This window comes from Bombina bombina, chromosome 6, assembly GCF_027579735.1.
Source record: "Bombina bombina isolate aBomBom1 chromosome 6, aBomBom1.pri, whole genome shotgun sequence".
Classification (NCBI taxonomy): Eukaryota; Metazoa; Chordata; class Amphibia; order Anura; family Bombinatoridae; genus Bombina; species Bombina bombina.
Window position 1 is genome coordinate 799,767,213 of NC_069504.1, and position 144,179 is coordinate 799,911,391.

Below are 144,179 nucleotides of genomic sequence, written 5' to 3' on the forward strand. Positions count from 1 at the left end.
AAGAAAGTTTGCTGCGTATAGGGAAAAATGGCCGCTGCGGCACTACTGACCTCCGTTATGCAGGTCCGATCGCTGCTTTACAGCTGCTGACTGTTGTCCTGTTTTTATGCGGCTGCACTTGCCGCAGCAAAAGGGGTCGAGGAAAGCCCTGTGATAGTGTAGCCGTTCCGACTACCGTACCTCCGTTTGTCCACTTTTTTTTTGTTTGCGCTCCGGTGGGGGAGAAGTTGGAAATTCTCCTTGCCTGCTCGTGTCCGGACAGAGGTTAAGGTCCCTCTGCCAAGGATAGTGGCTTAATGGGCTACTTGTAGCGCTAAACGCTGCCTAATATAAGGATCAAACAACGGAGCTCTCTCAGATGCGTCCGTTGCCAGCGCCCGCCCAACCGGAAGTCCGGCTAAAATGCAAGTTTATAAAACACTGAGATAAGAGGGCAGTCTGCAGAGGCTTAGATACAAGGTAATCACAGAGGTGAAACATATATTATTATTACAGAGTTGGTTATGCAAAACTGGGGAATGGGTAATAAAGTGATTATTAATCTTTTTAAATAAAAATGTTTTTTTCAAGTAAAATCATTTGCCGTACAAAAGTCTGCTTTACAATCTAATACTTAAAGGGACACTAAACATTATGTTTTCTACAGCTTATTGAGTGATAAGGTTATTGCCAATCCATCCCAAATATTTGTTAACCACTTCATGCCGTATATTAAACATTTGCTCCAGGCACGAAGGGGTCGAGGACTGTTTAGAGAGTTGTTTATCCAGGTTGACTGTTGCCTTGGTCCCCAGTGCCTATCCGCTAAATCCCTTTTTCAAACTGGGTGTCACCATGTGGTACAGAAACTCAAAAGTACTTCTGCTTAAAGGACCAGTCAACACAGTAGATTTGCATAATTAATAAATGCAAGATAACAAGACAATGCAATAGCTCTTAGTCTGAACTTCAAATGAATAGTAGTTTTTTTTCTGACAATTTTACCATGTGACAGCCATCAGCCAATCACAAATGCATATACGCTTATTCTGTGAATTCTTACACATGCTCAGTAGGAGCTGGTGACTCAAAAAGTTTAAACATAAAAAGACTGTGCACTTTTTTTTAATGGAAGTAAATTGGAAAGTTGTTTAAAATTGCATGCTCTATCTGAATAATGGAAGTTTAATTTTGACTTGAGTGTCCCTTTAAGATGCTTTGTTCCTTTAGTATTCAAAGAATTTAACTCTTTTTGGTAATAATGAAGATGTTGCCAGTAAGAAACTGCCTTGTCCTACCAGAAATCAGAAAAGGTGGGACATAACCCAATGCATTTTCTACATCAACCTAGAGAAAACCAAGAATCATCAGAACAAGTAAAACATTCTTCAAACCAATTAACAAGGAAAGTCCAGATTACGGAGCAAATTTATAAAATTGTGAATGGCGCTATTGGTTTCAGGCTTGCTCAAGCTTTAATTTTAGAAGCAGCAGTCTAGGCAACTGCTTCTTAGTTTGCCTGCTGCCAATCAAAATCACCTTGAACTGATCCAACTAAGGTGATTGACTAGCCTTGCTCTCATGTTGCCTGCTTCTTGAAATCCAGGGTGGATAATGATAATTGTGCTCCAAAATAATAATATTATAACAAAAGGTACGGGAGTAGATTGTGGTGAGTACTCACAATTATCTTTGATTATTTAGATGATGAATCCAATTACAAAATGTGCATGTGATTTCAGCATTGTATAGCAGTAGGGTGTGCATTATCCACAGAAATGTTTGCCATGTAGGTACCATTATAAAAAGTTGCCATTGTGGGACAATATAATACTTTGCAATATTATAGTATTTTCTGTTAGCTATAAATGTTACTTAAAGGGACAGTCTAGTCCAAAATAACCTTTCATGATTCAGATAGGGCATGTCATTTTAAACAACTTTCCAATTTACTTTTATCACCAATTTTGCTTTGTTCTCTTGGTATTCTTAGTTGAAAGCTAAACTTAGGTAGGCTCATATACTAATTTCTTAGACCTTGAAGGAATGAATGCATTTTGACAGTTTTTCACCACTAGAGGGCATTAGTTCATGTGTGTCATATAGATAACATTGAGCTCACGCACGTCGAGTTACCTAGGAGCCAGCACTGATTGGCTAAAATGCAAATATGGCAAAAGAACTGAAATAAGGGGGCAGTTTGCAGAGGCTTAGATACAAGATAATCACAAAAGGTAAAAATGTGTATTAATATAACTGTTGGCTATGCAAACCTGGGGAATCTATACTATAATCGCGTTCGTAACGTGTCAGGCTCGCGCAGCCAAAAGAATCCACCTGGATGCAGAGAAGCTGCATCCTGGAGGATTCCGAAAATGGCAGGGTGGTGAAAGAGCTGCAAAATGGCAGTGTGGTAAAAGAATCCACCGAATGCAGCGTAGGCAACCCGAAGCCTTAAAAAAAAAAAAAAACGCAACCGCACGAAATATAAAAAAAAAACGTAACCGCCCGCAAGAAATAAATAGAAAACATGTAACTGCCTGCACAAAGTATAAAAAAAAAAAACTACCCGCACGCACAAAGTAAAAAAGAAAATAACCTAACCTCCCGCACAAAGTATTAACACCTAAACCGCAAACCCCCACATCGCAAAATAATAAAGTAATTAACCCCTAATCCGCAAACATAATTAAAATATTAACCCCTTAACCGCCAACCCCTCACATCGTAATAAACCTAATTAACCTATTAACCTCTAAACCACAAACCCCCACATCGCAATAAACCTAATTAACCTATTAACTCCTGAACCACCAACCCAAATAATTTAATTACTAAGCCCCCTAATATAACACCCCCTAAATAAACCCCAATACCAAGTTACACTTAAATAAAACCTAACATTAAATTACAAAAACATTATCTAAAATTACAAAAAATAAAAAACTCTAAAATTACAGAAAAAAATAAACAAAATTATCAAAAAACATAAATTATGCTTACCTGATAATTTCATTTCCATCTGTGGGAGGAGAGTCAACTGCTTCATTCATTACTTGTGGGAATTGAGAACCTGGCCACCAGGAGGAGGCAAAGACACCCCAGCCAAAGGCTTAAATACCTCCCCCACTCCCCTCATCCCCCAGTCATTCTGCCAAGGGAACAAGGAACAGTAGGAGAAATATCAGGGTAAAAATGGTGCCAGAAGAACAATACTAAATTTAGGTCCGCACCCCCCCCCGGAGAAACGGGCGGGAGCAGTGGACTCTCCTCCCACAAATGGAAAAGAAATTATCAGGTAAGCAAATTTTATGTTTTCCATCTTAATGGGAGGAGAGTCCACTGGTTCACTCATTACTTGTGGGAACCAATACACAAGCACACTGAAGAAAACGGGAGGGTAAAAGGAGGCGGACCCTATACTGAGGGCACCACAGCCTGCAGAACCTTTCTCCCAAAAACATCAAATATGTAAAATGTTGCAAAAGAATGTAAAGAGGACCAAATAGCCGCCTTACAAATCTGCTCCATAGAAGCCTCGTTCTTAAAGGCCCAAGAAGAGGCCACAGCTCTAGTTGAATGAGCCATAATCCTCAGAGGAGGCTTATGTCCCGCCGTCTCAATGCGAAACGTTGAACACTCATCAGCCAAAAGATAAGGAAGTCGAAGAGGCCCTCTGATCCCCACGCTTCCCGGAAAGAGAACAAACAGAGAAAGAAGTTTGTCTAAATTCCTACGTGGTCTGAAGATAGGACTTCAAGGCACAAATCCCATCCAGAATTACACTGAAAGGAACCACAATCTCTTGACTGATGTTGTGAATTGACACAACCTTAGGAAGAAAACCTGACTTTGTTCGTAGAACAACCTTATCAGCATGGATAAGGAGGGGCGCATTGCAAGGCAGTAATCACAGATACTCTGCATGCAGAAGCAATAGGCCGTAGAAAAGGAACCTTCCAAGACATAGTTTAATGTCTACGTCATGCATAGGCTCCAACAGAGCCCGTGCAAAACCTAAAGAACAAGATTCAAACTCCAAGGAGGAGCAATAGATCTAAACATAGGTCTGATTCTAGCAGAACCTTAACAAGTGACTGCACATCAGGAAGCTCAGCAAACCTCTATTGCAGTAACACAGACAGGGCCGAAATCTGACCCCTCAGGGGACTTGTAGAAAAGCCCTTCTCCAGTACATCCTGGAGAACAGAATAAGTAGGTCCTCCACACCTTATGATAGATGTGACGAGCAACCAGCTACGAGCTTGAATGAGAGTAAAAATAACACTCTCAAACCACCCTCTCTTAGCTAGGACTAAGCGTTCAATCACCACGCAGTCAGCCTCAGAGATCTAGACATAGATGAACAAAAAGACCTTGGTCAGCAGATCCCTGTGACAAGGAAACTTCGACGGAGGAGATAATGACATCCCCACTAGTCCGTGAACCATATCCTTCATGGCCAAGACAGAGCAATCAGTATCACTGACGCCTGCTTGATTCGAGCCACCTAGGAAGTAGGAGTAACGGCCGTAAAAGATAAGTTAGATTGAACCTCTAAGGCACCACTAATGCATCTCGCCTGAGGATCCCTATACCTCAACCCATATCTGAGTAACTAGGTAATAAGACGTCATAAGATTTTCCTCTTGCAAATCTCTGCAAACACTCGGGACGGAGAGACCAATCCCCCGGATTAAAGTATTGTCTGCTGAGGAAATCCGCTTCCCAGTTGTACACACCCGGAATGTGGATCGCTGACAGCAAACAAATGTTGGTCTCCAGAATCCGAGATACTTGCCTCATAGCTAGGGAGCTTCTCGTTCCCCCTGATGGTTGATGTAAGCTACCGAGGATATATTGTCTGATTGGAATCTGATAAACTGGGACGAACCAAGCAGAGGCCAAGCCTTCAGACATTGTATATTGCCCGAAGATCCAAAATGCGATTGGGAAGGAGCTTTTCCTCCTGACTCCATAGGCCCTTCCAGACAGACTCGCAACTGTAGTCACAATCACCCAGGATGGTCTTGAGACGGACATCCCTTTAGACAAGTGAATCGGACAAAAACCCCAAAGAGCACTTCTCTCGATCTGTTGTCCAGAGAAATCTGTTGAGACAGATCCGAATGATCACCATTCCACTGCTTCAGTATGCGCAGTTGCAACAGTATGAGGTGAAACCCGGCAAGGAAGTTATGTCCATGCCGGACACCATGAGACCAATCACCTCCCTACACCAAGCCACAGATGGCCTTAAGGAGGTCTGGAGGACAAGACATGCTGAAGCTAGCCTGCAATGTCTCTGGTCTGTTAGAAAAATTCTCATGTCTATGGAGACTATTATAGTACCCGGGATTTCCACCCCGGTACTCAATACAAGAAAACTCTCTCTATATTTATCTTCCATCCATGGGATCAAAGAAGACAGAGGAGAAATTCCGAATGGTCCACTCTCTTAAAAACTTCTTGGAGAATGCAGCGTTGGCTGGGATCAACCCCGGGTCAACTACTTTGAGGCAGTTATGCTCCCCACTATACCAGCTAGACCAAACAGAAGATCAATAAACTGGAAGTGCTGGTCCAGGAACACAAACCCTAGGAACTGGAAGTGGTCCTTGAGGATTGGTAGGTGAAGGGAGCATCCTTCAGATCTATCGTGGTCATGAAGTGCCCTTCTTTGAACGAGGGGAAGAATGGACCTAATGTCTCCCTCTTAAACGAGGGAACATTTTAAAACTTGTTTAAGCACATCAGGTCCAAATTGGACGGAAAGTTCCCTCCTTCTTTGGAACCACGAAAAAGGTTTGAATAGTATCCTAAACCTCTCACTGCATAAGGCACCGGGCCAATAACTCCTAAGAGAACAGATCCCGTACGCACCCCAGAAAGGCTGAACTGCCCTTGAGTGGCAGAGACTTGAAACCTATCTTGTGACCCTGAGCTATGACCTCCAGGACCCATGGATCCTGCACGTCCCTATACCAAGCGACTGAAAAGAGCGACAGTTTGCCCCCTACACGATCCAGAAGAGGACCGGGGACAGCCCGTTCATGCCGACTTAGATCCGGCGGGCTTCTTGCTCTGCTTGGATTTATTCCAGGACTGAGCCAGCGTCCAGGAGCTCTTGGTTTTCTCAGGCTTAGCGGAGGACTGCTGACATGGAGGTTATCAAAACAAAAAGAACAAAACTTGTCCTTAGACTCGTTCATATTCTCTTGCGGTAGAAGGGCACCCTTGCCCCCTGAAACCGTGTAGATTTTTGAGTCCAGGCCTGGACAAAAACAAAATCATTCCCTTAAGGGGGAGGGAAAGAAGTCTAGACTTAGAAGTCATATCCGCAGACCATGACTTCAGCCAGAGCCCGACGGCCTGAACAGAAAAAAGGCTGAAGCCTTAGCATTTAGACGAATGATCTGCCTAATAGCATCACAGATAAAAGAATTAGTAACCCTCAAGGCCATAAATCTTTCCTGAGTAACGTCGAGGGGACCTCTCCACCCCGATCAATCCTATAAGGAGTCACACCAGAAGGTAGTTTCCTCAGCAATCGCGGTAACGGTCTCCTCCGGTTGAAACAAATATCCCGTATGTTGAAAACAACTGTCTTAACAGAGGCCGGGAACGTTTTGTTAAAGGGAGAAGAGAGGAACAATCCAGTCCCCTTCATTCTTTATATGTTCACCATCTAACAGGAGCAGGGAAGGATAAGGTGCCACCCTGTCCTCAAACTCTATCCAATTTAGGAATTAAAGTTTCCTCAGACAATTTAGCCTCAGGAACCACTGAATTCACCAAAAAAACTTCCTTTAGAAGAAAGCGCAAATTCCTAAAACTAAAGTCTGGTTCCTCCGCAGCTGGAGGTTTAGAGGCAGCAGACTCCGACCCAGAATGTTCCTCACTCTGAAGTCTCAGAAAGAACTTCATCTTCTGCTAACCCTATCAGTTAAATCCAATAAATTATCTGATGTACTATGGGAAGGAGGGAAATACGTAACCTTTCGCTTGCGCTTAGCAGGGCGAGGTAAAGCATTAAAGGCCGCAGACACCGCCATCTGAGCAGCGCAGTAAAGTCTGGTGAAAAATTGCCCCTTCCAGATGGAGGATCAGCAATGCAATGGGAACTGCATGTGTAGAGAGATAAGCATATAGGGTATGCACCTCACTGGACGACAACTCCTCAGAGGTCGACGGCTCAGTGGTATCAAACATGTTTGATATTATCACATTATGAAGGCATATGGAACATAATTGAGGGGGCGGTAAGGCCTCCTCACATTATAAACAGGAATTACTCCTTAGGAATAGAGGGAGTGCCCTCTAATAACAGAATCCTCCATCGCTAGTGATCAGGTCCGCAAGACCTTTCATAAATAGAGGCCTATGTATTGTAGTGTAGATTCATATAATAAAAGTAACACTCAATTACACAAAGGTTTCATATATTTGGTTCCTATTTAATTGCGCAATTAAATTGCATGCGCAAATCGGCGTGAACGCTTCTTCAAAGTTTAACTAGTGAGCAGATTCTGATTGGACAATTTAATATAACAAGATGTAAAGACGTAACAGTGGGGGGGATTTTGGCGGCCATATGTACATGAACAAAACCAATGTTCTTTTTAGGATTATTTGTGTACCGGTCGAGCTACAGGACATGCAATACAGTGTAGGTGGATCTTCTTTGGTTAATCTAAGGTATGGGTTTATGTTTAATCAGGTGTAGACTGTCCCTTTAAGGAGCTGTTAATATGAGTTTCGCAGAAGAACTCCCCCTGCATCTCCGGACTCTAACTTTCACCCATGCTCTCACTGAGAGGCTGACAGGACTACTTAAAACTCCAGTCCCATTGCGAAGAGTACTACCCTCCATAAGAGACTACTCTGAATCTTCTGACACTACTCTGCAAGTCTCCTGTGACGAAAGGCAAAGAATGACTGGGGGATGAGGGGCATGGGGGAGGTATTTAAGCCTTTGGCTTGTGTGTCTTTGCCTGGTGAGGCCCGCCACTGAGGATCCACAGCTTCGCACCACTGCTCAGCGCCGCCTTCGCTCCAAATGAAGATAGAAGATGATGGAGCCGCCTGGAAGAAGACCTTCTCTGCCGGACTTCAGAAATGGTGAAACATATTTATTGTGGTACCTTGCATTCCTATTGGCTAAAATTTTGAAATCAGCCAATAGGATGAGAGCTACTGAAATCTTTTTGGCTGATTTGAATAGCCAATAGGATTTCAGTAGCTCTAATCCTATTGGCTGATTTCAAAATTTCAGCCAATAGGAATACAAGGTACCCCAAATTGATTGCGGTACCTTGCATTCAATCTTTATTGTACGACAGACATCGGATGAAGAGGAGTCTACATGCCGCCGCTGAGGATCCACGTGTCAGGGAAAACAGCCCCGCACCTCCACTCTGCACCGCTGGTGAGGACCGCCGCTGAGGATCCACAGCTTCGCACCACCGCTCAGCACCGCCTTTGCTCCGGATGAAAATAGAAGATGATTGAGCCGCCTGGAAGAAGACCTTCTCCGCTGGACTTCAGAAACGGTAAGTAGCTATTTGGGGCTTAGTGTTAGGATTTTTTTTTATTTTTGAGGTTTTTTTTATTTTTAAGATTAGGGATTTAATGGGCTGAAAAAGAGCTGATTGCCCTTTTAATGGCAGTAAAAGAGCGGAATGCCCGTTTAAGGGAAATTAGTATTTAGGTTTACATTTTTTATTTTGCATAGCTTTGTTTATTTTTTCTGTAATTTTTTTTTTTTTTATTTTTTGTAATTTTTGCTTTGTGGGTAGTAGTTTTTTTGTTGTTTTTTTTTAAATAGACTGCCCTCTGGGCAGGCTTATCCCCTAGTAGGTAATAAAGGGTATTCTGGTGTAGGTTTTCATGATTGCGATAGGGCATGCAGTTTTAAATAACTTTCCAATTTTTTTTTTGATCATCAAATTTGTTGCTATGTTCTAGGGTATTCTTTGTTGAAAGATAAACCTAGGTAGGCTCATACACTAATTTCTAAGTCCTTGGATGCTGCCTCTTATCTCAGTGCTTTTTGACAGTTTTTCACAGCTAGACAGCACTAGTTCCTGTGATTGTGATCACTTCTGTTGAGTTATTTATGAGTTAGTACTAAAGAACAGAGATAAGGGGGCGTTTTGCAGAGACTTAGATACAAAGTAATCGCAGGTAAAAAGTGTATTAATATAACAGTGCTAGTTATGCAAAACTGGGGAAAGGGTAATAAATTGATTATCTTTTCAACTTCTTCACTACCATGAATTTCAGAGAAAAACTTGCCCAAAATACTGAAGAATTTTTAGCATTTTTGCTAATCACTGAATTTAAACAGAAATAGAGCCTTTTTATTTTTTTTATTTACCTGTCAAAACTATATTTCACTTAAGTAGACAACCCAAGGTGTTTATATAGGCCCATTTTGGTATATTAGATGCCACTGTTTCATCACCAAATGCAATCATATTAAAACAGTTTTTTAACTTTCACAAACTTTGGGTTTCTTACTGAAACTATTTACACACAACTACAGCAGTCATAAGACAAATGGTTGTAAACGGTTCTCTGGGGTCCCTTTTGTTCAGAAAAAAGCAGATATGCATGGCTCTGCAATTAGTTTTTGGTAATTAGAAGACCACTAATTGCAACTGTGTACTACACTTCTGAAATTCCCGGCAGTGAAGGGGTTAATTAGTTAGCTGGAAGGGAAATAGTATTTTAATGCAAGGATTATCCTCTCACCTCCCTCCCTGATCATTCTCAAACAGCTCTCTCAAACCCCACACTCAAACTTCTGACCACCATCTTAGGTACTGGCAGTTTGACAGTATTAAGTTTTAGGGGTTGTTTTGTTTTTTTTAAAATAAATTATGAGTATGTATTTACTTTCTGCAGTGTAGGATTCCTGTTACCCTCTCATCTCACTGATCAATCCCAAATAGCTCTCTAATCCTCGTCCTAACGGTGTCTGCCCTCTTAGGTACTGGCAGCTATCTGCCAGTACCTAGTTGATAGATTTATATTTATTTATTTTTTGTTTATTATATTTTAAATTTTTCTGTAGTGTAGCGGTCCTCCCACCACTCACCTCGATCACTACCACTCTGATTCCCCATTTTTTCTTTAGTGCAGCATCCCTTCCCTCCCTCTGCCATCCACAATATTTTCTGTAGCGTAGGGTCCCTACCCCTCCATCACTGTGCCACCGCCTCCCTCCATCCCTTCCAAACCTGTCACCAGCACGAACGGAGATCGTTAAAGACTTTGGGGGCGATTTATCATGATGCGGGCGGACATGATCCGCTATAAGCCAACAGCGTACGCTGTCGGCATTTAACATTGCACAAGCATTTCTAGTTAAATGCTTGTGCAATGTCGCCCCCTGCAGATTCGTAGCCAATCAACCGCAAGCAGGAGGTGTCATTCATCCCGATCGCATCTGATCGGGATGATTGCTATCCGCCGCCTCAGAGGTGGCGGATAAGTTAAGGAGCAGCGGCCTTACGACCGCTGCTTCTTAACTTCCGCTCCAGGCGGACCTGAAGCGGAGTGGGTAGGAAGCAGCATCCGCTGTTTCATAAATCGACCCCAATGACACAGACCGTGTCACAGTCTGCAATGATCAGGCAGTCTACACTCATATGGTAACGGAGCACTTGACAACCAAGACTGATGGATTGGTTCAAGGGGTTAAAGACAATAAAAATTCGGGAGAAAAAAAGTGTAATATTAGCTTAATATTGATTAAAATATATTAAATTTGAACCGGTTGGTCAATAAAAGAAGCCATATGAGGTGACAATTGACTAGGAATATTTATCTTCCTGACAAATTTCAGACAAATCCATTTAGCAGTTTGAGCTACATTTTAGAGTAAACTAAACTATTGCATTTCATATAAATTGCTTTATTCAGCAATTGTAGTGATATGCAGTCTAAGACAATCAGTCAGCTATCAAGAAATTTAAAAAAAATAATACATACAGATATATAAAACATTTAAAAAAAAAAAAAACAATTACAATAGGAACTTTGTCTGAACTTAGCTACACTACTATTTCAACCCATAAATTATGATGTTTAAAAGGTCACATATCACATGTGCCTGCCAGGACGAAGCTCATGTGATATCTCAATAGCACAATAAGCACACAGTTAAAGGCAAGCATGTGTGGCTGTAGGTTAGGGACCCAGTTAGTAACAGACCTTAATGTGGTCCCGGGCCTATCACAATTTGGGCAAGGCTGCGACAGGAAGGCAGGGCTACAGGTGAACCATATGTCTTGCTCGATGTCTTGGGGTCACACTTGACTCAGATCTTTCTTTCACTCCTCACATTCAGTCCTTGGCTAAAGACTGCCGCTTCCACTTTAAAAACATCTCTAAAATTAGACATTTTCTTACACAAGACACAACTAAGATTTTAATCCACTATCTCATCCTTTCCCGCCTCAACTACTGCAACTCCATCCTCTCTGGTCTGCCACCTAGCTCCTTTACAATCCATAATGAATGTCTCTGCCAGGCTCATCTTCCTTACACTTCACTCTTCAACTGCTGCACCTCTCTGCCAATCCCTTCACTGGCTTCCTCTTGCCTCTAGGATTAAACACAAAATTCTCACTCTGACATACAAAGCCCTCAACTGCACTGCTCCCCCCTATATCTCAGACCTTGTCTCCAGATACTCTCCCTCCCGTCCCCTTTGCTCTGCTCACGACCTCCTACTCTCCTCCTCTCTTGTTACCTCCTCACATTCCCATTTACAGGACTTCTCCAGACTGGCTCCCATCTTGTGAAACTCTCTGCCTCGCTTCACAAGACATTCCCCTAGTTTTGTAAGCTTCAAGCGCTCCTTAAAGACTCTACTGTTCAGGGATGCATACAACCAACACTAACCTTTTCTAACTCTATTGCTTTCCCCTTGAACCCCTTAGAATGTAAGCCTATGAGCCCAGCTGTTTGTAGATCACCTTCATAAGAGCCAACTACAACAGTGCAACTCTTGGCAGGGCCCTCTATCTATTTGATCCCTATAAATGTTATCTTGTATACCGCCTATGTTTATAGCGCTGCGGAATCTGTTGGTGGCGGTGCTCTACAAATACCTGATAATAATAATAAATAATAATAACCATAGGCAGAACCAGGCATGTCATAGATGGAGATGGGGCATACCCCGCTAGATATTCCAGCCTGTGGCAATCCTACAAGATCGTTACTTGGAAGGTATAAATGCTGAATTGCAAAATATCTACATTTAAAAAAATAAACATATTTAAAAGGGACAGGAAAGTCAAAATGTATGATATCTAAATATCGTACACTACTGGGAGCTAGCTGGCGAGTGGTGGCAACACACATTTGTATCCTGTCATTTGCTAAATGTGTTCAGCTACCTCCCAGTAGTGTATTGCTATTCCTTCTCAAATGATACAAAGAGAATGAAGCAAATTTGATAATGCAAGTACATTGAGAAGTTTATGTTCTATCTGAATAGTAAAAAGTCCCTTTAAAGCATTTACAACTGTAAATGTAATAAGTACAAAACTACTTGAAAACAGTATCTTATTTCCCCTAATTATGGTTAATTAGACCTAGCTGTAAATGAGGTTATCCACTGCTCTAGGCCTAGGTTACAGAATTTGTTTTTTGGTCTCTCTAGGGAGCATGGGACAAGCTCAATTTTTACCCAAAAGCAAAAAAAAAAAGCATCTAAACAATGCAAGATTGTTCCCAAACTGTCACTAAATTAAATCACTTATTTATGGTAAAAATACAGTGAGTGCAGATCTATATTTGTGGTTATGATTTATCTTTTGTTCTAGTCACCCTGATTGTTATACAGAAGAAGTGAGGTGAGATCTTTGGAAGTTCTCCCCCCCCCCCCTCCCCCCCGTACATATATTGTACCTGAAGACATTTCTGCTTTCAAAACCCTTTAAAAAATATACTTGGTAACATATGCTAAAATGAAATACATACAGAACCTGGATACTCATGCAAGTCAGAGAACTTCTCAGGCCCAAAACTTTTAATTGACATAATACTATGGATATAAAAAAGCAACAGACTAAATGTAACCTGAATATTTGCAAGATATAAAACATAGACACTATAGTCTATTACTTTACAAATAACAATTAAAGGGGCATGATTGTTTCATGACTCAGAGAGCATACATTTTTAAACAACTTTCCAATTTACTTTCATTATCTACTTTGCTTCATTCTCATAATTTGTTGAAGGAGCAGCAGTGGACTACTGGGAGCTAGCTGAACACATATGTAAGCAAAAAGAGGCATATATGTGCAGCCACCAATCAACAAATAGTTCCTATGCGAACCTAGGTATGCTTTTCAATAAAGGACACCAAAAGAACTAAGCTAATTGGATAATAGAGCATACAATTTTTAATCATCTTTCTAATTTACTTCTATCTGAACAAATGAAGGAAAAATGATGGGATTTGTGTCCCTTTAACAGCGAGTTCAGATACTCTTATAAAATACTGTAAATAAATATTCCACACATAGGCATGTGTTGCCAACCTCTGCATAATGTGTTTTGTTTCTTTTAAATATATTTAAAAGATCAATGTTTAAAGTAACATTCCACTTTCTTTTTTTTGAGGGGGGACCCAGATGACATTTATTGGTTGAACTTATTTCTGTATTTATTTGGACTTTTAGTATTTATTGTTTAGTATTGTCTACATACAGTATTTATAGTTTAGTAATGTCTACATACAGTATATCCACTATAATAATTTCCATTATGAGAGTGAATAACGTTACCATCCTATCAATTATTTGAAAATGTATTTAATGCTTAGAAAACAAATGTAATACCGCCATATCCTTCCTGTCTGACAGAATGTTCCCACTTTGCATTATTTTGTAAACACTCGAGATTCCGTTGCATCCAAGTGTCTGGAGCAGGAGGAAAGTCATGATGAAAAAAAATACAATCAGACGCCCTCTTGTGGAAAACATAATACAGTTAAACAAAATAACTGCAGAACAACAACCTTCCTTGAAACAAATGGTAATAAGTCTGCCCTCGGCCAAGAGAATGCTTTGAAAACAAACAGACGCCAAACACAGATAGCACATATTAAAAAAGAATTATTTTATTTGTTTTTTAAGGCTCCAGTGTTCAAACTGTAGCAGCATATTTTTAATATATTTATGACATTTCAGTCATTTTATCATAACAAAAATTCAAAAACAGACAATTACAAAATAAAATAATCTTTAAAAAGGGGGGGGGGGCTTATATTTGTGCATGTTTTTCTGACAGCAGAATCATGAGGTTTTACAAATGTTAAAAATGATTACAATAGACACAGCACTGGATAAATAAGATACAACATTTGGTTAGTTTTTAATGATCATATTAAACAACTGCATTCAATGTAAACATTTTTTGCAATAAGGCACTCAGCAGACTGAAGAAAAATTATAGATGCGTCTTCTGATAAAGTTGTATTTCCCTTTATGTAAAATAAAGCTTAAAAAACATTCCTTACAAAAATATATTCAATTTTAGCAGAACATCAAATTGAAGCTGAAATAAAACATAGAATAGAAAATTGAATAGAATATAAAAATCAGAATATATAGATTTTTATATATACACATACATATACAGACATAAATCAAAAGCTAATGAATGGTTCACTCTAAATACTTCTTTAGGGGACATTAATTAAAGGGGCATGAAACGTAAAATGTTTCTTTCATGATTCAGATAGAGAATACAATTTTAAACAACATTCCAATTTGTTTCTATTATTTAATTTGCTTAATTCTTCAGATATCCCTTGTTGAAGAAATAACAATGCACATGCATGAGCCAATCACGAGGCATCTATGTGCAGCCACCAATCAGCAGCTACTGAGCCTATTTAGATATGATTTTCAAGAAAGGATATCATGAGAACGAAGCAAATTAGATAATAAAGTAAATTGGAAAGTTGTTTAAAATTGCATGTTCTTTCTACATCATGAAAAAAAGAAAAAATTGGGGTTTCCAGTCCCTTTAAACTTGCTTGGTTCAGATAGTTCAAATGCAATTGTAAGATATTTTTCCATTTTCTTCAATTATCAAACAGACCATCGCTGAAAAGTTTTCCTGGGTAGACTTAGGAGCAGAAATGCACTCCTGGGAGCTGTGGTTAGTGGCTACACAAATAAACCTCTTCTCATTGGCTAGCCATATGTGTTCAGCTAGTTACTAGAAGTGCATAGCTGCTCTGTAGCCGGCTTTAACTATGTGTTTAACATATTTGCTGGAGTTAATCATTAACATTAGTTATAAGCAAGCAATAGGGCAGTGATAAAATAGCCTATCCTATTAGAGCATTTTCTTTTTTACACTGTTATATCCCTTTTTGTGCAGACTTTTTTAATAAGATTAGAGGTGAGCAAAATGTGAAGTAGGGGAAATACTCACTAAACAAAAATGGCTGTGACAGTTGAGTGTTTGTATTCATAAGGAATCGGAATCAGAACTTCACGTTTGTTGCTAGAAAAGGTTTATGTACCATTAAAGGAATATAAAACCTATGCTTGAAAGGAATGCATTTGAAATAGAATTAAAATGTGCTTGAAATATACTTCCATTTGTAAAAAAAAAAAGCTCCACATCACAGGTATAAGCGCTAATGCGCAGGTAGCAAGGACGAATGAGCAGTCTGCAAAGGGCAAGTGCACAATGCTCACAATTATATCAGGCGCCGCTTGTCTTTATGTTTAAACCCTTCCTGAGCGGACTTATTTGTCTATTTTTTAAAAATATATTTATCACATTTAAAAAAAAAAATACAACAGACAATTACAAAATAAAATAATCTAAAAAGGGGGGAGGAGCTTATATTTGTGCATGTTTTTCTGACAGCAGCATTACAATGAGGTTTTGCAAATGTTAAAAACTATTACAATAGACACAACATTGGATAAATAAGATAAAAAAAAATGGTTAGTTTTTAAAGATCATATTAAAAGGCTACATTCAATGTAAACATTTTTAGCAATAAGGCACTCAGCAGACTGAAGAAAAGTCATATTTACGTGTTCTGATAATGTTGGATTTCCCTTTATGTAAAATAAAGCTTAAAAAGGGACGCAAAACCTAAAATGTTCTCTCATTATTCAGGTAGAGAATACAATTTTAAATAATATTCCAATTTACTTTTATTATCCAATTAGCTTCATTCTTCAGATATCCTTTGTTGAAGAAATAGCAATGCACATGGGTTAGGAAATCACAGGAGGCATCTATGTGCATCTACCAATCAGCAGCTGCTAAGCATATCTAGATATGCTTTTCCGCAAAGAATATCAAGAGAATGAAGCAAATTAGATAACAGAAGAAAATTAGAAAGTTGTTTAAAATTGCATGCTCTTTCTAAATCATGAAAGAAAAAAAATGTGGGTTTCATGTCCCTTTAACAAAAAACATTCTTACAAAAAATATATTCAATTTTAGCAAAACATCAAATTGAAACTAAAATACAAAATAGAATATAATATCAAATAAAATATAAAAATCAGAATATATAGATGTTTGGGATAAAAATGTTTTTTTGAAACTTGCAATAAAATGAAATTCTAATAAATTGCATTGATAACCCTAACGCCCTGAAACCAGAATTTTGAATGCTTTGAAATTTCTCAGAACGTCAATATCTTCAATCAAGGTTTGACAAATTTATGTGAAAGTCAGGAGCCATCCAAAATACTCAGCACTCACACACATTTAGGACCCATTGAAAAAGTGTATATATCAGGGGTGTGGAATTTTTTTTTTAAAAACTACTTGTCCTAGGGACTAAAGCGGGAGCCCAATCTACTTGTCCCTTGTGACAATCTACTTGTAAAACTGTATTATATAAATAAGGTTTTTATTGATAACAAATTAGGAGACAGACCTAACAATACTTTAATGCAATCAACAAATGCAAGTAGTTAGTGTGATTAAACAGGATTTCCAAATGAGAATTGGAGCTTACTTAATTAAAAAAACACTAAAGTTAAAGTATACTTTAGGCAGAGTCAACCTCGTGAGGCCTCTTATGTCCACCAACATGCTTGGTTCCACCAGATGTAAGTACAAGGTATTTACTGCCCCTTCAATGTCATGGTGACACTTGGCACATGTGTGGTTGGAAAATACTGACTACTTAGATTGCGCTAAATATTAGCTGAATGGACATTGTAGCAACGTATCAGACAGTTACAGGAATAAGGTGTATATTTATTACTTACTCCATAAATATTCTCTCAGCGCCTTGTGAATGAAAGAATGCTTATCCAAATTAAATAGAAATTGATAAGCAAATTGGTTCTGTAATTTATCTGAAGAGGCTGATTTGTAGATGTAGCAGCATCCAGACATTTCCCTTAGACTCAGTTTTGGCACAGATATAAGGTGGCCACTGGTGCCATTTATGGAGAGGAAGCTTTTACTAGACACGTTTTCAGCTTGCTCTGTCCAATTTTTTACTGCCCTAGAAATGATGGAATTCAACATTCCACACAGTGACTGCTGGATCACTGCAGAAGCTCATTTATATCTGCCAATGGATTCTGCATGGGGCAGTAAAAAAAAAAAACAGGAAAATTTAAGGAAAATGGGGAAAATCAAATAATGAAAGTACATTGCAAATTTTTTTTTTTTTAAACTCACAATGGTGAATGTATTTGTTTTGTTTGATTTTTTTTTTCAAATAAACTTTGCAATGCACTTTTCCCTATTCATTGTCCTCCAATTTTCCTGTATTTTTCCCCCCACTTCCCCTAGAAAATGCAAGAATCCATTTGCAGATATACATGCGCTCCTGCAGTGATCCAGCAGTCACTGTGTGGAATGTTGAATTCCATAATTTCTAGGGCAGTAAAAAATTGAACAGAACAAGCTGAAAACTTGTCTAGTAAATGTCTCCTCTCCATAAATGGCACCAGTGGGCACCTTATATCTGTGCCAAAACTTAGCCAATACATGCAGTGGTTTTACTAGTAAAAATGAGTCTAAGGGAAATGTTTGGATGCTGCTACATCTACAAATCAGCCTCTTCAGATAAACTACAGAACCAATTTGCTTATCAATTTCTATTTAATTTGGATAAGCATTCTTTCATTCACAAGGCTCTGAGAGAATATTTATGGTGTAAGTAATAAATATACACCTTATTCCTGTAACTGTCTGATACGTTGCTACAATGTCCATTCAGCTAATATTTAGCGCAATCTAAGTAGTCAGTATTTTCCAACCACACATGTGCCAAGTGTCACCATGATATTGAAGGGGCAGTAAATACCTTGTACTTACAAGACATTTCTGTCTTTACTGTCCCTTTAAATGTGACATCACTGGCTCTCAGTGACTGCATGGATGGAAAGTGTACATTATTGAACAGAGAGGATGCATTATGTGCAAAAAGATCAAAACCTAGTACTAACTGCATATTGCAAACCTATAACAACTGTAAACAAATGGCTTTTATGTAAGACAAAGACCATAATATGCAACAATAAATTCTTCTGGCTTATAATTAAATTAAATTCATTAATAATTATAAAACAAAAAATAAACGTTTGCTTTATTTAGGCTGCTGGTGCCTGTTCGAAGATAGCTGGCACTCTTTATGTCCCTGGTTTGGCCAATTCTTAAGTTATACCTATGTGGTGCTGCTCAGGCTTAGGAATTGCAGCCTACATGGGTCCCGGATCGCAACACACTGAACTTGGACCCTGAGATCAGACGAGAGCCGTAAGCAGCCGCGGTCTGAAAACCTCTTACCTTATTGGAGTCTCTGCTCTCTCTGCTGTCCGACAGTCACTACGGATATGCGTTAGACTTATCCTATGTCCTGGCAGGTATGGTGTGGAGATGGGGACGACTTGACACTTTGTCTAATATTGTAATGCGCGCATGCGTAATAGCACTCACTCCCGGCACTAAGTAGATTAAAATTGGCGCCGATTATTCAGATGGCTGACAGAGGACCAAGGTAGAGTGAAAGGGTGAAAAGGAATACTAGGAACTCGGAAGGGAAGTAAAATGAAGGTGCCAGAGATAATTTGCACTGTGCTCATCTGATAAATTACACCTGATGCAGTCTGCTTCTGCTTGCCCGCAGCAGGGCTAAATGGGGGGGAAAAAAACCACATGCCCTGCGCCCAGAACTGCTTGTCCCGGGCGTCGGGCGATAGGAATTGCGCATCCCTGATATATAGATCCAAACCTAAACATAAATTAAATGAAAACATATAAATAGGTGCATATTTCATTGGAAAACATGAAATGTTATTTAAAAAGAAACAGAGTGGATATATTAGTTTATTAATTCTTTTGGAAGAATTATATCAAGAATTTGAATTGTACAAAGTTGAAATAAAAGTCCAGCAATGTTAAGGTTAATGACTAAGAACATCCAGTATATAAGCCCGAAGACATGACCCTTCAGACATCTTGATGAAGGCCTGAGGGCTGAAACGCGTAGAAGCTGCTGAAGGAATCATACAGTGTTTTAAAAAAACACCTGCGAACCAAGGCTGGATGGGATAAGGGACATAAGAAACGTATCTGAAGATTATATTGATTTCCAGATATCAACCCGTCTCTTGTGTTTACACTGACAAGATTACACAGAGTTTGAACAGACCCAGATACTTGCTACTAGCAAAAAGTTATATATTTAGATAGATATCGAGATACACACTTAAGGTTTTCCTATGTAAACAAATCCAATACAACTATAAAGAATTTGAATCAACAATTTCCATTGGCCGGTAAATCCGACCTGTGATTGGTCCACCAGTATCACGTGTTTGAAGAAACAGTGAAGGATATTAACAGTCATCTCACTACACTGTAACAGTGAGTCCAACAGGCCCATTTATCAAAGGTCTTGCGGACCTGATCCGACACTGCGGATCAGGTCCGCAAGACCTCGCTAAATGCGGAGAGCAATACGCTCTCCGCATTTAACATTGCACCAGCAGCTCACAAGAGCTGCTGGTGCAACGCCGCCCCCTGCTGACTCGCGGCCAATCGGCCGCCAGCAGGGAGCTGTCAATCAACCCGATCGTATTCGATCGGGTTGATGTCTGGCGATTCCTGTCCGCCTGTTCAGAGCAGGCGGACAGGGTTATGGAGCAGCGGTCTTTTGACCGCTGCTTCATAAGTTGTGTTTCTGGCGAGTCTGAAGACTCGCCAGAAACACGGCCCTTCAAGCTCCATACGGAGCTTGATAAATGGGCCTGTAAGAGTCTAGTTCTCTATAAGTACTATTGAAATACCACAAAGCTTGTAACGGGATTGATACAAATACAATAATAATATACAATTAATCAAGGAGTTACTTAGTGTGTGTATGGACTTTGGGTACGATATCAATACCAAGATTTGTATGTTTTATTATGTACACTGAACGTATGGATGCATCCGTTTTTTAACAAATGATATGTAAAATTTTAATATGTATTAAATATTTTATACTGGGATAAGAATAAGCTTTTTAGCGCCAATCTCTTTCTTGTTTAAATAAAAAACCTATGCTTGAAAAGAATGCGTTTTAAATAGAATTAAAAATGTGTTTGAAATATACGTCCATTTGTTCCATGCCGTCCTAACAGTGCTAAAGCCCATGGAATATCCTAAAGGTGGGAAGGGGTTAAACTAGAACAAGAGGAAAGGGCTTTTGTTATTCATTACTGAAACAAATGCTGAAAATGGCCACAGTCACTTCTGATTGGTGGCTGCACATATATGGCTCCTGTTATTGGTTCATCCAAAGTGTTGAGCTATCTCCCAGTAGTGCATTGCTGCTCCTTCAACAAAATATACCAAGATAATGAAGCACATTTGATATTAAAATTAAATGGGAAAGTTGTTTAAAATAGTATGATCTATCTGAATTGTGAAAGAAAAAATTTGGTTTTCTGACCCTTTAAATTGAGCTGATTATCTTTATAGCTGATACTGTCAAAATGATCATGCACAGTCACCCTAACTTTAAAAGGCACATACATATGGCAGCTGAGTATACTCTACACCAGGGGTGGGCAATTATTGTCCCTCCAGATGTTATGCACTACATCTCCCATGATGCTTTGCCAGCATTATGGCTGAATGAGCATTATGGGAGATGTAGTCCATAACATCTGGAGGGCTGATAATTGCCCACCCCTGCCCTACACCAAGTGTTGTGATATAGCCTTGGATGTTTTTTTATATTATCAGGAAGCGTTTACATTTTGTTTAAAAAAAAAAATTGTTGGTGTTTTTTAAAACTATTTGCATGTTTGTGCATATCTGATACTCAAATTTAAAATTAGCACACTAGCTAATGACAGTCAATATAAAAAATTCCATTACCCAAATATATTTCTCTTTGTATCCTCCATCATTAGCCACAAAATGGTTAAATGTAAGCTGCAGAATTCATTAATTTGCTACAGAAGATAACTACCGAATACAAAAAAAAACAAAAAACCTAACAACAAATGTGACAATTTACCTACAAAGACTTAAAAACTACAATTAGAAGTACTATATATGTCCCCATTCTGGCTGATTATGTGAGAAATGTAGAATTGTCCCATATTATATGATGAATATAATAAAAAAAAACACTAGACATGCACTGGAGCAGAAGTTTGTACTATTTAAAAAACAACATCTACAAAACAAAAAAAAAGCACATCCAGATGTTAAAGGGACAGTATACACCAATTTTCATATAAAACTTTATGTAATAGACACTACTATAAAGAAGAATATACGCAGGTACTAAATATAAAACCAAGCAGGAATCTGTAGACATCAGTAAACATCAAAAACTTTGGGGCTTAGTTAGGAGTCTGAAAATCAGCTCAATGCTATTTAAAAATAAGCAAAACTATCAATTTTTACAAAAACGCTCCCTGATGGGCTATATAAATGGATCTACAAAACATTTATGCAAAGAAAAATCTAGTGTACAATGTCCCTTTAAGTAAACTTTACAACAGAGCTATTAAATTTGAACCTGCTCAAATCAATATTCTATGGACAAAATATTAGTTCCTCTACATGTGTGTGGTAGGGAACAGATACAAGCAATGGAACCAAATAATCCCAGGTGAATCTAGACTCTGTAGGGTTTCTTATTTCAGACCAGTCATAGCTCTGCACATGACATTTCCCAGCTGATACATTCAGATAAACACTAGCACATTCTTGTTATATTAGCTGTCAGTTCATATATTCTGGAAATAGCTTTTTTGTATCCCCATTAGGGCTGAATAAAAAAACAAAACCATGTGCCTCATAATTACAACACTATGCTAATATAATATGTTTACAAACCAGTCATATTTACTGTCAGTATGTAATAGGAAACCTGATTGGAAGGCTGGTCTCAAAATGGCTGTATTTTAAAATCAAAATGGCTGTCTTTGTAGCACTGTGGAAAAGGCTAAAAAGATGAGAAATATTAGATTTCAGAAACATATACAGCTGCTACTGAACTGTTTGACGTGTTTTCTGTCCAATTTTAGGACTCATTATCAGTTGTTAACCATAAAACAAAACTAAAAAGGAGTCAAAGCTTTCAGGGAACGAGACGAAAGCTGCAATTAAATCAAAAGTGTAATGAGATATCAAAGTTACTACCCGAAACAATAGTGACAGTTTGTCATATTCTACAAAAAAAAATACAGCCATTATATGACTTCTGTTCTTTATTTTCACTAAGAACATCTATTTTTGTCACTTCACACAAATCAGGTCCATTGTGATATTGTTTAAAAAAGTGCTTAAATCATGAGGGACACAGAAAAAAATGGCAATTAAAAAATGCATATAAAAAATGTATTATACTTATATTTTGATGCTTGGTCAATTAATAAAAATGATGTGATAATGAAATCTCTATTTACTTCCTAAATAAATCACAAAGAAAACTAGAGTGACATAAAACCAATTAGCCAACTAAATCATTATACTTGGTTTCTGCATCATTTGTGCCAGCAGGTGGCAGCATTTCATAAGTTCATCACCAAAAAGGAACGGCTGCTTTACATCTTATTTAAAGGGACACTGAACCCAAATTTTTTTCCTTTCTTGATTCAGATAGAGCATGCAATTTTAAGCAACTTTCTAATTTACTCCTATTATCAAATTTTCTTCGTTCTCTTGCTATCTTTATTTGAAAAAGAAGGCATCTAAGCTTTTTTTTGTTCAGAACTCTGGATAGCATTTTTTTTTTTATTGGTGGATGAATTTATCCACCAATCTGCAAGGACAACCCAGGTTGTTCACCAAAAAAGGGCCGGCATCTAAACTTACATTCTTGTATTTCAAATAAAGATACCAAGAGAATGAAAAAAATTTGATAATAGGAGTAAATTTGAAAGTTGCTTAAAATTTCATGCTCTATCTGAATCACGAAAGAAAAAAATTTGGGTTCAGTGTCCCTTTAATCTTATGAAGAATTTAACATCTAGTTAAAGGCAGAATGGGCACCTAAGTTCATATTGTTTCCTACCATAAATATAGATTTCTCTTCCACAGACTAAGCAATTTTTTAACACACATTTTAGTGAAATATCAACATTTCTCTGTGTGTTTTACTCAAGCTAAGGGGTTAAATACATACTCCAAACTTGTGAACCAGGAACAATTCACTGCCAGTTTAGATAAGGATATGGACAGTGAGCCATTCAGAAGCAACATATTTGCATATGCTCTGCTCACAGGTAATATCCTAATCGGTAGCTACACAAGTAAGCGAGTTGTATATGTGACTTCATTATGTGGTTTACCCCTCACAGTTAAAATGTTTTAAAAGAAAAAAGATACCATAAATTCTCTGCACTATACACTCACATTTTACACATGCCCCCCCCCCTAAAATACATACACTCTTTTACAACACAAAATACTTAAATCACATTTTTACTTATTCCTACATTGATAATAGAAGTAACTATCTGAATAATGAAAGAAAAAAAAATGTTGGGTTTCATTTCCTTTAAGTTTTTACATGTTTCAAATATTGGTTTCCACCTTTGAAACTGGAGTTTCTAATCTTATGAAATATTCCTTAGGCAATCCTCAGATATTCTTCTGATTTCTTCTGTAGTCTAATGAGCATTTCCGTCCCAGATAAGTTGCTTAGCAACAAAGCACTACTGTGTGCCGTAATTATAATGATAAATATAAGGGGATTCTCAAAGTTTTTGTTTTTTTTATTAACAAAACTGAAACCCCCCAGCAACTGCAGCCAATATGAATTAACAATACTTAATAAGTGACATTATATGCAGTGAAAGCTTGACTTAGTATAAGGGGAAAATCCTATGCTTAAAAGGGACAGTTTAGTCAAAAAATTTCTCCCCTTTAATTTGTTCCCAATGATCCACTTTACCTGCTGGAGTGTATTAAATTGTTTACAAGTAGCTCCTTTACCCTTATTTTGGCATTTGAAATTGTTAATTTAGCATGTGGTATCCCCACCTATTCTGAAAGTTTGTGGCCGCGCATACCAGCTATAGATAAGCTTTGTAAACACAGCCAGCAGAAGAAATTACACTCCCAGTGTGATAAAGCAGAGATAAGGTAATAAAATGTTGATTTTCCATTGTTCTCTAAAAGTATTGGTGATTGTTTTAAGGACAGATATAAGATAAAGAAGCATGTATATGTGCACAATGTGATACAGTAATGAGATCTGATTATACCTACAAGCTCAACCTATTTTATTAGGCTGTGGCTTCAAAACACAAAATCAGAGCTTTAATATACACAAATAAACCTTAAAAAGCTAATTTTCATACATTTTTTACTCTGCAGTTGGTAAAAAAAGCAATTGTAAACACATTAAGGGAAAAACTATTTTACAGTATACTGTCCCTTTAAGGATCGTCAGGGGAAATCTTGATGCTTGAACAACTAAAATCAAGCTGAGTTAATTTTGACATGACAGAATAATTGTGTGTTTATAAAGCATAACAGCAGAGCTTGTCCTTATTAGTTACCATTCCAAGGTGGGGCTCCTGTTTATTTCCAATCAGGGTGACCCACAGCTTCAGTAATTATTCAGTGGCAATTTTTAGAACTTGGGTACAAGTGTCAGTGTGTAATTTTATATATATATATATATATATATATATATTGATCCAAGGAAAGAAGTTGCGCTCAAGCTTGTAATATTCTAGAAGAAAGAAAGGCACTCCAGGCACGTAGCAGAAAGTAAAAACAACTTTTATTCCAAAAATGACATAAAAGAAGGACAAAATGGTGTTGTCCAGCAAAGAGCCAGCAGTGACTCCAACAATCAGGTTGATGAGCTGATCCTCACGCAGACATGTTTCGTGCGTTTGCGCACTTGATCACTGCTTACCTGAGGATCAGCTCACCCACCTATTTATGACTAAGCTAATTGCCAAAAATTTACATACTTGAAACCTGATTATCCAGTATTGTCGCTACATAGATGATTTGTTTTTCATCTTAGAATGTGACGCAACTGAGGCGGATAGCTTTTGCAATTACCTCAACTGTAATCAACTAGGTATAGAGTTCACAGGTACTCACAGCAATGAAAGTGTGAACTTTTTGGATCTCACTGTTCAAGGCGGTGAGACTGGATCTACTATCCAGACTAAAATGTACAGAAAGGAAACTGCAGGTAACACACTGTTAAAATTCGAATCATGTCATCCCCGGCATGTGCTAAGAGGCATACCCAAAGGGGAATATATTCGCATTAAAAGGAACTGCACCAGTGAAAAAGAATATCACAAGCAGGCCAGTGAAGCCACTCAAAGATTCAAACAGCGAGGTTATCATGAGGGCCTTCTATTAAAAGCGAAAGCAAGTGTCGATCAAATCCCAAGAACTGAGTTGCTTCAATATAAACACAACAAGTCAAAGACTAAAAAGAATGAAAATAATAAGATCAAATTCATAACTACCTTTAGTGTAGAATATAATAAAATATGTACAATCATTAAAGACTCTCTTCCTATTCTGTATTCAGACCCTACCATCAGAGAGATTTTAAAGTCTGGATGTGACTTCATTCCTAAAAGAGCTAAGACTCTATCTAATCATTTATCCCCCTCTGACATCAAACCCAAGATAAATAGATGCTGGCTTAAACAAAGACAGGGATGCTTTAAGTGCAGACGACACATCTGCAAAACTTGTAACTTTATACATGAGGGCGATAAATTTGTTTCAAGCACAACTAACACAGAGTATGACATCAGATACTTCATTAACTGTGCAACTACGCACGTAGTCTATCTTCTCACATGTGATATTTGTCAGATCCAATATACAGGAAAAACCAAGAGGTCCCTCAAAGACAGATTCCTGCAACATCTTAGGTCAGTTGAAGATAAAGATAGTGACACTCCCATATCAAGACACTTTAAACTAATTCACAACTCAGATGTATCATCGTTAAGAATACAGGGTATTGACCATATTACCAAGTGGAGAAGAGGTGGAAATAGAGAGTCATTACTCAATAAAAAGGAAATTTATTGGATGTTTAAATTACAGACTAGTGAACCAGAAGGGTTAAACATTAGACGTGACCTAGATGTATTTATCTAATATATGTCCTAGTATAGTCTGATCAAATAACTTATATGTCATAGTAATGGCAAGACACCTATATTTCTCTTTGGCTCTGTGATCTTTTTTCTTCTTTTTTGTTACATAAACAATACATATATTAAGTATAGATCTACTTGAAAAATGTGTTTGGATCCATACAATTGTAATAGTTGATATCTTAACATTTTATTAGTATGGCAATTCTAGGAAATTTTAGTTCACACTATATATAGCAATTCTTAAAATCAATGGTCAGATTATTTCCTGTCATGTATTCTCTATATTATCCCTTTGTATTCTTTCTTTTTATGTTTATTCTCAGCTACTGGTAGAATAATTAAAGTAGCCTGTCTTGTGGATATAGGTATGCAATCAGGTTTCAAGTATGTAAATTTTTGGCAATTAGCTTAGTCATAAATAGGTGGGTGAGCTGATCCTCAGGTAAGCAGTGATCAAGTGCGCAAACGCACGAAACATGTCTGCGTGAGGATCAGCTCATCAACCTGATTGTTGGAGTCACTGCTGGCTCTTTGCTGGACAACACCATTTTGTCCTTCTTTTATGTCATTTTTGGAATAAAAGTTGTTTTTACTTTCTGCTACGTGCCTGGAGTGCCTTTCTTTCTTCTAGAATATTACAAGCTTGAGCGCAACTTCTTTCCTTGGATCAATGTACTCGGCTTTGCCTGAGGCGTGTGTGGCAGACACGCCTGAAGTTTGCAGCCTATCGCTTGGATTCATTTAGGGGGTGTGTCCCCCGCCCACTCTCCTGTGTGCCGGGTCGTCCATTTTCACTGAACGCTCAGGAGGAGCGCACCTAACAGTGACTATCCTGGAACTGTGTACCGAACTGCTTCACTGTGACATGTGCAGCCATCACTGGCGTCAGTAGGTGAGTGATCTTTTGGAATTGTCTTTATCATGTTGTGATGCGAAAGTATCAAATATATCACCGCCTACACTTTCTTGTGTAACCGGCTGAAGACGAGGTGGGTTTAACAGACTGTATATTTCACTTCAACTACCGGGCATTTCTTGTTTATTATTTATTTTGAGCCAGCATACTCTATATATTTTTTTAACTACTTTCCACAAGACTGTAAGTGGCTAGGATTGCCGTTTTTTCCTTAACGTATTTTGAGGCTTATATAGTACTTAAAAGATTCACGTACTATAGCCAACAAGGAGTCTATAATAACATCAAACATAGTGGGTCTGTGTTGCAACAAAGTCATTCAAGTCTATTTTCAATAAAGCAGACCACGCAGCATATACATATATTATTGCTGCTTTTTGTAGTAATTGGGTCAATAACATCATAATAAGACCACTTAGGCCTGCTCACATTTAAAGCTGTCAACGTTGGACTTACTTTATCTGCTGCTTTTAAATACATAGACTAAAAGTGTATATATTCTTTATTCAATAGTATATCACCAGTAAGGACTATTAAAAACAGAGAAACTTAACCAGACAAAATGGAGAATGCATATGTGTTGAGTGACTTTAAGGATGACACACCTGACACATACAATGAAATCATTCACACTTTGGACAGTCTATTTTTTGATATGGACGCTCTTAGAAAAAAAGATATTAAATTGGATTTGGACATCAAGTCCTTCAGACTATATAAATTAGACAAGCGCATACCCAGGGGTCTGCGCATCAGAAAGTTTCCTTCATTTATTGTAACTGATCCTGATTTCATAGAAAAATGGAATTCCATTTTGGACTCATGTTCATTTGCCCTAATTGAGCTACTGGTGACATATAAAGAAAAACAAAGATCAGCTCTAATAACAGAGATTAAGGATACACAGATATTACTAAAGAAATATCAACATGACCCAGATTTTAAAAAATATGACAAACAGTTTGAACTAAAAATGAATACATTCAAAAGGGAACTATGGCAATTCAAATCTAGAAAGATGACACGTGACAAAAGGGACTATGACTCTAATCAAGTGTATAGATGGACACAAGAAGATACACTAAGAAAGGGATATAAGAGAAATAATAAAAATAGGAACAAACAAATGAATGGTAAAGGAAATAAAAAGGGGAAGAGTGTCACATTCTCCGACACTGAATATGAGTGTGACTCCTCTGACGGTGATGTCAATGAAGTAGAAGAAGCGGAAGCAGCAGTCTTCCAAGAAATTGATGTCCAATATTATAGTGAAAATTCCACTCAGTCAAAAAACGGACAGGAATTGGCCACACAGGAAGTAAGAAAAAAACAACACACAGAGGTTGTCGAGGTGGCGGCAAAAGAGCCAAGGGAAACACAGAAGAAGAAAATAAGATCTGTATATACAACCAGGTCTCAGAAGGAGAGGAAGAAATATGCATAAATGATAAAAATGTTGTTAATTTATCTTCTGTAAATTTAACCACTGCACAAATAGATTTGTTGTCTAAAGGTCTCAACTTTGTGCCTTCCAATCACTTCAATGTTTTTGAAACCATTTTAGACGTCAACAGATTTGCTAGAAAAATCACATTACAAAAGCATTTTTATAGGAAGGATGGGAATGCAGAAAGTGAACCTGATTTAACTAAAGAGTATGATGCAGCAATTTATGATGTAGGTTCTATATCTGATCTTAACTTTTCTGAAATTAACACCTTGAGAGATTTAGATCAACTCCTACAAGAAGGAGAGGACACTAAAGATGATAATTTACAAGAGAGTAACATCTCTTTAAAACATATAAAAAACAAAAGCACATTCTATCCTTTTAAGACACGTTCAAAAGTGATTGATATCTTTCAAAAAACGGTAGAGATCAAATTACGTGATCTAGATAAACAAGTGACAGATAAAGGTAATAGAAAATGTAACAATTTAACGTACAAAGAGAAATCAGCTCTCAGGGAGCTTACACAGAATGACAACATTGTAATTAGGCCATCTGACAAGGGCGGCAATGTGGTCGTTCTTAACAGAACTGACTATATTGCAGAGGCCAAGAGGCAGTTAAGTCAAAAAGATGTTTACCTAAAATTGACACAAAATCCTACTAATAAGTTTCAGAGGGAAATTGGGATTATTATTAAATATGCCCGTAGTAATAACATCATTACTCCATCTGTTGAAGAAAAATTGTTAATATCTAATCCAGTAACTCCCATTTTCCATCATTTCCCCAAATTACATAAAAATTCTCTATCTCCTCCAGGTAGACCCATCATTGCCGGCATAGGGTCCCTGAATGAAGCACTCTCTGAACTCGTTGACACTTTTTTACAACCTCTAGTATGTCAACTTCCTAGCTATATACAAGACACCACTTCTTTTATTAAAAAAATTGCTAACATTGAATGGAAACCAAACTATAGGTTAATGGTTGTTGATGTGACATCTCTTTACACGTCTATTGAGCATTCAAAGGGCCTTAAGGCTATCGAATTTTTTATTAATTCATCTTGTAATTTTGAAGAAGCAACTAAGGTTTTTTTGCTGAATGCAATTGAATACTTGCTTACCCACAATTTTTTTATGTTTCAGGCTGATTATTATCTCCAGAGACGTGGGACTGCTATGGGGGCTAAATTTGCCCCCTCCTATGCCAACCTATTTATGGGTTGGTGGGAGCTGTCCCACGTCTTTGGAGATGGTAATCCATTTAAGGGAGCGATTATCCAGTATTGTCGCTACATAGATGATTTGTTTTTCATCTTAGAATGTGACGCAACTGAGGCGGATAGCTTTTGCAATTACCTCAACTGTAATCAACTAGGTATAGAGTTCACAGGTACTCACAGCAATGAAAGTGTGAACTTTTTGGATCTCACTGTTCAAGGCGGTGAGACTGGATCTACTATCCAGACTAAAATGTACAGAAAGGAAACTGCAGGTAACACACTGTTAAAATTCGAATCATGTCATCCCCGGCATGTGCTAAGAGGCATACCCAAAGGGGAATATATTCGCATTAAAAGGAACTGCACCAGTGAAAAAGAATATCACAAGCAGGCCAGTGAAGCCACTCAAAGATTCAAACAGCGAGGTTATCATGAGGGCCTTCTATTAAAAGCGAAAGCAAGTGTCGATCAAATCCCAAGAACTGAGTTGCTTCAATATAAACACAACAAGTCAAAGACTAAAAAGAATGAAAATAATAAGATCAAATTCATAACTACCTTTAGTGTAGAATATAATAAAATATGTACAATCATTAAAGACTCTCTTCCTATTCTGTATTCAGACCCTACCATCAGAGAGATTTTAAAGTCTGGATGTGACTTCATTCCTAAAAGAGCTAAGACTCTATCTAATCATTTATCCCCCTCTGACATCAAACCCAAGATAAATAGATGCTGGCTTAAACAAAGACAGGGATGCTTTAAGTGCAGACGACACATCTGCAAAACTTGTAACTTTATACATGAGGGCGATAAATTTGTTTCAAGCACAACTAACACAGAGTATGACATCAGATACTTCATTAACTGTGCAACTACGCACGTAGTCTATCTTCTCACATGTGATATTTGTCAGATCCAATATACAGGAAAAACCAAGAGGTCCCTCAAAGACAGATTCCTGCAACATCTTAGGTCAGTTGAAGATAAAGATAGTGACACTCCCATATCAAGACACTTTAAACTAATTCACAACTCAGATGTATCATCGTTAAGAATACAGGGTATTGACCATATTACCAAGTGGAGAAGAGGTGGAAATAGAGAGTCATTACTCAATAAAAAGGAAATTTATTGGATGTTTAAATTACAGACTAGTGAACCAGAAGGGTTAAACATTAGACGTGACCTAGATGTATTTATCTAATATATGTCCTAGTATAGTCTGATCAAATAACTTATATGTCATAGTAATGGCAAGACACCTATATTTCTCTTTGGCTCTGTGATCTTTTTTCTTCTTTTTTGTTACATAAACAATACATATATTAAGTATAGATCTACTTGAAAAATGTGTTTGGATCCATACAATTGTAATAGTTGATATCTTAACATTTTATTAGTATGGCAATTCTAGGAAATTTTAGTTCACACTATATATAGCAATTCTTAAAATCAATGGTCAGATTATTTCCTGTCATGTATTCTCTATATTATCCCTTTGTATTCTTTCTTTTTATGTTTATTCTCAGCTACTGGTAGAATAATTAAAGTAGCCTGTCTTGTGGATATAGGTATGCAATCAGGTTTCAAGTATGTAAATTTTTGGCAATTAGCTTAGTCATAAATAGGTGGGTGAGCTGATCCTCAGGTAAGCAGTGATCAAGTGCGCAAACGCACGAAACATGTCTGCGTGAGGATCAGCTCATCAACCTGATTGTTGGAGTCACTGCTGGCTCTTTGCTGGACAACACCATTTTGTCCTTCTTTTATGTCATTTTTGGAATAAAAGTTGTTTTTACTTTCTGCTACGTGCCTGGAGTGCCTTTCTTTCTTCTAGAATATTACAAGCTTGAGCGCAACTTCTTTCCTTGGATCAATGTACTCGGCTTTGCCTGAGGCGTGTGTGGCAGACACGCCTGAAGTTTGCAGCCTATCGCTTGGATTCATTTAGGGGGTGTGTCCCCCGCCCACTCTCCTGTGTGCCGGGTCGTCCATTTTCACTGAACGCTCAGGAGGAGCGCACCTAACAGTGACTATCCTGGAACTGTATATATATATATATATATATATATATATATATATATATATATATGTGTGTGTGTGTGTGTGTGTGTGTGTGTGTGTTAGGGCTGTGCGATATGGGGGGAGGAATCGCAATGTTGCGATTTTATCATAAATTACTATAACACCTTAATTTTTCATTAAAAATGTATTTAACCCTTGCGATCAGAGTAAGCCTAAATGGAGATTTGATGACTGTTTCATCAGGAACCCTGCATTGCTACAAAAGTTTTAAGATTATATTGAAGAATTTTTAACTTTCATCGATACAGGTCATACTTCCATACCATATGTCTGGGCCTCTTTCAAAGCCTTTTTTAGAGGGTTGTGTCAGAAACAAGCAGCTTTAGCTCGTTGGGCACAGGGTAAGACCCTAGCTGAACTAACCTGCCTATATAGGGCAGTCTCAAATACTCAAAAACTGAACCCTACGCCGGTTAGGTCCTCTCAGCTAGTGGCAATTAGGGCAGATATTAGACGCCTTGAACTTCTTAGAACCCAGAACATGCTAGCTAAGTTGCAGCGTGTTTATTATTCTCATAATAACAAAGCTAATGCTCTTCTAGCTGCTAAACTCAGGCATAGGTTAGCACAGAGACGCATAACTCAGATTAAAGCAAATAACCAGACTGTAACCGCTCCAGCAGACATTGGGGAAGCGTTCCGCCGCTTTTATTCGTCCCTCTATAATCTAGACTCTACAAGCCCCGACTCGACATCCATACGCAAGTATCTATCAACATTGCAGCTCCCAATACTCAACAATGATCACATTGAATTCTTACGATTATGTATTACTAAAGAAGAGCTTAGTAAAGCTATTCGGCAGCTCAAACCTAGCAAAGCCCCAGGTCCCGATGGATTCACAGGGCAATTTTACCAAAAATTTGTGGAACTACTTTCTCCTGTATTATTGAAAACTTTCCACGAGTGGGCCAGTACAGGATCCACTTTGCACAAATTTTTAGAGTCAGAAATTATAACTATCTTAAAACCAGGAAAAGATCCCCAGTTATGCAAAAACTATAGGCCCATATCTCTGAATAACTCAGATATCAAGTTATATTAGAAAATCTTGGCAAATCGACTGGCTACGGTCGTCCCCTCAATCATACATAAAGACCAAGTTGGGTTTGTACCGGGGAGAGAGGGACCTGAAAATATCCGGCGAATTTAACCTATAATTAGGGAAACCGCTTAAAGAGATCACTTTCCTATCATTATCACGTATTAATCACCTCCACAGCGCTTGTTAAGCATAGTCAGTATTTAACGTGGGAGAAAGAATTACACATGGCGACGTATACTTCCGAATGGCACAGAGGGTTGGTGATAGATAAAACATACTTACACTGTGCCACCCTCTGGGAGCTATATTTTAAGCTCACAATACGATGGCACTTGGTTCCTACCACACTGCATAAATACTATAAAACCTCACCGCTTTGCTGGAGAGAATGTGGTAATTTGGGTACGCCAGCACATATCTGGTGGGAGCGCCCTAAAATAATGGGATTATGGAGAACAGTATTCAACACTTAACGGATCCTCCATATTAACATACCAATGAAGCCAGCTTTTGGCCTCCTGCACCATGGTGCGTCTCGGCTTCGGGAAACGGACAGAGCTCTAGCACTCTATCTACTCATGGCTACAACATTAGCGATAGCGAGAGACTGGAAACAGCTGACACCCCCCACTTTCCCTCAAGTCATAGCCATTATAGACTACATCAGAGAAATGGAAACCTATTCCTTCAAGATGATGAACAAACTATATCTCCATCACGCTATCTGGAGTCAGTGGGATTCATATAAGTCGAAACAGACTTAAGGGGGCCTCCCTTATAGTTAATTATAGGAAGAGATGGGAAGGTTCTCCCATCCTCCTTTTCTTTTCCCTCTCCTTCCTACCCCTTGTTTTACCCCCCCCCCCCCCCTTTTTGTGTTCTTTTCCCCCTCGAGAATGTAACACCTGGAGGTGCAAGACAATTTTATATGTATAAGCCTGGTGGGTTATGAAGAGTTCCTATTGTGTTGCATTCATTTTCTAATTGTTATCATTTACTTCACTATTGATACATGATATCTCATTGTTATGGTTATAAATAAAGACATAACTAGTTTTTCCTATATCAGTTGGTTGTTATGTAACCTTCACGTTAACCATTGGTTTATTTTATATCTTGTATTATCAAGAGATTAAATTTAAAATTCGAGATTCTCATGCCAATCTACCCTAGTGATATATAGCAGAGCAGACTTTTCTATTCAAATGATAAACAGACAAATGCTCAGATTGACACCGTGACAAATGATTGTTTCTGTTACTATGACTGTGTGTTTATGTATTTTATACTGTTTGTCTTCATTCCTCATGAATCTCAATAAAAGATTTATTTATTAAAAAAAAAAATGTATTTAACACTACAGAATCTTTTTATATATATATATATATATATATATATATACACACACACACACACACACAATATATATATATATATATATATTGCATGTGTAAAGATTCTGTAGTGTTAAATACATTTTTAAAGAAAAATTAAGGTGTTATAGTAATTTATAATAAACTCGCAATATCACGATTCCCCCCCCCCATATCGCACAGCCCTAACACACATACACACACAATTATATATATATATATATATATATATATATATATATATATATATATATATATATACACACATACACATACATACATACACACACACATTATATATAGCACCCCCCGTGTAACCTACATAAGTCCTATCAGCTCCCACTGTAACCCCCCAATAAGTACTCCCTTTAACATCATAAACACCGCCTGTAACCACCATCAGCCCCCAACCCACATAAGTCCCAGGACACCCCCTCCTGTAACCTACATCAGCCACAGCGCTCCCCGGTAAGTCAGCTCAATGTCGCAAACGCGGGCACGGCAAGTCAGCGGCGCGTGATGGAGCAATTTGGAACAGCTGGTTTTAGGAGGTTGGGCCTCTTGCGCATGCGGAGTGACGTCACTGGAAGTGACGGGGTTCCAAATTCCGAAGAGTTTGACAATTCGACACAACACCAGCCCTCCTGTATGTCATAGGTGATGTCAAAGGGGACGGGGCTAAAAATGGCACTCTTGCGGTTTTAAAACCGCATATGCGATTAATCGTGCAGCCCTAATATATGTGTGTATAGATATGTGTTGTGGAGCAAAATTATTCCAGCCTTGCTAAAGCCCCCTTAGATCATCACTGATCATCAACCAAATTTCAGTGGGTGCAAGACACTGTGGCTTATAGGCCTCTTCAGATCTCTGTCTAACCATTAGACGACTAGGTGTTGGGCAAAGCGGAAAATTTGACTGAGAAGATGACCTGGAATCAGGCAGATTTATATATTTGTGAAGGACAGATTATTATTATTATTCTTTATAAAGCACCAACAGATTCCGCAGCGCTGCCCATGGGTAATGGAGAAACAATACGATAAAAGACAAAATTTTACAGACAAATACAGGGGGGATTGAGGGCCCTATTCCCTTGGGAATTTACAATCTAGATGAATGAAGCCACGTACAAGGTTATCCTGGAAGAAAACTTGCTTCCTTCTGCTCCGACAATGTTCCCCAACTCTGAGGATATGTTTTTCCAGCAGGACAATGTTACATGCCCCATAACAAGGTCAATCAATGTGTGGATTCAAGACCACCCAATGAAGACCCTGTCATTACCAGACTAATCTCCAGACCTGAACCCCATTAAAATCCTCTGGAATGTGATCAAGAGGAAGATGGATGGTCACAAGACATCAAACAAAGCCGAGCTGCTTGAATTTTTGCAATAGTAGTGGGATAAATTCACCCAACAGCAATGTGAAAGACTGGTGAAGAGCATGTCAATATGCATGAAAGCTGTGATTGAAAATCTGCAAATAAATGCTCTAAATGACAATATTTTTATTTGGAATTTTGGAGAAATGTTGTTAGTAGTTTAAAGAATTAAAGAAAAAATATATACAGTGGATATAAAAAGTCTACACACCCCTGTTAAAATGTCAGGTTTCTGTGATGTAAAAGAAATTAGACAAAAATAAATAATTTCAGAACTTTTTCCACCTTTAAATGTGACCTATAAGCTGTACAACTTAATTAAAAAACAAACTGAAATCCTTTAGGTGGAGGAAAGTAAACAAAAAAAAACAAAAATAATATGGTTGCATAAGTGTGCACATAACATCTTATAACTGGGGATGTAGCTGTGTTCAGAATTAAGCAATCACATTCAAAATCATGTTAAATAGGAGTCAGTACACACCTGTCATCATTTAAAGTGCCTCTGATTAACCTCAAATAAAGTTCAGCTGTTCTAGTAGATCTTTCCTGACATTTTCTTAGTCGCATCCTACAGCAAAAGCCATGGTCCGCAGAGAGCTTCTAAAGCATCAGAGGGATCTCATTGTTAAAAGGTATCAGTCAGGAGAAGGGTACAAAATAATTTCCAAGGCATTAGATATACCATGGAACACAGTGAAGATAGTCATCATCAAGTGGAGAAAATATGGCGCAACAGTGACATTACCAAGAACTGGACGTCCCTCCAAAATTGATGAAAAGACGAGAAGAAAACTGGTCTGGGAGGCTGCCAAGAGGCCTACAGCAACATTAAAGGAGCTGCAGGAATATATGGCAAGTACTGTCTGTGTGGTGCATGTGACAACAATCTCCCGTATTCTTCAAATGTCTGAGCTATGGAATAGAGTGGCAAGACGGAAGCCTTTCTTACGAAGAAAAACATCCAAGCCCGGCTAAATTTTGTAAAAACACATCTGAAGTCTCCCAAAAGCATGTGGTAAAAGGCGTTATGGTCTGATGAAACCAAGGTTGAACTTTTTGGCCATAATTCCAAAAGATACGTTTGGCGCAAAAACAACACTGCACATCACCAAAACAACACCATACCCACAGTGAAGCATGGTGGTAGCAGCATCATGCTTTGGGCTGTTTTTCTTCAGCTGGAACTGGGGCCTTAGCCAAGGTAGAGGGAATTATGAACAGTTCCAAATACAAGTCAATGTTGGCACAAAACCTTCAGGCTTCTGCTAGAAAGCTGGACATGAAGAGGAACTTCATCTTTCAGCATGACAACGACCCAAAGCATTGCATCCAAATCAACAAAGGAATGGCTTCACCAGAAGAAGTTTTGGAATGGCCCAGCCAGATCCCAGACCTGAATCCGATCAAAAATCTGTGGGGTGATCTGAAGAGGGTTGTGCACAGGAGATGCCATAACAATCTGACATATTTGGAGTGTTTTTGCAAAGAAGAGTGGGCAAATCTTGCCAAGTCAACACAGCTACATCCCCACGCAACCATATTTTATTTTTTTATTTTTACTTCCCTTAACCTAAAATATTTCAGTTTGTTTTTCAATTGAGTTGTACAGTTTATAGGTCACATTAAAGGTGAAAAAAGTTCTGAATTGATTTATCTTTGTCTCATTTTGTTAAATCACAGAAACATGACATTTTAACAGGGGTGTGTAGACTTTTTATATCCACTGTATGTTCACTTTACTCAAACACATACCTATAAATCATAAAATCAGAGAAACTGATATTTTGCTGTGATCTCTTAATTTTTTCCAGAGCGGTTTAATTTTTTTTTTTTTTTTAAGGAATGTTACAATTTTCATTGAGATTTGGGAACATACTCTCTAAAAGGTTTGCCACCCCTGCCATATGCTTCCAAACATCAGATAGGATTACAGAAAGTTGAGATCTCTGAAATTTGGGCATAAAAATCTAAGAGGCTTTTCAATTTAAATCTATTATCAAATTTGTTCTCTTGTCATACTTTGTTGAAAAGCATACCTAGGTAGGTGGAAATTAGTTGATGATTGTTGGTTATGCATTTAGGTCTTTTTTCATTAACTCATCAGATGAGTTCAGCTGTCATCCAGTAGTAGAATGATGATCTGGAGCTGGCTTTAACTGTGTGTTTAACTACTTTGCAGTGAATAAACAGTTATACTCTAATATGGCAACAACAAAAAAAATACTCTAACACATTTGATAATTTTTTTTACTTTTTAGCCCCTTTAAAATTACTTACTTAGTATTATTTTATCTTTAATTCTTATTACCATTAAAAAAAACAACATAGAAAATATAGCATATTTCCATTGCACATATAGAAAAATACAAACATCTGCTCCATTGTGTATAAAGTTATTGGAATGAGTAACAGTGCCATGTGTAAACTGTTAAAGGGTCATAAATCTGCAAATAAAAAAAATGTTTAAAAAAGCAGTCCATTATATCGGAGTATTTTACCTACAAAAATAGCGAACTTTCTTAGTGTGTGTAGATATTTATACAAAAAGCGTTAAGCTTTAATGGCACTCTCAAATAGATAAAAAGGAATATATATATCTCATTTAATAACTTTGGAATAATTTTTAGAAGAAAAAAATATATATATATATATAAAACTATATACATTTATCTTTACACTATGTTTCTCTAATGATCCAGAGAAACCATAATTTATATAAATCTCTTTGTTCATTATATTAATACTTATATTACTCTATATATCAATTTTATTTGTGCGTAATATTAGATATTAAAATATTAAATAAACTTACTAAAAATATATGGAAGAGGAATGGCTGTATTGATGCCACATTATTTTGAGCAGTAACCACTCTTCAAAATATTGAAGACCCTGTATACACGCTAAAAATTATTGTGCTAAAACATACAAATTCCAGTTATGGTCTTCATTTTAGAACTGTGAAAAACCAAGTACCTTAATGCACAGCAATCCTGTGGATGCCACACACAGCAGCCAATACATTCTACTTTATCAAGGTGTTTCAAGGTAATGATCAGTATATGATCACAACAAATGCTTTCAGGAGAAAAAAAAAAAAATCTATAAAATGAATGACACAAATACTAAAATACTTTCTCCCCTATAACGACATTCCGAGGACCTGTACATGAAAGAAATGGTTACCACAATGGTAAAGATTGTGCTATGCATAGACCAGGAATGAGGCCCTGTATCAGGAAAGCGAGGGATGCCCAGCTCACTTCTTACACAATGAGGTGTAGATTGTTCAATGAGAGGACAACAATTTCTTGGCATTCCTATTTTTAAAAAAACTATTCCTTGCGTTTGGTGAGAGCATATTTGAAGAACTCGTACACAGACCAGGCAATGGCAGTAGATGGCATCTGGTAGATGACTCGGGCCTGCACACCCTTAAAGTATCCTCCTACACCACCCAACTGGTACACTGTCCGTAAGGTGTTGACCATGCCTGAAAGGTGGCCACTGATGTTGAGTGAGCTAAGAGCTAGGTTCTCCTGAGTGTTCAGTAGGGTTTTGCATACGTCTAATGGGGTGGTGGCTGCGGCTGCCACAGCTCCTGCAATGGCCCCAGATACTATGTGTGAGCTGGGGTGGTACTGCCGCTGTGGGTTCAGCTGCTCCTGCATAAATTCATATGTGATGAAGTGGATGGCTTGGAAAGGAATATTCATGGTGAGTTGAGTTGTGTAGCTGCGATAGAATGCACCTACGCCTTCAGTCCTACTGACAGTCCGGATACAGTGAAGCATGCTCTTGTAAGGAGAATTGTACATCTGCATTCGTTGCTTTACCACTGGAACAATGTAAAACCAGTCAGGATGGAGAGAAGTGAAAAAAAGAGAGAATAAAAAACACATTAGCAATAAATTAGAGCAATACAACACACTAATAATACACAACCATTAACTATGGTTTCTGAATTCCAGAGCTGCTATTCTTTATTTTCATACGTTTCCTGATAGAGTAAGATTATTTTTTTTAATCACTATGATTGGATCATTTGTGTTTACTTAATAAAAACCTTGAAAAGGGACAAAATTAAAAACTTTCATGATTCAGATAGTGCATGTAATTTAAAGAAACCCCCCCTCCCCGAAAAACTAATTTACTACCATTATCAAATTGTGCAGTCTTTTTATATGCATACTTTCTGAGGCAACAGCATATGCATAACTTCACAGTATATCAGTATATGAAACTGTGATTGAATAATGGCTTTCACATGATATAGTGGGCAGGGAAAATGAATAATAAAAAAAAAATAGTCGTCAGAAGAAAAAAAAAAATCTGCTCATGAGAGTGTTATTGTATTTTCTTTTTAATTATGCATTTGTCGATTAAAGTCAATTTGTTGTGCCTTATAGAGGGCACTTTAAAAAAAAATACTTATTTTTGTTTTTTGAAAATCATATGCCCCTGTTCTGAGACTTAAACATATATTTTCTATATTGGGGGGCAGGAGTGTTAATTATTAGCCTGAGAACGACTATCCCACTATCCCAAGGAACAAGTGTGCGCCCAGATCAGGCACTTCCTGTTAGTGTCAAAATCTAATTATACATTTATAATACAATTCATTTTTCAACATTAAATATACATAGTAATTATTATTTTAATGTTTCTTTAAGAGAAATACAAAGTTGCCATGTATATGTTCATAAATAGTTATTTATTTTTATTTTGCTGTACAAAATTCTGAAATCTATGCCTGGTACATTCCCTGAACATCAGGACTGTCTCCATCACTTAAAGGAACTCTTCAACTTTCTTGATTCAGATAGAGAACACAATTTTAAATAACTTTCCAATATCAAAATGTGCACAATCTTTTTATATGCACACTTTCTAGGGGACCAGCTCCTACTGAGCCTGTGCAAGAACTCACAGTATATACATGTTGTGATTGGCTGATGGCTGTCACCTGATGCAAGGGGAAGGAAAATGGCACCAAGGATACAAAATCCTTCCCCCCCCTCCCACGATTTAGACCACTGGTTTTCAAAACCTTGTCCTCAGGCCTCCCTAACAGGCCGGATTTTCATGATTACCTTGGGTGAAAGCAGGTAAAATAACCATGTTTACTAATCAGCTAATTATTTTAGATAGCCTCAAAATGTGGCCTTGAACTCAGGTTTGATAACCAGAGCATGCAAATTTAAACCCCTTTACAATTAACTTCTATTATCACATTCATTCTCTTAATATCCTTTGTTGAAGGAGCAGCAATGCACTACTGGGAGATAGCTGAACACATAAGGTGAGCCAATGACAAAAGGCAAATATGTGCAGCAACTAGGGTTGCCAATCCTCTCATATTTCCTGGTTTCTCCTGTAATTGTACTCATTTTTTATTTATTTATTTTATTTCTCTCGGCTCCCGTTTTTATTAGCTATAATTACAAGTTTCTCCAGGTCAAGCCTGTCTAGTTTGGGTGGTGGGAACGCTGCCATTAAAAGACTTGGTTCGTTTTTTTTTTATGGCAACAGTTTTATTTCTTAGTCCTCCTGAGTTGCCCCTCTAAATACAAAGAGCGGGAATAGCGTGCTATTTGCAGAGCTCTTAAAGGACCAGTCAACACAATAGATTTGCATAATCAACAAATGCAAGATAACAAGACAATGCAATAGCACTTAGTCTGAACTTCAAATGAGTAGTAGATTTTTTTTCTGACAATTTTAAAAGCTGTGTCTTTTTCCACTCCCCCTGTACCATGTGACAGCTATCAGCCATTCACAAATGCATACATGTACCATGTGACAGCCATCAGCCATTCACAAATGCATACACACTTATTCTTGCACATGCTCAGTAGGAGCTGGTGACTCAAAAAGTTTAAATATAAAAAGACTGTGCACATTTAGATAATGGAAGTAAATTGGAAAGTTATTTAAAATGGCAAGCTCTATCTGAATCATGAAAGTTTAATTTTGATTGAGTGTCCCTTTAAGGTTTTATTTGCTGACTCAGCGGCAGTGGTATGTCTGCTAGGCGCACACGGCAGCTATAAGCCCAACAAACAATAGCATGCGGAGGATAAAAAGAGCTTCTATATTTAAAAGTAACCAGACAGCTTGCGTCTGTGCATTTGTGAGAGGAGCTGCGGCCATAAGGGAAGTTATACTGTACTGGTTGCGCTTGTACATTTGAGCCGATGTTCTGTCGAAATCTGCGACCCTTTAGAATGTGCGACCGTTACATCGCCACATTCCTGAGCGCACACATGACGGGTTGCAAAATCCGATGACAAGCGCAGCTGTTCTGTCTGATTTTGAAACCACAATGTGTGCATGCGACAGACTGGTCGAGATTTCGACAGAACAGGGATTTAATATATAAAAACTTAGACATCAGTCCCAGAGAGAATAGTAACAAGAGCCAATCACCATGGTACTTGTAGTTCATAAGTAACTTTAGCACGCACACTACAACTATCTAGAGCCTAAATCAGCTTTTGACAGCTGGAGGTTAAAGAAGGGTTGTTGTATATGATGTGCTGGGGGGTTCTCAGAATCCGACTGAGGTTTTGGCCATTGGATTTTGTGACCAGGCTATAGAACATGTGTCAGATGAGCACTAATTAGGGTACTATTAAAGAGTTTATTGTGCACGCATGCTCAATAGCCTGGTCGCAAAATCCGATAGCCAAAACCTCGGATTCTGAGACCCCTCCCTAGTACAACATATACAACAACCCTTCTCTCGCCACCTTGGCTGCATCCATGTGTATACATTAATTTAAATAAAAGGAGTAAATGCTTCACTATATTCTAATTGCCAACTGTGCACCTGAAACCCATAGCAAAGTGCCGCCAATTATATTGCAAGCTGATAGATGTAGTGCGCGTGCTAAAGTTACTTTTTAACCTACAAATACCATGGTGATTGGCTCCTGTTACTATTCTCTCTAGGACTGATATTATAAATCCATGTTCTGTTGAAATCTGCAACCCGTCTGTCCATTGCGCACATCGTGATTGCAAAATCCGATGACAGGCTCAGCTGTACTGTCTGATTTTGCAACCAGTCACATGTGCGCTCAGGAATGTGGTGACGTCACGGTCGCACATTCCGTCGAGTCACAGTTTTCGACAGAACACCGGATAGGACAATGCAAGGGTTGTGGAGAGATCTGGTCTATCCAGTAAGAACAGAGTCACGGTCTCCTTCCCATCTGAGTGCCTGGAGTGTTGAGAGTACACATTTTTCTGGAATGCTAAATCACTTAAAACGTGCTTGGTTGAATCAAATGTATGCAATGCTATTCCCTAGGCTAAAAGCACTGCTCTATGGGGCATATGTATCAAGCTCCGTATGGAGCTTGTTGCCCCGTGTTTCTGGCGAGCCTGCAGGCTCGCCAGAAACAGCAGTTATGAAGCAGCGGTCACAAAGACCGCTGCTTCATAACCTGTCCGCCTGCTCTGAGCAGGCGGACAGACGTCGCCGGAAATCAACCCGATCTAGTACGATCGGGTTGATTGACACCCCCCTGCTGGGGGGCCGCGAGTCTGCAGGGGGCGGCGTTGCACCAGCAGCGGTGCAATGCTGAATACGGCGAGCGTGTTGCTTGTCGTATTCAGGGAGGTCTGGCGGATAAATATGGGCCTATATGTTTATCTCACTCCCTGGCACCTGCTGACTTGCTATACTTTGGATTTGAGTGTTATTTTGTACTTAGTAGATGTCTTATAATTTAAACATGAAAAATATGAAATTATGCTCTTTCAAATGTATGATTGAATATTTTGTGGTTTGATGTCCCTTTCTAGGAGATGTTATATGCTATGTTGGGAAAAGGGGTAGCAATTATTTGACATAAGCCAGATCTCAACTTTGCTGTACATTATAGATGACTACTAATTGCAGTTGCCACATTAAATCTTTTTGCAGTTAAAGGGAAGGTAAACTCTCCCATTTCTAAAATCAGATCCGGAATGTTTGTGATATTTTAGATGGAGTTTCAATTATCAGTTGTAACGAAGATGCGCTATAGCTTACTTTTTAAATTTAGATATGAAATTCAAATACCCCACACTCCAACGTCAAGTTTAAAAGTCAATTTTTCTGTGAGCTAAAAGTTTGAACTGTTATCCAATCAGCGCTCTCCCCTTTAGGCGCCTTTTGTTGTAGCTAAAGCGCTGATTGGGAAACAATTTAAACCGTTAGCCCACAGAAAAAATTTTGACTTTTGAAGTGGGCGACGGAACGCAGGGAATTTAAATTTCATATCTATATTAAAAAGTAAGTTTTAGCACAATTTCATTACAACTGATGAATTAAACTCCACGTAAAATATTGCTAACATTCCAGGGGCGAGATAACATATGCAGCGCAGGCTTCAGCGCAACTGCTGAAACCCGCGTCGGCTGTAATTTCACCCTGCACATCGAGGAATCACATAAACTGCCGTAAGTCGGATAAACTAGCGATGTCCAGAAATGTGAGTAAAGACACATTTCTGGAGTCGCCAGTGACTTACAGCAGTTTAGGAACTGCCGGTGCATAAGAGAATTAAAAAAAAAAAAAAAGTTAAATCTCCAGTAAAAGTCTAACTCGCCTCCCAAAAATAAACCTGACACGTCAAAACCCCTATATATGCCATCACCCCACATCACAACTAATAATAAAAGTATTAACCCCTAAACCACCAACACCCACAACGCAATATACCTAATTAGACTATTAACCCCTAATCCGCCATCCCCCCACATCGCAAAGTATCTAATTAAGCTATTAACTCCTAAACCGCATTCCCCCACAACGCATTAAACCTAATTAAGCTATTAACTCCTAAAACGCCAACTCCCCAAAACACAGATAACTCATTTAATTACTAAGCCCCCTAACCTAACACCCCCTAAATTAACCCCAATTACATTAAATAAAAAAATACTAAGTTACAATTAAAATAGAAACTAACATTACTAAAAAAAAAAACATTTATCTAAAATTACAAAAAATACAAAAGTCTAACATTACAGAAAAAAATAAACCAAATTATCAAAAATAAAAAAATTAAAACTAATCTAATACCCCTATCATCACCGCCTGGTCTTCTTCCAGGCGGTGATGATCTTCTTCCAGGCAGCGACTTCTATCTTCATCCAGGACCAAGGCGCCGCACACTGAGGATTGAATGCAAGGTACCTTGCATTCCCATTGGCTAAAATTTTCAAATCAGCCAATAGGATGTGAGCTACTGAAATCCTATTGGCTGTTCAAAGGTTATCTAACGGTGCAATATGCTACATAGTGATTGGCTAGGTAAGGGCGCAAGCTCATTTACACCTGCTCCCAACTGGCTACAACAAGGTGTCCATGAACATGGATTCCACCAGGCTTCTCGGGGGGTTATTCCTTAACTGGCCTTGATTTGCAAAACCTTCAAAAAATTGTGCAGCAAAATTACAATTTAAAAATATTTATTTTTATACAGATATATTACAATGCAGGTTTTAAGGGCTAATGTATGGTATTCATATATAAAACAATGAATTTAATGTCCCATTAGTCCTCCAGTACTCGTATTAGGTCGGATAACAATGTAGATGCACTTATCTATAGCAACGATGTTCACTATAAACTATAGAATTAATATGACATGAGTACTGTGGTTTTAAAATAAATAAATATTAGGTATGGAAACTATTTCTATCCTATGTCCCAATGTGTATTCCAGTCAAAGCTATTTCCTCACTATGAATAGCAAAAATAAAATAAAAAATTCTTGTTTTTTGTTTAAATAGCCACACACACACCCACACCAGGAAATACTGAAACTGAATTAAGTACAATAAAAGTACCTTCTGCTGGATTCATGACTGCATCGTGAAGTAGAGTTGCCAAACTTCCTGCTATTCCTGAAAGCAAATACCAGTCATTAGTAAAGGTCAGAATCTTGTGAACAGCATTGGAACATTGCACATATTTTGAGAAAGGGAATAAACGTCTTAAATAGAGGTTTTGTGATTTGACTTTGTCAGGAGATCCAGAATATACAGAGACAAGAGAGGAGAAAAAAAACACATGGATAGAAAACTAGTATATGAACTACCGTATATATTTTGTTCTAGACTCAAATTTGTCAGATTGTAAAATATATAAAAAGGGATATGAAACACTCCTCCTTTAGTAAAACAAAGCTACATCAAATTAAACATGAAAAGAAACAGAGATTGTGTTAAAAAACAGCAACCAACATATTGGTTTTATTGCTAAATGAAGATTGCTAAATGAAGACTTTTCTGTGTAGCCACTGCCTGCAGGTAGATAAGTGAGTTACAATCTTGCTTAATTCACTTGGCATTCTTGGTTAAGAAACTCAAATTATGCTTACCTGATAATTTTATTTTCTTCTGACGGGTAGAGTCCACAGCTGCATTCATTACTTTTGGGAATTCCGAACCTGGCCACCAGGAGGCGGTAAAGACACCCCAGCCAAAGACTTCAATACCTCCCCCACTTCTCTCATCCCCCAGTCATTTTGCCGAGGGAACAAGGAACAGTAGGAGAAATATCAGGGTGAAAAAGGTGCCAGAAAAAGAAACTAAATTATAGCCGCCTCATCGATAAACACAGGAGGGGAGCTGTGGACTCTTCCCATCAGAAGAAAAGAAAAATTATCATCAGGTAAGCACAGCTGCATTCATTACTTTTGGGAAAACAATACCCAAGCTATAGAGGACACTGAATGCAAACAAAGGGCGGGTGCAGAAGGCAGCCCCTTCGAAGGGCATCACAGCCTGAAATTACCCATAAAAACTGAAAAACAAAAATAACTGCCCATTGGATAAAAAAACGGCATGTTGTGCTGGAGACCACTCAAAATTCCACTGAGCACAAAGCCCCCAAGGAGCCAAGTCCCGTAGGCTCCCAAATCGCACAAACTTACCCCAAGGAAAAGCACCTCCACCTACCCCCGAAGGGGAGAACGGAGTACCCAAAAGGAAATCCAAAGGACCATCAGAATAGGGTAAGAAACCTTAAGACAAAGCGAAACGAAGGTTGTTGAAGAACTCTCTATAAAGTCCAATACCCAAGGAGACACTCCCAACCCATGAGAGAGCGATCGCGAGGAAGAATAAAATACCTCCACAGATCCCCTGACGCAACACCATAAAAACATATGGTGCTCCAAGGAAGCCACGAGCTTCCCCACTGAACCCTAGTCTAGCAGACACAACCGCTAAAACTAGCCACATATAGGTAGAAAACCTATATAATCACCGAAGGACAAACGCGGAGCTCACCGACAGGATGGAAAAACCAACTAGAAATAGAGGGCGCTCTGTGAAACAGAGAACCATAACTTGACAGAAACTCGCGAGTTCCAGCTCCCGGGCAGCAGAGCTGACCCTAAGTCCGCATGGGACCCCATCCCATATAGAGAGTGCTGAATTATTGACGTTAACTCCCAACCAGGAAAGTCCAGGTCCCAGAAGACAACCAACACCAGCAGCAATGCAACCAATGGAGGAAGGAACACCCATGAACCCCCCCCCCCCCACCAGGGAGGATAACAGGGACAACAAAAGTACATGGTCAGACACAAGAGAGCAGACGGATCCCCGACCTCCCCTCCAAGAAACGGACCCAACCCAAAAAAGGCTGGTAACGTCCGCCTCGAGAGTGGAGGTCCTAAGAGGAAACAACCCATTGGAGACTGTCTGACCAATTAATAGCAGCTGGCAAGCTACCACGAATCCATGACAGAAAAATAAAGCTTGCTAGAACACATTCCAAGTGCAAGTAGCCGCTGCTGGTTTCAAACTGCAAACCTTCCACCTGCTAAGCAGCAAAGCTAACCATCAGGACTACAACAGCTGGCTCTACATGTTCAGGTTACGAAACCCATACACAGTCCCCGTCTCTAAGAAGGAACAATCCCAAAACGGAAGATAGGGCCCAGAGCTACCACAATACCCTGGGACCAGAGCCAGCCCCCCTGACATCCCACACACAAGAAGGGAAGAAAAGAATCCTCGAACTAGAAGATTAGGACCCACAGGGTCTCCATGGAAACTGTATATTTCCAAATCCTCCCCAAAAGGACAAAGCCAAGGAGACCACTTCCCCAGCCATAGGCAAGGTGAAGAGACCAAAGAGACATTACTACCAGCTCAGTCGAGACAAATAATCTTGAGTATAAATGCAAAAGTTGCCACTGGCGACAACCGAAGATCCACCTGAAAAGCAAACTAACCTTCAGGCAAATATCAAATCTCCCATGAGAGTGAAAAACCAACTCCCTGAAGGGACAATCGGACGTTCTAAACCCCAAATTTTGAAACTGAACTGCCCAGGACCCAGCGCAGCGACCCGGACCCCAAACAAGAGACATGGCCCCAAGCCAGACCTCCCAAAACCGGGGACAGGCTGTACCTCCTGAGGAACCACCAAGTTGCCACATACGGAGAAGGGCACTCTAGGTAGCAGGTAGCACACCCCAATGTCCTTGAACATTGGACACTCGCAAGAGACTCATATCAGGATCCTAGAAAGACCTCTAGACAGGCTTCCTAGATGGCAATCAGCACCCGTGGGTTGATCTGTACCCTGGACCCTCCACAATAGCTGGATTCAACACACAACCTTAGCCATGTGGGCAATTAAGTGACCCACTAGGCTCTTAGTTAGAGAGTCAAAGATCTTCATAGGATCAGCCTCCCGGAAATCCTGTACCAGGAATAACATGGCCTGCTGAGAAGCGGATCAGAGGCAGTTGCCGAAAAACCCCTGCGCTCCATCTTATGAGAGCATGCAATATACAGAAAAAAGGGGAGGGACGGACATATCCAAACTCCCGGACTCAGATGACCAGATCACTCAAGAAGGGAAAAACCAGTCCCAACAACCTCGAGGGGCACATGCGTCTAGGCTACAATGAAACAGATACCTGGAAAATACCAAGATTGAAACGAAAATCGTCATCTCAACTGGTACTTCAACTGTCCAGCGGTCATCAGAACCTCCAAACCCCTTGGGAAAGGAGAACTTCGGTTGCAAGGCGAAACCTCCAGAACCCATGAGAAATCATAGACGGATACCCACATATGGAACGGCAGAGGACCTATACGACCCCTCCGATACTCTGTTCCTCGAGGACGAGGAGCAACTTGACGTATAAGAAATGAAAATACCCCCTTATGTAATGGATAAAAAAACAAACACTTCAATAAAGTGAACGTCTCGACAACAACAGGATAACCAGCACACCGGCACCATGTGGGTGACATAAACCTTAAGGATCAGCAGCTAGCGCCTGACCAGTACCTGCCTGGCACAAGGAAAACCTGAAACTGTCCAAGAAAAAAAAAAAAAAAAAAACGAAGCCCCAGAGGGATCGAAAACAAACTATAATCATAACTAAGTTCTGATAAAGAAAACGCACAGCTCCCAAGGAAGTGCACACGCGATCACAAAATCGCAAGTATCAGTTCCAAAGAAAGAATGTTCCCAAACTGGAAAATTTTAGCAGACATTAACTTCTTACAACAAAAAAAATATAGATAAGAAAGATTGTCTCAAGAACCTAAACAATATAAATGCAGTGCCTCCCTGCTGATCGTATTTCTCACCAAATACGATCCAAGTGATACTTTAGTAGAGGTTAGGATGTGGGTGGCGCCCGTGGGCTAACTGCATAAGAAAATACCTTACTCAAAAAATATTATTAAAAACAAGATAATCAAAATTACTCTTGCTAGAAAAAATAAGGATGTGGCGTCTCTTAAAAAACTTTCATAAAGAACTTTCAATTGTAATTTGAAAATTGCCTATATATAAGGATATACTTTCTACATAGACTGCACCATATGAAAACTAAGGACTTCCACAAATTATGAGATTTGATTGAGCTCCAAGGTTTAGAGAAGCCAAAATCGTCCGAATATATAAATACTGCTGCTAGCTTCTGGTATTCTACTGTCCTTTTAGAAAAAGGCAGCCGTAAAGAGGATTTAGAATTTAGTTTTTTTAATTTCAACGTTCAATAGTTATCAGTTTTTTATAAAAGATATATTAATCATGCATAGGAAATGCTAATGATCATTTGTATTGTGCGTATCTTATGTTAATGTTTCTAACACCGGTGTCACTTGGTTTTATATGTTAATAAATTACTCATATTTTTATGAATGAAGGAATGTTTTAATTGGTTCTTTAAGAAAGTTTTTTAAGAGACGCCACATCCTTATTTTTTCTAGCAAGAGTAATTTTGATTATCTTGTTAATAATATTTTTCGAGTAAGGTATTTTCTTATGCAGTTAGCCCACAGGCGCCACCCACATCCTAACCTGTACTAACAAATCAAATATATCCTAACCGGATTAAATAAAATGAAGGCCGCACCCGAGGGTGAACGCCCAAGAAAAACGGCATGCTAACCGGACCAGCCGATTAGAGGCCCAAGCTCAGAACTGGAACAGATACTAAAAGAAAGAAAAACAGACGATAAAGAGATTGCTTCATCCTCACACGTCTAATCCAGTTTGCCGCCCGGCACAGAAGACCGAGGATCCCTCGGCACAGTAGGGCTGGAGTCCTCCTGCACCTCCAAAACAAGCCTTAAAAACACGAAGACATGTCAGTCTATAACGAAAGGCAAAATGATCCCCGCCGGGTCGATGAGCGACCCCAACCCGAGGGTGGGGCCCCTGAAGCCATCGCTTCCCCAGAATGTCTAACTGACTCAGGCGATCCTACGCCCGACGAACCCCGGTTAACAGAACACGGACAGCATCTTAAAAATACCTTATTAGGGAGATATAAATGTGCCAGCGCCATAGATATGGCAAAGCGAAACCGTGCTGTAACCTCTGGAGGAAACAAGCCGCCTTCCGGAGGAGTAATGGCCATAGGGATACCTGCTTGCGTAGAAAAAAGTGTCAGGGTTTTTTCCCTGCTTTGTTTGCCATGTGCTGCTGGCAGCCATTTTACTCACCTCTCTTACTGACTCTGGTGCATACTGTGTGATGCTGCTCATTTCCTGTACGCCTTTTTATGGCCAGACTGGTGTACATCATCCGTGTGAGACAGGTTGCAGTCTCTGAATTGTGATGTCATCACTTATTATGTAAAGGGCCTCTGTACAGTATGCTTTGCCCTTGCGTTGTCTCAGACCTGTTTGTGAGTTCCAGTGTATTACCTGGCTGTCTGACGTCCCTCCTGGTTCCTGATCCCTGGCTTGTTCCTGACTCTGCTGTTCTCTTTGTTCCCGATTCCGGCTCGTCTGACTACTCGCTTTGGCTCCTGACTCGGCTCGTCTGACTACCAGCTCTGGTTTTGACTCGTGGCTTGTTATTCGACGTGTGGACTTTATTATTTTTTTGTTATTAATAAAGGTGTGATTATTTTTGCACTTCTCGTCTCAGTCTGATTCCTGGCACCCTGACATTACGTAAGGGCCATGAATCCTGATGGTGCTAATAATACATCAGGAGAGAGGGGGATCCGGAACACGGTCAAAACCACAGCACAATGCAGATACGAAAAAGATACTGAAGATAACTGCTTGCTTACACACTCGGAGTGCCGTAGTACAAAGGGTTGATCAGAGCCAGGAATGTTAGGTAATGCACAGAGTAACAGGCACTGCTAGGTTAATGAAAAAATTTAAAAATCCATTTATTTAGAATAAAACATGGTGTGCTCAGACAAAATACAGGACACAGAAGAGATGTCTTACGTGTTTCGCACCCCCTGGTGGCGCTTAATTATAGACTCAGGCGTTTCCCTCTGACAGAGCTAAGGTGGGATTTCTCATCTCATTACTCTCCGACACAGCTCTTGCCTGGGCTAATCCCTTGTGGGAGACTAATCAACCTGTGATTTCAAATTACCATGCATTTGTGGCCTCCTTTCGAAGGGTATTTGATGTTCCGGCTCGCTCCTCCTCTGCTGCTAAACGACTCATGTCCATTCAGCAAGGTACAAGATCTGTTGCTCAGTATACCATTGAGTTCCGTACGCTTGCCAAAAGGTAGGTTGGAACAATGAAGCCCTTGTTGCCGCCTTCTTTCATGGGCTCTCTGATACGATTAAAGACGAAGTTGCTGCCAGAGATTTACCAGAGGATCTCAAGGAATTGGTGTCTTTTTTGATCCTAATTGACATCAGACTCAGAGAGATGCCCTCTTTCAAGGAGCGCTTGGGGAAGTCTCCTGTTCCGTTGTCTCCTACGTGTTCGTTCCCACCCATGCCTCACTCTCCTCCCAGGACTCCTGGTCCCCAGTCACCAGGAACTGCTGAGCCGATGCAGTTGGGATTCATGCGTCTCTCCGCGGCGGAGATGGCCTTTAGGAGGAGGGGCTCTGCCTCTATTGTGGGCTACAGGGCCACCTTTTAAAGTCTTGTCCTACACGGCCGGAAAACGCTAATACCTAAAGGTCCTGTTGGGGGCAGACCTTGGGTGGTTTATCCTCGTCCCCGGAAAAGCTAAAGGAGAAACCTTTGGTCACGGTTGTCCTTTCCTGGGTGGACTCCTCCATAGTCACCCAGGCTCTTGTTGACTCCGGTGCTGCGGGCTACTTCATTGACAGCGCTTTTGTATCAAAGCACTCCATTCCTGTTTTGCCTCGGTCCGTTCCGCTTGCTATTGAGGCCATTGATGGCAGGCCCCTTCAGCCCACACTCGTTCCTCACGAAACCGCTCCGTTATCCATGGCTGTTGGGGCTCTCCATTTTGAAACCCTCCAGTCCCAGGTGATAAAATCTCTGCATTTTAAAGATGTTCTGGGTTATCCCTGGCTCCAAAAGCAAAATCCCAGTCTCGACTGGTGCAGGTCCGAAATTTTGTTGTGGTCTCTGCAATGTATTTCCACTTGTCTTCGGAAACCAGTTAAAGTCTTGTGCACTTCTTCGGTATCTCAATTGCCAGAGGAGTACCGAGAGTTCCTAGACATTTTTGACAAGGTGCGTGCCGGTGCGTTGCCTCCTCACCGGTCTTACGATTGTGCCATAGACCTGTAACCCGGAGCCATTCCTCCTCGGGGACGGGTTTACCCTCTGTCTGTTGCGGAGAATTGTGCTATGGAGGAGTATGTTGCCAAAGCTCTGTCGCGGGGGATCATCCGCAAATCCTGCTCTCCTGCAGGGGGCTGGCTTCTTATTTGTGAAGAAAAAAGGGTGGCGAGTTAAGACCATGCATCGATTATAGGGGTCTTAATCGTCTTACCATTAAAAATGCTTACCCTATTCCGCTCATTTCGGAACTCTTTGACTGCCTAAAGGGAGCTACGGTCTTTTCTAAACTTGATTTGAGAGGAGCGTACAATCTCGTTAGGCTCAGAAAGGGTCACGAATGGAAAACAGCATTTAACACCAGGAGCGGGCATTATGAATATCTTGTAATGCCCTTTGGCCTATGTAATGCTCCTGCTGTTTTCCAGGAATTTATTGATGATGTCCGAAGAGATATGTTGCAACAGTGTGTTGTGGTGTATTTAGACAACAACCTCATACACTCGCCCACAATTGAGGCTCATCGCTCTGATGTTACACGGGTTCTTCAGAGACTACGTGAGAACGGCCTGGTTTGTAAACTCAAAAAATATATGAGTTCCATCAGACTCAAGTAACCTTCCTAGGTTATGTACTCTCCGTTGCAGGGTTCTCCATGGATCCTGACAAGTTATCTGCAGTTCTGCAGTGGCCTCGCCCAGGTGGTCTTCGGTCTATTCAACATTTTTTGGGGTTCGCCAATAACTATAGAAAGTTTATTAAAAACTTTTCTTGCTTGGTTAAACCTATAACAGAAATAACCCGTAAAGAGAATGATCCACTCCATTGGTCACCTACTGCCATTAAGGCCTTTGATAGTCTTAAGACTGCCTTTGCTGCCGCTCCAGTTCTGGCTCATCCTAACACTGCCCTGCTTTTTGTTCTTGAGGTCGATGCGTCTGAGACTGGAGTAGGTGCCCTCTTGTCTCAACGTCCTACGCATGACGGTTCCTTGCATCCGTGCGGTTTCTTCTCTAAGAAATTGTCTCCAGCGGAGTGCAATTATGAAATTGGCGACAGGGAATTACTGGCCATAATTTTGGCACTCAAGAAATGGAGGCATCTTCTCGAGGGTATTAGTGTACTAGTGCTCATTCTTACTGACCACAAGAATTTAACTTATCTATCCGAAGCAAAACGTTTGTCACCCCGACAGGCCAGTAGGGCGCTATTTTTGTCTCGGTTTAATTAATTATGTGGTCTCCTACCTGTCTGGTAGTAAGAATGTTAGAGTTGGTGCCCTCTCTTGACAATTTTCGCCTCTGTCCAAGGAGGAGTCTGTATCTACTCCAGTTATACCTCCTGACCATATTTTTGCTACCATACGTACTAATTTGACTTCTCCCTTGGGGGAGATCCTGGCTGCACAAACCAATGCACCTCCTGAGAAACCTAGTGGTAAGTGTTTGTTCCTGAGAATCTTCAAACTAAACTTTTGTACACTTACCACTATCCTAAAGCCGCAGGTCACCCAGGGAAGAACCAAATGATTTGGTCTGTCACTCAACAATTCTGGTGGTCAGGTCTTCGTTCTGATGTTGCTGCGTATGTTGCCTCCTGCTCAGTTTGTGCACAGAATAAGACTCCTCAACGTCTTCCTGTGGGTCTTCTTCAACCTATTGCTAATGGTGAGCGTCCTTGGACACATCTTTCCATGGACTTCATTGTCGAGCTCCCTGTTTCCAATGGCAATACTGTTAACTGGGGCAGAGTTTGCTCGTAATAGTGCTATTAATGCTTCCTCCAAGTTATCCCCGTTCATGGCGAATTATGGGTTTCAACCATCCTTGTTGCCCGATTCATTCATGTCTCAGGGTATTCCAGCTTTGGAGGAGCATCTCTGCCAACGCCGTTCCACGTAAGTGCAGATTCAGGATTGCCTTCATCGTTCTATGCAGCGCCAAAAGTTTCAGGCTGATCGTAGACGTCTGACCGCACCTTCCTACCAGGTTGGATGAGAGGGTTTGGCTGTCTTCCCGCAACTTGAACCTTTGTGTGCCTTCCAATAAACTGGCTCCCCGTTATGTTGGTCCTTTTCGAATACTCCAACAGTCAATCCTGTGGGCTATGCTTTTGACCTTCCTCCTGCAATGCGCATCTCTAATGTTTTTCATGTCTCCCTCTTGAAACCATTGGTTTGTAATCACTGTGTTGCTGCGTCCCCATCCTATCTTTGTTGACAACCATGAAGAATATGAGGTCAGCAGCATTGACTCTCGTATGTCCAGGGGCCGCGTACAGTATTTGGTTCATTGGAGGGACTACGGTCCGGAGGAGCTTCATGGGTTCCCTCCTCTGATGTTCATGCTCCCGCCCTCCTCCATGCCTTCCATGCCCGTTTCCCCAATAAGCCTTTTGTCCTCCCGCAGCGGAGGGGTTGTTGAGGGAATGGTACTGTCAGGGTTGTTTCCCTGCTTTGTTTGCCATGTGCTGCTGGCAGCCATTTTACTCACCTCTCTTGCTGACTCTGGTGCATAATGTGTGATGCTGCTCATTTCCTGCACGCCATTTTATAGCCAGACTGGTGTACATCATCTGTGTGAGACAGGTTGCAGTCTCTGAATTGTGATGTCATCACTTATTTAAAGGGCCTCTGTTCAGTACGCTTTGCCCTTGCGTTGTCTCAGACCTGTTTGTGAGTTCCAGCGTATTACCTGGCTGTCTGACGTCCCTCCAAGTTCCTGATCCCTGGCTTGTTCCTGACTCTGCTGTTTTCCTTGTTCCTGATTCCGGCTTGTCTGACTACTCGCTTTGGCTCCTGACTCGGCTCGTCTGATTACTGGCACTCTTGACAAAAAGAAGGTTCTGGGGAATGCGCCTCCCGGGACATGGAACCCTCAGGGGCGCATGGCTCAACGCACTCTAAATTCCCTGATACGGGGGAAGAGAGTACTCTAGAACGGCAATCGGAACATAACTGATGGGTATGGACAACCCTGGCCATTTCATACTCTTCGCAAGAGGTGTTCTCCGAATCGGAGATATCCGTCTCCAAAAAAAAATCAGAATCCTCCATAACTTGGAGATTGCAATTATGGGCAAACACTAACGGCACCTTACACCACCAATGGCTGCGGCCCTCACCACCTCCTGTAAACCAGAAACTAACTAACAGATTCTCTTTCTTCGCCACTCGGTCAATGTGCGGAAATGGAATACAACATGACCACACCCGGTCACGAGGTGCATCATGTAAGCGGAAAAAGAAAAAGTAAGGCCGTTTTGTCAGAAAAGTCATGAGCCCAAGTATCACTACACAATAGCATAAAAAAAAATCACATAAACATGATAACAGTCCCCCCTGTTCAATAAACCCCCACAGGAGATATTAACCCTTGATTCCATAAGATAAAGGAGTCCCACTGGGACAGTCATATATTGAAATAAAATGATCTTACCAGAATCTACGCCGTGGAACAGGAACACAGCCTTTCAAGTGTGACAGATAGTAGCCTCGCTTCTGACATGGACTTGAGTGAATAAAGGCAGGCAGCGAAACTCGTCAACGCTGATTGCCAAAGGAGCTGTTAATATGAGTCGGGATGGTTTTGCAGAAAGACTCTCCCTGCATCTCCGGACTCTAACTTTCATCCATGCTCTCACTGAGAGGCTGACAGGATTACTTAAAACTCCAGTCCCATTTCGAAGAGTACTACCCTCCATGAGAGACAATCTTCAATCTTCTGACACTTCTCTGCCAACCTCCTGAGACGAAAGGCAAAGAATGACTGGGGGATGAGGGAAGTGGGGGAGGTATGGGGTGTCTTTGCCTCCTCCTGGTGGCCAGGTTCTGAATTCCCAAAAGTAATGAATGCAGCTGTGGACTCTTCCCGTTTAAGAAGAAACTTATGCCTAGATTTAATCGCGATTTTCTTATAAATGACTATAACACCTTAATTTTTCAATAAAAAATGTATTTAAGACTACAGAATCTTAATGTACATGTTTCTCAATGTCCAATACACTCTGGGAGAATAAAAATACAAACCACATATGTACTAATCAGTTATATAAAATGTGAGTAAGCTCTATACTCTGCAGTAATGTCTCTATAGTAAACAATAATAGTGTAAAGTAAGCCAGCTGAGCTCTATAGTTTGCACTATGATTATAATGCAGAGGAGACAAGCTCTTTATCTTGCAATGGTGACCTATGCCAAGTGAGTCCCACTACACAACACTATCACAGTCACTCACCGCCCCCCCCCCAAGCAGCGTTTTCTTGTCTGGTGCCGCAGCAAGCACAGCGGCTCCCTCCCACCATGAATAGAAAGCTGGCCAGCAGGATGCACGGTCTGCGCGCCCAATTACTCCATTCAAAGTATTTGGGCGCGCAGACCGTGCATCCTGCTATCCAGCCTTCTATTCATGGTGGGAGGGAGCCGCTGTGCTTGCTGCTGCACCGTACAAGGAAACGCTGCTAGTCCATTCAGCACTGCATGGCCAGCTATCCCTCCAGCTAGATTTGACACGGCTGCCCCTCGGCTCCTCTCAGCCTGAGCTCAGTTAGTCACCATGTGCTAGTACAGCACTGGTAAGTCAGTGCCACCCCCCTTACCCGCATGTGGCCGCCGAGGAGCCCTCCTGTACGTCATAGGTGACATAGTGGGCGGGGTTATAAATTGCGTACTCTCACGGTTTTAAAACCGCAGAGATTAATAGCGGTCTAAAACTGCATCCACGATTAATCGTGCAGCCCTACTAGGTAGGTTCAGATGCTGGCTGCACATATATGCCTCTTCATTGGCTTACCAGTGTGTGCAGCTATCTCCTGGCAGTGCATTGCTGCTCCTTTAATAAAAGGATAGCAACAGAATGATATACAGTAAAGTTATTTTAAAAAATTGTATGTTCCATCTGAATCATGTAATAAACATTTGGGCTTCATGTCCCTTATTGCTTTTTAGTACAAACAATAAAACAGACTGTTTTACATCCCCCTTTGATCAATGTCAAACATATTTCTATTGCATGGAAACTACACCTCACTTATTAAAAACATCTTCTAAAGTTTACAACATACCAGTTGTTTCCATTATTACAATAATTACAGTTCCCCCCCCACACCACACCACCACCACCACGCACACTAGATATTTGGACTCTTCTCTTGGAAAACATAATTTATGCTTACGTGATAATCCATTACTCCTGGTAATTTAATAATAGTATGCAAAGAAGACCAAGTAGCTGCGTTGCAAATCTGATCAACTGAAGCCTCATTCTTGAAATCCCAATTAGTGGCAACTGACCTAGTAGAAAGACAAGTAATCTGCTGCGGTGAAGGCTGACCTGCCTCCAAGTAAGCCTTGTGAATCAAAAGTTTCAACCAAGAGGCCCAAGAAACCGCAGAAGCTTTCTGACCATTCATAAGGCCAGATAAAAAAAATAAAAAGAAGGAACAAACTAGAAGTTTGTCTAAAGTCCTTAGGGCATTGAAATATTTGAAATATTACATTGATGCTACTAACAACATCCAAAGAATGCAAATATCTCTCTGAAGCATTCTTAGGATTAGGACACAAAGAAGGAACAACAATCTCTCTGCTAATGTTGTCTGAAGAAACAATCGTAGACAAGCAAAAAAAAAAATCAAGTCTGTGAAACTGCCTTCTCCTGACGAAAAATCAGATAAGGAGGTTCACAAGAAAGCTACTACTGTGACATTGTCTGTCTGGAAATGGAGATGAGACTCTTAAGCAGAGGCCAAGCTTGAAGAGCCCTGAAAATTACATGGAGTTCTAGAACATTGATTGGTAACCTACCCTCCTGAGGATCCTAAACTCCCTGTGCTGTAAGAGACCCCCAAACAACTCCCGAGCCTAAGAGACTTGCAACTGTAGTGATCAGAGTCCAGGTAGCATGAGGAAAAACATAAATTATGCTTACCTGATAATTTCATTTTCATCGAGGGGAGGAGAGTCCACGGCTTCATTCATTACTGTTGGGAATTAAGAACCTGGCCACCAGGAGGAGGCAAAGACACCACAGTCAAAGGCTTAAATACCTCCCCCACTTCCCTCATCCCCCACTCATTCTGCCGAGGGAACCAGGAACAGTAGAAGAAATAGGGTATAAATGGTGCCAGAAGAGTATTAAATTTAGGTCTGCCCCTCGATGGAGTGATTGGCTTCCTTGCCTGAATTAGAGTATCAATCACACTTTCAGAAAAGCCTCTCTTGGCTAAGACTAGGTGTTCACTCTCCACGCAGTCAGCCTCAGAGAATCTAGATTTTGATGCTGAAAGGGGCCCTGTGACAGCAGATCCCTGCGACAGGGTAACCTACATGGCGGAGAGGATCACATCCCCACCAGTTCCGCAAACCACGTCTTCCGCGGCCACGAAGGAGCAATCAGAATGACTGAGGCCCGCTCCTGTTTGATGCATGCCACTATGCGAGGTAGAAGCGGTAACGGAGGAAAAATGTAAGCTAGGCTGAATCCCCAAGGAACCACTAAGGCATCTATCAGCTCTGCCTGGGGATCCCTGGACCTCGATCCGTATCGAGGTAGTTTGCAATTGAGTCTGGACGCCATGAGATCTATCTTCGGCGTTCCCCATCTGTGACAAATCTCTGCAAACACTTAGGGGTAAAGAGACCATTCCCCCGGATGGAAGGACTGTCTGCTGAGAAAGTCCGCCTCCCAGTTGTCCACACCCGGAATGTGAATCGCTGAGAGCGAGCAGTCGTGGAACTCCGCCCTCTCCAGAATCTGACACACCTTCCTCATCATGAGGGAGCTCCTCGTACCCCCCTGATGGGTAATGTAAGCCACCGAGGTAATGTCAGTCAGGAATCTGATGAAACTGACCGACCCCAGAGAAGGCCAAGCCTTCAGAGCATTGTAGATTGCTCGTAGTTCTAGGATGTAGATCGGAAGGAGAGACTCCTCCCTGGACCACTTTCTTTGTGCCATCCTGGCACCCAAACAGCTCCCCATCCTGACAGACTGGCATCCGTGGTCACAATCTCCCAGGACGGTTGCAAGAAGGATGTCCCCATGGACAGTTGCTCTGGACGAATCCACCAAGAGAGGGAGTTCCAAGTCCGAGCATCCAGGGATAATCAGATGTGATAGATCTGAATGATCGCTGTTCCACTGTCTCAACATGCACAATTGAAGAGATCTGAGGTGGAACCTGGTGAATGGGATGACATCTATGCTTGACACCATGAGACCTATCACCTCCATACATTGAGCCACCGATGGGCTTGAGGAGGACTGAAGGGCAAGACAGGTGGACGCAATCTTCCTGCGCCGCTTATCTGAGAAATATCTTAATGGACACAGAGTGTATTATCGTGCCCAGGAACTCCACCCTGTTGCTGGGAACCAGGGAACTCTTTCCTGAGTTGATCTTCCAACCGTGAGATTGGAGCAAAAGAAGAAGTGCCCTCAAATGATCCCCTGCAAGGCTGAGAGACGGCGCCTGAACCAGGATGTCGTCCAGGTAAGACACCACTGCAATGCCCCTGGATATGGCCACTGCAAGCAGCGCACCCAGAACCTTCGTGAAGACTCTCTGGGCCGTCGCTAGACCAAAAGGAAGGGCCACAAACTGGAAGTGTTGGTCCAGAAATGCAAATCTTAGGAACCTGAAGTGGTCCCTGTGGATTGGCACATGAAGGTAAGCGTCCTTCAAGTCTATAGTAGTCATGAACTGTCCCTCTTGAACTAGGGGCAGAATAGATCTGATTGTTTCCATTTTGAACAATGGAACACTCAGAAACTTGTTTAAACACTTTAGGTCCAGAATCGGGCGGAACGTGCCCTCCTTCTTTGGAACCACAAAAAGGTTGGAATAGTACCCTAGACCGCTTTCAGCTAGTACAATAACCCCGAGAGAGGCACCGAGGGTCCTGAACATCCTGCAACCATGCGTCTGAGAATAGAAATAATCTGCCCCCTACGTGATCCGGAGACAGGTCGGGGGCTGCCCCTTCATGCCGATTTAGTCTCGGCGTGTTTCTTGCTCTGCTTGGACTTATTCCAAAATTGAGCCAGCTTCTAAGATCCCTCCCTTGGACTGGTCCTTTTTCACGGAGGGTTGCTGGCGCTGGGCCTTGTCCGCACGAAAAGGGATGAAAAGTAGATCCTTAGGCTTGGCCTTCTTATCCTGCAGTAGGAAAGCTCCCTTGCCTCCCGTAACCGTGGATATAATCGAATCCAATCCTGGACGAATACATTTGCATATTGACATCACAGATGAAAGAATTGGCGACCTTCAGCGCCTTAATCTTCTCCTGTATCTCTTTGATGGATGTCTCCCCCTCGGCCATTTCACACAGGGATTCACACCAATAGGTCACAGTTCCAGCGACCGCTGCAACGGGCGCTGCTGGCTGAAAACCAAACCGTGTGCTGAAAGATTTTTCTCAACATGTTTTCCAGCTTTTTTATCTATGGGCTCTTTAAACAACGAACTATCCTCGAGGGGAATAGTCGTCCGCTTCGCGAGTGTAGAAATGGCCCCTTCCACCTTAGGGATGGTCCCCCACAGCTCAAGCTGAGAGTCCAGAATAGGCAACAGTTTTTTAAAAGAAGGGGAAAAGGACGACCCTAATCGCTCCCATTAATTCTTAACAACATTTGCCATCAACGGGAACCGGTAAAGACTGAGGCACTACCCTGTCCTCGTATACCTTGTCAAGCTTAGGAATCGCAGGTTCCTCCAGTATCTTAAATTCCGGAACCTCCAGAGTAGCAAGCACCTGCTGTAGCAGAAAGCACAGATTCTCCATCCTAAACCTATAACCAGGCTCCTCTGCCGCCGGTTTAGATGACACGGACTCCGACCCAGAAGGGGCCTCCTCCGAAGAGTCAGAGTGGGCCTCGTCATCGTATAAAGCCTCTGGATCAGCCATCGGTATGGACAAACCCTGTGCCGGGCCGCTATGATAAACCCTATGCTTGCGCTTAGCAGAACGTGGTAAGGCATGGATCACTTTCAAAACCGCCGATCCCAGTTGGTTCGCAAAGTCTGACGGCCAACGAATCTCTCCCGAAGGAGTAACGGTTGGACCCCGCAGCGCTGCATGTGCAATCGGAGATGAATGTAGCGAACGCACCTCCTGGAACAAAGAACCCTCAGCGGTGGGCGGCTCAGTAGTACTAGACATCCATTTACATTTAGATTTTATAACTTTATCAAGACATGTGGAACATAGTTGAGCAGGCTGATCTACCAGAACCCCCTCACAATAAACACAGGAATGAGACTTTGTTAAGGAAGGAGAGTCCTCCATCGCTTGCGCGTTTGGGCAGACTAACTTTATTTATAAAAAAGGCACCTTTATACCACTAATGGCTGGGGCACTCACCACCTCCTAGGACCCGGACCACAGAAACCGCTATGTCTCCTGCCCCAAAGATAAACAGAGAGGATAGATAGCCACACCCAGTCACATGGAATGCCTGGCAGGACCGCCCCTGCACTAGGGAAAAATGCGCCAAAAAATGGCAGCGCAAAATTTCCACAAGTAACGTGAAAGTTCCACACATTGCCAGAGCCTCATCTCGCACATAACGCAGCAATGACACAATAAACAATATCATGTATAACCCCCCCTGTTCAATAATCCCCCTTCCAGGAATATTAACCCTTGATTCTATAAAGATAAAAAGGCGCCACACTGTGACCCTGGTTTCTATGTTGTCATTATTAATAAAAAATTAAACGATCTTACCAGAATCTACGCCGTGGAACAGGAACACGGCCCTTCAAGTGTGACAGGTTAGTAGTCTCGCTCCCGACATGGACTTGAGTGAAGAAAGCAGGCAGTGAAACTCGTCAACACTGATTGCTTATGGAGCTGTTAATATGAGTCGGGATGGTTTCGCAGAAAGACTTTCCCTGCATCTCGGGACTCTAACTTTCGCCCAGGCTCTCACTGAGAGGCTGAAAGGACTACTTAAAACTCCAGTCCCAAAGCGAAGAGTACTACCCTCCATAAGAAACTACTCATAAGAAACTACTCTGAAACTCTGGCACTCCTCTGCCATCCTCCTGTGACAAAAGGCAAAGAATGACTGGGGGATGAGGGAAGTGGGGGAGGTATTTAAGGCTTTGGCTGGGGTGTCTTTGCCTCCTCCTGGTGGCCAGGTTCTTAATTCCCAACAGTAATGAATGAAGCCGTGGACTCTCCTCCCCTTTAGATGGAAAGAAGCCCCCTGAATAATAAACTGATGATCCAGCCACCAAGTTAGAGACTGATTGGTACTGGGATTCAAAAATATCCTTTGAGACAGCTGAGTATAATCTCTGCACCATTGACCCAGCTGAAGAGGCCTCATATGAAAACGAGCAAATGGAATTGCCTCTGAAGCACATCACAATGTCATGCTCTCCCAGAGGTTTCTATAAGATCATATTGGGCATTTTTTTCCCCTATCTAGAAAATATGATCACATATTTTTGGTTTTGTTGTTGTTCTCAAAAATTAGAATTTGTGTCTGTAGAAAATAATGCATATTCTATGTGCAGTTGGAGAAGAAAAAAGGGATACATTTGTATATAAATTATAATTTCTTAGACTCCATTAATTTGTATCTGACCATCCAACCTCTCCCTTTCTCCTTACAGACTTCTCCTTTCTATTAATAGTTCTCTCTCTATACATACCGCATATCACCACAATGAATGAGACGGAGTACTGTATTCATAATTGCTGTGGATCAATATCTTAATTAATCTAATATATATATATATATATATATATATATATATATGTGTGTGTATATTCACTTGAACTGCAAATAAAACAAAACTATAAATACATTGTATTCCAACATTTAAAACAAATTGCACACACCTTGGTACTTGGTAGAATGATATAGAAACTAGAAACATTCCCCATTTGTCTGTAGGGGGTATGCCAGCTTACACCCCACAACACATTAAACGAGTGATATGAAATAATTACCATTTGCTAAATGGCTGTTGCCAACATGATTTATCTTAACTCCTATGGTTGTTTTCATCTTCTCATAGCAAGCAAAGTACAGAGCATGAGCAGGGCCAGCTCCCAGCATGGTCACATTGATGCCTCGCAAAGGTGTTAATAAACCTTCTGACCGAATTATTGTTCTTAGAGCCTCATAAACACCTTTGTATTGTGCCTTAGGGTCAGGTTGTAGACTTTGCATCCGAGTCTGGAAGGGAAAGAAAAAACAAAATGAAAGAATAAGTGTTCCATTATATCCAGCATGTCTATATATATATATATATATATATATATATATATATATATATATATATATATATATATATATATATATATATATATATATATATATATATATATATATATATATATATATATATATATACACACATACATATACATACATATATATATACACATACACATATACATACAGTTGACCCTCGTTTTACAACGGTTCAATTTACACAGTTTCAGAATAACAACCTTTTTTTCCAGTCATGTGACTGCTATTGAAAAGCATTGAGAAGCAGTGCATTTATTATAATAGCCAGTAGGTGGAGCTGTCCGCTTGTGTTGCAGCAAAGCCAAGCAAGCTGAAATTAATCAGTTTAACCAGACCTGAGCTATCAAGCAGATTTCAAAGGAACAAGATCTTCCCGTCTATAAATCAGTCCAGATTGGAATGCATAGAAAGAACTGTTTGCAGAAAAGTGCAAGGGAAGTCTGTGTTCTTTATTTATTTTATTAGTTTATAATGCTGTTTAGAATTTAAAGTCTTCATTTCAAAGCTTTAAAAATAAATGTATTAGATGTTACTTCCTTCTGGAACCTAACCCTGGCATAAACGGAGGGATGTATGTATGTATGTATGTATGTATGTATGTATGTATGTGTATATATATATATATATATATATATATATATATATATATATATATATATATATATATATATATATATATATATATATATATATATATATATATATATATATATACACACACACACACACACACTTTCAATAAGGTTTTTCATTTTCAATAAACATGTTATGTGTTGTTAAAATGCAGAGTTTAATGGTCCTTAAAAAAGGTAATTATTTTCCTCCTTCCAATAAAGTATATGTACAAAGTTGATCAAATATGAAGGATTAACCTACTGAACTAGAGAGAGTTCACCTCCCAATCATTTCATAATTATCTATGTATTTCTAATGTTATATAACTGAATCAGTAATTATCTGATATAGCTTAAAAATAATCTGAAAAGTTATTATTCTAAAAATGAAAAAACATGTATGTAGAAAACCACTGTTTAAATTGAGTCTTACTGACTGGTGATTTAAATCCAATCCACCTGGCTATTTCCACTATTATTGGTCCTGTAATCCCTTAAAGACCAGTGCCGTACCCTGTATTACACTGCTGTCCTGGCCCTCTCTCTGTCGCAATCTCGCTAAAAGTAGCAAGATTGCGCTATTTCTGCATACATTTTATACTCTGAAGCTGGTATAACAAGTATTTGGCAACACATTAGGGAGAAACCAATTTTACAGCACACTGTCCCTTTAAGGTTTTTATATAACATGAAAGCTTAAAGGGACACTGAACCCAAATATTCTCTTTCGTGATTCAGAAAGAGCGTGCAATTTTAAGCAACTTTCTAATTTACTCCTTTTATCAATTTTTCTTTGTTCTCTTGCTATCTTTATTTGAAAAAGGCATCTAAGCTTTTTTTATTAGTTCAGAACTCTGGACAGCACTTTTTTATTGGTGGATGAATTTATCCACCAATCAGCAAGAACAAGCCAGGTTGTTCACCAAAAATAGGCCGGCATCTAAACTTACATTCTTGCATTTCAAATAAAGATACCAAGAGAATGAAGAAAATTTGATAATAGGAGTAAATTAGAAAGTTGCTTAAAATGTCATGCTCTATCTGCATCACGAAAGAAAATAATTGGGTTCAGTGTCCCTTTGAGAAAACGATTCAAGCAGTACCATTGCAGCCAATGATCCCAAGCAGCAAAGTCATAGCCCTGAGTTGGAGTGCCAGCATATTTGTTGAATGCCATAGGTTTGCCACCCTCGCCCTGACACTGAACAGAATACGAACACACCCAGCAGCATTAGATACTTTAAGACGATAGTATAAAATGTGTAAAAAAAATTACACACAACCTGCCAAGTGTTGTTGCTGGGAATTTGACAAGTAAATCAGTTAAACAGCTACAGAAACAGGGCTCTTAAATAATTCTCATACATGTCACTGGTCTATTTAGCCTATTGTGAGCAGAAACACGGCCAATACCGTATCGCATTCCAAAAGTATAAAGGGACCAATTTTCATACAACTGCATGTAATAGACACGAATATAAAGAAAAATATGCACATGTACTGGCTAAAATTCAAGTATAAAACAATTTAAATTAGAAGCTCCCAGTTTAGCACCGTTGGCGAGGTTAGACTGGGACACCCATTGAAAGGGGCTTGAAAAAAAAAAAAAAAAAAAAAGAGCAGACACTCTCCCCTTCCATAAAATCCCCTTCAATGCATATGAAAAGACGGATAAACAGGAGTCTAAGAAAACATCACAATGTTATTAAAAAATAATCAAAACTATACATTGTTACAAAAACACTCCCAGGTGGGCTATATATATGGATCATCTACAAGTCATTTATGCAAAGAAAAATCCAGGGTACAATTTCCCTTTAACAGGGTTGAGTCACTAGCATTATGCCAACAAATCAAGGAAACAAGCTGAACAGCATTACTGCATTTCCCTCCAATGCCAGAAACAAAAAAATAAAGAACCTGAAAGCATAAAAAAAGGGGAGGGGGGGGGGGTAGGCAAAGGGTGGGCTAATTCAATTTGGTTTAGCTTGTTTCCTCCCCCATAAGGGTGCTGAAATAATGACACATCCAGAGGAACTATAGACAGCTTTAAAGGACCAGTAAATAGTCGATTCTCAAAATCAACAAAATAAAAAGACAATGCAATAGCACTTAGTCGGAACTTCAAAAAGGAGCAGTAATTTTTATTTTCTGACAAATTCCAAAGCTATGTCTATTTCCACTGCCCCTGTATCAAGTGACAGCCATCAGCCAATCACAAATGCCTATACGTATATTCTATGAACTCTTGCACATGTTCAGTAGGAGCTGGAGACTCAAAAAGTGTAAATATAAAAAGACTGTGCACATTTTGTTAAAGGACCAGTAAATACAGTAGATTTGCATAATCAAATACACAATAACAAAACAATGCAATAGCACTTAGTCTGAACTTCAATTGAGAAGTAGATTTTTTTGTTCTGACAAATTTCAAAGTTATGTCTTTTTACACTCCCACTTCATCATGTGACAGCCATCAGCCAATCACAAATGCATAAACGTATATTCTGTGAATTCTTGCACATGCTCAGTAAGAACTGGTGACTCAAAAAGTGTAAATATAAAAAGATTGTTCAATTTATTTCCATTAACAAAATGTGCAAAGTTGTTCAACATTGCTTGTTCTGTCTAAATCATAACAGTTTAATTTTGACTTGAGTCCCTTTAAGTACGCTTAAAGGAACATAAAAGTGCAAAAAATAAATTGTTCTAAAAGTGTGAGAGCAAATTATCATTACACTATTGCTTGCATATAAATGTCTTCAAATTGATTAAACAGTCAGATCCAGAACAGTAATCCACTACTGGGAGCTAGATAGGAAAGATACAGGAAGATTGGTGACAACTAAAACTCAACCAAAAACACCAGTTGCAGCAGTAATCAGGTGGTATAGAATAAGCCATAGTACCACTAATCGGAGCCGCAGTGGCCGTCCTCCTAAAATGATGCCACAGACAGTGCAATACTTGCACAATCTAGCTCTGAAAAACAGACTGTTGTGATTTTGGCAGTGTGTTTTGGATTATCATCATGCTGGAATATTCCTCTTCTGCCAAACTTCTGTAGACTGGGAGTCATCTTGTCAGACTTGACTCAGGGATTATCAATGGAAATTGGATTTTCTGTGACAGCTCAGATAGTGCAAAACAAGGACATTGCATAATGTCAACCCTTGCTTGATCTTCGGCACAAAACTGCAAGATTGAACTTTGCTAAACAACATGAAAAGAAGCCGGATGAATATTGGAAGCACATTTTCAGATAAGACCAAGATTAATTTGTTCAGCTCAGATGGGGTCCAGCATGTTTGGTGTGAACATGGCCAGGAATACCACAGTGAAAGCCTAGTCCCAACAGTGAAGCATGGAGGTAGGAGTGTGATGATATGGGGCTGCATGAGTGCAAAAGGTGTTGGGGGGATAACATTTATAGATGGCACCATTAATACCTGTGGATATACCAAAATACTGGCTGACAAGATGACTCCCAGTCTACAGAAGCTTGGCAGAAGAGGAATATAACAGCATGATAATAATCCAAACACACTGCCAAAATCACAACAGAGTATCTAAAGAAGAAAAAAGTGAAAACTATGACCTGGCCAAGTATGTTGCCTGACTTGAATCCAATAGTGAACAGAATATGGCCAAAAGTGAGGAGCGCAGAAATACAAAATATAAAAACACAATATGGTGCAATAAATGACAATAGTTAGAAATCGTGATATATATTAAATATTCCCTATTACATAAACTCTATGGGAGAAAGAAAAATCTATTATTGTTAAAGAACAAAAAGAAAAAGAGAATAATATTCAATATTATTCGAAAGTTAATTAAAGCAAAAGTCATTAGTGTGGTATACACAGGTAGGTCACGGTTTTTAAAAAGTGATCAATGATTTTCTTGGTGATCTTCAATAAATAAAACAACATTGTGCAGTGATATAGCAGCACTCTGACAGATAATGAAGATAGTGGATAGTCCTAGAAGACAAAGGAGAGGCACTTCATGGTATAATAACGTCTAGCAACAGATGTACATGGATATATATACAAATGGCAACTCACAATTAGAAGCACACCTAGTGCTATACACGACAGACAGAGACCAAAGAGTCGCTTGGGAAAACTCGTCAGCGGTACAGCTGGGCTGGTGTCCAGGATAGCAAACCAAGCGAACCCACAGGCTCTTCATGAACTCAAATGCAAACCCTTGGTGTTAGTGCTCCGGCAACAGGATGGGTAGCAAGCCACGAAATGTTAGCTGTGTTGTCTTGGACTGTAGCAAAATATATACTTCTCAGCGAGGGGCACACTGCAAAACACCGTGCCACATGGAGATTTAAACGTAACTGGACATCTGTGGTACCCAGGGCAGTAATGCTGCATAATCTGTTGTGTTGTGCTCCTGTCTCAGGAAGGAGATAAGGAGATCTCCAGCTTCATAGTCCAAAGTATAAGTGTTACATAGATTTGCAGTTTGTTCCCTTGGTGAAGTAAATGAGGGCTCGGGGTACTGGTGTAACAAGCGACTTGCTGTTCGCTTCACCAGGTACTTGAATGGTTTCTGTAATCACTCCTCTAAAGTGTAACTGCAACTCCAGCGACTTCTACTGGGCTTTCAGGGAATAAAAATGAGACATTGGGACCCATGCTTTAACTTAATAGCCGCGAGCCCATTCTGATTTGCAAAAGCGCAGCCGTTTGAAGCAAGGGTGGGACAAGAGACAGTATGTGTGTGTGTGTATATATATATATATATATATATATATATACACATATACATATACATATATATATATATATATATATATATATATATATATATATATACACACACACACATATACATACACTGTATGTCTGGGACTAAAAATGAAGAGGAGTCTACCCCTTACGCCTCCGTCACTCCCTATCTCGTGAAATTGCTAATGCAGATATATTACCCAACACCACAGTCCTTTTTCTTATTTAAAGAAATGGGACAGTATACACTCATTTTCATATAACTGCATGTAATAGACACTACTATAAAGAATAAGATGCACAGATACCGATATAAAAATCCAGTATAAAACTGTTAAAAAAAAAAAAAAAAGAAAAGACACTCCCCACTCCCCCTTAGTTTGCATATGAAAAGACCCTTTACACGGGGGCGGAGCAAGCCTAGCAACTGAACAGACGCATATTACTTCAGCTCCATCGCAATGTTTTATTATTTTGTTTTCAGACTGTTCAACCCAGCTTAAAATGCTATCACAGATCTATCTAGTACCAAGGATCAAGTTAGTGCTACCTGAGATGCATTAAGATACCTGAAATCAGAGATTAATATCTGCCGAAGAGACTAATGCACAGCTCCAGGCCGGCCATTTTGGTGACCACGAGGATACTAATTAATCCAAAGTACAAGGCTACAGATTGCGTTCAGTACAACGCTAAAAGGCAGTCTAACATGGAGTTCACTACCGGCTTCCTAGAGGATCTGCTATGTCTCGTGGAGGACCATCACACTGCTCTGGAAGCGGTGTTGCTTGATGCTTTCCAGCCTACAATCACCTCCTCACCTCCTGTTCAAAGCCCAGGTATGATGGACTGAGGAGATGGCGGAGGTTCGGAGCCCAGGGACTTAACTTATACCTGTCACAGCGCCAAGAGAGAGCCGATTCTGGACAGCGCATTACTTTCAGCAGATGAGGAGAGGAATACGGCTTGGAATCCGCTACTACCATAGCCGCAATGCGCAACTGGGAGAACTTTACTGACACCCACTCAGCCCTTACTCTACACCAGGAGTTCGAGAGAGATATGCTTAAAAACCCTACCCTGAGAACACGCTGTCAATTCCCGATGGAGGAATGGCCGTGCAGAGGAGGCCCCACGCTGTCCTTGTTGCCTCTATGCGCTGCGCACCATGCTACAATGCTGAAGTCCACGCTGAGATCAGGAGAGATGAATCAAAAAACAATTCTGGCTACCGGTGTGGGGTAAACTTGCAGAACATTGCTTCACCGTTGTTGCAGCCGCAGCTGCATTTATACGTTTATTACCTCACGAAGTTCAAATGGTTTAGTTAATACAGTAAGTTAAGTGCTGTCTTAAATATATTTACTCCTAAAGTTATATGTACTTTACAACAGTTACCGCATATGAGGAGGAGTTTGAACATTTACCCTCTCAATGACTAGTGGGACTGCCTGTTGTGCTAAAATATATAGACTGTATGTCTCTACTAAGCTATCGTAATAAGGCTTTCTGGCTTCTTGTTTATAATAGCTCTACAATTGCGTTCTTAAATGCTGAACTGAAATTCTGTTTACAGGTTAATATAAGCTGCTCCTCTGAAAATTTGTATAATCCCTGTTCTGTTTGAGGGGGGGTTTTGACAGCACAGTAGGTTTAGCAGGAACATTTACACCTTGAATTAAGTGCTCCGCCTATAGCAGTCCTTATACTCCCTAAGGTGTGGGTGACAGTTTCAATAAGGTATGTGCCTGTTGCTGGGTATAGGGCCCGTGCCTAGGCAACAGAGCATACTAAAGATTTTTTCAGCTGCTTCAGCGTTTGTTCTCCCTATAGGAACCATCCACTTATAGCAATTGTATTTTACACTTTTCTGTAAATTCAAATATCTCTTCTGTGTGTACACTGTAGTTCATGGGTTCATGGGTGTGAGGAGACGCTTCCCTGTTCATATATTTTCAAGGGTAAGATCCCCTTAGATAACTAGCTACTAATAGCAATACCTAATAGGTTTGTGCCTGCCTATTAAGAGCTTCTATTCCTCCCCTTGACCTAAATAGATACCAATTTCAGCGTGGAGCAATGTTGCTTCCTATCCTATGTTTGTTATCTCATTAATATATTAGTTAGCATACATATCAAGATCACGCCTTAGTGATCCTATAACTATGACAGTTGGGTGAGGGCCAGATATAGATGGCGGAGTTTTGGAATGCAATTTATATGTCTATATGTGGGATATTACAGTCCCTACCACATTCTACTACGTATACTTACCCTGCAGCCCACCCTTAACTGTACTCCCAGTTCTCTTCGGCAGTGTCACGAGTAAGAGCGTCTCTTTGTAAATTTTGGTTGCTCACAACTGTCTCTATGTATGAAAAGTTATGCCGGGTGTTTGCACACTCATTCCCCTAGCCCTAGTTTGGAGATGGTGGGACAACCCACATAAACTATAATCATCTTGAGGTCAATATATAGAATATTAGAAATATGGATCACTTCATACATTTCAATCACCTCCCCCCCCACCCATGATAATGTACCCTCTATTTTAGAGGGGCTCAATACGCGGTTTGTCTTGTGTATACCGCAACCTAACTATCACATCCCTCACTTCCTAAGCTTTAATTCCCACATAACATTTAAGAGAAAAATCTGTAAGACCACCCGGATCAGCAGGTCTGATCTCTATTGCTTTCCACCTGTATATATGATTCTAACACAGTGTCTAGTAGTCCCTATCAAGGTACTAGATTAAATATACCATTTCAGCAAATGTTGCACTTAAATACCCTACTTCAAACTCTGCTTATCAATACAGGAAGTGAATATTATTCTATATTTTACATAGCATTATATATATTGGTTATACTCTTCAAGAAAATTGCTATAAGCTTGAATGTATGTAAATCTATCTTAAATATAAAAATAGGTTTGTCATTGAGGCCCGTGAGTGGTCTCTCCAGATAGCAATAACCTCCTAAACTTAGTATATTTTTGCTTGAGGCCCAAGAGCGGTCTCGTGTGTGAATTTGGAGGTAGGTTGAGTACTAGGCATTTCATACATGTATGTTTAAATTGCATATTACTATTGTAACCCAATGCTATTCTGTACTACTGTTTCAAGATTTTTGTATGCCTTTTTTTTTTTTTTTTTTAAACCTCAAATAAAAATTATTAAAAAAAAAAAAAAAAAAAAAACCCTTTACACAAACAGGAGCAAGCTGGAGAAGGTAGCCGACGGTATTCTCATAAAACTTTGAGGCTTGGTTAGGAGTCTGAAAATCAGAGCAATGTTTTTTAAAAAAAGGCAAAACTATACATTTAAAAAAAAAAAAAAAAAAACTTTATGGGCTTCATAAATAAATCATCTACAAAACATTTATGCAAAGAAATAAAATGAGTGTATAATGTCCCTTTAAGAACTACCAGCACTTAGACACTCTAGGACCACAATCTATCAGAATTGATTCTATCAGTTGTTGGATAACAAATTACAGAGGTCACTTCCTGAATTAGAATATGGGCTTGTTACTTTCATTTTGTTAATATCTCTAAATAAGATTGAGGACAAAGTTGATCCCTTGTTTTATTCTCTGGTACTTTAAGTGACATTATACACAAGATTTTTATTTGCATAAATGTTTTGAGACTATCCACTTATATAGCCCATACAGGGTTTGTTTGTTTTTTGTTGTTGTGTGTTTTTTTTTTTTAAATGTATAGGTTTTCTTATTTTTAAAGAAATTTTTAGAAGTATACTGAGGTATACCTACTCCAGCTTGCTTCTGTTTGTGTAAAGGATCTTTTCATATGCAGAGGAAGGGGGAGGGGGAGTGTCAGCTTTTACTGGGTGTTCCAGTCAACCTAATCAACAGAGCTAAACTGGGAGCTTCTAAGTAAGTTTTTAAAAGGTTTTATTCTGATTATTTAGATCAGCATCTGTGCATATTATTCTTTATAGTAGTGTCCATTTCATGCAGTTATATGAAAATTGGTGTATACTGTCCCTTTAAAAAAGGGACATGAATGTCAAAATTAAACTTTTATGATTCAAACTCATTAAAAAAAAACAAAACAAAAAAAAAAAAACACACCTTTGCAATTTATATTTTTATCTTGTTTGTTGAGGCTTCGCTCTTATAAGAGCGTACTGAGCATTGTTCAAATAAAGTTCTTGTTTTTAAAGAGGATATCAGTTTATCAAACTGACATAGGCTCTGTTTTTTTGCTCTATATGTATAACATTGTTGCAAACACTTCTCTTATATAGTGCTCAAAACACATGCTGGCTTCAGAGCCTATCCAGGTATGCTATTCACAAAAACATAATTTATGCTTACCTGATAAATTTATTTCTCTTGTAGTGTATCCAGTCCACGGATCATCCATTACTTGTGGGATATTCTCCTTCCCAACAGGAAGTTGCAAGAGGATCACCCACAGCAGAGCTGCTATATAGCTCCTCCCCTCACTGCCATATCCAGTCATTCGACCGAAACAAGCCGAGAAAGGAGAAACCATAGGGTGCAGTGGTGACTGTAGTTTAATTAAAATTTAGACCTGCCTGAAAAGGACAGGGCGGGCCGTGGACTGGATACACTACAAGAGAAATAAATTTATCAGGTTAGCATAAATTATGTTTTCTCTTGTTAAGTGTATCCAGTCCACGGATCATCCATTACTTGTGGGATACCAATACCAAAGCTAAAGTACACGGATGATGGGAGGGACAAGGCAGGAACTTAAACGGAAGGAACCACTGCCTGTAGAACCTTTCTCCCAAAAACAGCCTCCAAAGAAGCAAAAGTATCAAATTTGGAAAAAGTATGAAGGGAAGACCAAGTTGCAGCCTTGCAAATCTGTTCAACAGAGGCCTCATTTTTAAAGGCCCAGGTGGAAGCCACAGCTCTAGTAGAATGAGCTGTAATCCTTTCAGGAGGCTGCTGTCCAGAGGTCTCATAGGCTAAACGGATTATACTCCGAAGCCAAAAAGAAAGAGAGGTTGGCGAGGCCTTCTGACCTCTCCTCTGTCCAGAGTAAACAACAAACAGGTTAGATGTTTGGGGAAAATCTTTAGTAGCCTGTAAGTAAAACTTCAAGGCACGGACTACGTCTAGATTATGCAAAAGACGTTCCTTCTTTGAAGAAGGATTAGGACATAATGATGGAACAACAATCTCTTGATTAATATTCTTGTTAGAAACCACCTTAGGTAAAAACCCAGGTTTTGTACGCAGAACAACTTTATCTGAATGAAAGATCAGATAAGGAGAATCACAATGTAAGGCAGATAACTCCGAGACTCTTCGAGCCGAGGAAATAGCCATCAGAAAAAGAACTTTCCATGAAAGAAGTTTGATATCAATAGAATGAAGGGGTTCAAAGGGAACCCCTTGAAGAACTTTAAGAACCAAGTTTAAGCTCCATGGAGGAGCAACTGGTTTAAACACAGGCTTAATTCTAACTAAAGCCTGACAAAATGCCTGAACGTCTGGAACTTCTGCCAGACGCTTGTGTAAAAGAATAGACAGAGCAGAAATCTGTCCCTTTAAAGAACTAGCTGATAATCCTTTGTCCAAACCCTCTTGGAGGAAGGACAATATCCTAGGAATCCTAACCCTACTCCATGAGTAATTCTTGGATTCACATCAATGAAGATATTTACGCCATATCTTGTGGTAAATTTTCCTGGTGACAGGCTTCCGTGCCTGTATTAAGGTATCAATTACTGACTCGGAGAAGCCACGCTTTGATAGGATCAAGCGTTCAATCTCCATGCAGTCAGTCTCAGAGAAAGTAGATTCAGATGATTGAAAGGACCTTGTATTAGAAGGTTTTGTCTCAGAGGCACAGTCCATGGTGGAAAGGATGACATGTCCACTAGGTCTGCATACCAGGTCCTGCGTGGCCACGCAGGCACTATCAATATCACTGATGCTCTTTCCTGTTTGATTTTGGCAATCAGATGAGGGAGCAGAGGAAACGGTGGAAACACATAAGCCAGGTTGAAGAACCAAGGCGCTGCTAGAGCATCTATCAGTGCCGCTTCTGGGTCCCTGGACCTGGATCCGTAAAAAGGAAGCTTGGCGTTCTGGCGAGACGCCATGAGATCCAATTCTGGTTTGCCCCAACGGAGAACCAATTGAGCAAGCACCTCCGGATGGAGTTCCAATTCCCCGGATGAAAAGTCTAACGACTTAGAAAATCCGCCTCCCAGTTCTCTACACCTGGGATATGGATCGCTGACAGGTGGCAAGAGTGAGTCTCTGCCCAGCGAATTATCTTGGAGACTTCTGACATCGCTAGGGAACTCCTGGTTCCCCCTTGATGGTTGATGTAAGCCACAGTCGTGATGTTGTCTGACTGAAATCTAATGGACCTCAGTGTTGCTAGCTGAGGCCAAGCCAGAAGAGCATTGAATATTGCTCTTAACTCCAGAATATTTATTGGGAGGAGTTTCTCCTCCTGAGTCCATGAACCCTGAGCCTTCAGGGAGTTCCAGACTGCACCCCAACCTAGAAGGCTGGCATCTGTTACAATTGTCCAATCTGGTCTGCGAAAGGTCATACCCTTGGACAGATGGGCCCGAGATAACCACCAGAGAAGAGAATCTCTGGTTTCCTGATCCAGATTTAGTAGAGGGGACAAATCTGTGTAATCCCCATTCCACTGACTGAGCATGCATAATTGCAGCGGTCTGAGATGCAGGCGCGGGAATGGCACTATGTCCATCGCCGCTACCATTGAGCCGATTACTTCCATGCACTGAGCCACCGTGGGGCGCGGAATGGAGTGAAGAACACGGCAAGCATTTAGAAGTTTTGATAACCTGGACTCCGTCAGGTAAATTTTCATTTCTACAGAATCTATTGGAGTCCCTAGGAAGGAAACCCTCGTGAGAGGAGATAGAGAACTCTTTTCTTTGTTCACTTTCCACCCATGCGACCTCAGGAATGCCAGAATTATCTCTGTATGAGATTTGGCAATTTGAAAGCTTGACGCCTGTATCAGGATATCGTCCAGGTAAGGAGCCACCGCTATGCCTCGCGGTCTTAGGACCGCCAGAAGTGAGCCCAGAACCTTTGTAAAAATTATTGGGGCTGTAGCCAACCCGAATGGAAGAGCTACAAATTGGTAATGCCTGTCTAGAAAGGCAAACCTCAGGAACTGATGATGATTCTTGTGAATCGGAATGTGAAGGTAGGCATCCTTTAAGTCCACTGTGGTCATGTACTGACCCTCTTGGATCATGGGTAAAATGGTTTGAATAGTTTCCATCTTGAATGACGGAACTCTGAGGAATTTGTTTAGGATCTTTAAATCCAAAATTGGTCTGAAGGTTCCCTCTTTTTTTGGGAACCACAAACAGATTTGAATAAAACCCCTGTCCTTGTTCCGTCCGCGGAACTGGATGGATCACTCCCATTACAAGGAGATCTTGTACGCAGCTTAGGAATGCCTCTTTCTTTATCTGGTTTGCAGATAATCTTGAAAGGTGAAATCTCCCTTGTGGAGGAGAAGCTTTGAAGTCCAGATGATATCCCTGAGATATGATCTCCAACGCCCAGGGATCCTGAACATCTCTTGCCCACGCCTGGGCGAAGAGAGAGAGTCTGCTCCCTACTAGATCCGTTGTCGGATAGGGGGCCGCTCCTTCATGCTGTCTTAGAGGCAGCAGCAGGCTTTCTGGCCTGCTTGCCCTTGTTCCAGGACTGGTTAGGTTTCCAGGCCTGCTTGGATTGAGCAAAAGTTCCCTCTTGTTTTGAAGCAGAGGAAGTTGATGCTACACCTGCCTTGAAATTTCGAAAGGCACGAAAATTAGAGTGTTTGGCCTTTGATTTGGCCCTGTCCTGAGGAAGGGTATGACCCTTACCTCCAGTAATGTCAGCAATAATTTCTTTCAAACCAGGCCCCAAAGGAATGTTGAGTAATTTAGACTTTGAAGTCACATCAGCTGACCAGGATTTGAGCCATAGCGCCCTACACGCCTGGATGGCGAATCCGGAATTCTTAGCCGTTAGTTTAGTCAAATGAACAATGGCATCAGAAACAAATGAGTTAGCTAGCTTAAGAGTTCTAAGCTTGTCAACAATTTCAGTCAATGGAGCTGTATGGATGGCCTCTTCCAGGGCCTCAAACCAGAATGCCGCCGCAGCAGTGACAGGCGCAATGCATGCAAGGGGCTGTAAAATAAAACCTTGTTGAATGAACATTTTCTTAAGGTAACCCTCTAATTTTTTTTATCCATTGGATCTGAAAAAGCACAACTGTCCTCAACCGGGATAGTGGTACGCTTTGCTAAAGTAGAAACTGCTCCCTCCACCTTAGGGACAGTCTGCCATAAGTCCCGTGTAGTGGCAACTATTGGAAACATTTTTCTAAATATAGGAGGTGGGGAAAAGGGCACACCGGGCCTATCCCACTCCTTACTAATAATTTCTGTAAGCCTTTTAGGTATTGGAAAAACATCAGTACTCACTGGCACTGCATAGTATTTATCCAGCCTACACAATTTCTCTGGCACTGCAATTGTGTCACAGTCATTCAGAGCAGCTAATACCTCCCCAAGCAATACACGGAGGTTCTCAAGCTTAAATTTAAAATTAGAAATCTCTGAATCAGGGCGGAGCCAACTACCACCATGGCTGGCCGCACTTAGTTTGAGCTCCCAGTAAGTTAGCTAGTAGATTGCATTTATTAGGATAATACCCCTGATACTAGGTTGTCATCCCCTGGCTGCAGCCCTGGGTTTGAGGCTGAGGCTTAGAGGTGACAATTGGAGTGTTCAACACTCCACAGGAGAGAAGCACAAAGACACGGGTGCCGCATCTGCCTTTGGGAGCTCAGCCCTAATCCAGACCGTCTAACCTGGGACTGACTCCTGTGTCCCCAACAGCACTGCGCCCTTGCAGCACAACCGCAGCGGTAGGAGAGCTAAATATAGCGGCGCTGGAGGCGTGAAGAGTTGCTCCGTTTCTATCTTTGAGGAGCTGTCGCACAGCGGGAAGGCCCGCACTGTTCTCTACCTCACGGCAGCGGAGTCGGACTGTTACGCTAGCCCCGGGGGGTCTCTGACCCGCACCTGAGCCCACAACCTCATACCGCCTCAAGAAAGCCGCTTTGAATACGGCGCGACTCACAGCTCAGTGACCTGCTACCCTCCGCTTCACTTACAGCTGACCACCTCTAAGTAAATAACGGCAGCTAAGCCTGCAGGGGACATTTACAACTTACACAACACACTCACTAGCCCTAATAGTGAGCACACTGGTAGGGGGAAACACTGGGATCAAGCCGAGTTATAACCTAATAACAGCACGCTGTAAACTTGGCACTACTTGAAAAGATTTATCACCCTGCATAAGTGGCGCGAAAACGCCATCTTTAATTTTAATATAACACAGCGTGGCTGCCTGTCAGACCGGCTCTCCCCAGAGTAACTCACAGTGCGGGACAGCAAGGATTTGCAGCTCAGATTAAACAAGGGGCTCTATTTAAGTGTGGAACCCTATCTGTCAAGGCTGAAATAATTGCAGCAAATTAGCCAATTCCTTAATTGCTAACCTCTAGCCTCGTGGAACTCTAATCTTATACAGATACATTGGGCAGCAATCACTTTCTGCTTATCTATTCCAAACCACTAACCTAGAAAGGGCAGAGACTTTAGTGGAAATAAGCAGCTAACACTTAATAAACTTCATGCCCCTGGACCTGTCCCAGCACCACGCTCCTAGGCTCTCTGTGGAAACACTCTACTACTGCAGCAGTTGCATTTGACCACCTGCTCTGCTATACAGATGGACTGAGCTACCACATATAAAAAGCTTCACAAGTTGTTATATATCTCGCCCCTGGGCTGCAGCTGAGGTGCACTCTCTCACTCCCTTTCCTGCTGTACCCTGATGCAGTAGGTCATACCCCCTCACCCCTTTTCCGGGCTGGCCCAGAGGTGGCAATTTCCCTAGGGAGAGTGCCCCAAACTTAAATTTACTTCTAATACAGCAAGAGTCTCTAAACCTTAAAGGACTTTAATAGTAAGGCCTGAAGCTGACGAGCAGGAGCCCCAGCCACTAGTGATAACCCCATTCACCCTAGAGTGCATATCTACTTGACATGGCATAAGCACGTTTAGGCCATTAAAGCCTGTCTACCACACAGTGATTCTTCCCTTTCTCTAATTTGGATTGCCTTAACATACCTGGTCTCTGACTCTACAAGGACTCATTCTATAACAGGCCTAATCTATCTATCTTTTAACCAATATGTCGCAGACAGTCAGGGGGAAAAAAAACAAGCAGCCATTCTTGCCCAAAAAAACTGTGATGGACCACTTTGGACCCCCAGGAGGGCTATCACAGAGTGAGGTGGAGCCCCCAGACTCCCCTAGGTCTGACACCTCAGATCTCACACTAGCGGCTCTTCAGAATATTCAGCAAGCCACACCTGAGGCAGACACCCCCTCATTCATTATGGATTCCCTCAAGTCCTTATTAGATAAGCATCATGCCTCATTTACAGCCCAAATGGCGGCCTCTACGGCTGAGCTCAAGAAAGAGATCTCATCAACGAATGAAAGAATAGACACTCTGGAGAGAAAACAGGAGGACGCCGCTGTGGAGCACTCCAACTTGCAATCCTACACGCAACGCCTCGCAGATTATCTAGAAGTTGTGGATGACAAGATAGCGGATTTGGAAGATAGATCTCGGAGGAATAACCTAAGGATCCGAGGTATCCCCGAGTCTATCTCAGCGGCTGACTTACAACCATACCTAAAAGAACTGTTTCTAGTGATAGCACCCCCCGCCACGGAAGCAGAAGCCCTGATAGATCGTGCACACCGCTCTCTTAAACCTAAAGGTCTCCCAGATGACCAACCCAGAGACACAATAGTCCGGCTTCACTATTTCACCTACAAAGAGAGAATCCAAAAGGGCTCACTTTCAGAAACCTCCTCTCTCAGACAAATTTAAAAAGCTGCAAAGTTTTCCTGACCTGTCTGCAAGGACTTTACAAAAGAGAAAAACTTTCATGGAAGTTACATCCATCCTTCGGAGGAATGAGATCAGATACAGGTGGGGTTATCCCATTAAGCTACTCATTTTTCGGAATAATCAGATGTTCACTATACAAACCCCTACCAGAGGATACAAACTGCTCATATTGTGGAACCTATACCCTTCTCAAAAGGAAAATCCGCAGTCCAAGCAGACCCAACTGAGAGCCACAGCAACAGAATGGGAGGCCTCCCCGGCTCCTGTGGAACAGCAAGATGCCACAGGCGCCCTCAGGGTGGGAGACTGGTCTACTCCTTCCTCTCGGAAGCTCGACCAGCAGAAGCAACGTGGGGGTCAGGATTGGCAGACTCTCCCGCAAAGGCACAGATCAGGATCGCCACTCTCCTAAGGAAGGCACCTCAGGCCCTGAGGTGTAGACTGCTTTTCCTGAACACTGATTATGTTAAGTCATATTTTAGTGTGTATTGAAAGCATATATTTCTGCATCATTTGGACTTTTGTGGTCGGTGTGCTGATCTTGATGAACATTGGACGATAAGTATCACTCTGACTTTGTTTTTATTTCTGTTTCTTTACATTGTATTCAAAGTATTTTGACCACTGTTTATGTAATCTGGCAGAGTTCCCATTGTTTGCTTACTACTTAGTATTGTTATGTTTCAGGGGAATACATATTTTATCTTCGCCACAAATCCCAGTTTAGTACTCATAGACCTAATGCATAGCACTCACTTATGCCATCTAGGGTTGAGCTAACTTACAGGTGCTGTGTGCTCGGTGAGGGCCCAACTGCTGCACACTCCCTGTGTACATATCAACCGTGGCTGTAGCAGATACAATAGGAAACTAACCCCTGCGCATACAACATCTAGAGACTTCATATAGTAAACTTTTACTCGCATGGTGCTCCAGATTCTCACTTATTAATACAACACCATAGATATCATAGTACTCTGCCACAATCTCAAAGTTTTAGTCACCCACTACGAACACGCAGGCGCAAGATTATACTATCACATGTCCACCAAAACCATCAAATGAGTTACTTATCTGCCACAGGGTGCAACAATCTCAGTCCTTTAAATTATTTTATGTGGTCCAGTTTGAGAAGCATAACCAACTGCCAGTTGAAACATTGTTGTTATTTGTAGGTTGATACTCTGAATGATGCTTTACGTATAGAGTTACTGTTTTTTCACATGTTTAGTTAATGTTCTTTGATATCACTGTCACATAACTTTAAAGTATTATGTAATCTTATCACTCGACAGGCTATAAGGCCATTATTCCAATTTTGGATCCCCATCACTCCCTAATATTCCATCATATAGCTCAAGTGCGGCCGCCCCCCCTACGCACGGCCCACTGTTAACAATAAATTACTTGAAAATCCTAACAACCTCCCCCCCCATAAACCCAAGTCCCCTTTCCCCCCTACTCCAATGTACCTCCCTTACTAGGGAGTACGATTAAAGCGGTTTTCCTTGACTATACCGCAATATCCATCTTACAGTTCATTTGTACTGTCATAAATTGTACTGAGTATCGCATCCCCCCCCCATAGACCCAAGTCCCCTTTCCCCTCTACTCAAATGTACCTCCCTTACTAGGGAAGGCGATTAAAGCGGTTTCTCTTGTCTATACCGCAATATTTATCTTACAATCCATTTGTACTGTCATAAATTGTACTTAGTGTTGCATCTATTTAGAATCTATTAGAAGCCTAAAAACAACCAACCTCTTACCGCTCTTATTCCTTCACTCTGGTCCTTTTCTTTCCTCCCCTCCCCCTTTGCTCTCTAGCTCTAATCCCTTCCTCCCTTTTTTTTTTTTTTTCTTTCCCTCTTGTTTGTTGCTTTCTCTCTACCCCTCCTCCCCCAAACGTTGTTTCAACATGTCCCTTACCTGCACCTCACTTAATACTAGAGGGCTTAATACTCCTGACAAGAGAAGCAGATTAGTTAGCTACCTAACGCGCACCAAATCTAAAATAGCCTTTCTCCAGGAGACTCACTGGGCGGATGGTACCCCTATACCCTTTCATTGTAAACAATATCCAGTGGTGGAGACAGCCTCATTCTCGGGGAAATAGAAAGGAGTAGCTATTTTGGTACACAAATCCAGACTCTTTGAGAAAATAGAAACCTATAAGGACCCAAAGGGTAGATTCCTGATACTGACCTGTAGACTAGACAACACTCCATACACTCTAGCCAACTACTATGGCCCAAATTCAGGACAAATACGAGCCTTTAGAAAGTTTTTAAGACTGTTGACCTCTCATAAAACCCAAAATCTACTACTGGCGGGGGATTTTAATATGCTCCTAGATCCTACACTAGACAGACGCTCTCCCAAGCTCAAACCTTGCGACAAACAAACCATTAGAAATGCCAAACAATTCAATAACCTTTTGGCGTTCCCACCATCCCTCTTCTAGGGACTATTCTTATTACTCTAAAGTACACAACACCTACACCAGGATTGACTATTTCTTTTGTGAGCCCAGACTCTTGGACTCGGTCCAGTCGGTGCTTATACCTGAGTGCACTTGGTCTGACCACTCCTCGGTTCAGCTTATCCTGAAATCCCCCAATAGTACACCCTTCAGGTCCTCAAGGACACTCCCAGAACACCTCCTTTCTAGTCCAGAACAGATCACACTAATTCGGAAAGAGATTTCCGAATTCCTGAGTGTAAACGACAACGGTGCGGTCAATGACTTTTGCCTGTGGAGCACCCTTAAGGCATACCTCAGAGGGGTATTCATTAAACTGCACATGGAGCACAAGAAACGGATGGGCAGTTCGCTTGCCCAACTCCATGTTTCCCTGAGGAACCTGAATACATTACATGTAGCGTCATTAGACCCCCAAGTTCTCACCGAAATTGAAGCCATTAAGGCAAAAATTGCAGCCCTAGAATTAAAAAGACACCAAGCACAGGTTCAGAAGTTCAAACAGGCATTTTATGCCAAAGGAAACAAAGCTGATAGGCTATTGGCCAACAAACTCAAACAAAGAACCGCCGAAGCTCATATCCCATACATCAAAACACCCCAGGGAGCAGTTCGACTCCCAGCAGATATAGGGAAAGCCTTCGCTTCCTATTATTCTTCATTATACAATCTAGCCAATTCCCCTACTCACGTTGCCCCGACCGCACAGAATATTCGGGACTTTCTGGACACCCTCTCTCTACCGACCCTTTCGGTAGACCAGAGAAATCTGCTTGATGCTCCATTTACTATTAAAGAAGTCCTCTGTGCCATCAAATCCCTAAAATCCCACAAAGCTCCGGGTCCTGACGGATTTGGAGCTCTTTTCTACAAAACGTTCCGCCTTCAGCTCGCACCGCTCCTTAATAGAGTTTGCTCCCTGGCCAGACAGTCCAGCTCCCTGCCGATCGAACTACTAGAGGCGACTATAGTAACTATTCCGAAGCCGGGTAAAACCCCCAATGTGTGTGAACACTTCCGCCCCATCTCGCTGATCAATGTAGACGTGAAGCTGCTGGCGAAACTACTGGCCTCTCGTCGCTATTGGATGGTGACCAAGTGGGCTTCACTCCAGGCCGGGAGGGGCCAGACAATACCCGCCGGATCCTTAACATATATTTTTCGAAACCAAGAAGCGCAATATCCCTTGCACGACCCTAGCCTTAGATGCCGAAAAGGCTTTTGATAGGGTCAACTGGACATATCTATTTGAGGTCCTCAGCAAATTTGGTTTCCCGCCAGGTTTTAGCTCCTGTGTCAGAGCCTTGTATGCCGCACCCTCGGCCTCGGTTAGGGGCCTGGGATTCCGATCCCCGACCTTCCCGATTACAAACGGGACACGCCAGGGCTGTCCCCTCTCTCCACTACTTTTCGCCCTAGTTATGGAACCGTTGGCTGAGGCGATTAGAGATAGCCCTGAAATCCGGGGAATTGAACTGGAGGGTACCCTACAAAAAACTGCCTTATTTGCGGATGACCTAACCGTATTCCTGAGGGATCCTCTTCACTCCCTCCCGGCACTGTTTGAGTTGCTGGATTGGTTTGGGCAGATTAGCTATTATAAGCTCAATATCAGCAAGACAGAGGCCTATACCATCAACATATCAGGTACTGACTTTGCGGAACTCCAGCGCCGGTACCCATTTAATTGGTCCCAGCAGAGGATAAAGCATCTCGGAGTCTATCTCTCCTGTAGTATACCCACTATAATTGAGTCTAACTTCTACCCTCTCCTCCAGCAGTTTCAGTCTAGCATTGATAAATGGAGTGTTCCATGCATCTCTTGGCTGGGGCGTATTGCTGCATTTAAGATGCTCCTACTTCCCAAGCTCACATACCTATTTCGTTCTCTCCCTATCCCTGTACCTAAGCCTTTGATCGGCAAATTCCAGCAAAATTGTAATAAGTACATCTGGAAAAACAAACCCCCTAGGGTTGCCACCAGAATACTCAAGCAACCACTCTTGAGTGGGGGCGCAGGTGCCCCTAACATAGCCTATTATCAGGAAGCTTCTAGACTTTCCCATGTCCTAGCGTGGAAGACCACTGATGACAAAAATAAATGGCAAATTCTGGAACAAGCTATGCTCCCCAGCCCTCTCGCCTTACAAGACCTCATTTGGCTACCCAAGCATATTAGATCATCCTACAAAATTCAGAATGTAATAATTACTCACGCTCTCCGGCTGTGGGATAGATTGCGCTCGCTCCCTCAGATTGCCCCTCACCCCTCTCCCGTTCATTCTCTAACGGGCCTGCTAGCGGCTCTTAGAGATTCCCACCCCCATCTGTGGCAGGAACACGGTATTCACTGCATGGCAGACCTGTTCCTTAACGGCCAATTCATCACAGCCACGCAATTTGTCAATACTTACAATCCGCCCCAACTTCTCCTATTTGAGTTCTGGAGGCTAAAAAGCTTATTAAAGTCTTGGGGATTTCTGAACCAGCCTCCCAGAGAACCCACTGCGTGGGAAAAAAGATGGAGCAATAACATGAAGACTCCCAGATCACTATCGGTGTCTTACAGAGATCTGATAAATTCCCCTACTTTCTACAGGTCAGCTTACACACTGGCCTGGGAAAAGGCTTTCCACTTCCGAGTAGAACAGGATGGCTGGGCCCGTGCAGTGGCTCTAACCAAACAGGCACTCCACTGTGTTACCCTATTAGAGTTATATCTCAAAGTCTGTACACAATGGCATCTCACTCCACTCCGGCTATACAAAATCTCCCAGACCAATTCTCCATTATGTTGGAGACAGTGTGGGATGGTGGGTTCGCCAGCCCATATCTGGTGGGAGTGCCCGAAACTGGCTCCCTTCTGGCAAGCAGTCGCACACAAATGCAGGAATCTACTCCCTTGCTTAGAAACTTCCCCACAAACAGCCCTATTACACCTAAACATAGACACAGCCACAGCCCAAGAGGCCTTACTCTCTGTTTATATACTTATCTCAGCCAAACTAGCCATAGCGAGATTATGGAGGCAGCAGGCACCACCCACATGAGGGGAAGTAGTTAAAACTATGTCCTATCTAGAAATAATGGAAGGCCCAATTTTCACTCAGCGTAGTAAAATCTTTCTGCATTCGGGAATCTGGGAAATATGGAAGCATCTGAACTGATTCTGCCACCAGGTAGCGAGCAAGATTGTTAGCTGCAGGCCCTGCACGTCCCTTTTTTTTTTTTTTTCTCTCTCTCTTTCTCCCCTCTTCCTCTTTTTCCTCTCTCTCTCTTACATTCCTATTTACTCTGAGGTTGTTCTCTCCAAATACACTTGTCTATATTGGTGCATATCCCAAATGCTTTTGGCCTAATGAGTCCAAAGGTGACTCATCGGCCATTTAATGTGTGTACAGTTCATTGTAGAAAAGTTAAAGAAAGGTTCAGTGCATATATGGAGCTTTGTCTTACCAGACTGACCAACTAATCTTATTGTACCTTACTTCATAAAATCATCTGTAACATGTATGATGTTCTATTACTTGTCTTGTATAGCATTGTATGTTATTATTTTCCTGAACCTTATTATTAATAAAAAAATATTTAAAAAAAAAAAAAAGAAATCTCTGAATCAAGTCTCCCCGATTCAGAGACGTCACCCACAGACTGAAGCTCTCCGTCCTCAGGTTCTGCATATTGTGACGCAGTATCAGACATGGCTCTTACAGCATCTACGCGCTCTGTATCTCGTCTAACCCCAGAGCTATCGCGCTTGCCTCTCAATTCAGGCAATCTGGATAATACCTCTGACAGGGTATTATTCATGATTGCAGCCATGTCCTGCAAAGTAATCGCTATGGGCGTCCCCGATGTACTTGGCGCCATATTAGCGTGCGTCCCTTGAGCAGGAGGCGAAGGGTCCGACACGTGGGGAGAGTTAGTCGGCATAACTTCCCCCTCAACAGACCCCTCTGGTGACAATTCTTTTATAGATAAAGACTGATCTTTACTGTTTAAGGTGAAATCAATACATTTAGTACACATTCTCCTATGGGGCTCCACCATGGCTTTTAAACATAATGAACAAGTATCCTCTGTTTCAGACATGTTTGTACAGACTAGCAATGAGACTAGCAAGCTTGGAAAACACTTTAAAGCAAGTTAACAAGCAATATAAAAAACGTTACTGTGCCTTTAAGAGAAACAAATTTTGACAAAATTTGAAATAACAGTGAAAAAAGGCAGTTACACTAACAAAATTTTTACAGTGTATGTAACAAGTCAGCAGAGCATTGCACCCACTTGCAAATGGATGATTAACCCCTTAATAACAAAAACAGAATAATAAATGACAAAAACGTTTTTTAAACACAGTCACAACAACTGCCACAGTCTGCTGTGATTGTTACCCTCCTCAAACACGACTTTGAAGCCTTTTGAGCCCTTCAGAGATGCCTGGATCATGCAGGAAGAAGCTGAATGTCTCTGTCAGTATTTTTAGCTGCACAGAAAAGCACTAAAATAGGCCCTTCCCACTCATATTGCAACAGTGGAAAGCCTCAGGAACTGTTTCTAGGCAAAAATCAAACCAGCCATGTGGAAAAAAAACTAGGCCCCAATAAGTTTTGTCACCAAACATATATAAAAACGATTAAACATGCCAGCAAACGTTTTATATTACACTTTTATAAGAGTATGTATCTCTATTAATAAGCCTGATACCAGTCGCTATCACTGCATTTAAGGCTTTACTTACATTAATCCGGTATCAGCAGCATTTTCTAGCAAATTCCATCCCTAGAAAAATATTAACTGCACATACCTTATTGCAGGGAAAACCTGCACGCCATTCCCTTTCTGAAGTTACCTCACTCCTTAGAATATGTGAGAACAGCAATGGATCTTAGTTACTTCTGCTAAGATCATAGAAATCACAGGCAGATTCTTCTTCTAATGCTGCCTGAGATGAAACAGTACACTCCGGTACCATTTAAAAATAACAAACTTTTGATTGAAGTTAAAAAACTAACTATAATACACCACTCTCCTCTTACTACGTCCATCTTTGTTGAGAGTTGCAAGAGAATGACTCGATATGGCAGTGAGAGGAGGAGCTATATAGCAGCTCTGCTGTGGGTGATCCTCTTGCAACTTCCTGTTGGGAAGGAGAATATCCCACAAGTAATGGATGATCCGTGGACTGGATACACTTAACAAGAGAAAAGTGTATTAAGAGACCAAAGTAAATTTGATAAGGGAAATTAAATTGTATACTCTGAATCAAGCTATTGACTGCAAACTGCAGGGTATACAACTTAGCTTTTATTTTTCTGTGCAGTTCTGTACATTTGAAGGGGCAGTGTAATTCAACTTTCATGATTCAGAGAAGAAAAAAAAAAAAAAAAAAAAAAAAAGCATAGACTAAAATTGAAAATGTGTAAAACAACAACAACAACAACCTGTATGTAATATCTGAATCATGTCCCTTTAAAATTACAGGGGTGCCAGTGTGTTAGGACGCAAAGTCATAGGAAAGTCCCAATGATGGTAAGTAAGGGGGCATCTGAACCAACTCAAGCAAATGAGGAAGCATGGGCAATTGGTTTCACTCTAGTGGCCCTTTTATAAATGTGTCCAATTTGGCCTCAGCAGAGAAGAAAACCTAGGTTGCATCATTCTCAGGCTGATTTTTGTATTAAAATCATCATCCTATCAAGTAGTTATTTAGAGTGTTATTATTGTAATTTATTTGAATAGCAGCACTACATTTTGTAGACTTCCATATATTATATTATTATTATCACACCTAAATTCATAAAAATAAGGCCAACATGCCCTGTGGCTTGATATTAATTCAGAAAGGTATTTATAACAGATTGCCAGCTCCTGGTATAGTGAATCATTTGAAAACCACACTTGTACAATAATATGCCTGGTTACACTCCAATTCTATATATAATAGGATTTGCTGATACTGAAGCAGATATAAGAAGCATAATAGACAAATTATGTCTTAAAACAACTTTATGTATAAGAAATAAGGCAGTCACAATATGCGACAGTGTAACACTATTATCCAGATCACACTGTGATTATGAACCTCTCATCCGGTTTCATCACCCAGGTTCAGATCATCTGTAGCAAGTTTACACTTGTCACAAAGCACGGGGTGTGATTATATCCAATTAAAATGTTAATTAAATAATCTTACAAAAACTAGATTTCATCAGCTGCTCCTATAGACAAAATTACCGTTTTCTAAAAATGGAAACTAAATTATATTTATCAATAGTGCAAACAAAATCATTTTTTATATCTAATGTTTCAATATAGATTTAAATTTTCACAATGAGAATTTTGCAACTTTTTTAATTATACTTTTACATTAAGAATAAGAATCAAATTGTTTTTAAACTAAAAAAATATATATATTGTTAATACTAAAGTTTTCTTACTGATAAAAAATAATAATTTAGAGTTCAAATATTGTGTAAAATTTGTCTTCCATTAAAAGGGATATGAAACCCCAAAAAATGTTTTCACGATTCAGATAGAGCATGCAATTTTAGATCATTTTCTAATTTACTTCTATTATCTTCATTCTGTTGGTATCTTGTTGAAAAGTAGGGCCCGACGCTTAGGAGTCAGACCATTTTTAGAGCACTATATGGCAACAGTTTTGCAAGAACGTTATCCATTTGCAAGAGCAATAGATGGTAGAACTATTTCCTGCCATTTAGTGCTCCAGATGATTACCTAGGTATCTCCTACACAGAATATCATGGCAAAGCAAATGAACTTTTTTTAAATGGTACGCTCTGTCTGAATCACAAAAGAAAAATGTGTGTGTGTTTTAACCTTTAAAATGTATGTATAGATTAAAATAATGGAGGCATTTTGTATATTATAATAGGTCTCTTTCAGTGACCTCACCAATATGCAAATTAATGCACACTATGAAATATTTTATTAAATATGCAGGCCCGGGCTCATGAGTAAACCCTAAACAGAAGTTAAAATGACAAAGTTATTTTTTTAAATTAATTTAAATTGAATTACCTGTTGCACTACAAAAGCTATTTTGCATTGTTTTGCACTCCAGGGACACATCCTTTTAAAAAAAAAAAAAAAAAAAAACCACTTATAAATGTTGTTTATTTCATCTCTTATTCTGCGGCCATTAGGTAGAGATATAAATAAGCTCTTCTCCATATCCATGAATCATTGTTTAATATGTGGATGGGTCAGTTTACTGAATTCCATAAAATGGAATGATCCGGCATTACATTATCGGAAAAAAAAACAAAAAAAAACTGATGCCCCTTTAAAATGGGACAGTGTACTTTAAATAGTTTTTACCTTAATGTGTTTTCAATTACTTATTATACCAGCTGCAGAGTATACAATTAAGATAAATCAATCCTTTATGTTTATTTTTTATTTGAAAAGCTGTTTTTGTTGTTTGAAACTACAACCCATCAAGATGGGTTGAGCTTTCAGGGAAATCAGATATCCTTACTTTATTGCTTTCTGCATACACACTTGTGCTTCTTTATATTATCTCTGTAAACCAAAGCCCAATTAACATTGTATTGCTTTTCTCTTCTACCTCCTACTGAGAGTGTAATTTCTTCTGCTGGCTATGTTGAGACGAGTTTTCTTTAACCTATACTTAAAAAGGACCACTAAATACAGCAGAAATGCATAATTTACAAGTGCATAATAAATAGACAATGCAGTGACACTTACTCTGAATTTCACAAAAAGCAGTAGATTTTCTATTTGGCAAATGTATTTTTTCTCACGTTTACCAGCCCCCTGTATCATGTTGCAGACAACAGCCAATCACAGACTAGTAAACGCATACTCTGTAAGTTTGTGTTTATGCTCAGTAGGACTTGCTGCCTCAACAAATGTGCATATAAAAAGGCTGTGCAAAATTTGATAATGGAAGCAAATTGGAAAGCGTTTTAAAATTGTGTGCTCTTTCCGAATTATGAAAGTGCAATTTTGACTTAAAGTGATGGTAAATTCTCCAGCATAAAGTCACATATAATGAAAGCTCCTGTGCGAACTAGCATATCGATCTGCTTTTAGCATTAAAAAGTCCAATCTACCTTTAATCATTTCTCTTTGGCTTCCTTGACTGGCAGTTGTTTAAGCCAATCAGAGCCTCACCATGCGCCCCATGTAAAGTATTGACAGCACTAGAGTTGCCACCTCAGCCATGTTTTCCTAGACACTTATGAGTTATACATACTGCAGGGTGTGCAGGGAGGAACATGTATTGTGTTTCTGGACAGCACTATTTATATTCCTCCCTGCACACCCTGCAGCATGTGTAACTTATAAGTGTTCTGTATTTTAAGGAACGGGTGGCAACCCTAGACAGCACGCTCCCGTGCATGTAACTCTGACTGCAAGAAGAACTGCACATGCGCAACTCGCTACGCTGTTTGCGCATCAGAAACAATAAACAGTGATTTCTGTTGCGCAAACGGCGTAGTGAGTTGTGCAGTTCTTCTTGCAGTCAGAGTTACAAGCACGGGAGCGTGCTGTCAATACTTTACATGAAGCACATGGTGAGGCTCTGATTGGCTAAAACAACTGCCAGTCAAAAAAGCCAAAGAGAAATTCTGTGACAGAGGCTGCATTACATCAGTTACCGGAGCCGGAGAAAAACCTTAATTATTAAAAGGAAGATTGGACTTTTTAATGCTAAAAGCAGATCGATATGCTAGTTAGCACAGGAGCTGTCATTATATGTGACTTTATGCTGGAGAATTTACCATCACTTTAAGTGTCCCTTTAAAGAGGACTGGGTTTTCCAAACCCAGTCCTCAGGACCCTTATATTCATTATATCTTAACTAGAGCACAGGTGAAATAATCATCTTACACCTGTTTCACCTGTGCTCTAGTTAAGATATAATGAATATAAGGGTCCTGAGGACTGGGTTTGGGAAACACTGCTTTAAAAGTATAGAAACTTTTGGAATAGGTAGGGATAAAGTTGGAAAAATCAACTATTTCAAATGCTGAAATAAAGTAAAGAGAGATTTTAATCATTTAATAAACTTAAAGGGACAGTCTACAATATAATTTTTATTGTTTTAAAAGATAGATAATCCCTTTATTACCCATTCCCCAGTTTTGCATAACCAACACATTTATATTAATATACTTTTCTACCTCTGATTACTTTGTATCTAAGCATCTTCTGACAGCCCCCTAATCACATGACTTTATTTATTATCTATTGACTTGCATTTAGTACTGCGTTGTGCTAAATCTTAAATAACTCCTCGGGCGTGAACACAATGTTATCTATATGGCCCACATGAACTAGCAGTCTCCTGTTGTGAAAAAGCAAATACAAAAGAATGTGTCGTCTGTAGTGGCTTAGAAACAAACAGAAATTTAGAGGTTTAAATGTTATAAAGTATATTAATATATCAAAGTTGGTTGTGCAAAGCTGGGGAATGGGTAGTAAAGGCATTATTTATCTTTTAAACAATAACAATTTTAGTGTAGACTGTCCCTTTAAGCAGGTAAAATGGATAATTGGAAACAAATTAAAGTGGAGAAAAAACATTAGGGTATTATTGTCCCTTTAAAAAGGTTTATTATTTTTTTTTCTCATGTAATATGGGTAAACTTGATGGGCCTTTTTCGTTCTTTTCTACCGTCAAATTATATATTTCTAAGTTGATTGCGAGAGAGCAATCAAATTTTGCATGTGCAATTAAAAAAACGCACGTAAAGGGTAGTGTGTTAAAACAAGTTGCACTAAACATAACATAAATACTTTGAAAATTACAGGTACACTCATATAAACACACTATCTGATAAAAATTGTTCATATAAATATATTTAACATTCCAATTTTTAGAATATATCACAGGTTGGTACAAAGTAAGCAGTAATAATACATTTAATACATGCAAGTATATGTCATATTTATGAAATAATTTTCCACTGAATAGAAAGTGATTTTTTTTTTATTATTTGCATTTTATATGGTGTTTTTTTCACATATTTGAATATTTCTGTAAACTAAAGCTGTTTTTTTTTTGTTATTTTGTTTAAAGTGCTTGGTCTGCTGGAAGAATAATGTATGTTTTTTTGTGGATAAAAATACTGAAAAATAATCAAACTTGGGGGACAAATGCTTACAAATTAAAACAGCTTTGGTACAGGGGTGTGAAATGACTAACCACTGAATGGATTAAGAGGATAGAAGGGTCAAAATTGAAATGTGCATGAATGCATTTCCTTTTTTTATTTTTTTTTAAAAAGGTTTATAAGTCAAGAAAAAAAAAAAAAAAAAATTCAGAACTGGATACATGTAATAGGTAGGAAATGTAAGACTGAATGGGCAGATAATTCATTAGAGATTTAATCTCCTATTCCATGTGAAAATATGTTGAGGCATTTCATGCCCCCACCTATTGCACATGCCTCTAATCTCAAGTAGCCTTGTCTCCACCTCACTTACAGTATTACACAAAGCAGTAATGACATGGCAGTTTTACCAGAAGCAGCCAGCCAACTACACAAGCTGTGGAATTAAAAAGGCATTTAGCACGATCAGAGTGACATTTATGCACTTATGGGCACAAAGTACTTGACAGCATTGCTAAAGCCTTTTATCTGCTACATAAACTTCCAATTTTATAGACTAATTACAAATACATCAAAACAATTCAGATTGCTGCCACAGGATGAGACATGTGCCAAGACTGCTTTCTTTTAAATGTCTGACATTATTTCATGTTTTCCCACCCCCCTCCCAGCACAATGGGCTAATCCAAACTGCAACTTTTTCCTCACTCTTTATACAGGTTACATTCCGCAGAAATACATTTAGTATTTCTTAAAGGGACACTCTACCCAAACATTTTCTTTCATGATTAAGGTAGAGAATACAATTTTAAACAACATTCCAATTTACTTCTATTACCTAATTTGCTTCATTCTTTAGATATACTTTAATGAAGAAATAGCAATACACACAGTGAACCAATCACAGGAGGCATCTTTGTGCAGCTACCAATCAGCAGCTACTAAGCATATCTAGATATGCTTTTCAGCAAAGAATATCAAGAGAATGAAGCAAATTAGATAATAGAAGTAAATTAGAAAGTTGTTTATAATTGTATGCTCTATCTAAATCATGAAAGAAAAAAATTGGTTTTCATGTCCCTTTAAGACTTGGCATTTGTGTTTATTCCGCTTGCACAGTACCATATATTTTATGTTTAATAAAACTTCAGCAAAACAATTTAACTAGTCTACAGATGGTAATATTTTAAGTAATGGTAAATTCTAGCTTTTTGAAACTCTAGGATTTTCCAGTACTACAAATAAAGGGGACTTTCTGTCAAGAAGTATTAAAAAAAATGTTTTCCTGGACACTTATGATTACACATGCTGCAGGGTGTTCAGAGGGAAACATGCATTGTGCTGCTGGACAGCAAAAAAAATAGTGATCTTGGACAGCATTATTCATGTTCCTCCCTGCACACCCTGCAGCATGTGTAACTCATAAGCGTCCAGGAAAACATGGCCGAGGTGGCAACCCTAGCCTCAGGCCGCCCACGTCAGAACGATATTTTATCAATGAGGTGGTGTTGGCTAATAGCTTGCTAGCCATCTGGCATAATGCTAATTGGTCTGCACAACTATTGGCTAAGAGGTCACCTCATTTAAAAATAGCATTCTGCCATGGAAGGCCTGAGGCGCGGCATACGCTGCAGGCAAATAAAGGAACTTTCAGCATGAAGAATTTTATACTTCATGACTGAAAATACCCTTTATTTGTAACACTGGAAAATCTTACCATCACTTTAAGCAAAAGAATTCGCACTTGTAAACTCCCAGGTGAGAAAAAAAAAAAAAAAAAGCTGTTAATGTCAAAAGGGAAATAACAGTAAATAAATTCTAGATATAATGAGGTCTTCAAAGTAAAGATTAGCCTGAAAATAATATGCAGTCACATTTTTAAAATTAGTTGATTAAATAGTGAAGTGTAATGGTTTATTTTCTATAAAGTAACTGGTGCTATTGTGTTAAAACCTAGGTTTTCTTTATCTAATCTCTTCTGCTAAAGGACAATAGGTATACATTTTGCAAACAATTTCTGGTTGCAAAGTTAGTATTGGTCACAACACTTTACCTGTCCCTTAAATTTAAAAAAAAAAAAAAAATGAAAATATAAGGGAGACTTCGATATCAATATGGCAGCACCCATTACTTTTTAAAATGGGCAAAATCGTAAAAATACTGTACATTGCAAAGGTTTTACCACATAACTTTACACTTTGAGATGTTAAATGTTCCTTTAACGGAAAATGCATGTCTGTGAAGAATTGGGGATAAAGGACTGATTGTTCGTTCACTTGTGAGACTAGTGTTTCTTTAAAACCTTTTTTTAACACTACAAGGAAACATTTTTCTTTGTGGCAATTTACATGTATTTCAGATTTTAAAATCAATGTATATGAGGTAAATGTCTATCTACTAATAACTAATAGATCTGAGGGAATTATCCCAATAAGTTAGTAAATAATCTGTAACCAAAGATGTGTTTTGCATAAAGCACACTTCCTTTTTCAGTATCTATTTAAACATGATTAGTATGGATGATATGAGTTTGAGTTTAATAATGTTTTAAAGGGATTGTAAAGTTGAGCCACATGGACAGCAGCATTTGAAAAAGCGTTATAAATAAACAGGACTTTTATTCAGTCTTGTGGGGGGGATCTTACTAATATGAAAGTTATCACCGCCGTTCAATGTAAATCAAAGTCTCGTATTCCACCCAACTACGTATCAGTTTTTTAGTTGTTTTTTTTTTAATTGACAATTCTGTTTTCATCCTATTGAAATCCAGGCCGTTAGGCAACCAAAAGTGAAGAAAATCCACCCCCTCAATCAACAGTGCATGTGCCAGTTACTATCCAGCCAGGCCAAGTGGAGAGCGGAAACTTGAACATGCACAAAACCTACTGACTCAGGAGCGAGCCTGGATGCCTACGTAGAGAGCGGATGGGACCGCTCTCTACGTCACACAGTTCCTAGACCAAGAAACACAATGGGGGCAGAGCAAGACGCGGCAAGAAGGACATTTTAAAATATATTTCACATATTCAGTGCTCAAGAACACTCAACTTTACAATCACTTTAAACTCACACTGAGGTTTTAAAATACATTTATTTTTATAGGTATTTACACCCCTTTAAAACACTATTTAGTAAGCTGATCAGCATTTTCAGATCTGCTTAAAACAAAACTTGGTTCCAAATTTGCTTAGCAGTTAGAAGACTGCTAGTCAAGCAGTGGAAGATTTGAAGGTACAGTACATGAAACCCAAACTCTTTCTATCATTATTCAGATAGAAGTTAGAGAGTTGTTTAAAAATTGTACACTCTATTATCTCATTTGCCTCATTCTCTTGGTATACTTTGTTTAAAAGCATAACAAGGTAGACTCAGGTGGTGAGAAATAGCTGATGATCATTGGCCTATTGTCTTTGGCTTACCAATTTGTTCAGCTTGCTCCCAGTAAATGCATTGCTGCTCCTTCAATAAAAGGATATCAAGAAAATGAAGCAAACAAAGTAAACTGTAAAAGTTGTTTAAAAATGTATGCCCTATCTGAATCATAAACTGCTTATGCAATGCCACCCCCTTCAGGTTCGCGGCCAATCGGCTGCTAGCAGGGGGTGTCAATCAACCCGATCGTATGTGATCGGGCTGATTGCTGTACGAGTTAAGGAGACCGCTGCTTCTTAACTCCGGCTCCTGGCGAGCCTGAAGACTCGTGCGGAAACAGATGTATCTGGCCCTATTCAGGCCATGATAAATCGGCCCCATTGAAAGGTTAATTTGTAATAAGTATTCTACTATACACTCATCTTGGCTCCTGCTTGAATCACATATAAAGAGTGATCCGCTTATTTCTAATTGCAAGAGAAATAGTGTATTTAGAAACCACAGCTAATTTACTTCAAGGTAACAAAATGTATATGGGCAGGCCATTGTATAGTATATAGCCATGACTACCTGAGGCCTATTCCAAACCTCTAATGAAATATAATATTGTACAGTAGTAATCTGGGTCTATAGCACTAGATGTTACTGAATATTCTGTAGACTAATTTGATTAATATTAAATTATTTAAATCTGTTCATTTACTAAAAACAAAACAAACTGAGGATAGCCATATATTACTTGTTGTAATCTGGTTCTTGTACTCCTCCCTGTGCATCAATTACACAAACTCCGTATCCACCTCTTTTCCCTTAAATGGACACAAATGTCATTAGTATGCTTGGACGGAAGCCTTTTTTTTATGTTTGTTTGCAGTGGCCGCACCCGGGTGACACCAAAAAAAAAAATAAAAAAAATCAAAGAATGTTGAGATGCATAGATTTTTTTTTATTAGAGGGGCTGGCATTTGTGAACATTGGTGGGACTGGGGAAGTCGTAGACACACAATTTTTTTGCCCCTTGAGCCAGTGCTGCAATTTCAACAAATAGTTTTCCCGGCTGCTTTTGCTTGTTTGTACTTTGCTTCTCCCCTGCCCAATTTCGCTATGAATGTTGTGGGCATGCTGTGGGGCTTGCAAAGTTGCGCTGCTATCCTAAACCTGCCTGCCTATCTGTGCTCACTGTTCAGTGACATGTGGAGCAGTGGAGTCACTCACTGCTGTGCTGTCTCTCTAAACGGCAACTGGCAAATCATGAGGGGATGCCTGGCACCTGACCGCATGACTGTTTGACACTGTCTTTAAAGTGAAGGAGCCACGTATGATGCCCACCAGACCATTATGGTTACGGTACACTAAGTGCACACTGAACAGGTAGGAGGGCGGGCGGGGGTCTGGGGGTGGGCAGAGTGCAGAGGTGATTGGCCATAAGAAGCGGTAGGCACGCGGCCCGGGGCTGTGCACTGACAGGCTTGGAACAGAGTCAGAGAGCAGAATTTTCATAGTTTGCGCCTAAACCTTTTCTTTAGTGATTTATTTTTAGAGTGCTCTGTTTATCTTTCATTTGATGTTCTGCTGAGCCAGGGAGCAGCTCTAGGCATGAGCTTTATAATTAATGCAGTGCAGTTTACATATTTTGTAAGTGTGTGTCTGAGTTTTTGTGTGTGTGTGTGTGTGTGTCTCAGTGTTTTTGTGGGTGTGTGTCTGAGTGTGTTTCCGAGTGTTTGTGTGTGCATCTGAGTATGTTTTTAAGTGTGTCTGAGTGTTTGTATGTGTGTGTGCCTATGTTTTTGTGTGTGTCTGCTTTCGGGGGGGGGGGGGGTGACACCATAACTTACCGCACCGGGTGACACCAACCCTAGTGACGCCACAGTTTGTTTGGTAACACAAATGATGGCACCTTTTACACATATATCCAGGTACAGATCTTAGGTTGCACTTAGAAGCCGACTGGTGCATACACTCTTATGCATGGTTGACAGAAAAGCAAGTCCAAGAGTGCAAATGTACCAATCGGTGCCTATGTACTCTTCTACATGCTTCCACTGTTAAAATCACAGATTGGAGGACACACTTTACAAAGTTTGATAAAGTATGATAGGCACACTATTTACTTTTATGTACCTTTAACTTTTATCTAACTTTTTCTCTCTTCTTTTGACTCTTAGTTTTATACTAGTGCCACATCAGGGGTGAAGAAGACATTTTTTTTTTACCAAAGACAATTAGAGCAAGTCCCATTACACTTGGACCTCTTGACAAAGTCTACTTGTCCTAAAATGCAAAATAATTTCACATAGACTCTTAACCTTGCAATCCCTCAACCTTTGTCCTGTAATCACTATCTGTCAGAAGCCCACAGTAGACCTCAGACCAGATCCCAAGCTCTTTTATCACCAGATACCCCATCAGATTCTGTTCCCCAGGCCTAGCAACCCCTGACAGCCCCATACCCACACCAGACGTCAGTTCAGAACTTAGGAATCTGCAGCTCATATCTTTTGCTCTGTCTCTTTAAAGAGACAGTCTGCACCAAAATGGTTATTGTTTAAAAAATTAGACAAAAGCTTCACTACCCATTCCCCAGCTCCACACAACCAACATTGTTATATTAATATACTTTATAACATTTAAAGCTCTAAATTTCTGCCTGTCTCTAAGACACTACAGACAGGCTCTTATAACATGCATTTTTATTAGCTTTTCACATGCATTTTTATTAGACACCAATTCATGTGTGCCAAAAAGAAAACATAGTGCTCACTTCTATGGAGTTGTGCAGGGCACAGCACTAATTGGCTAAAATGCAAGTCAATATATAATAAATAAATAGCAATATTATAAGGGGGCTGTCAGAAGAGGCTTAGATACATGGTAAATCACAGAGGTAAACAGTATATTAATATAACCAGGTTGGCTGTGCAAAACTGGGGAATGAGTAATAAAAGGGATTATCTATCTTTTTAAACAAACATTTTGGAGTAGACTGTCCCTTTAAGTACCGTGTGTGGGATCTTTCTTTGCAAGGGGAATTAAGGAAGGAAAGTCCGAGGCCTGGCTGCCACACTTCCTGACAGTAAGGCAGAAATGTGACAATAACTGTGCTAATACACACCGCTAAGAGTAGTGGTGCCAAAACGTGTGCCAATCCTTTGCAGACCCTCTATCACCACAATTTGTATGTAAGAAAAGACTGGAGGCCTCATACTAAACTGTCCAGTTCAAAATTACACGCCAGGTAACCAAACACGTAAATACTTCCCCTCATTCCACTTGTCCATAATCCTACACAATTCAACATGAACTGGATATCGGTCATGTAAATTTCACACCCTATTATATGCAATCGGATGTTACCTCTCCCCATTCTATGCCAGTTTCTTTAACCAACAGGTAAGAAAACTAACACCAGGAGGTAGAATCAGGCGTGCTGCCTGTTTTTATATGTCACGCAAGTTAAGAATGTTTTTTACATTTTTAAAAATGGGACAGTAAAAGGAATAGAAAGATCAAAAAATGAAATTTGCATGGGTGCATATCAGTTTTAAATAAGCATTTTTGCAATATACTTACAATAGAAAAAATGCTTCTAGTAAACATTATTACTCTCCGCCTCCCACTAGGCATGGGTGCAGCCATCTTGAAATCTGGCTTTCACTACATTTTAGAGCTGGCAACTCTCTTAGATACCTGCAATGAAACCTAGGTTCCAAAATCGCGGCACATAATTAGAGGTTGGTAAATGAAATGTAATGTGTTTAGTGTTTTATACCCCTTTAAATAGTTGGAGAATAAATAAAAATATTTCCTAAAGCATGAAAATTATAAGACATTTAAAATTTCAGTGTCCATAAATAACGTTTTATTGGAACACAGCCACAACCATTCACGCATTGCACTGTAAAAGTATGCTGAAAATAGCATCATTTGATGTATATGTGCTTCAAAAATGTATTGCTCCCTGTCAGTCGCTCTCCCGTGCCAGATTCTGCATGCCAAAGGGCTCGTTACTTTCTAAGTGAGGCAGCTTACATTGGAACCTTTAGGTTTAGTGAATTTTAGAGAGTCAGGCCCTATGCCTTATAGAAGTAATCTAAAAGAAATATAGCAAATGTGTAAAATATTGATGCTTTTATAAAAAATAAAAAATAAATAAAAAAATAAAAAAAATCGCTAAAAATATACATTTTTTTTTTTTATTTCCTGTGATGCGAATATTGTGATACGCTGATATAAAATGTATCACTATGCATTGTGAGCTCCCTATGTGATAACTGGGCTGTTCTGGTTCATTCTATTACATTGCATATTTTTGTCATTTAAAGCAATATGAAAGCAAAAAAACTAACATACATCATATTGGAATTCTGGGCCTGTACCCACATCAGACCTCATATCTCTAACCTCTGAATCCCTCTCCCAGATACCCAACTTAAAGGGACAGTCTGCAATAGAATTGGCATTGCCTTAAAAGATACATAATCCCTTTATTACCCATTCCCCAGTTTTGCATAACTAACAGGGATATATTAATATACTTTTTACCTCTATAAATTACCTTGTATCTAAGCTTCTTCCGACAGCCCCCCGATCACATGACTTTGTATTTATTATCTATAAACTTGCATTTAGTACTGAGTTGTGCTAACTCTTAAAATGTGAACACATTGTTATCTATATGGCCCACATGAACTATCAGTCTCCTGTTGTAAAAAGCAAATAAAAAAAAAGAAAGTGATAAGAGGCGGACTTCAAGGGCTTAAAAATTATCATATGAGTCTACCTAGGTTTAGAGAACAAAGCACATTTGATTATAAAAGTAAAATGGGAAAGTTGATTAAAATTACAAGTCCTATCTGAATAATGAAAGTTTAATTTTGACTAGAATGTCCCTTTAACATCCACTTGCCCACACAACTGCTGTCTACTGCTTTGGTCTACCCTGCGTATAGTGTACCATCTTTCATGTGCTGTGTATTGGGGCCTATACAGGGGTAGTGAATAAGAGTATAGTGTTGGCTCTTGCTGCCACATTGCCTAAATGCCAGATACAAATGTGACAAGTGTGTGACCAAAAGCCATGTTAAAGAAAAAATATATCTGACAGCGCTTGACCTAGAGTCCTGTAGCTCCTAAAGAGATTGGGTCCCTAGCCACCCAAGAAATAGATACAGATAGAGGTAAAATCTGAAGGAGCGCCTATAGTAGGCCAGGACTTACCATATATAGGTGCACAAAAAAAATGTGATAAATGGGACATATATAACGTCTCACTAAGAATAGGATGTCTACAGATAGTTAGTCAGAGACATAAGTGTAAATAGACATATAACGCGTGTGTCCACAGAGATAGATAACTACAATGGATAATAATAGATCTTAGCTTACTTAAAAAAGTATAACATTTATTACTTAAAATAGAGTAACATTAATTACAGACAAATGCATGGATCCATGACAAAAATATAAAAAAACATAAAAAAAAACACTTAAAACCACTTAAAAACAATGAGATACGTGGTCAATGGTATGAAATTCCAACAAATGGATATCGACAGTTGTAGCGCCGATTTAAAAAATGGATGAATAAAATGAGGAAAAAAAAGCTTAATTAATAGTCCAAATCTGTGCAATAGTTCATCATGTGTAATAAATAAATAACAGTCCTCCAAGTGGTGATTAATCCAAATGTGGTGTGAAAAATTAGCCAAAAAATAGTGTAAAAAAAAATCAAATATAAAATTATAACAATATAAAAATATAAAATTGTGGTTGTGAAAAAAAAATTGCATAAAATGCAAATATATGTGTGATGCGAGTCAATCCTGGGTAAAAAGAGTGACTGTGTATGAATTAGTGAATCCAAATTAACAAAAATAGTTCCTTGGTGTAAATAATAGTCCGAAGAATCCTTGTGAATTTATAGAAGAAGATCCTCAATTCCGCACTGCACATACGCAAGTAGTTACTGAGACGATAACTCCACCCCTTATGTTTATTTCACCTCTACCAAAAGCCATGTTAACCCCGATGCAACACTCTTTATGGATGCCATTAAAAATAACTACTACACAAAATTCAGGCTTTTATGTTCGCAAATTTTAAGAAAACCATGGTTTACACTAATCATTTCAGAATTTACATTTTGGCCTTTCTAGGAAATATAGGAAACAAACACAATTTAAATTTTGCAATATGCAAAGAACACTATGGATTATACTACTTACATACAGTATAGTCGCTAACCTTATTTTTTCTCAAAATGTTCATTATATGATGCATTTTATATTGCCTACCTTTTGATCGCTTCCTCCGCCCCCTTGCTATCTTCCGTGTTTATTACTCTTACACTTAAGAGCGGTCCCACCCGCTCTATACGTCTTTATCCGTGCTTGCTCTTGTGGCGCTAATTTTCTGCGCAATATACGATCGTTCTATCAAGGCATTAACGTCACTATGAGGATTGCCTTTAAAAGTTGAAATGCGCATGCGGCTATCGTGAACGTGCATCGGACAATGGATGAACTTAGAAGATAGCCGCATGCACATAGCAAAATGTGGGCGTAAAAAGAACAGTGTTAGACGCCCATGGGGGACCAATGAGATTAATACATAGCTCATTCATCACAACAACATGAAAAAAAAAAAAAATTATGCGGGCAGAGGTTCGGAGAAGAAGTCAGGCGGCTTTCATGGTACTAAACAGCTTTATCAATTACTTTAAAAAAAAATATGAAAGTTCTATTCATTTTAAAACATATATAGCCGTCTACTCAAGTTTACTTTAATTGTAATTTTAAGGGCGTTAACGAACAGTGGCAAAGAGGAAAAATAAAAACACATCACCATGCTAAGGCATTAAGTAATTACTCTGTCTACTTCCCCATAGCCAAGCATGAGTAACAGAACTGTTAAGACAATATTAAAAAGGTAATTATAGTGATAAAATGACATGCTCTAATTTGTTAGAGCATGTCATTTTATCAATAGGTACGCTGCTATGCTATGTGTTTGACCCCTGCAAAGGTATTAAACCCATAATTAAAATACTGCTCAGGAGTCACACAGTCAGGAAATGTTATCACAAGAATTGCGCTTTAATCTGCAAATACTGGTATATTATTACTTGAGGCTTCAATTATATAGACAACAGACCAAGCAAAATAATTAAAATAACACACAGTGCTCAGTAACTCCCTGGAACTTTGAATATATAAATATAATTATATATAATGGGCTAGATTATGAGTGAAGCGCAAAATTGCGCTTTCGCAAGTGTGATATTTGCATTCCATTTGTAATACCAGCGCACAACTGCTCGCGTTCGCATTGCATGGAAGCTTTGCGCTCATCCATAGACTCCAATGGCATGAGAACCTAGCGCAGTGAAGGGGGTGAGTCACACAGCAGATTTAAGTGTGTGTGTGTGTGTGTGTGTGTGTGTGTGTGTGTGTGTGTGTGTGTGTGTGTGTATGTATGTATGTATGTATGTATGTATGTATATATATCCTAAACAAGTAACAGCAACAAAACAGGATTTCTTCAAAAACAGGTCAAGTTTATTGACGTTTCATGGAGTAAACCTCCCTTTCTTCAGAACATAAAGTGTACACCAACACACCACCTTAAATAAGCAAATACACAGTAACCTCCCACATCCTGTTAAAAAAAAGCACCAAAATTACATCATTTCCGGTTGACAAAAGGGACCCTGAAACAAAGATAATCTTCACAACCACTTTTTCCCCCAACGCCTCCAAGGTTGGACAAACACTAAAAAACCACTGGCATATACTGCTCTCAGACCCAAAACTCAAATTTGTAAGAAATGCACGGCCTCTTGTTGGTTATAGAAGGAATACTAATTTAAGGGACCTTCTGGTTATTTCGGATCCAACACAGAGCTACACAGATAAGGATCGAATCAGCACAAAGAAAAGGCGTTATCGATGCCCGAATTGCACCACATGCAATGCCATTATAGCAACCAAGAAATTTAATCATCCCATGTCAGTAAGGTGTATACGATCAACCATCCACTAACGTGCACCCCATTGTTTGTCGTGTACTTGATCATTTGTCCGTGTGGACTACACCATGTGGGCAAGACCCAGGGCACCATACGGGAAAGGATGGCCAACCATCGAGCAGCCATCAGGGCAGCATTAAAGAAGGGTGAGTCTGATCAACCGGTGGCACGCCACTGGTTGACAGCAAAACACTCTGTAGGCGGCAATCAAGTTGATCCTGATTGACCACATTCCCAGACAAGCAAGAGGAGGTGACAGGAACAAACTATTGCTAAAACGGGAAGCACAATGGATGTTCAGGTTGGGGACTATACACCCAAAAGGACTGAACTCTCCACCAGATTATGGTGCCCTTGTGTAAAATGATACTGATAAATGTGGGGGCTATGGTCCTTTATGTGTACCAGTGGTATTTGACACCAGTAGGTTGTGGAAGGGGACCAAGTTGTGCATCCTCCTGCCGGTGGGTAGGGGTCTGCATAGGTGTGGTTATTGGAGAATGAAGGGGATGGTGTGGATCTGAAAAGGTTCATACTACCACCCTGTCTCCCTGCCCGAGACCTGCATGACGGTTTAGTCATCACTCTTGAGACAAAGGAGGTAACCATAAAACACCTGTGTTGAAATTAACACTCAGTAAGCTAAGTGGTATGATGCAAGTGGGGTGTGGCTGATGAAGGAATGAGTGCAAGAGTAACATGCACTACTATGTAACTAATGTCCTAAGTAATATTGTAAAAATCTGTAAATATTAGAGAAGGTACCAGTGATATATTGTGGTTTGGGGATCCACAATGTTGAGATGTGATGAAGGTTAGACTGTTTGTATAACAAATATGATCATATACAAGCCTTATTTGCCTATCTATTGTCTATTTTTGTGTTAGTTTATTTTATGTTCTGATTTTTGTCTCTTTTTCACTATGGTTGTATGATGAGCACAAAATTTCACTATATAGTGCAAGTGTGGTTTATATTAAATTACCTGTTCAAATTAGCGCAAGATGGTCCAATGTTAGAAAACGTCATTGGTACCGGAGGTGACATAACTCCCGGGAACACAATGTCAATTTGAGAGAGTCACGGTAGTATTATTGAGCACATTAAGGTTTAGTGTTTGAATAAAATATATGTGTAGCACACAATGAAATTGTTACAGGAGGTAATACGTTAGCACAGGCTAAGATTACGTATTATGATTGTATTTGGTATGCACAATGTGTTAATTTGCACCGGAAGCACTTGAGTGACTTCCGGGTTCGGCCACATGATAGTAGCGGTAATTAGACACTGCAATAGTACACAGTTATGTTTAACTTATATAAATGATTGAGACATCAGAAATTGGTATTAGGTGGACACTTATATGGTATATTGCAAGTTAAGAATAACAAGTATGATATGTAAACAATTGTATTAACACACACAGGAAGTGGTTGCTGTGTGAACTTCCGGGTGACACGAGAGGAACCGGAAATGATGTAATTTTGGCGCTTTTTTTTTAACAGGATGTGGGAGGTTACTGTGTATTTGTTTGCTTATTTAAGGTGGTGTGTTGGTGTACCTTATGTTCTGAAGAAGGGGAGGTTTACTCCCCGAAACATCAATAAACTTGACCTGTTTTTGAAGAAATCCTGTTTTGTTGCTGTTACTTGTTTAGGATATATATATACATACATACACACACACACACACACACACACACACACACTTAAATCTGCTGTGTGACTCACCCCCTTCACTGCGCTAGGTTCTCATGCCATTGGAGTCTATGGATGAGCGCAAAGCTTCCATGCAATGTGAACGCGAGCAGTTGTGCGCTGGTATTACAAATGGAATGCAAATATCAATAAACTTGACCCTGTTTTGTTGCTGTTACTTGTGAAGGCTATTTATTTACACAGAACTAACAGGTGGTTGACCTTGGAGGGCGGATTCACATTGGGAGATATAGATATATTATATATATATATATATATATATATATATATATATATATATATATATATATATATATATACATACATACATACATATCTAAGCTGAGGGTTATCGATATTTCTACATATCATTGTGTTTGTGATTGGTTTAGATGGGTGCTCTGCTCACGCCTAGATGGGGCGGAGTTAATATCGACACTGAAGGTGTTGTATACACATGAGTTTTGCTTGTATGGACTATGAATGGCTGATCAGTTGACAGCTGAGCCGCGCCCACACGTTTGTTATAAAGCAATACACGCCGGGACCTATGTAGCTGTGTATAGCGTTTCTGACTTTAGGAGGCACACAGTGATACTAGTAAGATATAGGATAAATAACATCTAAGTTGAGTGTTATCGATGTAGCAGCGGCTTGTTCATTGCACTCACTGACAGGACGGTCAATAATCACGCCCTTGGGAGGGGCTTGTGTAAGCTACTCGGATGGGAATTTTTGACAATATTAGTACCACGAGACATATGCTGTGCTTTACGTAGTTGTACATAGCGATTTTTGATATGTGGATGCACATAGGGACTTTAGCAAGATATATGTTTATTAATATTTGCACTGAATGACATTGATGTATAAATTGCTTTTTTCTTGTGCTCTCTGACAGCACTGTAAACAATCACGCCCCTGGGAGGGGTTTAGGTCAAAATATTCTGACGATGACTCTTGACAATATGGAACATTGAGATAACGGAAAGATGTTTAGCTGCCCTGCTACTAGCCATGAAGTAATCTAAATGAGACGAGTTATATCCTCGCAGGGTGATTTACTAATAATAAAAATCTTGTATATACGATTTGATATGAGAGAGAGGTGTGTTGGTCTTACTGACCAGTTGATTGGTTGAATGGCACTCTTGGAAGGTTCCATATGAGAAGGGGTACCGAGTATACTCGATTTAAGTACATTGTGTTTCCTTTTTATTTACACTCCTTTTTTGTTTAGATCGCAACAACGCCATGGGATAGATAGATTTAACGTTTGCTGGCTATTATCTGTAGCTACATTAACACTGCTATATATGATTTGTTTACCACACTGTTTCACTTAACACTTGGGCCTCTACTTATCAAGCCGTCAACCGCAAATACGCTGGAATTCTGCAGCGTATTTGTGGTGAGCCTGATTCGCCTTAGTTATCAAACCCTACAGACCGTCAAATGTAGAATCTAGTGACGTAACATACGATCCGCCGGACTCAGTCCGACACAGATCGATGCTTACGTCACTCCAGATGTTCCGAATGCAAGTTCGGCACAATCTGACTACTTTTGCTAGTTATCAAATAACTAGCAGGTACCCTCGGCACTTTTCCGGCCCAGCGTACCTGGTTTTCAATCCACCACCCTGGAGGTGGCGGATGCCATAGGAATCAATGGGAGTCTGACAGCAGCGAAAGCTCATGTTCGCTGCTGCCCGATATCCCATTGATTCCTATGGTAATATCTACACCTAACACCCGAACATGTACCCCGAGTCTAAACACCCCTAATCTGCCCCCGTCTACACCGCCGCCACCTACATTATACTTATTAACCCCTAAACCGCCGCTCACGGACACCGCCGTAACTAAATAAAGTGCTTAACCCCTAAACCGCTGCTCCCGGAGCCCACCGCCACCTACATTATATTTATTAACCCCTAATCTGCCCCCCCCTACACCGCCGCCACTATATTAAATTTATTAACCCCTAAACCTAAGTCTAACCCTAACCCTAACACCCCCTAACTTAAATAGAATTTAAATAAATCTAAATAAATATTCCTAGCATTAAATCAATTATTCCTATTTAAAAAAAAAATACTTACCTATAAAATAAACCCCAAGATAGTTACAATATAACAAATAGTTACATTGTAGCTAGCTTAGGGTTTATTTTTATTTTACAGGCAAGTTTGTATTTATTTTAAGCAGGTAGAATAGTTAAAATAAAGACAAAAGTCCCCCCTCTCTTTTGCTCTCTCTCTCCCCTCTCTTTTGCCCTCTCTCCCCCCCCTCTCTTTTGCCCTCTCTCCCCCCTCTCTCTTTTGCTCTCTCTCCCCCCCCCCTCTCTTTTGCTCTCGCTCTCCCCCCCCCTCTCTTTTGCTCTCGCTCTCCCCCCCCCCTCTCTTTTGCTCTTGCTCTCCCCCCCCTCTCTTTTTCTCTCTCCCCCCCTCCTCTTTTTCTCTCTCCCCCCTCCTCTTTTTCTCTCTCCCCCTTCCTCTTTTTCTCTCTCCCCCCTCCTCTCTTTTTCTCTCTCCCCCCTCTCTCTTTTTCTCTCTCCCCCCTCTCTTTTGCTCTCTCTCTCCCCCCTCTCTCTTTTTCTCTCTCCCCCCCTCTCTCTTTTTCTCTCTCCCCCCTCTCTCTTTTGCTCTCTCTCTCTCCCCCTCTCTTTTGCTCTCTCTCTCTCCCCCTCTCTTTTGCTCTCTCTCTCTCCCCCTCTCTTTTGCTCTCTCTCTCTCCCCCTCTCTTTTGCTCTCTCTCTCTCCCCCTCTCTTTTGCTCTCTCTCTCTCCCCCTCTCTTTTGCTCTCTCTCTCTCCCCCTCTCTTTTGCTCTCTCTCCCCCCCCTCTCTCTTTTGCTCTCTCTCCCCCCCCCCTCTCTTTTGCTCTCTCCCCCCCTCTCTTTTGCTCTCTCCCCCAAATTACAGAAAATTTAAAAAAATATATATATATAACATTTTAAAAAAAATTATACCTAATCCCTATGAAAATAAAAAAGCCCCGCCAAAATAAAAACACCTCCTACTAAGAATAAACTACCTTAAAAGGGCTTTTTGCAGGGCATTGCCCGAAGATAAACAGCTCTTTTACATTAAAAATACAAAGTCCCCACTAACAGTAAAACCCCCCTCCCACCAAACCCCCAAAAATAAAAAACCTAACACTAAAAAACCCTAAACTACCCATTGCCCTGAAAAGGGCATTTGTTGGGCATTGCCCTTAAAAGGGCATTTAGCTCTTTTACAAAATGCCCACCCTAATCTAAATTAAAAAAAAAACACAACAACAAAAAAAAACCTAAGTCAAATCCCCAGGTTGGTACTCACTGTTCCTGAAGTCCGGCGGAGAAGGTCCTGTCCAATGCGGTGAAGTCTTCTTCCAAGCAGCAACCACTTCTTTCTTCTTCTACCAGGAATATCCGGCGCAGAGCAGAGGGAGGAGCTGAAGACCAGCGATCGCGGAGCGTGGAGGATCCTCTTTGTACGATCGCCGCCCTACACTGAATAGTGAATTCAAGGTACGCGATTAAAGATGGCGTCCCTTGAATTCCTATTGGCTGATTTGATTCTTCAAATTCAAATCAGCCAATAGGATGAGAGCTACTAAAATTCTATTGGCTATTCAAATCAGCCAATAGGAATTCAAGGGACACCATCTTTAATCGCGTACTTTGAATTCACTATTCAGTGTACGGCAGCGATCCTACAAAGAGGATCCTCCACGCTCCATGGCTCCGCGGTGCCGATCTTCAGTTCCAGGGTCGACGGTCTTCAGCTCCGCGCCGGATGTTCCTGGAAGAAGAAAGAAGAGGTCGCCGCCTGGAAAAAGACTTCACCGCCTGGAACCTTCTCCGACGGACTTCAGGAACGGTGAGTTCCAACCTGGGGGTTAAACTTAGGTTTTTTAATTTATTTATTTTTTTATTTTTTTGGGGGGGGGGTTGTTTTATTTAGATTAGGGATAGGCAGTAAAAGAGCAATGCTTAAACAAATGGGCAGTTTAGGTTTTTAGTGTTAGGTTCTTTTATTTTGGGGGGTTACTGTTAGGGGGACTTTTTTTTCTGTAAAAGAGCTGTTTATCTTGGGGCAATGCCCTGCAAGAAAGCCCTTTTAAGGGCTACTGGTAGTTCATTCTTAGATTAGGGGGTGTTTTTATTTTGGTGGGCTTTTTATTTTCATAGGGATTAGGTTTAATTTTTTTAAATTTGGGAATTTTATTTTTTATTTTTCTGTAATGTTAGCCTTCTTTAATTTTTTTGTAAACTTAGCTTTTTTTTTTTAACTTTAGAATGTATTAGTTTAGGTAATTTGGGTTAATTTAAGGGGGTGTTAGGTTAGGGTGCTTAGTTATTTAAATAGTTATTTGCATTGTGGGTTTTGGTGGTTTAAGGGGTTAATAGGTTAATTAGGTTTTTGCGATGTGGGGGTTTTGCGGTTTAAGGGTTAGTAGGTTTATTGTGATGTGGGGGTTTTGCGGTTTAGGGGTTAATAGGTTAATTATGTTTATTGCGATGTGGGATTTTTGCGGTTTGGGGGTTAACAGGGTAATTAGGTTTATTGCGATGTAGGTGGTTGACGGTTAAGGGATTAAAGGGTTAATGACTTTATTATTTTGCGATGTGTGGGTTTGCAGTGTAGGTGTTAATACTTCGTGTTGGAGGTTCGATTTTTTTTTTTTTGTTACACTTAGTCCGGGCGGTGTTTTTTTTTTTTTTTTAAATACTTGATGCGGGCGATTAGTTTTTGCTTTTGTAATGCTCTGTTTGCCTTCGCTGCATCCACCGGGATTCCGAAAATGGCAGGGTGGTGAAAGAATCCACCGAAGAATTCACCTGGATCCAGGTGAATTATTTTGTCCTCACGCTGCCAACATTTCATTGAAATGCGTGCACAACTGCCGACGGACATTACAAACGCAATTATAGTATAGATGTGAATTCTTGCACATGCTCAGTAGGAGCTGGTGACTCAAAAAAAAGTGTAAATATAAAAAACGTTTTGTTAATGGAAGTAAATTGGAAAGTTGTTAAAAATTGCAGGCTCTGAATCATGAAAGTTTAATTTTGACTTGTTTCCCTTTAACATACATTGATTTAACGATAGTTTGTTCAACAAACATTGAGGGGGAAAAAAAAAAAAAATCTACTATTAGCTAACTTAAGTTTAATATTGGCTTAAATTTTAGCAGGGTGGTGATGTGTGTCCATTAAATAGATCCTGAGGAAAACACTGGACTATCAAAAATATCTATAAAGCTGATCTTTTAATTCTTGCATAGATGAACCCAGAATTTCCTTCTGCACTCCAAAGGAACATCAATAATAAAAAAAAAAAAACACAATATTGATTAATATGTCTTTGTGGGGGGGGGGGAGAATGTTGACGCATTATTTTACTAAATGTTGAGTTGTTCATCTGGAAAGTGTCAAGGACAAGGGCAAGACTTTTAACAATAAAAACATAAAAAACGTACATACAAGGCTCAGCAACTAAAACGTTAAGTTATCCTAACAACCAGAGCCTATAAAAACTAAAGTTGTGGAATAACTGAAACCACACTTTTTTTTCCACAAGTTCAGCAAATTCACAAGCAATAAACCATTGTTTAGGTAGCAATATACATCAAAACAAACGCACATAAGAAACTAAGTGTGCATTATCAGTCATACATGTTCAGTTATCAAAGTTTACCCCCGCACAACCTGACGCTGAGGTTCCAGTTATCAGCTAGGAATCTGGTTTTGTTGCGTTAGTCTTGTCAGTTTTCTTAACCTTTTAAGGCCGTTATGTCGTTCTATTCCGTCATAATTACACTGGGCTTTAAAGCCGTTATGACGGAATAGAACGTCATAGCTAACGGCTGTCCTGAAGCCTTCTGCGCTTTCAGGATTTGATCGCGGTCTGGAGGGCGTTCCTAGGGTTATAGGGATGCCCCCCAGACGCGATCCAATAATTGAAATCTCGCGATCGTGTGCACGATCATGTGGTTTCAATTTGTCTACATCGGAACAGTTGTTCCGATGTAGGCACTTTAGCCCTGACACGAAAGGGTTAAAGGACCAATAAATAAAGGAGAATTGCATAAACAAATGCATGATAACAAGACAATGCAATAGTACTTAGTCTGAATTTCAAATGAGCAGTAGATTTTTTTTTCTGACAAAATTTCATTTATGTCTATTTTCAACCCCCCCGTATCATGTGACAGCTATCAGCCAATCACAAGTGCATATACATATATTCTGTGAATTCTTGCACATGCTCAGTAGAAGTTGGTGCTTCAAAGTGCAAATATAAAAAAAATAAAAAAAGACTGTGCACATTTTGCTAATGGGAGTAAATTGGTAAGTTGTTGAAAATTGCATGCTCAATCTGAGATCATAACAGTTTAATTTTGACTTGAGTGTCCCTTTAAAATCTATTAAAAAATATTTTGAATTGTTCAGAATAAATGTTACCTTTTAAACTAGAAGATAAGTGCTAAAATTCCCCTTGTTTGCTCTTTATATATTAGTTAAGCGAGATAGCACCAGACAGTTGATCTTACAGCTGTGTCCGTTCTACAGCAAATATACCCCCCCCCCCCCCCCCCAGTGCTGGTGCTCATAATATCTTTAGCTGTTATCAGAGTTGTCTAATACAAGAGCAAGGGGCCGTAAAGCTGCCTTCCAACATTTTATCAGACCCCCCACTTCCTTATCCTATACTACTACTCTAGCAGTCATATTTTGAAAAGACACAGAGGGGACCTCTTCTATGTAGATTCTGTGGTCATGGGATACTATTTATACATGTTTTGTAGATTTTAAAGGCCATTATTGCCGAAAATCTTACATGCTTTAATTTGTTAGAGAATGGCTCAACAAAACCCGGGTGCCAGGGGAGACACTGGCTCCTAGGATTTTACTCCTAACGTTTGGATTATTATAAAATGTATCTATATACAAATACCACTGTCTGGTTCCTAAATTTTAAACAGATTTGTTCACCCCTATGTTAGAACAAGTAATTTTAAAAAGGGACATGCAACCCAGAAATTATCTGAATCATGAATGACACTTTCCAATTTACTCCTATAAAGTTTACTTCATTCTTTTGGTGTCCTTTGTTGAAAGAGCAGCAATGCACTACTAGGAGCTAGTTAAACACAATGGATGAGCCAATGACAAAAGGCCTATGTGCAGTAATCTGCAGCTAGCTCCCAGGAGTAAATTGATGCTCCTAAGCTTACATAAGTATGCTTTTCAACAAAGTCTACCAAAAGTATTAAGCGAATTCGATAAAATGGTATGCTCCGATTCCTAAAAGAACATTTTTGGATTTCATGTCCCTTTAACACTATCAATCCTGCAAAGCATAACCCCCACAAAGGGGTTAAACGCATAATTAAAAAACATTGTACTGAGAAATTTTCTAGAATTTATTAAAATAGTTCCTTTATCTTTATTTTGTCATTTAAAATGTGCCTGTTTTCCCACCTATACTGAAAATATGAATGTTTGTATGCTCTGTAGAAGAGAAATGTAAAAAGGATATAACATTGTAAATTAATCTCCCAGTGTGGGGTGGTAAAGGTAAGTTTTTGTATCTGAAATAGTTGTTTTGCTCATTGAACTCCTCTCAGACCTAATTAACATATCAATAGCCAACTATAAGACTATGTGTACAAAAAAGAAAACTTAAAGTTTGCTCTTTCTGCAGGGTCAGTCAATTTAAACCAGGTATATAATTGAGATCAACAGGTGATGATTTCGATGAGCAAAAGCAGCCATTTCAAATACAAAAAACAAACATGAAGGAACAATCGCCCATACACTTAATACTTTGCAACAGGTATAACAAGTCATTTTGATCACATTCAATGGAAACATTTTATAGTACAGCGTTCCTTTAAAAGTACCACTCAGGAGCTGCATAGCAGAAAATGCAGCAGACTCAATTAGCAACTAGCACTGCAGATTGTGTCAGCGGCAGTATCTGAAGTTCCCAACAGGCCCTTTAACTATGTGTTTAACCACTTTCGGGGGTTAAATACATAGAAGTGCAGGGTCACTAGTGTTAAAATTATGTAATTTGTCTAAAGAAATGAATTAGAAGTTTAGATCATATTTATATAAACATATGTATATATCATAGACTGGATTTTCTAAGTATGTGCTACCAGTCCAGCATACAGAAGAAACGCAAAATCAAATACAGTACTGCACACGAACAGCTAAGCACCCTGTGATGAACATGACATATGTGCAACAAGTATAACAACACTGTTTCATATAGTAACAGATAAAAAAAGGAAAAAAATAAAAAGTATGTTGATGCAAATTTGTGTGTAGCAACAGAAATAAAATGTGCCGAATAATAGAGACAACATATGAAACGCAAGATGCTTTATTAGTTAGAGAGCCAACTGTGTAATTTTAAGTTTTAGCAAAAATCTAAAGCCCACATGAAACATAGACTATAAGTAATAAATCAGCATATAAAAAAAAAAAAAAAAAATTTTTAGAGCATGTAACTTTAGCACTAGCGACCCTGTAAATCTATGTGTTTAACCACTGCAAAGCTAGGTCATGTGACTGACTGCCACTTCTGATTGGCACATCAGCTATGTCCGCTCACAACCAGCAGTTCTCTGTGGCTCCTGGGTGGTACTTTAACTATGTGTTTAACCTCTGTGTGTATTAAAATATAGATTTGCAGGGTTAAAAGTGGTAAAATGACACGCTCTAACAAATTAGATTGTCATTTTTGCACTACAATGGTCCTTTTTGTATTTACATTTGCCATAAAATACATCTGACTTTACCTCATTTACATCATTATTAAACTTATAAAAGGCTATTACATAACAAATCCACGATTAAAGTGAATGTAAAGTTTGATGACAGGGGCAATTTAATTTATCAAAATTTACATTTAACTCATGTTGTGAAAATACCTTTTAATCTTAGCAGCCGCTCTAGCTTGCCCCGGTCGTCGCAAGCCTCTTCCTACCTCGGAAATGACGGATCTGTCATCCTCCAATCACGGCTTCCCCCCAGGGGGAATCAGTGTCTGATTCAACGCCGTGATTGGAGGAAGCCGGATTCCTCATTTTAGACCCAGGAAGAGGCTTTGCGACGGGCGAAGAAAGGTATTTTCACAACACGAGTGAAATGTAAATTTTGATGAATTAAAGTGCCCCTGTTTTTAATCGAATTGTTAAAAAACAAGTACTTTATCATCAAAATGTACATTCACTTTAATCTGGATGTGGTGGTTTATTTTGCTTTAATGTTTATTCTCATGATATACTTTTCAGATGTATGCATTGCTCCTGCAAAGCAATGTGATTATTGTATTGTTCTGTCAAATACACACATGTACAAAAAAGTAATTACAGTTTTTCTGTGGCATATGCACATATGTGCATCAGTATTCAAGCTCAGAGAACTGGCAGTGGTGAGTATTGTGTCTGCGAACACTTAATTTGTGTCATAGAAGTCAACGCTGACTCTCTGAGAAGGTGTAGTGTTTAAACACTAGTGCATGCGTCCTTACAGCATATGCAGTTGAAAAACTAATCATTTTTGCAAGAAGCATTTTTGCGAACGTAACTATATTGGAAAAATGCTTCTATTTAAAATTCAAATGCACATTTTAAATTTTGACCTTTCTATCCCTTTAACAAGATCAGTTAGGGATAAAGTTCAGCGACCAGGAAGGCACAAATAGAAGTGCCAAGTAAGAAAGTCACTTAAAAGCATTTGATTGATACAGAATAAAACTGTATAACCTAATGCAGATCATTAAAAATATTACTATATTAAACAGCCATTTAAACATATACCAGGAAATATTCATTCCCATACAGATAACAAGCAAAAAAATAAATACAATCCCTGGCAATGCATTACTAATTGAAGCATGATTCTAGACAAGCAAATGTATCATGCCAGTAAAAAAATAAAAAAAATAAAAAATAAGGATACAGTATATCTAAAAATCTAAAATAGAAAAAACATGAATTTAGATAAATCAATTTGAATAGTACACACAGTGAACAGTGTGTTGGCTATACATAAAGGTTTTTAAACAAGACTATACTAATATACACAATATGTGCATGCATATAGATAAAAAACTAATAAACACAAGTATATATACCCTCTAATTTGACACCTGAAAGTTACAACCTGATTGGCTGGACCTGATTTCATGAAAAAAATCAATATCATTATCATAATAGCAATATTTATATATGGCATAAATAATTATTGCATGATTCTACTTTTATTTTCTCTTTGTTTTATGTATTTGAAATATAAGAATCATAGATAAGTGTGTAATAAAGAAACGCTTGCAGATCGCAGTTCTTGTATAAGAGTACAATTTGCTTTAAAAGAAATCCAGAGACTATAGAAGCTTAAATCCTGCTATGGTCGATGCAATAGATAAAATAATTTTGTTGTAAGTTTTTGTCATTTTGTTATAGTTTAAAATCCTTTCAAAGTGTGTTCTCGCATTAGGTTATAAAACTTGCAAAACATTTGAGCTCTGCTTCATAATATTACATGTTTATTTACTTTAGTAAGCGTCACTCTTATGCCCAGGAACAAGCATGCTGTGTGGCACAGCAGGGCGCCATGACACCTGTCACCAGGTGTCCCCGCCCTCCCCATGCTCTCACCTTCACTGAGTCCACTGGATACATAACGGTGTGTTCTAGGATCCCTGCTACAGCACCGGCTGTCATATGCGTGTAAGGCGACGCACTGACTGGCAGGCTCTCATAGTCATCACCTTCCGCGGACAAGGTTGAGACTCCCTCCCGGGTATCCATTGCTAACCCAGCACTGCGCAGCTCCATGTATGCAACCCAGTGACTATAAGTGACAGTGACAACAACCTCCCACTTAGAGACCCGAGCAGGCCAAACTCTGCCTGCTCACTAAAGTCTGACCGCTGGCAAGCAGCCTTCACAGTCTCGAGTGACGTAAATGGGAAGGCGTGGTCTACATGAACCCGACCAGCCCAAACTTTAGCGTCTCTTTACCTTGGAAACGAGCGCAAATGGCAGAGAGTGATAGGCTCTCTGAATTACACAGGCCACGCCTCTTATCAGATTATGAAATAGTTTGCTACTCCTGTCACGTGATAACAGTAAATCAAAAGAACACTTAGTTAGAACAGTGAAGTGAGTCAAGCTTGAAGCTAATCAGGCGCGAAACGCACATTACACCCTGCCAAAATATGGTGTACACTTTACTGGAAAACTGTGAAATATGCTGTTACTATTTAATTTCACTTTGCTACAAAATGGTTTTAATTTTGCCACCTTACTCCAAAAATCTCTCACAGAAACCTTATTACGAATGGAAAATGTTTCTTTACCCAGTTAATTGCTCAGACACTTGTCACTGCTACAATAAATTAATGGAATTATTTCAGAGCAGATTAGTTTGGACTGGGGCTACTAGATAGGGCAACATAATAGGCAATAACAGAAGAGGGCAGTTCTATGGCATGTTGCCTTCCCACTGCTGTGCTTTGCAAGGGCGAGATTACATATGCAGCGTCAGCCGGCGACACCGTTTTTTACGCTATTTTGGTATTACATATACGGCATAGCATACAAGTTACGTGCGTATATTTCACCCGTCGGGTGCATTTTTTTACTCCCATAGACTAACTTAGAACTGGCGCAGAATTCGGTATCCAATATACAGCATAAGGATTTACTTCAGAAAATCTACTCCATTCTCATCTCGCCACACATTGCAGGCGCAGCAACCCTTGCACTGACTAAAAAAACAACGTAACTCCCTGGAAGTCTTAACAAACACAAACATTTAAGCAGCTGCTCAAATAGTTAAAGGAACAGTATACTATAAAATGTATGAGATTCGCTTTTTTAAGGTTTATTTGTGTATTTGAAATAGCTGATTTTGTGTTTTGAAGCCACAACCTAATCAAATGGATTAAGTTTGTAGGTATTATCAGATCTAATTACTTTATCACGTTGTGGACATATACCTGCTTCTTTACTTTATATTTGTTCTTAAAAAAAAAAATCACCAATACTTGGAGAGAACAATGAGAAATCTGAATTGTATTACCTTATCTCTTTTAGAACCCACTGGGAGTGTAATTTATTCTACTGGCTGTGTTAACGCAGCTTGGCCTTGAGGCCAAAATATATAAAGGGACAGTCAAGTCCAAAGAAAACCTTCATGTTTCAAATAGGGCATGTCATTTCAAACAGCTTTCCAATTTAATTTTAACACCAATTTTGCTTTGTTCTCTTGGTATTCTTAGTTGAAAGCTAAACCTAGGAAGGCTCATATGATAATTTCTATGACCTCGAAGGCCGCCTCTTATCACATGCTTTTTAATTTGCTTTTCACAACATGGGAGAGCTAGTTCATGTAAACCATATAGATAACATTGTGATCATGCACGTGGATTGTGGCAGACACTGCACTAATTGGATAAAATTAAAGTCAATAGATAATTAATAAAATGTCATGTGATCAGGGGGCTGTCAGAAGCTTAAAGGGACATTAAACCCAAACATTTTCTTTTATGATTCAAGTAGAGAATACAATTTTAAACAACATTCCAATTTACTTAAATTATCTAATTTGCTTAAGTCTTTAGATATCCTTTGTTGAAGAGATTGCAATGCACATAGGTGAGACAATCACATGAGGCATCTATGTGCAGCAACCAATCAGTAGCTACTGAGCCTTTTTTTCAGCAAAGTATATCAAGAGAATTAAGCAAATTAGATAATAGAAGTAAATTAGAAAGTTCTTTAAAATTGCATGCTCTTTCTAAATCATGAAAGAAAAAATTTGGGTTTCATGTCCCTTTAACTACAAGTTAATCACAGAGGTAAAATGTGTATTAAAGGGATACTAAACCCAATTTTTTTTCTTTCATGATTCAGATAGAGCATGAGATTTTAAGCACCTTTCTAATTTACTCCTATTATCAATTTTTCTTTGTTCTCATGCTATCTTGATTTGAAAAAGCAGTACTGTAAGCTTTAGAGCCAGCCCATTTTTTGTTCAGCACCTGGGTAGCACTTGCTGATTTGTGGCTAAATGTAGCAAACCAATCAGCAAGCTCTACCAAGGTGCTGAACTAAAAATGGGCCGGCTCCTAACCTTTTATTACTGCTTTTTCAAATCAAGATAACATGTATGATGAGAACAAAGAAAAATTGATAATAGGAGTAAATTAGAAAGTTGCATGCTCTATCTGAATCATGAAAGAAAAAAATGTAGGGTTAGTATCCCTTTAATATAACAGTGTTGGTCATGCAAAACTGGGGAATGGGTAATAAAGGGATTATCTATATTTACAACCTCTCACCTGCAGCCTTAAAACACCTGATGATGCACACCTATCAGTAACATCAGTATTATATATACCCATGTGTCAATTTATATTGGATGTGAGATACATTGATTTACATCTGATAAGTGAATATTACTATATGTACCCTTCATAAACAACTATGTGGATGTGAGTTATAGTACAAGAATATGTCATAAAAATGATAATATATTAGCTGTTTTTATTGCCATTTCAACACAGGTCATATTATATGTTTTAACAATATTAGTGTAATAAAACACACCTTACATGAATGTGTATGACAATGACATGGTAAATAACAGAGGACAAGGTTTATGGTGAACTATAATAATATTTATTTTTTTACTTCTTGGATGAGGGAGTTGAGGTGCCTGTAGTGGATTTCCTTGTTCTCCTGGTTTTAGCAGATTCTGGTGTTTCTGCTGGAGTGCTGGCCACAGATGATAGGCTGGAGGCAGTGTCCTGCTGGTGTGTAAAGTGCTCAACTAACACACCCAAGAGTTGATTTTGTTCTCTCCATCTATTGTCCATCTGCATCTGCATATCAGACAGAATTTGCATAATCTGTGACTGGTTTTGAACACTTGCATTTAACAATGCTGCTATGCCCCTCTGCAGCTCTATGCTGCGTTTGTGTAACCTCTATTGGCCACTGAAGAATCTCTCTTGGCTCCTGATTAACCTTTCTTGGTTCCTAAAGAACCTATCTTGGCCTCTTTGCATGTTCTCAGTGCTTGTCACGAGCCTCCTCTGGAGTGCAATGTATTCCTCACCCAGGGGAGAATACAATGCATCCACAGGCTCTTGAGCAGCAGGGCTGCCAGTTGCTTGAGGGGCAGGTTCAACTGCAGCTTCTGCTGCTTGAGTCTCAGGTTCAGCTGTATCTTCTGCTGTTCGAGTCTCAGGTTCACCTGCATCTTCTACTGCTAGAGGGGCAGGTTCATTTGTATATTCTGCTGCTAGAGGAGCAGGTTAATTTGTATATTCTGCTGCTAGAGGGGCAGGTTCATCTGTATATTCTGCTGCTAGAGGGGCAGGTTCATTTGTATATTCTGCTGCTAGAGGGACATGTTCATCTGTATATTCTGCTGCTAGAGGGGCAACCATAGTTTCTGCTGTATTGCCATCTGCAGATGGTGGAGCTAGTCCAATGGGTGAGGATGGTGGAGCTCGTCCAATGGATGAGGATGGTGGAGCTTGTCCAATGGATGAGGATGGTGGAGCTCTCATGGTTGATTGGTAGTCCCACTGATGACCAGTATGTGACCACTCAGCCTCTACAATCGGCACTCCTTGTGACATAGTCCGTGGATAATATCCATGACTGACATGAGATTGTGTTGTGGGGGTGTAAATTCATGGACCCTTTGTGGCTGTCTTGGCTCACCCTCAAATCCAAAGGAAGGATATTCCTCTGGCCAGGAATCTTGCCAGTAGTCATATGGCAATGGCGGTGGCATCGCTCTCGGGTCCTCAACTGAAGCCATCCAACTATGCTCATGCCTGGGAGCATACTGTCCATGCGGTTGCCTAAAGACTGGTGGTGGTGGTGGTTGCATGGCTGTTTGTATCCTCGTGACAGGAGGTTCTGTGGAGGAGTCAAAGGATGAGAGGGATTAGTACAGTCAGATATATGTCCATGTGGGCATACAATGTACATTGATACATGCTAGGGCCCATTGTGATTAGTTCTATGAGGGATTTATATATGAGCAGTATACAGGGATGTGTTTCATTCAATAGTTATGTGTACATGTCAATGATGAAATAATGTGTTCTTTAAGTGACACTATGGTCACACAATTTATTTTAGCCTGATCTAAGCACAGAACCTGCTTTATTGAACTAAAAGTATTGTGATCGCTATAGTGTCCATTTAATGAAAACTCTACATGTGGCTTGAGGCCTGTGTTACTCTGAGACATGTTAGTATTGCACTATTCCACCTCATATCATGAATTGCATTGTGTTATGTAGCAGTAATGTCAAGTATAATTGTAGATGTTTTTGTTAGTACGCCAAATACCATGCTCCTCATCGTGTACATGAATGTGTGATATTAAAGGATGTTGTATCGCAAATACATATAATACAGGTGTGTGGGATGTTACTCACCAGCATGATATGCTGTGGTGGCAGCCCCTGAGTCATGAGCCCGTGGAAGTCCACGGACTGCTGTGATACTCAGGGACCTGCGTATCATCTCCTGCCAGGTGTTATACTCTATGTCCAGGGCTGGGCCACCGCCTGTTCCCTTCTGGTGGAAAGCTTCCTACCCGATCTTTTCTTTGACCCGCCTCTTGCAGTCATTCCATCTCTTTTTCAGGCCCTCTACAGTCCTCTTCTGCAGGGCCACACTGTTGACGGCATCCTCTACTGCCAACCATGCAGTCTTTCTTCTTTTGGCACTGCCTTTGCCCTTCTCCTGTCCAAAGAGGGCATTGTAATTGTCCATGATGGCCTGGACTAGGGCAACATTTTCAGCAAATGAGAAGTTGGGACATCTCAACCTCTCATCCTCTATGGCCACTTGGCTTCCTCCCTGTGATGTCCCTGGCAGTGTGGGTTCCTCCTTATCCTCTCCCTCCTCCCCCCTTAAGTCCCCATGTGCACCCTCTGTCGCTCTCCTGGATGTGCCTGCTCTCTGGGGCTCTCGGGCATCTCCTCTCCCATCATCCCTTCTGGCTCTCCCTCTCCCCACTCCGCTTACTCCCTGACGGAGACCCAACTGCTCCTCCTGTCCTCTCCAATACTCCTCTTCCTGCCACTCTTCTCCCTGCCCCTCCTCTTCCCTCATCCCTACCTCTCCCTGCCATCCTCACAATAATCACACCACACATACTCCCACTCACTCCCAGTTCAGTCACACACAATCACAATCAAACACTCAGCCTATCACACTGTAAAACAAAACAAAAATATGTGAGGTGTTAGAAAAAAAAGTGTGGTGTATTTGTATATGTATGTATGCAAAATGTGTGCAATATGTCAGAATATTTGTAAGTGTACAAGCTTACTCAATCCACCAATGCGACCTAACTAACTATTCTGTTTGCGCCTCTCTCTCTACTCTCACTAATCCTCCACTCCTGGGCAGTGTGCTGTAGCTCAACGAACAATCCAAACACAATGAAGAAAATGGCGGCTGCGCATGGGTTTATATTTAAATTTGAATAGCGTAATTACGCGTCGCATTTTTAGTTCAATTCCGGTTTCGTTTTTACGCGTGTTATCCTCATTTGCATAAAACTACTCTTTATTGACACTTTCCGCGGACATAATACTGGTGTAAGCTACTTGCAACAACAGAAATGTGTATTTGCGCACATTTCTGAAGATCGCCAGTTTGTCCTACTTACGCCAGTCTAACATCTAACGGCGCCGTATATGTAATACCCCGATGTTCAAGGTGAAATTTGTGTGCAGAAAAATATTTATATTTTCTTTTGGATTTAACTGCACATTTAGTTTATTAATTATTATATTGATGTGGAGTCATATCCTGTGACTGATATTTAGACCTGCTGGCTTATTTGGGGGGAGGTAAAAAATGACTTAAACTATAACCCTTTGTGTGCAGAAACACATTAATATTCTCTTTCGGTTAGCTGCATGTTTAGTTTATTAATAATTATATTGCTGCGGGGGCATAGCCTGTAAAAGGTAGGTAGGCCCACTGGCTTGGTTTTTTTGGAGGGGGGTTTAACCCTTTGTGTGCAAAATAAAAATTATATTTTCTTGCATTTAACTGCATGTTTAGTTTATTAATAATTATATTTCTGTGGGGGCATAACCTGTTACTGATATGTAGGCCTGTTGTTTTTTTGGGTTTTTTTTTGGAGGGGTTAAATGGAACCTTAAACCTTTGTGTGCAAAAAAACATCTATTTTCTTGCAGTTAACTGCACGTTTAGTTTATTAATAATGATACTGCTGTGGGGGCATAGCCTGTGACTGGTAGGTAGGCCTGCTGGCTTTTTTAGGGGGATAAAAAAAAACTTTAAAGTTTAACCCTTTGTGTGCACAAACTTTTCAATTTTCTTAAATAAAAAGAGAGAAGCGTCATACCTGGGAACAACAATAGCATGATAGCTTGTTCTATGGCTAGTTACCACCCAAGAAGCAGCCTCTTTTTGCTCAACTTGTGCCTTTCACAGAGAAGAACTTCCTGTTGCATACCAGTCTGACCCTGACTTAAAGGGCCACTGTAAGTAAATATTTTCTATGCCTATTACTAACTAACTACCCCAAATACGCTTTTTATCAATAGCATTTCATTAACATATCTCTACCGTATATCAGAAATCTTGTCTGCAAATTTAATTGTTTTCCAAACCCACTCCGTGGGTATCCTTTGCTCTGTACCAATCCGTTTACAATACCTAGGTTTCAAAATGGCGCTTTAAACACAAAGTTATTGGTTTAAGTATTTTGAACATGCAGTGCTGAAAATAGTGGGCAGGATAACGTGACATCATCGGCGAATAAAAGATATAACTTTTAGAACGTTATGAAACTTCGTTTTGGAGTAAATATAGGTCAGTAGGTTTTAATTAATGTTTATTAACTTTAATATGTTAGTTGTTTAGCTTAAAAATTATAACAGAAAGTAATCCTTTAACAGTGCAGTCCAGTCCGAAATACCAGGCAATCCCTCTCTGAACAAGAGAAACGGCAAAACCCCAGATGTACGTTTCGGCCTAGTGTGGGCCTCATCAGTGAGGTGCAGCCATATCCCTCTAGGCACACTGAGCAACAGGTCCACATCTGGCTTCCCGGATAACCCTTGGGGAGACTTCTCTAAGGGTCATCATTTGCATAAATAAAAAGAGAGAAGTGCTCAGCCTGGGAATGAACAATAGCATAATAGCTTGTTCTATGGCTAGTTACCACCCAAGAAGCAGCCTCTTTCTCCTGTTAAGTGTGATCAGTCCACGGGTCATCATTACTTCTGGGATATTAACTGCTCCCCTACAGGAAGTGCAAGAGGATTCACCCAGCAGAGTTGCTATATAGCTCCTCCCCTCTACGTCACCTCCAGTCATTCTCTTGCACCCAACGACTAGATAGGATGTGTGAGAGGACTAAATTGCTTAATATACCTTTCAAAGGGCAGACCTTATTCGGGCCCGGATTGAAAGAGATTATCGCTGACATTACAGGAGGTAAAGGTCATGCCCTGCCTCAGGACAAGGCCAAAGCCAAGGCTAGACAGTCTAATTTTCGTTCCTTTCGTAATTTCAAAGCAGGAGCAGCATCAACTTCCTCTGCACCAAAACAGGAAGGAGCTGTTGCTCGCTACAGACAAGGCTGGAAACCTAACCAGTCCTGGAACAAGGGCAAACAGGCCAGAAAACCTGCTGCTGCCCCTAAGACAGTATGAATTGAGGGCCCCCGATCCGGGACCGGATCTAGTGGGGGGCAGACTTTCCCTCTTCGCCCAGGCTTGGGCAAGAGATGTTCAGGATCCCTGGGCGTTAGAGATCATATCTCAGGGATACCTTCTAGACTTCAAATCCTCTCCCCCAAGAGGGAGATTTCATCTGTCAAGGTTGTCAACAAACCAAACAAAGAAGGAAGCGTTTCTACGCTGCGTACAAGACCTTTTATTAATGGGAGTGAACCATCCAGTTCCGCGGTCGGAACAAGGACAAGGGTTTTACTCAAATCTGTTTGTAGTTCCCAAGAAAGAGGGAACCTTCAGGCCAATCTTGGATTTAAAGATCCTAAACAAATTCCTAAGAGTTCCATCGTTCAAGATGGAAACTATTCGAACAATTTTGCCCATGATCCAAGAGGGTCAGTACATGACCACAGTGGATTTAAAGGATGCTTACCTTCACATACCGATTCACAGAAATCATTACCGGTATCTAAGGTTTGCCTTTTTAGACAGGCATTACCAGTTTGTAGCTCTTCCATTCGGATTGGCTACGGCTCCAAGAATCTTCACAAAGGTTCTGGGCACTCTTCTGGCGGTACTAAGACCGCAAGGAATTTCAGTAGCTCCGTACCTAGACGACATACTGATACAAGCTTCAAGCTTTCAAACTGCCAAGTCTCATACAGAGTTAGTACTGGCATTTCTAAGGTCGCATGGATGGAAGGTGAACGAAAAGAAAAGTTCTCTCTTTCCACTCACAAGAGTTCCTTTCCTGGGGACTCTGATAGATTCTGTAGAAATGAAGATTTACCTGACAGAAGACAGGTTAACAAAGCTTCAAAATGCATGCCGTGTCCTTCATTCCATTCAACACCCGTCAGTAGCTCAATGCATGGAGGTAATCGGACTAATGGTAGCAGCAATGGACATAGTTCCCTTTGCACGCCTACATCTCAGACCGCTGCAATTGTGCATGCTAAGTCAGTGGAATGGGGATTACTCAGATTTGTCCCCCACTCTGAATCTGAATCAAGAGACCAGAAATTCTCTTCTATGGTGGCTTTATCGGCCACATCTGTCCAGGGGGATGCCATTCAGCAGGCCAGACTGGACAATCGTAACAACAGACGCCAGCCTACTAGGTTGGGGCGCTGTCTGGAATTCTCTGAAGGCTCAGGGACTATGGAATCAGGAGGAGAGTCTCCTTCCAATAAACATTCTGGAATTGAGAGCAGTTCTCAATGCCCTTCTGGCTTGGCCCCAGTTAACAACTCGGGGGTTCATCAGGTTTCAGTCGGACAACATCACGACTGTAGCTTATATCAACCATCAGGGAGGGACAAGAAGCTCCCTAGCAATGATGGAAGTATCGAAGATAATTCGCTGGGCAGAGTCTCACTCTTGCCACCTGTCTGCAATCCACATCCCGGGAGTGGAGAACTGGGAGGCGGATTTCTTAAGTCGTCAGACTTTTCATCCGGGGGAGTGGGAACTTCATCCGGAGGTCTTTGCCCAAATACTTCGACGTTGGGGCAAACCAGAGATAGATCTCATGGCGTCTCGACAGAACGCCAAGCTTCCTCGTTACGGGTCCAGATCCAGGGATCCGGGAGCGGTCCTGATAGATGCCTTGACAGCACCATGGACCTTCAGGATGGCTTATGTGTTTCCACCTTTCCCGATGCTTCCTCGATTGATTGCCAGAATCAAACAGGAGAAAGCATCAGTGATTCTAATAGCGCCTGCATGGCCACGCAGGACTTGGTATGCAGATCTGGTGGACATGTCATTCTGTCCACCTTGGTCGTTACCTCTGAAACAGGACCTTCTGATTCAGGGTCCTTTCAAACATCAAAATCTAACTTCTCTGAAGCTGACTGCTTGGAAATTGAACGCTTGATTTTATCAAAGCGTGGCTTTTCTGAGTCAGTTATTCATACCTTAATACAGGCTAGGAAGCCTGTTACCAGAAAGATTTACCATAAAATATGGCGTAAATACCTATATTGGTGCGAATCCAAAGGTTACTCTTGGAGTAAGGTTAGGATTCCTAGGATATTGTCTTTTCTACAAGAAGGTTTAGAAAAGGGGTTATCCGCTAGTTCCTTAAAGGGACAGATCTCAGCTCTGTCCATTCTGTTACACAAACGTCTGTCAGAAGTTCCGGATGTTCAGGCTTTTTGTCAGGCTCTGGCCAGGATTAAGCCTGTGTTTAAAACTGTGGCTCCACCATGGAGTTTAAATCTTGTTCTTAACGTTTTACAGGGCGTTCCGTTTGAACCCCTTCATTCCATTGATATAAAGTTGTTATCTTGGAAAGTTCTATTTTTAATGGCTATTTCCTCGGCTCGAAGAGTCTCTGAGTTATCAGCCTTACATTGTGATTCTCCTTATTTGATTTTTCACTCGGATAAGGTAGTTCTGCGTACTAAACCTGGGTTCTTACCTAAGGTAGTCACTAACAGGAATATCAATCAAGAGATTGTTGTTCCATCCTTGTGTCCAAATCCTTCTTCGAGGAAGGAGCGTCTTCTGCACAATCTGGATGTAGTTCGTGCCCTAAAATTTTATTTACAGGCAACTAAAGATTTTCGACAAACGTCTTCCCTGTTTGTCGTTTACTCTGGTCAGAGGAGAGGTCAAAAAGCTTCTGCTACCTCTCTCTCTTTTTGGCTTCGTAGCATAATTCGTTTAGCTTATGAGACTGCTGGACAGCAGCCTCCTGAAAGAATTACAGCTCATTCCACTAGAGCTGTGGCTTCCACTTGGGCCTTTAAGAATGAGGCCTCTGTTGAACAGATTTGCAAGGCTGCAACTTGGTCTTCGCTTCATACTTTTTCCAAATTTTACAAATTTGACACTTTTGCTTCTTCGGAGGCTATTTTTGGGAGAAAGGTTCTTCAGGCAGTGGTTCCTTCTGTATAAAGAGCCTGCCTGTCCCTCCCGTCATCCGTGTACTTTTGCTTTGGTATTGGTATCCCAGAAGTAATGATGACCCGTGGACTGATCACACTTAACAGGAGAAAACATAATTTATACTTACCTGATAAATTCCTTTCTCCTGTAGTGTGATCAGTCCACGGCCCGCCCTGTTTTTTACGGCAGGCAAATATTTTTTAAATTATACTCCAGTCACCACTACACCCTTTGGCTTCTCCTTTCTCGTTGGTCCTTGGTCGAATGACTGGAGGTGACGTAGAGGGGAGGAGCTATATAGCAACTCTGCTGGGTGAATCCTCTTGCACTTCCTGTAGGGGAGCAGTTAATATCCCAGAAGTAATGATGACCCGTGGACTGATCACACTACAGGAGAAAGGAATTTATCAGGTAAGTATAAATTATGTTTTTTGCTCAACATGTGCCTTTCACAGAGAAGAACTTTCCGGTAGCATATCAGTCTGACCCTGACTTAACAGTGCAGTCCAGTCCCGAAATACCAGGCAATCCCTATCTGAAGAAGAGAAACAGCAAAATCCCAGACGTACGTTTCAGCCTAGTGTGGGCCTCATCAGTGAGGTGCAGTCATATCCCTCTAGGCACACTGAGCAATGGGTCCACATCTGGCTTCCCACATCACCCTTAGGGAGGCTTCCTTAAGGGTCATAATTTGCATTTAAAAAAAAATACTTTCTATTTTCCTGCAGTTAACTGCACGTTTAGTTTATTAATAATTATATTGCTGTGGGGGCATAGCCTATGACCCATAGGTAGGCCTGCTGTCTTTTTGGGGGGGAGGGGAGTTTTTATTAAAGTTAAACCCTTTGTGTGTAGAAACATTTCCATTTTATTGCAGTTAGTTTTAAACTTTACATTTTGTTTATTATTTAGCTGGTAGAGCATAGTCTGAGACTGATAGGTAGGGATGCTGCATTTTGGGTGGTACATATAAGTTTTAATTAAAGTTTAACCTTTTGTGTGCAGAAACATTTTATTTTCCTGTAGTTAGTTTTAAACTGCATGTTTAGTTTATTATATTGCAGTGGGGTATAACCAGTGACTGATAGGTAGGCTTGAGAGCCTCTCTAACTGTAGCTTACTTTGTATAAAAGTTCATCTACAACTGATTGTGCTCAAGGGCAGGGCGTTTCTCTCCTTTTCCTTATGTTTGTCAATGTGAGTGTAGTAATGTACATTGTATAGTTTTACATACTGTCTCATTGTAATTCTTTTATTGTATTGTGTGCCCTTATGATTGTAAGGCACCTTTGTATAGCAATGCATAAAATGTTGGCGCTTTATAAATAAATAATAATAATAACAATATATATCTAAATAAATAAATAAGTAAATATATACATCATTTTGAAACCATAATTGCTATTGCAGTGGGGCACCAACCAAAAAAAAAATCTTTATATAATTATTTTATTTTCTGTCATCAAATTGTTAGTCGGTCAGAGTGTACTATGTTTCCATCATAAAAGTGTTCCAGGAATGAGCGTTGCCCCATCTTAAAGCTCTGACAAGGAGAACTCAACAGCGGTATAAGGGAAGACAGAGGCAGCAACTTCTCATTTCTCTAAGGTGTGTGACCACTTTGTTAGCATTGGAAATGGCAAGTGTAAATTGTGTGGCAAAGAAGTTAGCCGTGTGAGAGTCATCTCACCAGCTCTTCATTGAACCAACATCTCTGCATGCACCACCAGGTTGTGTTATTAAGGGAAGATGGTAGTGCAAGCAGCAGCAACAGCGCAACAATCTCACAGCTGGCAAAACCACCTACAAGAAGCAGCGCAACCAGCAGTAGTCAGGATAGGACTACATGGTATTGATGACAGTCAGCAGAGTCAGGTACGACCTTCAACATCACAAAAATGTGTTCAGTCCACCCTATAGTATTTTGGGGGGTTTCACTCTAGGGGATGTTCAGGTAGTAGTCCAGAAAATTAACCCGTCTGATAGGTCAGCTTGTAGCCGTCAGTTGTGCGCCTTTCACCATACTCGAAGGGGAACCTTTCAAGCAGTTGATGGAAGCAGCTGCTTCGCAGTACCACCTTCCCTCATGCAGCACTTTCAACAAGAGCTAAGTCCCCTCACTATACTGATCCTGCGTTGCTGTGTTGAAAGAGGAGCTGGGGAAGGCTTATGGACAGTTGGTGCACTTTATCACTTATGGATTGCTCCTAGCGAGCATCATGTCTTTCTTTCCCTGATGGCACACTGTAGACAGCCCAGAGCATGTGATAAGTATGAGGGTAGTGCTACTGCTAGTGGTAGTGCAGCGGCAGGCAGCTCCGGTCAGGGCACAAGCAGGTTGGTAGATCCACAGGGCTACCAATCCCTCCTCCGTGCCAAGGGTTTGGTTTAGCAGCATACTACTATTGCAGGCTCTTAGGAGGATGGTGGCTTAGTCGGTAGGTAAGCAATCAGGCACCAAGGTGGAAATGGTATTCATTGTAACCGACGGAGCACCCAATATTGTGAAGGCTCTCTGTGAGGGTGAATTGATCAGTGAGCATTGTTCAGTTCACATCCTACACCTGGCGGTAAAGGCTGCTATCCCTGAAGGCAACTCTAGGTTATCAAGTTTACTTGAAAAGGGCAAAAGGATTGCAGGCTACTTTCCAAAAGTCAAAGCCAGTCATCTCCTTAGACAGGAACAGGAGAAGTCAGGGATTCCCCATCACCATCTTAAGCAAGACTTAACCACTAGGAGGAACTCTTTGGATATGCTGGAATGTCTCTTGGAGCAGAGGGCTATCCATGCTATGGCTTCCGATCAATGCATTGGCATTGAGCCAAAACACTGCCAGTCAGGGAAAAATCATACCCTTGTTAACTCACCTATTGAGGAAGATAAATGCCTTCCTGGAAAATTGTGAAGTGGTTCCTGGTGGGGTACTAAGCAGTGAGGTAGCAGCACTTGTCAGGAGGCTGAAGGAGCAGCTGAAATGTTGCATGTGGAACTGTCTGGAAAAATCCCCTCAACTGATGCTGGCCAACTTGTGTGATCCATGGAATTAAAGGGAAAATGGCACACAGAACCGTTAACCTGTCAACTTCAAGGGACAAACTGATTTGCAGGGTGCGTGCTGTCCAAAAAAAGGAGGGCATGGTTTGTGAGGGAGAAGTGCAGCAGCAGGAGGCAAATATTATTTTTTCATCTCCTATCAGCATCTGCAGCAGAAAACTGCTGAGTGGAGCATTTGTGTTTTGTTTAGAAGCAGTAGACTGTTTGGTGGGACCCACTGTAGCCCCTTCAAAGAGAGGCGAGTAGTACAAGTGCCTCAGACATGGTAAAGGCTTATCTGTGCAAACCTGCTTTTCCCCCTACAGCAGACTCTCTGAGCTATTAGGATTACATGAGGACTGTGTGGCTTGCCCTGGCTACAGTAGCTCAGGAGTTCCTTTATTGTCCCCGTGCAAAGTGAGCAAGTGTTTTTATTAATTGATAATATACAGAATCCTCAGCATACACAAATGACTCTGCAGCTAATTGAGCAAATGGCATTTCTCAACTTTAACATTCCAAACCTAGGTTACCCCAACCCTTATCTTTGACACTGATTATAAAAATTAATTTTAATATGTTTCCACTCCAGTTCCTGCCCTCTTCTCCATAGTGGGTATCATTCATCAATTCCAAACCCTCAGGGAACTGCTGGCTGCCGTGTCCAAGGAGCTCTAGTCATGTGTTTGCCCTCCTCCTCTCTGGCCTAGAGGTGTATTTTTGAAGTTTATGTACTGGCAGGTCTACCTGTCTAGTTAGGTAACTATGCTGCCTGCTGTTGCTGCCACCCCTGCCCTCCCTACTCTGTAGGGGTCATTGTCCATCAAAGCCAAATCCTCAGGGAACTGCTGGCCGCTGTGTCCAAGGGGCTCTCACGTGTTTGCCCTCCTCCTCCCTTGGAGGTGTATTTTTGAGGTTTATCTACTGTCAGGCCTATCTAGTTCAATAACTTTGCTGCCTGCTGGTGCTGGCTCTCTTGCTCCTGTCCTTTGTTGAATTGAGTCTCCGTGTTCCTACAAACTTGTCATGGAGCAGGTGTGTGAGAAAGTGAGGAATGTGAGTGTAATGAGAAAACAAATATTGTACTGAAAGGTTGTAGTGGTATTTTTAATTTCAATTTATTGTTTGAAATTTCTTTTAAAACTTATTCTAATTCCTGTATGTTTTTATGTCATAGTTAGCAATGAATCTTTGAATTGTTTGTATTTCCTAGCAGTGTAATTATGTGGCTAAAAGGAATGTTTTGAGGATTTCCCATAGGCTTTAATGCAATATAACGAATTTTGTTGCGAACAAAATTGTTATCACAATATTCGGCCGAACCGAACATACAGATAAAATAAATTCTGACGACACAAATCAGCCAAAAATTCTGAACTGAAAATTTCACCCGTACACATGTCTTATATATTACATTAAGGTATTGATCTGGGCCCTTTTTGTATATTTCATGTCACCATTTGGCCACCAAATGTGACATAAATAACAAAATATAAATTAAGGGCCATAATAGTCAAAAAATGACATGCTCTAATTTTTTTTTTAAATCATTACTGTGTTACTTGCTGTCAAAAAAGGAAACCTTGCGCTCCCCTACTTTCCATTTGAGGATGCCCCACAGATGCTCAATAGGGTTTAGGTCTGGAGACATGCTTGGCTAGTCCAACACCTTTACCCTCAGCTTTTTTAGCAAGGCAGTGGTCATTTTGGAGGTGTGTTTGGGGTCGTTATCATGTTGGAATACTGCCCTGCAGCCCAGTCAACGTTGTTGCCAACGGTTTAGACATTAATGGCTGTGTGTTGAGTTATTTTGAGGGGACAGCAAATGTTCACTGTTATACAGGCTGTACACTCACTACTTTACATTGTAGCAAAGTGTCATTTCTTCATTGTTGTCACATGAAAAGATATAATAAAATATTTACAAAAATGTGAGAGTGTACTCACTTTTGTGGGATACTGTATATGTATGTATATTGTTTGTCTAGATATGTGTATGGTATGTATGATATGGCTATGACTACGGATCTTGCATCCGAAACGCGTAAGCCAGCTTGTGCTACGCCCGAAACTACACCATGTTTTTTTGTTTGCTGACCCATGTATTTTAAAAGATTGCACCAATAAAGTCAAGTTTTTAAGAAACAGCTGACGGATGAAACCTCTTTTTTCATAATAGATATGTGTAGTACATATGTATTTTTATGTGTATATATGTATTTACAGACATATACACATAACACACAAATACATATGTACATATATATATATATATATATATATATATGCATTGGAGCCCTTTGCAGTCAAGTAGATGAAAACATGTAAAACTATTTTTATGCAATATTTATATTTATTAAAGTGTTTTACTGTGTATTTCCTGTAACTATTTGACATTCCAATGTTCTGCACATAGCAGAATATGTTCTATGTATTAATAAATAGATATTTCTATATCTATCTATCTATCTATCTATATATATATATATCTATCTATATATATATATATATATATGCCTTTATCTATTCATATAGAATAGATATTCACATTTTTTTGTGCCAAAAAAAATCAGATATATGAAGAAATATGTATTTATAAATAAATAGAACATATTATTGTATGTGAAGAACATTGGAATGTGAAATATTCATATTTTCATGTCGGGTTTGTGCACATGAGAAAATGTGATCGGGTTTTGCACATGAGTAGGGGAATATGTGAATGCGCACGCAATATTCTAACTTCGGCTTTTTGCGTTCATCGCGTTAGCGCACAAGCGAAAACATTTTACTTTCAACTCATAATACAAGCACAACCCAACGAGTGCATGAAGCTTACTTTTAGCTCAATTGACGCTCGAATGGGAGCATTAAATAGCGCTCCACTTGTAATCTGGACCCTTATTACTAGTATTTTAGAAGATCTTAAAAGGTGGAGCTTTTTGCCTATTTTACTTTCAGCGAAAATTTGTTTAATTCAAATTATTACCTAAATGTGTGTATTAAATGCAAAATATTCCTCTACTTATTAAAAATAAAGATCTACATATTATTAAGAAAGCTTTTGTGCAATTTTTCAGATGGTGGTTTAGGGTTACTGGATTTTGAAATATACAACAGGGTCTGCCTGGCAAAAATCATAGTAGACTAGTTCACAGAAAGCAATTACTGTACAAGTTTGGAAATGCAATACAATTTGGTTCTCCTATGGCATTAGCTCATATACAATTTTATAATAAATTACCAAATAAAATTAAAAAAAACTACAGTGTATACCTATATTGGCATGGCAGAAAATATGTAAGAAACTCCTGATAAGATTTAAATATTCTAATTATCTACCATTAATAGGTAACCATTTCAAAAGAACAAATTAATTAGATTAAAAATTCTATGCCCACATGTAAAGCCGTTGGTCTGGATGATCACCCTGCAGAGTTCTATAAAATTAATTCTCATAAATTAATTGTCCGTTTAATGGACTTTTCAAATGTTGTATGAAAATAAGATAATTCTATCCACTGCATTTAAAATGGCTAATATATCTTTGATTCTGAAACCAGATAAAGAGGCCGAATTATCAAATGGTCAACTGTGCTGCATTCGCCAGCACCAATACGCTCGCCTAACATCGCGGCTGCGGACCTGAATACGATCTCCATATTTATAAAAAAAGGCGTCACTTAACTAACAGTCTTCGATCTCGCTTCTATTTGGCTTTTTCCCAACTTTATTTATACCCTGTCACTAAACACCACCACTATACTAAAATGTTTAACCCCTATTCCGCCACTCCCGGACCCCTCCGCAACTTTATTAACCCCTATCCCGCCGCTCCCGGACCTCTCCGCAACTAAATAAATGTATTAACCCCTATCCCGCCGCTCCCGGACCCCTCCGCAACTAAATAAATGTATTAACCCCTATCCCTCCGCTCCCGGACCCCACTGCCACTAAATAAATGTATTAACCCCTAAACCCCTGGCCTCCCACATCACTACGACTTACTAAACCTATTTACCCCTAAACCGCCCCCCACATCACCATAAACTAAATTAAGCTAGTAACCCCTAAACCTAACAACCCGCTAACTTTACATTAAATATTAACTCATCCCTATCTTATAATAAATTAAAACTTAACTTTAGAATTAAAATAAACTATATTAAACTATTAATTAACCTACCCTAACTATTATACTAAAATTACATTAAACTATATTAAACTATTAATTAACCATATACTAAAATTACATTAAACTAACAATTAAATTAACTAACCCTACTCAAATTATTTAAATCTACTATTAAAAATTACTAAATTACAAAAAAATAACAACTAAGTTACAAAAAATAAAAAACACTAAGTTACAAAAAATACAAAAACCACAGTATCAAAAATAAAAAAGAATTACACCTAATCTAAAATAAAAAAAAACCTAGCCTACACTAAACTACCAATGGCCCTTAAAAGGTCCTTTTGGGGGGCATTGCCCCAAAGAAATAAAAAAATACAAACACCCCCCAACAGTAAAACCCACCACCCACACAATCAACCCCCCCAAATAAAACCCTATCTAAAAAACCTAAGCTCCCCATTGCCCTGAAAAGGGCATTTGTATGAGCATTGCCCTTAAAAGGGCATTTCGCTCTTTTACTGCGAAAAGTCCCTAACCTAAAAATTAAAACCCACCCAATAAACCCTTAAAAAAACCTAACACTAACCACCGACGATCCACTTACAGTTTTCGAAGACCGGACATCCATCATCATTCCAACCGGCAGATGTCCTCAGCGAAGCCGGCAGAAGTCTTCATACAAGCGGGCAGAAGTCTTCATCTAGACGGCATCTTCTATCTTCATCCATACAGCGCGGAGCGGCTCCATCTTCAAGACATCCGTCGCAGAGCATCCTCTTCTTCCGATGGTCAACGACGAATGAAGTTTCCCTTTAAGGTATGTCATCCAAGATGGCATCCCTTACATTCCGATTGGCTGATAGAATTCTATCAGCCAATAGGAATTAAAGGGGAAAAAATCCTATTGGCTATTGCAATCAGCCAATAGGATTGAGCTTTCATCCTATTGGCTGATCCAATCAGCCAATAGGATTGAGCTTGCATTCTATTGGCTATTGTAATTTTAATGTAGAGTTAGCGGGTTGTTAGGTTTAGGGGTTACTAGCTTAATTTAGTTTATGGCGATGTGGGGGGCTGGCAGTTTAGGGGTTAATAGGTTTAGTTAGTGGTAGTGCCCACATCACTACCACTAACTAAACCTATTAACCCCTAAACTGCCAGCCCCCAGGGGTTTAGGGGTTAATAATTTTATTACAGTTGCGGTGGGCTCCGGAAGCGGCGGAATAGGGGTTAATATATTTATTTAGGTTGCGGTGGGGTTGGGGAGCGGCAGGATAGGGGTTTATATATTTTATGTAGGTGACAGCGATGTCGGGGCGGCAGATTAGGGGTGTTTAGACTCGGGGCTTATGTTAGGGTGTTAGGTGTAAACTTTACTGGTTTTCTACCATATAAATCAATGGGATATCTGGCAGCATCGAACATAAGCTTTCACTGCTTTCAGACTCCCATTGATTCCTATGGCATTCGCGGCCTCCAGGGTGGCGGATTGAAAACCAGGTTTGCTGGGCCGGAATAGTGGCGAGAGTACCTGTTAGAAATTTCATAACTTGCAAAAGTTGTCAGATAGTGCTGAATTTGTATTCGGAACATCTGTAATGACGTAAGCATCGATCTGTGTCGGATTGAGACTGGCGGATCGTATGTTACGTCACAAATTTCATCTTTTGCTGGTCTGTAGGCTTTGATAACTAGGTTGAATCAGGCTCGCCACAATTACGCTGCGGAATTCCTGCGTATTTGCGGTTGACGGCTTGATAAATATCCCTCAAAGATCCATCCTTCCCTACTTCATATAGACCAATATCACTTTTAAATTTAGATTATAAAGTCTTAATGAAACTACTTGCTAATAGATTAAAACAGATATTACCTTATATAATACATCCGGATCAATTAGGATTTGTGAAGGAAAGTTCTTCTGGCTTAAATATAAGGAAGACATTACAGGTGGTAGCCAATTTTGGCTTAAAAAAAAGGAAGAATGGAAACTTTGCTCTGCTGTAGGCTTTCCTATTATCATTAGATGCAGAGAAGGCCTTCAACAGGGTAGAATGGGACTTTATGTTTGTTTTCATCTGTAAATTTGGTTTTGGGGTCAGTTTTTATCTTTCTTAAGAAATATTTACATGGAATAAATGGCTTATATAATTGTTAACCAAATTCTATCCCCTCCTGTCACCCTGTATAGAAAAACAAGACACTGTCCACTGTCTCCACTCGTTTGATCTTACGCTTAAGCCATTGGTAATAAAATTGAGGGAACTGTTGCAAGGAATTGAAATTGGAAATATTAGAGTAAAATTGTCTACTTATGTTGATTATCTTTTAATGTTTGTTTCTGACCCTAGACAAAATATTGGCAAGATTTTGGAAGTTATTCAACATTTTGGCCAATTTTCAGGGTATAAAGTGAATGTTCAGAAATCAGAGATCTTGTGGCTGAATAAAATAGACCCTTCTTTTAAATATCCATTTGTAGAGGTAGATCAATTGAAATACTTGGGAATTAAAATCGATGCTAATCCAGAGAAATGGTATAAAGCAAACTTAAAGGGATACCAAACCCAATTTTTTTCTTTCATGATTCAGATAGAGCATGCAATTTTAAGCAACGTTCTAATTTATTCCAATTATCAAATTTTCTTCGTACCCTTGCTATCTTGATTTAAAAAGCAGGAATGTAAAGCCCATTTTACGTTTTACCACCCTGGATAGGGCTTGCTTATTGGTGGCTACATTTGGCTAATCAATAAGCAAGAGTAACTCCAAAAATGGTCCGGCTCCTAATCTTTACATTCCTGCTTTTTAAATAAAGATAGCAAGAGAACAAAGAATAATTGATATTAGGAGTAAATTAGAAAGTTGCTAAAAATTGCATGCTCTATCTGAATCATAAGAAAAAAATGTGGGTTTAGTATCCCTTTAACATCAATAATAGATGCACTAGTAGAAAATCTGAAAAACTGGACGAATCTTCCAATCAATATAATAGGAAGAGTGCACTTAATTAAAATGTGTATTTTTCCTAAGATACTATACCCAATGCAAATGCTACCATTGTTAATTAAAATAAAGGATTTGAATATTATAAACCAGGATGTAAGATTATTTCTTTAGAAAGGAAAAAGGTCTATGATTCAGTTAAGGAAATAGTTGTTTCCTTTTGAGAAAGGTGATCTTGCGCTTCCAAATATAAGGATGTATAATTGGGCAATACTTACCAGAATGATGTTAGATTGGTGGATAGGATCTCATTATAATTCTATTCGGGAAATTGAAGAAGTGGTTAAACCACTCGCATTGTCTTTTCTCCCTCATGTGTTAAACAGAGAATTGGAAAGTAAGATTAAACAACATCCCCTATATATGGATATCTTAATAGTTTGGAGAAGAATGAATAAGTTACTGAATAGGAATTGTAGATTCTCCAAATTTTTACAGTTATGGGGAAATATAAATTTTGTGGCAGGGAATCTGGAGAAAAATGATCAAGTATGGGAAAGTAAGCAGATTACCAATATTGGGGATTTAATCGATTTTGGAACACAAAGAATAATGTCTTTTGAAATGGTTCAAAAACTATATGAAATAAAAAAACATCTGAAGTTAAATTATTTACAGGTTAAACATTATATATATCAAATAGTTAGATATTATCCTCAAATTTGGAACCCTCATCCATTACAGATAATTATAGGCAATCATGAAACAAATAGATTCTCAACTATCTATAATTTTTTAATGAAATATGAAGGTAAGATTGACCCTAGAAATATAAAGTGCTTCTGGGTAAAAACTCTTGAGGGAGATTGAATGTCTGAGAATGATTGAATAAATTGGGAAATCAACAACTTTGTCCGCCAATTAGAGAGAGTCACAATATATACTATTGCACAGAGACTTCTAGATTCTAGCTCTAGCAAAGTGAAAAAATGTATTAATTTAACTATTTTGCTAGCTAGATTATTGCTTTTTCATAATTAGATTAGCGAATCCCGCGCAACCATTTCAAACCTTAAAAAGTCTCTATGGAAATAACTATTGATTGAATTCTATGACACTAAAATATGTTGGGGGCTTTTTTAGATTTTTTATTATTATAAAAATTATCTTAAGGCAAATATATTAAAGAATATTGATTAAATAATCAATGATTATGAGAATTGTATTTTAAAATATATGATAACGGGTTTCTATTTACATATTTGTAAAAAAATAATTATTATTTTTCATAGAATTTGTATGTTGTTCATTTTGTACCTTTGGAAAATAGAACTCCTAAAGTATTTGCAATTTGGCAGCAAATTGGGCTTACCTTTATATACCAATTTATTGATTTGCAGAATAATTGTATTTATGAATTTGATATATTAAAAATAATTTTAATTGTTATAATAAACATTTCTTTGCTTTTTTTTTGCAATTTAGAATTGTTTTGTTTATCTTTAAGCACCATTATGCTTGATAGAGAAGATTGGGCAACAATCTAAAATGTAATATTCAACTATTAAAAAAGGGAAACATACAATTGTACCATTGCAGGGCGGGCCCTAGCCATTGCGGGGCCCAAGGCAGGATGAAAAAATGGGGTCGCCTGCTCCGCCTTGCCCAAAGGTCGGCCCTGTACCATTGTATAATATTCTAAATACCCAGAACACAAATCTCCATTTACAAAATCTACTACAAAAATGGAATAAGATTTTCCCACAAAACCAGATGACAATTCTGATTTTTAAAACAAGTAAAAAATGTGTAAATAATGCCACATTGTCAGCAGCAGCGGGGATCACATATTAGACTTTTATTTTTGCCTTACTTAAAGGGACAGTAAAGTCAAAATTAAACTTTCATCATTCAGATAGGGCATGCAATTTTAAACAACTTTCCAATTTGCTTTTATCATCAAATTTGCTTTGTTCTATTGGTATTGTTTATTAAAAGCTAAACCTAAGTAGGCTCATAGGGGCCGAATTATCCATTATTATATACTCACTACATGAAGATCACACAGCACAATAATAATACTAATTACCTATTACAGCTATTATATACTCACTGTATGAAGATCACACAGCACAATACAGGGAGTGCAGAAATATTAGGCAAATGAGTATTTTGACCACATCATCCTCTTTATGCATGTTGTCTTACTCCAAGCTGTATAGGCTCGAAAGCCTACTACCAATTAAGCATATTAGGTGATGTGCATCTCTGTAATGAGAAGGGGTGTGGTCTAATGACATCAACACCCTATATCAGGTGTGCATAATTATTAGGCAACTTCCTTTCCTTTGGCAAAATGGGTCAAAAGAAGGACTTGACAGGCTCAGAAAAGTAAAAAATAGTGAGATATCTTGCAGAGGGATGCAGCACTCTTAAAATTGCAAAGCTTCTGAAGCGTGATCATCGAACAATCAAAATAGTCAACAGGGTCGCAAGAAGCGTGTGGAAAAACCAAGGCGCAAAATAACTGCCCATGAACTGAGAAAAGTCAAGCGTGCAGCTGCCAAGATGCCACTTGCCACCAGTTTGGCCATATTTCAGAGCTGCAACATCACTGGAGTGCCCAAAAGCACAAGGTGTGCAATACTCAGAGACATGGCCAAGGTAAGAAAGGCTGAAAGACGACCACCACTGAACAAGACACACAAGCTGAAATGTCAAGACTGGGCCAAGAAATATCTCAAGACTGATTTTTCTAAGGTTTTATGGACTGATGAAATGAGAGTGAGTCTTGATGGGCCAGATGGATGGGCCCGTGGCTGGATTGGTAAAGGGCAGAGAGCTCCAGTCCGACTCAGACGCCAGCAAGGTGGAGGTGGAGTACTGGTTTGGGCTGGTATCATCAAAGATGAGCTTGTGGGGCCTTTTCGGGTTGAGGATGGAGTCAAGCTCAACTCCCAGTCCTACTGCCAGTTTCTGGAAGACACCTTCTTCAAGCAGTGGTACAGGAAGAAGTCTGCATCCTTCAAGAAAAACATGATTTTCATGCAGGACAATGCTCCATCACACGCGTCCAAGTACTCCACAGCGTGGCTGGCAAGAAAGGGTATAAAAGAAGAAAATCTAATGACATGGCCTCCTTGTTCACCTGATCTGAACCCCATTGAGAACCTGTGGTCCATCATCAAATGTGAGATTTACAAGGTGGGAAAACAGTACACCTCTCTGAACAGTGTCTGGGAGGCTGTGGTTGCTGCTGCACGCAATGTTGATGGTGAACAGATCAAAACACTGACAGAATCCATGGATGGCAGGCTTTTGAGTGTCCTTGCAAAGAAAGGTGGCTATATTGGTCACTGATTTGTTTTTGTTTTGTTTTTGAATGTCAGAAATGTATATTTGTGAATGTTGAGATGTTATATTGGTTTCACTGGTAAAAATAAATAATTGAAATGGGTATATATTTGTTTTTTGTTAAGTTGCCTAATAATTATGCACAGTAATAGTCACCTGCACACACAGATATCCCCCTAAAATAGCTAAAACTAAAAACAAACTAAAAACTACTTCCAAAAATATTCAGCTTTGATATTAATGAGTTTTTTGGGTTCATTGAGAACATGGTTGTTGTTCAATAATAAAATTAATCCTCAAAAATACAACTTGCCTAATAATTCTGCACTCCCTGTAGTAATACTAATCACCTACTACAGGTATTATATACTCACCGTATGAAGATCACACAACACGAATTATCAAGCCCCTGTTTCCGTGCGAGCCTTCAGGCTCGCCGGAAACAGCAGTTATGAAGCAGCGGTCTAAAGACCGCTGCTCCATTACTTGTCCACTGCCTCTGAGGCTGCGGTCTTCAATCCGCCCGATCCTATACGATTGGGCTGATTGACAACCCCTGCTAGAGGCCGATTGGCCACAAATCTGCAGGAGGCGGCATTGCACAAGCAGTTCACAAGAACTGCTTGTGCAATGATAAATGCTGACAGCATATGCTGTCAGCATTTATCGTTGTGCGACGGACATGGTACGCTACATTGTATCATGTCCGTCCGCACTTTAGTCAATCGGCCCCATAAACCGATTTCTAAGTTGTTAAAGGCCACTTCTTATTTCAGTGCATTTTGACAGTTCAACACCGCAATTTCATGTGTGTCATATAGATAACATTGTGCTCACTCCTGTGGAGGTTTTTATGAGTTAGCACTGATTGGCTAAAATGCATGTCTGTCAAAAGAACTGAGATAAGGGGGGCATTCTACAGAGTCTTGGATACAAGGTAATCACATAGGTAAAAAATATATGAACATAATGGGTAATAAAGGCATTATCTATCTTTTAAACAATAACATTTTTAAAGTAGACTGTCCCTTTAACTCAATCTATTATGTCTAAATGGGGAAATATTGAAATAAAATTTTGTAACAAATGTAGCAATTCTGGAGCAGACATTGTACACTATTTTTAAACTTGTCCTAAAATAAAAAAAATGTTAAAATTATGTTATTGGATTAAGAAAATGATTTATATAAATTTAGTACTGTCTGCACAGGATATTATATTCATGGCAAAAGATGATCAGTTTGATCCCCTAACTAGATTTATTAATTATGTGATCTTAGCAGGTAGATCTCCTATCCTTGGAATTTTGAAATCTAGAAAAATTGATATATTGAAAAAGCTTTTAGTTAAGATACACAATTAAATTATATTAGAACAATATGATGTGCAAATTGTTTCTGAAGGGAGTATCAGAAGATTCTTTTGTAAATGAAAATGGTATATTGAGTCACTTCATAAAGATATACAAAAACAAATAATCTTCTTTTCATGCAACACCTATTTCCCAAGTGGCACCATTTCTGCACATAAACTATCTTTCCACCACTGCAAGATCCCACCCACCAGAGGTTGGTATTTGATATTAAGCAGTAATTGTGGTTGAGGGTTGTTCTAACAGAAAAGCAATCATATCAGATCAGCAAACAGAAGTGTTGTTCCATTACCTGTCTGATCAAAAATACTCACCGCGCATTCGCTCCTCTGCGTAATCACATTTCAATACCTGCACGTCACAACCCATGATTCTATGTTGTTAGTGCGGCCGCGCGCACTAACAACATAGCCATCAGATTGTTGGACACTTGTTAGAGCGCATGGGTCTACAAACGCCTTATATATATATATATATATATATATATATATATATATATATAATAAAAATGCAACAAACTGCAGCTACTGGGCATGTTTTTTTTTTATAAATTATATATACATGGGCATTTATTCCAAAAAATAAAAAGTGTTCAACAATCTGATGGCTATGCCAAGGGGGTACCACACTAACTATAAGTGTACCAGCTGTGCCTGAGTGCCAATTAAATAAAACATAAGGAATGATTATATATTACATATTATTTAATTTGCATCTGTGTATAGAAAGAACATAGCCATCAGATTGTTGGAAACTTTTTTTTGTTGTTGGAATAAATGTGATTACGCAGAGGAGCTCAATGCCCATGTATATATAATTTATAAAAAAACATGCCCAGTAGCTGCAGTTTGTGACAGGTTTAATATATATATATATATATATATATATATATATATATATATATATATATATATATATATATATATACAAACAATAACTCCAAAGAAAGATCCAGGCACATCCGTAAAAGTAGATAAATAAAAACAGACTTTTATTCTTGATCCATAAAAAAACAGCAACAGGCTGTAGAAGGTAAAGGGGTAAACCAGAACAGATAAGTCTGACTGGTTTCGGTCATTTAGACCGTAATCATAGACTTGTCAGATACACACATGTGTCATTATTTAAATGAAATTAAAAGCAATCTCATTGGTGTATAACAATGAGTACCTAGTTTAACCCTCTATTACACAGACGTAGCTGAGAGAGTAGTAATATCATATACTGATCTCTGGACGGATATTAGCATGCA

At 39.8% G+C, this 144,179-nt stretch overlaps 1 protein-coding gene across 1 annotated transcript; it reads right to left on the reverse strand.

Annotated features, from left to right (window-relative positions):
- Nucleotides 1-37,883: 37,883 nt before the first annotated feature.
- Nucleotides 37,884-117,350, reverse strand: SLC25A37 (solute carrier family 25 member 37). The gene is made up of 4 exons (XM_053716084.1): nucleotides 117,090-117,350; nucleotides 64,069-64,297; nucleotides 45,948-46,004; nucleotides 37,884-39,939 (listed from the first exon to the last, which is right to left on the reverse strand). The coding sequence occupies exons 1-4, from the start codon at nucleotides 117,267-117,269 to the stop codon at nucleotides 39,437-39,439; spliced, it is 969 nt and encodes a 322-aa protein (XP_053572059.1). The 5' UTR covers nucleotides 117,270-117,350; the 3' UTR covers nucleotides 37,884-39,436.
- Between the last annotated feature and the right edge of the window lie 26,829 nt (nucleotides 117,351-144,179).

What these genes read in the sequence shown, in the direction of transcription:
- SLC25A37 (XM_053716084.1), bottom strand. Translation starts at nt 117,269, where the DNA reads ATGGAGCTGCGCAGTGCTGGGTTAGCAATGGATACCCGGGAGGGAGTC. An exon ending in CAACAGCCATTTAGCAAATG is followed by an intron (nt 46,005 to 64,068) that starts GTAATTATTTCA and finishes ATTTGCTTTCAG; the next exon opens with GAATAGCAGGAAGTTTGGCA. An exon ending in AGTCATGAATCCAGCAGAAG is followed by an intron (nt 39,940 to 45,947) that starts GTACTTTTATTG and finishes ACATTGTTCCAG; the next exon opens with TGGTAAAGCAACGAATGCAG.